Source organism: Taudactylus pleione, unplaced genomic scaffold, assembly GCF_031769625.1.
Source record: "Taudactylus pleione unplaced genomic scaffold, aTauple2 ptg000345l, whole genome shotgun sequence".
NCBI lineage: Eukaryota > Metazoa > Chordata > Amphibia > Anura > Myobatrachidae > Taudactylus > Taudactylus pleione.
The window spans coordinates 2,887,914-3,011,096 of NW_028284746.1; the positions used below are offsets into that span (position 1 = coordinate 2,887,914).

General features: G+C 44.1%; 1 protein-coding gene across 1 annotated transcript; it reads right to left on the reverse strand.

Moving 5' to 3' along the window:
• Window positions 1–28,921: 28,921 nt before the first annotated feature.
• On the reverse strand, window positions 28,922–121,507 carry SHISAL2B (shisa like 2B). Its single transcript, XM_088444035.1, has 3 exons — window positions 121,241–121,507; window positions 77,726–77,883; window positions 28,922–29,090 (listed from the first exon to the last, which is right to left on the reverse strand). Exons 1-3 carry the CDS (start codon window positions 121,432–121,434, stop codon window positions 28,957–28,959), a joined length of 486 nt encoding a protein of 161 aa, XP_088300161.1. The 5' UTR covers window positions 121,435–121,507; the 3' UTR covers window positions 28,922–28,956.
• Between the last annotated feature and the right edge of the window lie 1,676 nt (window positions 121,508–123,183).

A 123,183-nucleotide genomic window follows, 5' to 3' on the forward strand; every position in this document is an offset into this window, starting at 1 on the left:
ATGAGAGTGGAACACGATCTGTTGTTGAATTCCATGGCATATCTGTAATAGGTACAGGGGATGCAGTGCACACGTACCCATGGGACACAGAGGACCCCTTGCTGCACATCCTGCAACCATGAGAGATCCACCAGAGACAGTGTCAGAGCCTGTGTGCACCCCCCCCCTCCCCTCTTCCTCCTTGCCTGGAAGTCCCTTTGCTCTATGTGTGCATGCACTTTGTTCAGCAATAGAATATTTGGGATAAGACAAGGTTAATAAATTTATGGATCCTTCATTGCCCCAAGTAACCCTCAGATACCTGTTGATTGCAATGGCCATTCAATCTTTTAAAATTCCATTAAATCTGTATTCTGTTAATGTCAAACAGCTAGGACATAGCTGAAGCATAGGGGCATTGCAGGCTACACAGGAGTGGTCATGCAGCTGTAAAAGCAGGGCTGAATCCACAACAACCATTATTATGGTGGTAATTCACCTTTGATAAATAAGTTCAACTTTAGTTTAGTCAAACCACACAATAATAACATAGAAAATACACATTTTTAGTGAAATAAGAATGTCAGTGCTCTGTGACAGATTCTTTGTTATTGATTAGTGAAACAAGACAAAAATTTGGGATACATACCTTTAGTCGGGAGACACTATGGCGACAGTGTATATACTGCTTCCAGTTCTTGGCATAGTAGATGACAATTTGATCTAAGAAGTTTTGGACAGAGTAGATTGAAGTATGGTCCCAGTTGTTGGAGTAATGTAGATATTAAAGATGTAGATTTAGTTGTTGTAAAAATTATTGGCTCAGTTGTGGATTTTCTAGGCCCTGCTGTTGATGTTGTTAACTCAGTTAAAATTGTAGATACCACTTTTTATGTTGTCTCAGCTCTTTTTAATCCAGTTTGTTATTTAGATTGAGATGTTGGTGAAGTTATTGGTTCAATCGTTGTTGCAGAAGTACATTAGACACAGTTGTTGATATAGACTGTCATTGTTGCAAATGTACAGTATACACAGTTGTTGATTCAAAAGTGCGTACACACTGGGCGATAAAGTGGACGACTGAACGATAACGATATCGTTATCGTTCAGTCGTCCACTTTATCGTCCATTTTTAACCCCAAAAAGATGAAGAATAACGACGACGCGCGTTCCCGCGGGTCGTCCGTCATTATCGTTCATCGGGCTGACATGCAGGCCAACTAGATGATCTCGTCAGGTTGCTGCATGTCAGGGAATGGGGGAGAGAGCCCGGCGCTGAACGATATCGTTAATGATATCATCATTTTGGCCGCTCGCTACAGCTGTGGGTGGTCACCCACAGCTATGCGAGCAGCCAGGAGGCCGCTCCAAAAAGGAGCAGGGACGGCCCTGATTCAGAGCGTCCGGCTCTGAATCAGGGCCTCAGTCATTGTTGCAGAAGTTATTGTTGATATTATTGGTTCAAATATGGTTGTTTTTTTGGGTTAGTTGTTGCTGCTGTTCACTGTTATGTATTGTAGACCCAGTTGTTGCTGATGTTGTAAATTGAGCTGTAAATACTATGGCTCACCTATTGTTGATTTTGTAAGTTCATTTGTTGATGATGTTGTTGACTCAGGTGTCACAGACATGGTATAGTCATGGTAGAGTCAGATATTGCTAATGTAAATGGGGTTGTTGATATCAACTATGTTGAAGTTGTTGGTTCAGATGTTGAAAATGTCGATTCAGTTGTAGAATTTATTGGTCCAGTTGTGGATTTTCTAGACTCTGCTGTTGATGTTGTTAACTTAGTTATTGATGATGTACTCTAAGCAGTTATTTGTCAGTCATTATTGCTGTTATCAGCTTAGCTATTGATATAGTAGAATCACAGGTTGATGTTTGTTCAGTGGTTGTTGATATTATAGGGTCAAATATTGTTGATAATGTTTATTCAGTAGTTTACTGTTTTGTATATTGTAAATTGTTGGTTGATGTTCACGTTATAAATTGAACTGTTGATGTCAGGCTCACTTTTTGGTGATTTTGTAAGTTCAATTGTTGTGGATTTTCCAATATTTTTGAGTCAGTTTCTGCTGTTGTTGATTCAGACGTTATAGATATTTTAGACTGTTGTTATTGTCATAGGGTCACTTTTTGATATCATAGGGTTCTGTGTCCCATTATAGCATAAACAAGATTATTTAGTGTTAGTGTCTTAGCACGCCCCCTGTCTGGAAATATGAAAATAAACCGTGGTAACCCTACCGCCCGTCCTCTGTAATTTGGTCAAATTAAAATTTTTGTTCTCCCTGGATCTCTTTGTTTTTGTTTTTACAAAGAACCCTGTCCCCAACACTTAAGGTATGTTTATCATATGCATTGATGATTTATTAATACAACTACACTACCGTTCAAAAGTTTGGGGTCACCCAGACAATTTCGTGTTTTACATGAAAACTGACATTTATTTATAAAATGAATTGCAAAATGAATAGAACATATAGTCAAGACATTGGCAAGGTTAGAAATAATGATTTTTATTTGAAATAATAATTTTGTCCTTCAAACTGCTTTTGTCAAAGAATGCTCCTTTGCAGCAATTATAGCATTGTAGACCTTAGGCATTCTAGCTGTTAATTTGTTGAGGTAATCAGAAGAAATTTCACCCCACGCTTCCTGAAGCACCTCCTACAAGTTGGATTGTCTTGATGGGCACTTCTTGAGTACCATACGGTCAAGCTGCTCCCACTGGGGTTGAGATCTGGTGACTGCGCTGGCCACTCCATTACAGACAGAATACCAGCTGCCTGCTTCTTCCCTAAATAGTTCTTGCATAATTTGGGGGTTTGCGTTGGGTCATTGCCCTGTTGGAGGAGAAAATTGGCTCCAATCAAGCGCTGTCCACATGCTATGGTATGGCGTTGCAAAATGGAGTGATAGCCTTCCTTATTCAAAATCCCTTTTACCTTGTACAAATCTCCCACTTTACCAGCACCAAAGCAGCCCCAGACCATCACATTACCTCCACCATGCTTGACAGATGGTGTCAGGCACTCTAAACTCCCTATGGTTGATATGTGCAGTATAACTTACAGACTTAACAACTAAAACGTATCTAAAAATAAACACATGGACAACAGGAGTTGGATTTAAAATTAAAGGTCAAATTTATTTGACATCAGATTATTAATAATTAATTAATTAATAAAATATTGAATTTGGACTATCGAATTAGATAATTAGATGTTGCCCATTGAAATTGATTGTGAGCTTAAAGTTAGTATGGTGGTGGACAACAAAGAACCGACACTCCCACAAAACACATGCAGACCAAACACATCACCGTTGGTGTTCAACTCTCCAGCAAAAAGCACACCCGGACGGGCTGTGTCATTTCCCTGTAGGGACTTCTCTGGCCTATCATTGAACAAGGAGAGTGCACCCATCTAATTTGTATAACTAAAAGTACACTACTGTTCTTTCCGTCACAACACACATAAACACACAACAAAACAGGGAGGGAGTGTGGGATTCCAGAAACAAAGAGGCTGAGTCTTTGAATAACAGACTTAATATGCCAGCAAGGCCAAACCCCCCAAGGAACCCTACAGACTAAGACTAATGATTGACACTAACATCAAAGTTCTTAAATGTATACTGCTACCACAACCATGGGGTTTAAACTGGCTCAGTCAGATTGCACCTGCCTTACGCTGTCCATCTTTTCACTTGTTCTGCGTCTCACAAATGTTCTTCTGTGTTATCCAAACACCTCAAACTTCGATTTGTCTGTCCATAACACTTTTTCCAATCTTCCTCTGTCCAATGTCTGTGTTCTTTTGCCCATATTAATCTTTTCCTTTTATTGGCCAGTCTCAGATATGGTTTTTTTTTGCCACTCTGCCTAGAAGGCCAGCATCCCGGAGTTGCCTCTTCACTGTAGACGTTGACACTGGCATTTTGCAGGTACCATTTAATAAAGCTGCCAGTTGAGGACTTGTGAGGCATCTATTTCTCAAACTAGAGACTGTAATGTACTTGTCTTCTTGCACAGTTGTGCATCGGGGCCTCACACTTTTCTTTCTACTCTGGTTAAAGCCTGTTTGTGCTGTTCTCTGAAGGGAGTAGTAAACACACCGTTGTAGGAAATGTTCAGTTTCTTGGCAATTTCTCACATGGAATAGCCTTAATTTCTAAGAACAATAATAGACTGTCGAGTTTCACATGAAAGTTCTCTTTTTCTGGCCATTTGGAGAGTATAATCGAACCCACAAATGTGATGCTCCAGATACTCAACTAGCACAAAGAAAGGCCAGTTTTATAGCTTCTCTAACGAGCAAACCTATTTTCAATTGTGCTAACATAATTGCACAAGGGTTTTCAAGGGTTTTGTAATCATCGATTAGTCTTCTAACTCGCTTAGCAAACACAATGTACCATTAGAACACTGGAGTGATGGTTGCTGGAAATGGGCTTCTATACACGTACAGTATGTAGCTATTCTTTTAAAAACCAGATGTTTGCAGATAGTATAGTCATTTACCACATTAACAATGTACAGTATAGAGTGTATTTCTGATTAATTTAATGTTATCTTCATTGAAAAACAGTGCTTTTCTTTCAAAAATAATGAAATTTCTAAGTGACCCCAAACTTTTGAATGGTAGTGAATATATTGTATGTTCCATGCATGGATAAATCCTTAGTACAGGTATATGTAAAGAATAAACAGTGAGATGAGGGCAGCCACTGTACCCATAACAAACTACAGTAGGCATGGGGCTATGTGACATGTCTGCATATTCAGAACGAAGAAAAAAAGACAATTCTAATATGAGACATTAAGCATCAGACAACCCAGCAAACCAGTGGCGTAACTAGGGCAGGGTGAGCGGGGTGCGTGCCCTGGGCACCGTTGGACCGGCGGTGCAGGGGGGCGCCGCCGGCCACGGTACCGGCCTGCCCTAGTTAGCCAGTGTAGCGCCGACCATAATGAGTGCGGTCAGCGCTACACATTTACACAGGACTGGCGCTAGGCTTCCAGCGCCGGTCCTGTGCTGCACAGCTGAGCCCGTTCCCTCCCCCTGAGCGCTTGCCCAATAGCGCTAGGAGGCGGGCTTAGGCTGTGCATAACACACGCATCGCCGCCAGCGCTGGCGGCGATGCGTGTGTTAAACAGTAGCCAATGAGAGTCAGATAGACTCTCATTGACTGCTGCAGCACCCACTGCAAGAGCCGGACTTCCGTCCGGCTCCTGCAGTGGGTAATGGGACAGACAAAAAAAATATCTGCACTACTGGGGGCACAACGGGGGAGGGGGTTGGCTACTACTGGGGGGACCTCTACTGGGGGTGGGGGCACAATGGGGGAGAGGTGGCTACTACTGGGGGCACCATTATTGGGAGGACCTCTACTGGGGGGGCTACTACTGGGGTCACTTAATCGGGAGGGGGAAGCTCTGCTGGGGACTACTACTTGGGGGGGGAACTACCACTGGGGGCATTATAAATTGGGCCTACTACAAGAGGCACTGCACTCGGGGGACCACTACTGGGGGCAATAATAGGAAGGGCCACTACAGGGGGCACTGGATAGGGGGGATCACTACTGGGAAAACTGCATGGGGGGGACTACTGCTGGGGGCACTATATAAAGGGCACTGCATGGGGGGGGAGACTACTACTGGGGACACCATATAAAGGGCACTGCATAAGGGGATACCGCTACTGGGGGTACTGAGTAAGGGGAACTAATTGGGGGCTGTATAATGGGGACCACTACTGGGGATACTGTATAAGGGGCACTACTGTGGGCCTGCATAAGAGGGACCACAACTGCATACTGGGGGTACTGTATAAGGGGTACTACTGGGGTTAAGGTGCATATGGATGTTCAGTGTGAAAATAAAGGGGTGTGTCATGTTGACGCCCCATTTTTAAGTGACCACACCCACTTTTTTGACGCGCGTGCCGTAGGCGCGCGCACACATCAGGGGGAGGGCGGCTCCCTTTTCAAATTTGCCCTGGGCTTTGCCCTGGACTGCCAGTGTCCTGTACCATTCCCACAAAACTAGCCGTAATACAAACAAAAAAATACCAGGATCATTATGCATCAAGAATGGGTTGTAACGGTCATGTTATGTGTCTGGGGGTTTCATTTCACTTTAAAGTAGACCTGTCACTGGGTTCAGTGATGATATTTTTTTCACCTCACTACATATACTTATGTAATAAGTCATGAAGTGTCTCAAGAACTCTGGGCCTGATTCAGACCCGCTCGCGAGCGCTATGCGCTCGCAAGCGGGTTGATGGTGGCCCAGTGCGCATGTGCACGACGGAGCCGGCTCCGTCGTGCACATGTGCGAGACCTGGATAGCGACGGGCAAACCGTCGCTCCGGGTCTCGTACCAAAGGGGGCGTGCTGTCGATGTTGAGCGACAGCACGCCCCCTTTGGTGGGCGGTCCGGGGTGTGGCTGCCCAAACAGAGGCGTTCCCATGTGAACGCCTCCGTTTGGGGGCGGCCCCACTGACATCACGAGTGATGTCAGTGGGAGAGATTTCGGCTCTGTGAGAGCCGAAATCTCTGGGGCTTGCGGTCGCGACCATCTTCCTGGCCGCTCGCTATAGCTGTGGGTGGTTGCCCACAGCTATGCCAGCTGCCAGGAGGCCGTTCTAAAAAAAAAAAAAACGCCCCTGATTCAGAGCGAGCGCTCTGTCAGAGCGTCTGGCTCTGAATCAAGGCCATAGACCCCTGTGTCTGTTTGAATCTTTCACCTGATGCCCTGTTACCCATTTACACTTACAGAAGACTCCATTATGAGAATGCATGTCAGTATGAGATCTGTACAACAAGCCGTGCACTCTACAACAGTGAAACACATACTCCTAATGGTCTATAGATCAGCGGTTCTCAGCCATTACCTATCTGGGTACCCCCTGGCAGCCCATTGGCATTATCTGTACCCCCAGCATTTCCAAAACAAAACATTTGTAATGAATATAATTGCTGTTCGATAAAATGTTTACTCTGCTATATATAAAAGCGATAAAATACTGTATTAACAATAATTTAAAAAAAAAAGACCCCTAATAGAATGAAGTGTACATAGATATTTTTCACATATATTTTACAATTTATGAAATGTTTTAAATTGACTAATTATAATAATAGAGCACATCTGCTTTCTGTTCCAGGGATACAGAGATATATTTTCTCATTATGTTATGAGGCTCCTACTGTGCTACATGGGGGCTAGAGACCCCTAGGACACTACTTTCTCTGTGTCTCTAATTATCCCCTGGATGCGCCCCCCCCCCTTATTACCGCTGTAAATTTAAATTGAGGGCAGATTGTACTGTGGATCTGTGCTTGTAGACGGTCCTCCCACCCTTTGTTTGTTTCCTACCCTGTGTTGTGGGAGTAGGGGTTTGGGGGTGGGGTGTAAGCAGCCTGTACACTTGGTTGTAACCATACTTATTAGTTACTCATAGGCTGCATCAGCAACAAATAGGATACAGGGAGGTGGGACTGCGCTCAACCTTATATCTTAGGCTATATTAGTTGCTGCTGAAACGTAGACGGGGTCACTACCAACCTCACTTAAATTATGCACATCCAATAGCCAAGTTAAGTATATGACAAATGTATATTATAGTCAAATCTAAATAATTAAATAATGACACAATGGTAATGATGAATATATGTTTATTAAAATGTACATACTACCTAATACCGGTATGACATACAACAATTAACAATAGACATAGACAAGACTGCGTGTGTAAATAATACTTCCTTTGTACGTGGAAGTCCTAAAAAAATGATACGCTAATTAGCGTTCTACTCACATCAATAGATAAAAGCAATAATTGAAAGCCAATGGGATTTAACCCTGATTGACAGGAAGTGCCATTTGTGAGTGGTGACGGGGAGTGGTCAGGCGAACGAAGGCGTTATAACACCGTTATAGGGGCTTAAATAATTAAGGCAGTTAGGCGGCATACGCAGCCATACCGTTAACTGTACACAGGAAATGGACAGATTCCTGTGGCAGGTCAGGTCAACCACTATTATGCTAATGAGTCCGATGGTTCTTGATGTTACCGATGTTTACGCTATCTTGTGTATTGATCAGGTTGTGAGTAAAGGTAGTGGGCGGCATAGTATGGGGCTGGCATCTGCATCTTGTGCTGCTGTCTCTGTGCGTATGCATTGATTAGCATATTCTCGCAGCAGATGGGTGCGTGCTTCTGCATTCATGCGTTCCTTGATGAATCAGGCCCATAATCATCATACACCTCAGTGACAAGAGTGGATGACTCAGTTCTGCAAAATGTTTTCTTACGGGCTTATCAGAAGTTGAAGTTTGCAACTCCAGGCGGATTGATGACCGATGGTTCACCATCCTCTCTCTAAATACTCGTGTCATCATTCCAACATAGGATATCATTCAGAGTCGCTCGCAAAAAGTGACTGCTCGCTCTGAATGAGGGCGGCCGCTTTTTCTTTTTTTAAGCCGGCCTCCTGGCCGCTTGCTAAGCTGTGGGTAACCACCCACAGCTTTTGTGAGTGACCATCGGGCTTTTGACGAGACCCTTGTGATAGGGTCTTGTCTGCCACAAGCCCCAGTGAGCTTCCAGCTCTAATAGAGCCGGAAGCTCACTACTGACATCACTGGTGATGTCAGTAGGGCCAGCCACAAATGGCAGGCATTCCTTCAGGAACACCTCTGTTTGTCCAGCCACCCCCCCACCCCGCCTACAAAACGGGGCGAGCTGTCGATCAACATCGACAGCCGCCCCGTTTGTAACGAGCCCCGGAGCAAGTGAATTTCTCACTTGTTACAGGGGGCTTGCGCACACCGCGCGTGCGCAATGCACAACCATCGAACCACTTGCGAGCGGGTCTGAATGAGGTCCATAATACAATCTGCACGGGCATGTCAAGATGTACACTATGTGGTCCATTGTGCACAGCAGCTCATCGGATCGCGATCCTTTTGCCACTGTGTAGATGTGAAAAACTTGAACCCACATTCATGGACCTAGATGTGGTGCAATAAATACACCTAAAACACCGTAATCTGCGGCCGGATAGCCAATGGGTCTTTTGTGTTTCAGGTTGCATAGTAGGTCGTAGTAGCAATTGTTGAAGACTGGGGACCTCATTCAGAGCCGGTCGCACAGAGCATGCGGTCGGTCTGAATGAAGGGAGGACGTCTTAAATTTTCAAGACGTCCTCCTTTGCGGTGGTAAGCCTTACGACCGCCTAAGGTGATGGTCGTGATGGTCAAGACCATCGCGACCATCAGGGCTTACGACGAGACCATAGGGTAGGGTCTCCCTTGTCGTAAGCCCCGGAGAGTGATGTCAGTGGGGCCGCCCCAAACGGTAGGCGTTCCCATGGGAACGTCCCCGTTTGGGCTGCCACCCCAATGGCCCGCCTTCCAAACGGGGCGAGCTGTCAATCAACATCGACAGCTCGCCCCCTTTGGATCGAGACCTGCTACGACCGGCGCTGTCAGTCGTAGTGGGTATCACGCATGCGCACGCCGGCGCCGTCGTGCGCATGCTCTGTGGGGGGCCATCGACCCGGTCCGAGCGCATCGGCGCTAACGACCGGGTCTGAATGACCCCCTGGTTCCCCTACGGTACGCCATCATCGGTGGTTTCTTACTGACATTTCTGTCAGTATGATATATACACAGTCAGGTGTATAAATATTGGGACATTGACAGAATTTTCATATTTTGGCCTCTATTCACCACCACAATGGCTTTGAAATGAAACAAACAAGATATGCTTTAACTGCAGACTTTCAGATTTAATTTGAGGGTAATTACATCCAAATCAGGTGAACGGTGTAGGAATTACAACAGTTTCTATATGTGCCTCCCACTTTTTAAGGGGTCAAAAGTAATGGGACTATCATCTCAAAAGCTATTTCATGGCCAGGTGTGGGCTATTCCCTCGTTATTTCATTATTAATTAAGCAGGTAAAAGGTCTGGAGTTGATTCTAGGTGTGACATTTGCTTTTGGAATCAGTTGCTGTCGACTCTCAATATGAGATCCAAAGAGCTGTCACTATCAGTGAAGCAAGCCATCATTAGGCTGAAAAATCAAAACAAACACATCAGAGAGATAGCAAAAACATTAGGTGTGGCCAAATCAACAGTTTGGAACATTCTTAAAAAGAAAGAACGCATCGGAGAGCTCAGCAACACCAAAAGACCCGGAAGACCACAGAAAACAACTGTGGTGGATGACAGAATAATTATTTCCCTGGTGAAGAAAAACCCCTTCACAACAGTTGGCCAAATCAAGAACACTCTCCAGGAGGTAGGTGTATATGTGTCAAAGTCAACAATCAAGAGAAGACTTCACAAGAGTGAATATAGAGGGTTCACCACAAGATGTAAACCATTGGTGAGCCACAAAAACAGGAAGACCAGATTAGAGTTTGCCAAACAACATCTAAAAAAGCCATTACAGTTCTGGAACAACATCGTATGGACAGATGAGACAAAGATCAACTTGTACCAGAGTGATGGGAAGAGAAGAGAATGGAGAAGGAAAGAAACTGCTCATGATCCAAAACATACCATCTCATCAGTGAAGCATGGTGGTGGTAGTGTCATGGCGTGGGCATGTGTGGCTGCCAATGGAACTGGTTCCCTTGTATGTATTGATGATGTGACTGCTGACAAAAGCAGCAGAATGAATTCTGTAGTGTTTCGGGCAATATTATATGCTCCTATTCAGTCAAATGCTTCAGAACTCATTGGACGGCGCTTCACAGTGTAGATGGACAATGACCCAAAGCATACTGCAAAAGCAACCAAAGAGTTTTTTAAGGCTAAAAAGTGGAATGTTATGCAATGGCCAAGTCAATCCCCTGACCTGAATCCGATTGAGCATGCATTTCACTTGATGAAGACAAAAGTGAAGGGAAAATGCCCCAAGAACAAGTAGGAACTGAAGACATTTGCAGTAGAGGCCTGGCAGAGCATCACCAGGGATGAAACCCAGCGTCTGGTGATGTCTATGCGTTCCAGACTTCAGGCTGTAATTGCCTGCAAAGGATTTGCAACAAAGTATTAAAAAGTGAAAGTTAGATTTAGGATTGTTTAGTATGTCCCACTACTTTTGGCCCCTTAAAAAGTGGGAGGCACATATAGAAACCGTTGTAATTCCTACACCGTTCACCTGATTTGGATGTAATTAGCCTCAAATTAAATCTGAAAGTCTGCAGTTAGAGCACATCTTGTTTGTTTCATTTCAAAGCCATTGTGGTGGTGAATAGAGGCCAAAATATGAAAATTCAGTCAATGTCCCCATATTTATGCACCTGACTGTATGTGTGTGTATGTATGTGTGATATATATATATATATATCATTCCTTATAATTTGTGTGATTTTGCATTTTTTTAGATTAAAGGGATGAAGAAAACAAACCATTTTGCTGTGCCCGTTCTGGAGATCCAGTTTCAAAAATTCTGTTCTTGAAGGGAACCCTTTTAGGATCTTTTGCACAGCATTTCATATGTCTGCTTTTGTAGCTTGGTATTAGTGGCACTTAATTAGTTGGTGCCCGTGTCCCTGAGTCTACATTGGCAGTGAGCCTAAATCTGATTGGTATGTCCCTTGTGGCAATGGCTCCAATCAGTCTTTTAGATTGTTGGTTTCTTCATCCATCATTACTGCACAGAGGCCATGATTCAGAGCCGGATGCTCTGAATCAGGGCGTTTTTTTTTTTTTCGTGCGGCCTCCTGGCCGCTTGCATAGCTATAGCGAGCAGCCATGATGATGGTTATGATGTTCAAGACCATCGTGACCATCGGGCTTGCAACGAGACCCTTGTGGTAGGGTCTCGTGACCGCAAGCCCCAGAGAGCTTCTGGCTCTAATATCGAAAAATCGACAGCCGCCCCCTTTTGGTGCGAGACCCGGAGCGACGGAGCGCTCATCGCTGGCCGGGTCTCGCGCATGCGCACATTGGAGCCAGTTCCGGTGTGCGCATGCGCAGTGGCTTAACATCGGCACACTCGCGAGGGCAAAGCGCTTGCGAGCGGGTCTGAATCAGGCCCAGAGTTCTGTAAGTAGTCCGTAGACTCTGGGTGGAACGATTCAGCTCTTCGCAGTCAGTTCTGGTGGGGTCTTTCGGATCAGATAAAGGACATCTTGGTCCAAAATCCCTCTGCAGAAACTCTGGATGACCTGATGAGTTTGACCATCTGCATTGTCCGACTTCTCCCAGAACGCAGATTGGAAAGGAATCTGCCATCACAGGCTCCTCGATCACCTCTTTGGATGCCTTCGGCTGAACAGGAGTAGCCTATGCAATTATAGGCTTTGCGTCTCTCTGCAGAAGAGAAATGGAGGAGACGTGCACTGGGTCTTTGTATGTATTGTGGAGGTAAAGGACATATGGCCCAACTGTGTCCCATCAAATCGGGAAAAGGCAAGGTCTAGGTGGTAGTGGAGAATTGCATCTAGGCCTTGCATCCATCTCTCCAAAATATTCAGTCCTTTTTCCCACAATACTCAAGTCACTATACAGTCAAGTATCTGTTTCTGCCTTCGTTGATAGTGGAACAGTGAATAACTTCATGGACCTGGCATTTTTTTAGTCATTGGGACTTATTCCTTAACCTTTATGCAGTCCAAATACAGTCATTAGTTTGGATGGCAAGAATCTCTCCTCAGTTCCAATTTCCCTCCGGACTCCACCGATACAGTTGACCGTTGGAGCTCTGCATTTGGAAAACTTTAGTTTCTCCTCCTTTGGTGTCCACTTGCTCCAGTTGTACTAGGATTGTTGTGGCTAAAGAAGCATAACCCAGTGATCCAGTGGCAAACTGGGGAAATTCCCGCAATGGGGGTCCTCTTGTCTTGCTCATTGTCTGTCTCGTCCTGTTCGTCTAGCAGCGGCCATTCCATCAGATACTCAGCTTATCCCCGCTCCCTATCGTGACCTGGCAGAAGTGTTTTCTAAGAAGAAGGCCGATGTTCTACCACCTCATCGGTCCTTCGATTGTGCCATCGACCTGCTGCTTGATGCCAGACTTCCCAAAGGCAGGCTATACGCCTCGTCTGTTCCGGAGAGTAAGGCGATGCAGGAGTATATCCAGGTGGCATTAGAAAAAGGGTTAATTTAGCCATCCAAGTCTCCGGTAGGAGTCGTTTTTTTTTTTTTGTTCAGAAAAAAGATGGATCACTCCGACCCTGCATAGATTTTAGAGGACTGAAAAAAATCACAGTCAAGAATGCGTATCCCTTGCCGCTCATCTCAGTCCTATTTGATCAATTACGGGCGGCTTCTATTTTTTAAAAGATTGACTTGCTTGGAGCATACAACCTCATCAGCATCCGGAAAGGAGATGAATAGAAGACAGCGTTTAACACCCACTTGGGGCATTTCGAGTATCTTGTTATGCCATTCGGTCTCTCCAACACCCCAGCCATCTTCCAGGACTTTATTAATGAGGCTTTACGGGATTTCCTGTGGTTGTCTATTTAGATGACATTCTCATCTACTCCAAATCCATGGAACAACATCAACAACACATGAGACTGGTACTGCAGAGACTCCTGGATAATAGATTGTATGCCAAGTTGGAGAAATGTGAATTTGAGGTGGAAAAGGTCTCCTCCTTGGGCTACATTATCTCTTCTCGTGAATTCTCCAGTGAACCTAATAATGTGAAGGCTGTCTTTTATTGGGAACAACCCACATCATTAAAGGCCTTTCAGTTATTCTTAGGATTTTGCGAATTACTATCGCAGGTTTATCAAGTCCTTATCCACAATTGTTTCCCCCATCGTGGTTTTGAATAAGAAGGGGCTGATGTTGGTAATTGGTTCTCTTGAGCCGTTCATGCTTTCAACTCTCTCAAGATAGCTTTTGTGTCTGCTCCTGTCCTCCAACATCCCAATCCAGACCTTCCATTTGTGGTTGAAGTGGACATCCAGTGTTGGGGCCATCCTTTCTCAGAGGGATTTGGAGGATGACAAATTACACCCATGGGCCTTTTTTTCTCGAAAACTTCATCCAGTGGAGAGAAACTATGATGTGGACAACCGAGAGCTTCTGGCCATTAAGTGGGCGTTTGAGGATTGGTGACACTGGTTAGAAGGGGCTAACCATGTTGTCTCAGTTTTGATGGATCATAAAAATTTGGCCTATATGGAGACTGCCAAGAGACTGAATGCTAGGCAAGCACGATGGGCACTGTTCTTTACCCACTATAACTTCATCACCTCTTTTTGGCCTGGGTCCAAGAATGTGAAGGCGGATGCCCTTTCTCGTAGCTTTCCCATTGATCATTGTCCTAGTAATAATAAAAAAAAAACATCATTCCGGCTTCTCGGATTCATTTGGCCTTGACAAGAACCTTGGCGGTCTCTCTTAGGCAGTGCCAATCTGAAGCTCCTACTGAAATGCCGCCAGGATTCGTATTTGTCCCGGAGAGATCTCGTAAGGCAGTTCTGAATGACTTCCACTCGTCTAAGGCTGTTGGTCATCAGGGCATTACTAAGACTCTTGAACTTCTTTCCTGTTCTAACAACACTTATGAATGGTCCAATGGGCGCTGTCCTTATGTTTAAATCCACGGTGTAATATGGAGTCTTCCTCTCAAAAAAGAGAAGAAAAACAAGAACAAAGTCTGTATATTAATCCAATATAATGTGGATGGTGTTGAAATAAACTGGTGATTAACTCACCTACTCTAGGTGAGATGCATTCATCAAAAGGTATCTTTAACTTTTCCTCCTTAGTATAAAAGAAAGGGTGTTGCACACAGATGTCCCCTTTGGGGAAATGAACTCACCTGGGCTCAGGTGTAAGTATTCCTCAAAAGGTATCTTTGTATCCCACAACTGGTCGCCTCAATGGGTTCACCCCCTCCAGGTGTACAGCCAACGATACCATACAGCAACTTCACAGTATTAATTAATAGTTCTCCACCAAAAAGTAGTGTATAATGGAATGCAGGCATCAGTATTCTTGGTTAAAAAATATTTTTACTTCCACCAGACAAAATTTCCATAAAAAACACGAAACATAAAAATAGTCCAATACAAAAAATAGGGTCCTTCCAATAGGTATGGTCACATAAACAACTCTTGTCCCACTCACCCGGAATGAGTGAAACACAAGCAGATCTTCATAATTGAAAAATAATATGGCCATCCAGATGGAGAATCCCTTACCACCAACGCGTTTCAAACCACTTGGGTCCTTCCTCAGGGTGTATAGGAATCATCCATGTGTTGGCTTTTATACCTACCCTAAACATATTCAATCAATATGGGGAGGCGCCTATCAAAATTGGCACACAAACCTGGATATTCCATGTCAATCCTATCCTCATATGACCTTCAGAAAACCTAGAGTAGGTGAGTTAATCACCAGTTTATTTCAACACCATCCACATTATATTGGATTAATATACAGACTTTGTTCTTGTTTTTCTTCTCTCTTTTGAGAGGAAGACTCCATATTACACCTTGGATTTAAACATAAGGACAGCACCCATTGGACCATTCATAAGTGTTGTTTGTATGTATTAAGGGGTAGTGCACCATAGAGTGGACCAGGGCTGCAGTCCAGGAGCGCAGGCTGTTGTGGTAGTATTTCTTTCCTGTTCTGTCTGGTGGCAGTCCATGTCTCGTGATGTTCATGAATTTGTGGCAGCTTGTGATGTCTGTTCCAGAAACAAGACTCTCCGAAATACTCCTTCTGGCCTATTGTGTCCATTACCAACTCCTCTTAAACCATGGACTCATATCACGATGGACTTCGTGGTGGATCTTTCATCATCTTCTCGCTGCTAGGTCTTCTGGACTATTGTAGACCGGTTCACCAAGATGGTACATTATGTTCCCCTCGGCAAATTACCCTCAGCCAAAGAGTTGACAGTACTCTTTGTTCAGCATGTTTTCAGAATTCATGGACTTTCTTCAGACCATGGTACACAATTTGTTGCTCGGTTTTATAGGTGCTTTTGTGCTGATCTCGGCATCAGTGTTAGCCTGTCATCAGGGTATCACCCACAGTCCAATGAGCAGTCAGAGCGGGCCAATCAGTCTCTGGAGCAGTACCTCCATTGCTTCATTTCCAAATGTCAAAACAACTGGGTTCTAATTTTGCCTTTCGCTGAGTTTGCATACAACTCCTGCCATTCTACTTCATCATTATCTCCTTTCTTCTGCAATTTCAGGATTCACCCTAGGAGTAATTCCTTTGAGACTTCCTCTACTACTACTTCGTCTCCTTCATCTGTTTCCATGTTACAGTCAGTCTGAAAGAAGGTACACCAGTCTCTTCTTGAAGCGTCAGGTCGTTCCAAGGTTTGGGCTGACAGACGTCATAGGCCCTGTAGTCTCTAGGTGGGAGACTTGGTTTGGTTCATTAATCTGCTCCAGAGATCACAAAAGTTAGGTCCCAAGTTCAATGGCCCTTTTAGGATTATTTCTTAAGTGAATCCTGTGGCTTTCCGACTAAAGTTACCCCAGACTCTCAGGATCAATAACACCTTCCATTGTTTCCTCTTGAAACCGGTTTTCTCCTCCAGATTTTCTCCTAGGTGTTCAGTCAGGCCTCCACCAGTGCTCTTTCAGGGGTGTCAGGAATTTATCGCGGAGAAGATCTCGGACTCCAGAATTTCTTGAGGATGTCTTCAATCTCTTGTGCACTGGAAAGGGTATAAACTAGAGGAGCACTACTGGATTACTGAAAGGTCTTTGCATGCTCCTACCCTGAAGAGAACATTCTTTGAGAACTTTCCTGACAAACTAGGGTCTAGGGGTTCTTTAATCCCTCGTCAAGGGGGGCTACTGTCACAAGCTGCTGTACTGAGATTGCATGGCGAGGCTTAACTGAAGCTCCTCCTGCCTCCTGTCCATCATTTCGGGATCTTTCTAGGATTGGCTTTGGCATCTATTTCCTCTTGGTGCGTATGCTGCTCTGATGCCGGTGATAAGAGTTTTCATGTTTCCGGTTCTGGCATTGTCTCCTGTTATCCAGTCGAGCTCAAGTTCTCCTGTCTAAGATTATTATACTGCCATTTGTGTCATCCAGACGGCACACTTTCCATTCCCTTTACCAGCCGTTTGTGTCATCTAGGCGGTGCAGACAGCACTCTGTCCCAGAGTGCGCAGTCCTGCATATGCTGCTTGTATCAACCTGTTGGCACAGGCTGCACTTTAGCGTACACTGCTTGTGTCAACCTGGCAGCACAGACTGCACTACAGTGTCCAAGGGTGTGCAGTTTGCGTATGCTGCTTGTGTCAACTTGGTGGCACAGGCCGCACTCTAGCGTATGCTGCTTATGTAGACTCTGTGGCCCAGGCCACAACTCCAGCATCAGCTGCTTGTGCCAACCAGGCAGCACAGGCCGCATCCAGCCAAACTTACCTGCCCTCAAGGCTGCTACACAGCCCAGAAGCTGCAACTCGGCCCCAAGGCTGCATTCAGCCAAGCTTACCAGCCCTCAAGGCTGCTACACAGCCCAGAGGCTGCTTCTCTGCCCAAAGGCTGCTACATGGCCCAAAGGCCACATCTAGCCAAGTTTTCCAGCCCTCAAGGCTGCTACTCATCCCAAAGGCTGCAACACGGCCCAAAGGCCGCATCCAGCCAAGTTTACCAGCCCTTAAGGTTGCTACACAGCCCAAAGGCTGCTTCACAGCTCAAAAGCTGCATCTTGTTCTTTGGCCCATAGGGCACAACTTGTCGAGGATTCCAGCCTTCAAGGCTGTTGCGGGACTCTGTTTGTGAAAACAAGCTTTAACAATACCTCAGACCCTAACACAATATGAAAGGAGATTCATCAGAGAAAATAACTTTACCCCAGTCCTCAGCAGTCCAATCCCTGTACCTTTTGCAGAATATCAGTCTGTCCCTGATGTTTTTCCTGGAGAGAAGTGGCTTCTTTGCTGCCCTTCTTGATACCAGGCCATCCTCCAAAAGTCTTCCTCCTGTGTCATGCCAACAGTAAAGCATCCTGAGACCATTCATGTGTGGGGTTGCTTCTCAGCCAAGGGAGTGGGCTCACTCACAATTTTGCCTAAAAACACAGCCATGAATAAAGAATGGTACCAAAAACATCCTCCAAGAGCAAATTCCCTCAACCATCCAAGAACAGTTTGGTGAAGAACTCCAACATGCCTTTTCCAGCATGATGGAGCACCTTGCCATAAGGCAAAAGTGAGAACTAAGTGGCTCGGGGAACAAAACATAGAAATTTTGGGTCCATGGCAAGGAAACTCCCCAGACTCCCCAATGAGAGATGATCTCTCAGGGGACACGTGACCGGGACGCACACCCGGAAGTATGTACATAAGGTAAGAGCAGAAGCTCTTTGTATTATGTGATGGTTGACAAGCCTCATTACAGGTGAAACACACGTCCAGCGGCACACGAAGACATGCACATGCCGACCACCCTCTCCTTCCTCTGATCTCTACCAAGGGTAACTGTATCACACTGTCAGACCTCCATGTCTGCTTCTATGTTTACCTTATTTAGACAAGCCTCTCTTAGTGACTCCGCACGATGCCACAATCATAAGTGAATTAATCACACACATAGGAGTCAGTACTTTCTGTGTGCGCTCTTTCAAACCTTCTATCATACCCATTTGTGATGCTGCATTATACACATTTAGGTTGGCAGATGGTATTGACATATAGCACATGCACACATAATAACTATTAGCATACCAGACTACCCTATGTGTTGGCACATGAAATACACTAGAGATTACCTATCTAGAGTATGGTACATTACCCTGCAATTTTAGGGATATACTAGGCACAATCAGCCTTTTTTTGAGGCTTATAACATATCTACATGAGCTAAAGCACTAGTATTATTATTTGATGACACTGTGTAGTAACAAATTCTGTAATACTAACAACTCGCTGTATATGTGGCTGGTATAATTTAACAGACAAAATTTTTGGTCTCTGTATCTCTTATTTTTTGAATGTACCCTTACAGAACATACTATTGAGGTGTACATCAACAGCAATAATATATTTTGTTGCATGTGAATGTGGTAACAGCGATACCAGATAGAACGTCATGTATGGTACTATGTATTACCTATGCATATCTCCAATTACAGACTCTCAGTGAAACTAATATGTGTTAATTTTATGAGAATATTATCCATTGGGATAAGCTTAGCTGAGAAGTTAATGTGACATCTTATTTGTGTTAGTATTTTGATATCCCTATGCTTTATTACCTTGTATGCTATGTAGAGGATCTGTTAAGAACCTAACACAAGGGATTTCCCTGTGCATGTGATTTACTTTGGTTCACAAAGGAAATTTATCAGAGAATAACGGTTCCTGTATATTGTTATTCCACTTAAGAATTTTCTCCTTTGCTTATTACATTTCGTGATTTATTAAAACCTCTTTCCCTGCTTGTTGTGATGATTTCAGTACTTGCTGAGTTTCAGCATCTCATACACACTATCAAGTCTATTAACATATTTCAGGGATACATATTTCACTACTACCCTTTGTTTCTTTTTACTTTTTGGAGACATATTTTTAATGGATGAACAATAAAAGTTAGATTTTAATATATTTTTCATTACACATAAGAGTACCCCAGAAAAAGAGCCTTCTTTCTCCTTTTCCTATACATACCTACTATTGGCTCTAGGGAGTACCACCAATCTGAGTGTTGATTTCACCCGGAACTGGGTAATTATATAGTTTACACGTTGGTAATTAATATATGATCGTTAGAGTTATATATTTTTTCAGCGCAGATATACAAAAACCTTGTCTTCTATAAACTGCTTGTAAAAAGGTATCTGCAATATGAGTTCTGCACTGGTTAGCTCTAAGATAAAAACGTCAAACATATCTATTTATATAATACTAGCTGAAGTACCCGGCATTGCCCAGGTTTAAATCTTCAAGTTGTTAAGTTTTATTATGTGATGTTGTGACAGGCTCCCTGGGTCAAAGCTCTGTCCAGCGCACTCCACCGTGAGGTCCGACCGAAAATCCTACCACTCCATTAGGCATCCCAGACCAATTGCCACCCCATTGTGACGTTTTCATCCAAATCCATCCAGTGGAAGGCCCAGAACAGGCTCAAGGGTCAAAGTTCTACCCAGTGTACACCAACGGGAGGTCCGACCGGGACCTCAACCCCCTAATGTTTCTTCTGGGATCCAATGTTACCACTCTGTGAACTTTCCATTCAAATCCATACTGTGGAAGGCTCAGATTAGGCTCCCCGGGTCAAAGTTCTGCTCAGCGACACCAACGGGAGTTCCAACCGGGACTTTAACCACCCTAAAACCAGGCCAAGATCCTATTGGACCACCTCACATTGGTTTCATCTCAATTGGTGCAGGGCTCTCCGAATGCATAACCAGACAAACAAACAGACCAATGAATTTTATATATAAGACTAACTGAAGTACCAGGCGTTGTCGGGGATTAAATCTTCAAGTTATTAAGTTTTATTATGTGATGTTGTGCAAATCCATCCAGTGAAGGCTCAGAACAGGCTCCCTGGGTCAAAGTTCTGCCCAACGTACACCAACGGGAGGTCCGACCAGGACCCTAAACCCCCTAAGACCTGGCCAGGATCTAACTGGACCGCCTCACGTTAATTTCTTCCCAATTGGTGCAGGGGTGTATCTTTAAGTTATTACGTTTTATTATGTGATGCCATCCAAATCCATCCAGTGTAACGCTTAGAACAGGCTACCTGGGGAAAAGTTCTTACGAGGTCTGACCGGGACCCCAACCACTGCATTAGGCATCCCAGACCAATTGCCACCCCTCTGTGAACTTTTCAGCCAAATCCATCCAGTTGAAGGCCCAGAACAGGCTTCTTGGGTCAAAGTTCTGCTCTGAGTCCCTGGGTCAAAGTTCTGCCCAGTGTACACCAACGGGAGGTCCATTCGGTACCTCATCCCCCTAGTATGTCTTCTGGGATCCAATGTTACCACTCTGTGAAGGTTTTGTCCAAATCCATCCAGTGGAAGGCTCAGAACAGGCTCCTCGGGTCAAAGTTCTGCCCAGCGTACACCAACGGGAAGTCCAACCAGGACTCTAGCCCCCCTAAAACCTGGCCAGGATCCAACTGGACCACCTTGCATTGGTTTCATTCTAATGTATAACTGGACAAACAAACAAACAGACCAATGAATTTTGTTGCGTTGTCGCTATGAGGTCTAAGAACTTACTTTTTCAATACTAAATAACTATGTCAGATTTGGCAGCTTTACTTTGAGAGCTGTGGAAGATATTCACCAACAAACAAACAAACAAACAAACTTTTTCTTTTATACAGTGCATCCAGAAAGTATTCACAGCGCTTCACTTTTTCCACATTTTATGTTACAGCCTTATTCCAAAATTGAATAAATTCATTTTTTTCCTCAAAATTCTACACACAATACCCCATAATGACAATGTTTAAAAAGTTTTTTTGAGATTTTTTCAAATTTAATAATAAAAAAAAATGAAGAAATCACATGTACATAAGTATTCACAGCCTTTGCTCAATACTTTGTTGATGCACCTTTGGCAGCAATTACAGCCTCAAGTCTTTTTGAATATGATGCCACTAGCTTGGCACACCTATCTTTGGGCAGTTTCACCCATTTCTCTTTGCAGCACCTCTCAAGCTCCATCAGGTTGGATGGGAAGCGTCGGTGCACAGCCATTTTCAGATCTCTCCATAGATGTTCAATCGGATTCAAGTATGGGCTCTGGCTGGGCCACTCAAGGACATTCACAGAGTTATCCTGAAGCCACTCCTTTGATATCCTGGCTGTGTGCTTAGGGTATTGTCCTGCTGAAAGATGAACCGTCGCCCCAGTCTGTGGTCACGAGCACTCTGGAGCAGGTTTTCATCCACGATGTCTCTGCACATTGCTGCATTCATCTTTCCCTCTATTCTGACTATTCTCCCAGTTCCTGCCCCTGAAAAACATCCCCACAGCATGATGCTGCCACCACCATGCTTCATTGTAGGGATGGTATTGGCCTGTTGATGATCGGTGCCTGGTTTCCTCCAAACATAATGCCAAGCATTGACACCAAAGAGTTCAATCTTTGTCTCATCAGACCAGAGAATTTTGTTTCTCCTGGTCTGAGAGTCCTTCAGGATAATTTTGGCAAACTCCAGGTGGGCTGCCATGTGCTTTTTTACTAAGGAGTGTCTTCCATCTGGCCATACAGGCCTGATTGGTGGATTGCTGCAGAGATGGTTGTCCTTCTGGAAGGTTCTCCTCTCTCCACAGAGGAATGCTGTAGCTCTGACAGAGTAACCATTGGGTTCTTGGTCACCTCCCTGACTAGGGCCCCTCTCCCACGATCGCTCAGTTTAGACGGCCGGCTAACTCTACGAAGAGTCCTGGTGGTTCCGAACTTCTTCCATTTATGGATGATGGAGGCCACTGTGCTCATTGGGACCTTCAAAGAAGCAGATATTTTTCTGTACCCTTCCCCAGATTTGTGCTCGAGACAATCCTGTCTCGGAGGTCTACAGGCAATTCCTTGGACTTCATGCTTGGTTTGTGCTCTGACATGCACTGTCAATTGTGGGACAGGTGTATGTCTTTCAAAATCATGTCCAAACAACTGAATTTACTACAGGTAGACTCCAATTAAGCTGTAGGAACATATCAAGGATGATCAGTGGAAACAGGATGCACCTGAGCTCAATTTTGAGCTTCATGGCAAAGGCTGTAAATACTTATGTACATGTGATTTCTTAGTGTTTTTTATTTTAATTAAATTTGTAAAAATCCCAAAATACTACACATTTTCATTATGGAGTATTGTGTGTAGAATTTTGAGGACAAAAATATATTTATTCCATTTTGGAATAAGGCTGTAACATAACAAAATGTGGAAAAATATGAGATATGGTAAGAACTTACCCTTGTTATCTCTATTTCTACGAAGTCCATAGGGTTCCACAGGGTACCTTGGGGTATAGGTGATGACATCAGGCATCGGGCACCATAGAGTTAAGTTTCAGCCTCCCAGGATGCACTAGGGTCCCCCTCCTATACCCCGCCCCCGAGCCCGAGCCAAGGCATCTCAGTTAGGTACCAAGCCATAGGCCGGAGGAGGAGAAGGAAGAGAGAGAAGAAAGATCTGGACACACACAAGAATCACATTTTCACCAGAGGGAGACGGAAAAACCGGTGACCAGAGCAAAGCTCATCTGCAGCACAGGTGCGACAGGGCGGGAGTCCTGTGGAACCCTATGGACTTCGTAGAAATAGAGATAACAAGGGTAAGTTCTTACCATATCTCATATTTTCTACTTCAGGGTCCATAGGGTCTCCACAGGATTCCTTGGGGATGTCCCAAAGCAGTATCCTTTAAGAGTGGGGACGCTCCTGTGCTGAAAGGAGAATCCGTCGCCCGAAGGAAGCATCCTGAGAGGCGAAGGTGTCAAACCTATAATACCTCACGAAGGTATGGACAGAGGACCATGTAGCAGCCTTGCAGATCTGGACTGCAGAGGCACCACGTCGAGCTACCCACAAAGGACCCACAGATCTAGTGGAATGAGCCTTCACAGAAGGAGGAACCGGCAGGCCTTCATGAAGATAAGCTTCAGAAATAGCCATACGGATCCAGGCTGCCAAAGTTTTTTTTTTTAGCAGGTCAACCCTTTTTACGAAAGCCATAGAGGACAAACAAGACGTCCGACTTCCTAAACAAAGAAGTGCGGTCAACATAAGTCCTTAAGGCCTGCACAACATCCAAAGTGGCCTCATCCACTGAAAGGCCTGGTGAGTTAAAGCCGGAACAACTAATTCCTCGTTAACATGAAACTGGGAAACAACTTTGGGAAGAAATTCAGGATGAGTGCGTAGCACTGCCCTGTTCCCATGAAAAATGAAGAAAGGGGGTCTACAAGAGAGAGCCCCTAAATCAGAAACACGTCTGGCCGAAGCTATGGCCAGAAGGAAAACAGTCTTAGCTGTTAGCCATTTAAGATCCACTGAGCCCAGTGGTTCAAACGGCGGTCCTTGGAGAGCCCTCAGGATCACAGCCAAGTCCCAAGGCGCCACAGGTGGAACAAATGGCGGCTGAATTCGCAGAACACCTTGCATAAAGGTGCGCACATCAGGGATTGTAGCAATCCTACGGTGAAACCAGACAGACAGGGCCGAAACCTGCACCTTCAAAGAAGCAAGGCGAAGCCCATGGTCTAGTCCCGCTTGTAGGAAGGCGAGTAGACGAAACTCCCGCGGTGCATAACCTCTCGGTTGACACCACTGGAAGAACGTATGCCACACGCGATGGTATATTCTCGCGGAAGACGGTTTCCGAGCTCTTAGCATGGTACGCGCTACAGAGCTGGAAAACCACCTGGACCTTAACATGGCTGTCTCAACAGCCATGCTATCAAAGACAGCCGAGACAGGTCCGGGTGAAAACAAGGACCCTGTGACAGAAGGTCCGGTCGGAGCGGTAAGCGTAGAGGACTGTCCATGGACAGACCCTGAAGGTCTGAGAACCAGTGCCGTCTGGGCCATGCGGGAGCTATCAACAGGAGCATCCCTCCTTCCTGTTTGAATTTCTGGATTACACGTGGAAGAAGGGAAACCGGAGGAAAGAGGTAAGCAAACTGGAATGTCCACCGGACGGACAGAGCATCCACCAGAGACGCCTCTTCGTCTCTTGTGCGAGACCCGTAGACCGGCAACTTGTTGTTGTGCCGGGACGCCATGAGGTCGATCTCTGGAAGACCCCACCTGTCCACCAGCAGTTGAAAAACATCCGGGTGCAGGGACCATTCCCCCGGATGAACGTCCTGGCGACTGAGAAAGTCCGCCTCCCAGTTTAGCACTCCCAGGATGAAGACATCTGATATGGCCGGAAGATTGCGCTCCACCCATACCAGGATCCGAGACACCTCCACGAGAGCCGCCCGACTTCGGGTTCCTCCTTGCCAGTTTATGCAGGCCACGGTGGTAGCGTTGTCCGACTGGACCTGCACTGGGCGACCTCGGAGAACCCGATGTGCCTGCTGGAGAGCATTGAAGACCGCTTGGAGTTCCAAGATGTTTCTTGGAAGCTCTGCTTCTGCCGGAGTCCACCTGCCCTGGAACAAGTGTGGATCCGAAACTGCTCCCCAGCCCCGAAGACTGGCGTCCGTTGTCAACAGGACCCAATTCGCCACCCAGAACGGACGACCCTTGTTGAGATGGGTCGTCTGCAACCACCAGGCAAGGGACAGACGAACCTCCGGAGTGAGCACTATCGTCTGGGATTTTAGAGACTGAGGCAGTCCATTCCACTTGGACAGGATCAGGTGCTGCAGAGGTCTGGAGTGAAACTGGGCATATTCCACCATGTCGAATTCCGACACCATGGAGCTCAGTAACCTCATCGCTGAGTGCAGAGACACCAGGCGGCTCTGCAGACAACTGCGCACCCTCGACTGTAAGGCAGAGATCTTTTCCCCCGTCACAAAGATCCTTTGCTGTTCCGAATCCAATAAGGCTCCGAGGTGCAGAATCCGCTGAGACGGGATCAGGGTGGACTTCTGCCAGTTTATCAACCAGCCGTGCCATTGCAGTAGCGCTATGGTCAGGTCCATGTGGCGGAGAAGGAGCTCCGGAGAGCCTGCAACTAAGAGAAGGTCGTCCAAGTACGGCAACATGCGGACTCCCGGAAGCCGCCATGACCGCCATCACCTTGGTGAAAACACGTGGTGCTGTCGCCAGGCCAAAAGGTAATGCCCGGAACTGAAAGTGGTCGCTGCGGATTGCAAACCTGAGGAACTGCTGATGGCGCAAAAGAATAGGGACATGCAGGTAAGCGTCCTGTATGTCCAATGACACCATGTAGTTCCCCGGTTCCAGCGCCAGAATGATGGACCATAGAGTCTCCATCCGAAACTTCGGCACCCGCAAAGATTTGTTGAGAGCTTTGAGGTTGAGAATCGGACGAAACGACCCATTGGGTTTCTGCACCAAAAAGAGATTGGAATAGAAACCCTGGCCCCTCTGGGAGAATGGAACAGGCACTATAACTCCAGCCTGGAGCATAGTGTGCAAAACCTTCCGCAGCTCCGTGGCTTTGTTCCGGTCCGATTGTAGACCCGTGGTGAAGAATCGAGCCGGGGGTCTGTGTCGGAAGGAGAGGGCATACCCGTTTGAGACCACCTCGAGAACCCAAGTGTCTGTCGTGGTGACCGACCAACACCGGGCAAACTGACTTAGGGGCCGGACGTCTGGTACTCCAGGCCTGCTTCCGGGGCTTGGCCGATTTCTTGGGGCCAGCCTGTCGGGGAAAGGACTGTGCCTTAGGCCTGCCCTGGGCCCTATAAGGCCGAAAGGACGGAGTACCTGAACGGGAAGGAACAGCAGCCGACGGGAGACATGGCGATTTAGCTGCCGCCAGCGTGGCTACAATCTTGTCCAGGTCCGGACTGAAGAGAACTTCTCCGTTAAAAGGCAACGCCTCCAAACCCTTTTTGGAATCAGTGTCCGCCTTCCAGGATCGCAACCACAAGGGGCGACGAGCAGCCACAGCTGCCGAAGAAATTAGATACGCCAGGGTACTAATATCCAAGGCCGCTTCGTTAATATAAGTGGCCGAATCCCGGAGATTGCCGATCAACTCCGTCTGCTCAGTCGAACAGTCGGAATCGACAGACGCATCCAACTTATCAGCCCAGCGTTCCATAGCTCTGACAACCCAGCAAATGGCCATAGCTGGCCGCGCTGCCCCCCGCAAGGGAATAGACGGACTTCAGGCAGATCTCCACCTTGCGGTCCGTAGCATCCTTAAGGGAGGACATGGATGGCATGGGTAATGTGGCACTACGGACAAGGCGTGTCACATGAGAATCCACCTGTGGAGGGGATTCCCACTAGGCAAAATAATTGTCCGCAAACGGATATGCCACTGCTAAATGCCTTTGAGGCTGATATTGTTTGCCTGGCTTTTTCCACGCTTCCTCTAGGTGGTCAACTAATTGTCCCGAAAGAGGAAACACTGTGGTATCTCCTTTAACATCCTTGAAAAAGGCGTATTTGGACTTTGATACCGGAGGCTCCTCATCCTCAATAACTAAAGCAGAACGGACTGCACGAATAAGGCCAGGTATATACACCTTAGACTTAGCGTCTGACTCTTTAGGATGGGAAGGTTCCTGGTCAGAAAGATCCAGAATCTCCCCATCGTCGGTCATCCCGTCTTCGTCCTCATAAGGAGCAGACAGAGACGCCACCGGCCGCATCACAGACTCCCCTTGCAACACTTCTGACAACTGCTGTACAGAGCTTGTTAACGAATTAACCCACGCAGGCTCATGAGAGACCTGAGGAGGGGAAACGGGGAGACTGTGGGGTACCATTGGTTGTTTCGGGAACCCCTGCATGGGTGACAGTACCACTGACTGCTGGGACAAATCCATCTGAGTGAAGGCAGGCTGCGGAGCTAACTGGCCCACGAGGGTTGTAAGCGCTTTGGCAAAACAAGCCCAGGGCGGCTCCTGTACCGGAACGCGTCAATGAATAACACCGTCGACATAGTCCCTCCGCACTACCGTCCCCCTCCGCTATAGGTACCTTGTATGTAGTACATAAAAGCTGGAGAGGAAAATCACTTTCAGACATAATCGTAAGTATGTTACCCCTCTCACTGATACTCGTTAGTATAGTGTGAGACCACCCTGCAAGCACCGCACCGCACCGCAAGGGCTTTAGCAGAAAGAACAGGGACAGTTAAATGCTGACAGACAGATAAAATGAAGTACAGGCAGCAGACGCTAGCATAGGTCACATACAATGCAAAGAAATCAATTCCTGCACTATCAGCGCTGATCCTCAACTACGCAGACTCAGAGCCTGGTAGGACACAGCGCTGCATACACAGACCTTAATTCAACGGAGGAGAGGTATGCAGGGGGACCCAGACTGCGATGTCACCGTCCTTCAGCGTCCAACAGCGCTCACCATGCTTCCAGCAAAGATGGCCACCGAGGAGCAGAGAGGAGGCCGACCTGGGGAGGAGCGCTGCCACAGGGCCAGTCGGCGTGTGAAGAGAGGTCTGGAGTGAAACTGGGCATATTCCACCATGTTGAATACCGACACCATGGAGCAGCGGGGGAGGCGCTGACTGTGAGACAGGGATGGCGCGCTCCCCTGGCATGCATTTAACCCCTGGGACACCGCAGCGCTACCGCTCTGCCGCGGTCCTGCTGTCCCAGGGGAGTAGTGGAAGCGCAGGTTAGAACCTGGCTCCACGCTGCAGCCAGTCCCCAGGGAGCCCCCTGCCTGGGGACTCTGGACCATGTATCAGCGGGGACCCACCGCGGGACCCCGCTGCTTACCTTGCTGTCCCCCTTGATTCCGGCCATGGTCCTGAACATCTGGGGTCACCGCTAGCTGTGACCCCAGATGCCTACCAGCATCCCCGGATCAGTACTGGCGTTCTGGTACCGGCGGGGGTGTAGGGAAGACAGCATGGACGTCAGAACTGACTGTCCATGCTGTACTTCCAGATGTGCAGCCACAGCTGCATTGAAGAAACTTCAGGGGCTCTTCATAGCCCCCCTCTAACAGGTGCATCCGACTCCGGCCGGGCACCAAACTAAACTGAGATGCCTTGGCTCGGGGGCGGGGTATAGGAGGCGGACCCTAGTGCATCCTGGGAGGCTGAAACTTAACTCTATGGTGCCCGATGCCTGACGTCATCACCTATACCCCAAGGTATCCTGTGGATACCCTATGGACCCTGAAGTAGAAAAGTGAAGCGCTGTGAATACTTTCCGGATGCACTGTATTTATATGGAATAAAATGAATAATAGCAATATTAATTTTATTTATACAGTGCTTTTTTTCCCAAAAGGACTCAGGCTGATTACTTACAACAAACATTTATTCAATATTTATTTGCACGTAGAGCATATAAAACGAAAAAAAAAAAAACATTTAAAAAAAAGCATGTTTCTTTTCCAGCAGGTTAAAGTTTAGTAACAACTTGTGTAACTTCTGTTAGTTTTTCTTGCACGGTGCCATCCAGTTCGCAGAGTATATCGTTGGTAGAATTCACAGCAGTAGCGCAGTAACCAGATTTTGTCTTTTTCTTCAGCTTACCTGAAAAAAATGAAACCATATTTACATGCAATTGATCAAAACAAAATAAAACAAAATTTTATATATTATTATTTTTTATTTTTTGCAAATGTCATATTAATTGCTCAGCAGAAATGTGGAAAATATTGGTGGGATTGCATCCGTAGCATTTACAGTAATTTTGTTAAGTGACCCATTATTGCTACAATGAAGTTTAGTGGCACTAGTTCCTGGGGAATTAATAAGCTGTAATTTAGGAATATTATTTAGCTCATGAAATGACTACTTCCATTGTGGGTGTGGTCAGAATGTTGACACCAGAATGTTGACAGGTTCTGAATGTCAACAGTCAGAATGTCGACATTGACATTAGGTTGACAAGCAATATGTTGACAGTCACAAATGTTAACATTTAGTATGTCGCCATCAGAATGTTGACATCGTTTTATTGCATATTTTAGCCAAAACCTAACCCTAAAAATATCACAAAAATGTACTGTCGACATGTTAAATTTTGACATTATGAACATGTCGACTATTGTGAATGAGATTTTTATTGTCAACCTTATAGTATGTCCATGTCAACATTCTGACTGGATACCATATGGATTTTCTGTATGTATTAGAGGTCTTAGCAGAACACTGTGAAGAATTGCAGCACAATTCTTCTTTTATTTTTGCAGATATTGGATAATAAATGGAACAACTAAAAGTTGGAAACAACATCATTAACGGTTGAAAAATGGAGAGAAAACTGAAATTCGAGCCGTCAATAAATATCTGCAAATGAAGAAGATGCTACTAAAATTCACACTCCAGCTCAAGGAACACATTCGTGGGAAGACTTTTGCGTCTGATGATGATGTAATGACTGCTGTACAGGACTGGTTTGAGGACCAATCAGAGGACTTTTTCTTGAACGGAATCAAGAGGTTGGAGCATCGATAGGAGACTATGTGGAGAAATAAATGCCATTTGAACTTACATTTCTCTTTTATTCATGGTCAGGACACCGACTTTTGGATCCACCCACACCATATAAGTAGCGGATTCTCTCAGGCCCAACATAATTTTTGTTGTCTGTATTTGGTGACTCTCTCTTGCGGCCCTAAATTGCCACAGAGCACCATTACCCCAACCTCCACCATCTCTTGCGGCTTATATAGAGTTGAACATTCAGCTGTTTGGTTTTTATTTTGAGCGTCAGATTTACATTTTCGGATTGTGCTTGCACACCAATAATGCATATTCTTTACAATATATGGGGGAGATGTATTAAAGCTTGAAGGGAGATATTGGAGAGAGAGAAAGTACCAACCAATCAGTTTCTAACTGTCATTTTACAGGCTGTGTTTGAAAAATTACAGTTAGGAGCTGATTGGTTGACACTTTATCACTCTCCACTTTATCTGTCTCCCAAGCTTTGCTAAATCTCCCTCTATATGCATATTGTTGACTTGCCTCTCCTTATGTCTTTAGAGGGAATGGGTATGTAATGCTGGCTGTCAGGATGCCTCCTGTCAGAATTTCACAATTTATATTTTATATTTACAAATGCCAACAGTTTCTTCTCATTTTTTCATTCTATTTCATATCATTTATAAACTTAATAAATTGTGGAATATAGCTGCTAAGCTTATTTGAGAGAAGAAAATCTAATTCAGCTGTTAATGATCAAATTAATTACAAAGGTGGACTCTCTTGGAGGATAAATACAGCATTTACTATTGCATTGTCAGTCTTGAAAAAGTCTCTGGAATATAGAGACGAAACACGTTGATGTCATTGCCGTTGAGTCCATCCACTGCATTCCATACACCTGTTTCCCTGGAGAGATTCCCGAACCGACCGTGGAAATACAGATAGCATTGGTCTCACAGAGCGCTACCATTTTAGCTCCTGACAGCGGCAAGACACACTCTCTCCTTTACATCTACACGGAGAGAGTGAAACCATCCGTCTGCCGCTAAACTAGCATCTGTGCCGGCGGATGCACTCTCCCACGGGGAGACTTCAAAATATATTAGAACTAAGTCTCAAATCCCAATTGGACTTACAAGAGTTGGTCATTGCGCTGGGACGCCAGCACGGCTCATTGCCATTCCACCTATATACAGGTACAAAAGCAACCTTTTCCAGGTGTCCAGTGTGGATGTCAAAATGCAGTATTTTTAAACAGCATGCACATTTCTTTGTACAAGGACATATCTAGCACAATTTTATTCATATATGATATGACTTGATTGAACTGATCTGTCATATTTCAATGGTTTCACATTTGCTCAATAGAGGACTTATTTTTTACTACATTTTAAATTTTTATTTATTTTTCCTTTACATTTATATTTACATGTCTTTTCATGTTTTATGTACTGTTTGTATTCATTTTTATTATTATCATCCAGAAGTAAAACCTATTTATTTTTACACAGTGTGTGTTCTATTACATGAAAGATCACTCTATTTAGTCAGTTGTGATCGCAGCACAGTGCCTGTGTTGTTTTATATGTATTTATATTGGAGTTCACACCAAACTCCAAGCATCTGCGGCTGATCACAGTTTTTTAAATCAAATTCTTATTAGCACCGGGAGCTAGGTAGTTTTCTACCCTCCTCCTCCAACTAAGTAATGCCACTTATAAGTTATAACACAGTGTGTCACACCGGAATGCCCCTTATAACATTATGCCACACAGCAATGCCCCTTACACATGCCACACAATAATGCCACGTATAACACATCGACTTCACCAACCCTCCTTTCTGCTCCTGTCAGTCTGTCACCTCAGCTCAAGACAGGTTGCACAGTTTTTATGTCCATGTAGAACCAGATTATTGGGAACATAGTTTATAACCTGTAAACTGTGTGTATCAAGTTAGTGCCCCTTATACAGTGCCCCCTGTAGTTGTGCCCTAAAATGCAATGCCCCCTATACTAGTGCCCCTTATGCAATGCCCCCTGTAATAGTGCCCCTTATGCAATGTCCCCTGTAGTAGTGCGTGCCCATTATGCTGGGCCCCCTGTAGTTGTGCCCATTAAAGTAGTGCCCCCTGTAGTTGTGCCCCATATACAGTGCCCCCTATACTAGTGTCCCTTATGCAATGCCCCCTGTATTAGTGCCCCCTGTAGTTGTGCCCATTCTAGTAGTGCCCCCTGTAGTTGTGCCCCTTCAAGTAGTTCCCCCTGTAGTTGTGCCCAGTAGTTGCCCCCTGTAGTTGCACACAGTCATGACGTCACTCCCATAGTGCTCAGCGGGACCCGGAATATGGAGCTCACTCCTGAGATCTGTCCCCGGCGTCCGCACCTCGGCACTATGGGAGTGACATCATGACGTCACTCCCATAGTGCCCTGCAGGACCCGGAAGTCGGAGGGAGCTCCGTCCTCCGGCTGCCGCCGGGGGTTTGAATAGGAGCCGGGCGCCCGGCAAATGGAGGGTGCAGGGGGAGCGACCGCACCACCTGCACCCTCCGTAGTTACGGGAGTTCCGCCACTGAGTGGTGTAACTACTGCCCCCGTCACCCCCAAGCTACCCAGCGCCTCCAAGCCACCGCGGGGGCAGTATATACGCCACTGACCTGCATATCTTTTAACATGTATCAGCCAGTATTAAATATCCTGTGCACCAACTAGAATATCTGAAAAACATGCACTGTTAGAGATGCACTGCTATAGAGCCCAGTATGTACATAAATGCCCAGGGCAGTGCTAGGTTCTTCTGCTGCTCCTCCAGGCTCCCGGACTTGCTCCAATAGTCTGGAATGGTGCCCACATCTAAATTAAAAACATTCAGCTCAGGCAGGATGGCCCTACTGCCGCATCTAATGGCTTACTGTGATCACTGGTCCTGTATATGCTGGAATTATTACACACATTCCACTTTGTATGATGCTTATTAAAGCTGGTTAAGTACTAATTATGCCCTCTTCATTGACAGGTCACCCTCGCTCTAAATTTAAGCATTTGGAAACCCCCCTCTGGAAATCCTGCGTTTGCCACTGAAGAGTCATGCCAGACTACTTGTCAACAACTAGTTAAAGTGGCATATGTGCTATTACTTTTGCAATGAGATGAGAATCCTGAACAGAGGCACTTGCACCCTAAGGGACTGTCTAATTGACCAGATGAGTTTCAAACTGCCCTCAATGGGCAGATAATATCCACTGTATGAAACTGAGACAAAGGCCATGACTTCTTATAGAAAGGAAAACTCAGCGTGAGAATTCATTAGCAGGTCAAGGTCCCTGGTTGGTGCTAGGATCTTTTTTGTGCTAAAGAAGTACTTCTCCCTAGGACTCTTACCGAAGACTGAAATGATTATTGGAGGCTCAATAAAATCATGTTCAATAATTGATAAAACCGCTGCTAACTTTAGTTCACTTTTTTTGAGAGGCTCCTTTAGGCAGCTAATACAGAAGTTTTTATACAGAATTTCTTAAAAAAAATGTTAGTTCTAAAACTGCCTGACAATACTGGAGTCTCTCAAAGACATGTGGGTTCCCCAAGCACAAGAGACTTTTGACACCTTCAAACAAACTTCACCTCAGAACCTTCTTTTCACAGAGGTTCATCTCTACTGACATCATCTATAATGTGGGAAATCAGTAGTTGCTGGCCACCATTATGAACCCTGGATAAAGGCCCCAATTATTTATTTTTATCATGAGTGAGCACAAGAAGCTGCAGTATATTTAAGGGACAAAGAGGTTGAACTCTGGGTTCTATTCCTAACAAGGTTCAATTAATATTCTACTGGCTAGTATACAGCAACATTAATGCCAACAAACTCTCCTGGCAGTTTTATTCCAAATAACCCTTCATGGAGGGCATTAATATTATACCCTTTAAGTTGATTCTGGTAGAGACCATCACTTGGCAGTTGCTGGACAGCATCCAAGTTTAAACTTAAGCGTTCACCAATGAGCTCTAGACACCAGAAGGCAAGAGGTTTATGCCCCCTGAATTCCAAATGCAGAACACAGTGGTTAGCATTACTACCTCACAGCAGTGAGCAGGGGCTGGCTGTAAACTTTAGCCAGGGTGGTGGGGGGGTGGGGGGGATTCAGAGCACTGGCCCATAAGTAATGACCCTTCCTTAAATGGAGACCTCCCACATGCTCCTTATGCGCTATAAGACTCATCCACATTCCCTAATATGCCACCAGAACCCTATGTTAGTACATAAGGTTGTTCATGCTTACAGGAACTTCTCACCGCTATTTTTTTTAACAGCAAAATAAAATATAATATATTACAATACTAAACATACATTTTAACTGGGCTCTTTTCTGTCTTTCCTTGCTTCAGCTCCTGTTTTTCTGTTCCTTCCAGGGTACAGCGGTGGACTTTCCATGGCCCTATCTATTTGAGACTGTCCTATTGACAAAGGCTCCCATCTAGGGTCATAAATTTATGTAAGTCAATCAATATCACTCCTACATATTTGAATAGGGTGTGGATTGAAAGATCTACAGTAAAAAGGTTGACAATGTCTAGATAGACACCAGTCAATAGGTTGACAAGGAAAAAAGGTCGATATGTAAGGAAATTGACAGGTACAAATGGTTGACATGGTAAAAAGGTCGACACAAAAATGGTCAACACGTATTTATTTTTGTCTAACCCTAATCTTCACCCTAACCCTCTCCTTGGTGCCTAACCCTAACCCTCCCACCTGGTGCCTAACCGTAACCGTCGGGGTACGTGCCTGGCCCTAACCCTGCCTCCTGGTGCCTAACCCTAACTCTAAACAAAAAAACATGGGTCGACCATTTTTAGGTCGGACATATTTTGTGCCGACCTTTTGACCCTGTCAACCTTTTGTACATGTTGACCTTTATACAGGGCGACCTTTAGTGTGTCGACCTTTTGTCCATGTTGACCTATTGACTGTCTAATATCTGGTGTCTGTCTCTAGACATTGTCGACCTTTTTACTGTAGATCTATAGACTGGATTCATTTGAATATTACTAAATATTGGAGCCTCCTACTTAGACTGAGGCTCCCATTTATTCTATTTTCACTATTTAATCTGGGGGTGGAGGTGGGGGCACCTGGAAATCTCTGGGGAGATCCTGAATGATACAGACGCTAGCTGCAATGCGCCTGTTCCTGCTAGTACTCAGGCTGTCAGCTGTTTTCAGTGATAATACGGCCACCTATGCCCGGCAGTATCACATACTGTAACTAAATTTGGACCTATAGGGCTTCCATAGCCCTGTTGGACATGAAGTAACAAAAATTATAGTATGATGATGCTGCCACAAATGCTGACAGGTGGATCAGGGCCGCATTAATCACTGAGCTGTTACTGAGGGGGAGGCAGCCCGTGACACTAGGTGATGGTGTGACCCATGGTCCACATACCCTCTGACTCAGCCTGCCCCTGTCAGGAATTCAGTTCCTGACAAAGGCAATATATGTGTGAGTTTTGTATGCTCTCCCAATTTTATCATGGATTTCCTCTGTGTGCTCTAGTTTCTTCCACAATCCAAAAACATACTGGCAGGTCATTTGGCTTCTGACAAAAAAAATGAATGCTAGTGTGTATGAATGTGCATTTGCTCACTACCATCCTCTGCGCTTCAGAGTTATCTCCCGTTTCCCAGTCTGACCATTTGGCTCTTTTCCTAGACCTTGCATTCCCCTCTGTTCACCCTCATCAGCTCAGACAATTTTCTGTTACTCAAAGATGTAGTCCTTCACAAATTTCTCATGCCATCATGGAGTTTTGTGAACATAATGACCCAGAATAGACCACACATTCCATTAATTGAGAAGCCCTTAAGGCTACTCTCCGTGGTCAGTTCCTACAAATCTCTCCTACTCGTAAAAAGGTTCAGTGACAGAAAGTTGCACTTTTAGAATCTTGTATCGCCGACCTCACTACAAAATGTCAGCGTTTTCCCAAAGACAAATACTTTAGCCAACAGCTGTACAGAGGACAACTTACCCAGCTCCTTTCCTCTAAAACTTCTCGCACCCTCAGATGGTTACAACAATGGTTTTATGACTGCGGCGATTAAGCTAACGCCATTCTTGCACGCAAACTTAGAGCTAAGCGCATTAAAACTAGAATTCTCGCTATAAAGGATCCCTCAGGAAAATCACGTTATGACTCTCAGTCAATAGCAAATAGCTTTCGTGACTTTTATTCCTTGCTTTATAACCTTCAAAATCGTGATCTTTTGGCGCACACTCTTTCTGCAGCTAGTCGCAAATACCTTACATCATGTAACCTACAGTGCTTATCGGAATCTCAATTTTTAGCACATTTTTAATGCAGCCAATTGTACCATCACAGCTAATTGCAATAAAAGTAGACCCCCCTCTGCATTACACAGTTCTGTCTGGTATACCATTTAGAATATACCAATAGCTGTTTACATAAACGCCCCCCAAAATTTCCTGAAGTCTGTACCCCCTGAATTTCCTATGATGAGGCTCACACTTGACAATTCATAGCTTTCCATTGAAGGCACCACCAGCCAACATCCTTTCCCTTACTAACACTACCCCCCCTCTCCCTCCCATATCTATCGCATCCTCTATCATATATACATACCTCCCAACATGACCCTCTCCAGGAGGGACACAATGCTCTGGTCCTGGATTTCCCTGGTAATGTATGATTGGTGGTGGTTCCAGGGGCGGGACTGCAGTACAGTCCAAACCTCAAATAGGGGAGTCACACCAACTGCCAGTGATGTTTGGCAGTGTGTGAAATGACAGTTGGTGTGACTCCCCTATTTGAATTTTGAACTGCGCTGCAGCCCCACCTCTTACCAGGGAAGTCCAGGACCAGAGCATTGTGTCCCTCCTAGAGAGCGTCATGTTGGTAGGTATGTATATACTCTAGTATCTTCCATACCTTTGATAAGCGGCACTATTACTCCTATGTAAGTCATTTAAATCAACAATTATATCTATCTGTCTCTGTTGTCTCCAAGGCTATGAGATCATTAATGGATGCCATTTTTCATATTGTTATCTACCTGTCAGTAAAATTATATTGCAAATAAAAAAATAAGGAATGTCCATTTGTTAGTGGATATAGATTGTTAGCTCCCCTGGGACAGGAACTAATGTGAATGGCTGAAATATGCTATGTAAGAGCACCGGAGACTAAGCGTGTGCTACTGTATATAAATAACTCCTAATAAAATAAAAATGCAGGGAGGAAATGAGTCACATATGGTAAGGCACCACAGCATGAAGAAAATGATCCATTTGTTAAATTCTGGTGGCTAATGGAAAATAAGAATGTTACCAAAAATAGAAAGCCCTATCTCTCTTTAGAGTAGCAATTTAATATTGACTCATCTCTATTACTACATTCTAAATATATGTCTCCGGCTTTTTTTGTGTATTTGTTGATCAGTATTCTGGGACATTTATTGTCCTGTGTTCTTAAAATGTTTTTCCCACTCAGTGCATTGTTGTATAATTTCTGTCTGACCAAGTCTTTGTATCTGCATAGGACACAGCCAGCTGCATTACAGAGCCCCGTGATTATTAATTTCCCCTTGTGAAGGCCATTAAAATCTGATTTGTATAGTGTGTTTTTCAGATTTATAAACATGCCACTGATTTAGACAAAGCACTTATCGCTACTGTGTTGGACATGTGCTAATGAATAGGTAAATGTGCCAATTTAAAATTGAAAATGTTTCAGTAGAGAAAACAAAGACATTGAGTAATAATTATTCCAACCACAATGAAGAACAGTATGAGCTGCATTATTTCTATAGCATAATAAAAGCAAAAAAATAAGTGTACAAATTGTGTATTTCTAAACATACAATGCTTAAATCTTATACCAAACCGTGTCTGAAGAACACAATGCACATTTCATATTTAATAATGATGATTTGTAGACAGAAACCCATTACCTCAACCAGACTTAATATGTTCTTGAACGCTAATTAGGATCAGTACAATTGTTTGTTCTACAGGCAACTGGTGACCAATCGATTCGAGTTCATAATGGTTCTTTATTTAAATAAAATCTAAATAAGTCATTTCAATTGGTGTTTTGGATTTTGCATAGGGTTTATTCTTTCTGTTTGTTCAGAAGTGCGACTGTACAAGATATAGAGGAGCTGTTCCAGAGTTGGACACATCCCTTTTCACAGGCGCACATTGCGAGTTTTATCAAACAGAAATAACAAAAGAAGCTTTGCCTCAACTTCTCCAATTGACAAAATGAAGCTTTTAGTATTTCCCCCTTGGAGCTTTTTCTGATACCAAATTTTCATTAGTTCATCTCAGATGGCATATTTATAAAAGGGTAAAAAGTACACAAACATAGCATAGCCTGTTTCAAACACCCTATTGTGCGAGATAACACTGAAAAACCCTCTATTCTAAGAGGCAAAACACGTCAGAGGACCCCCAAATACTAGTACCTAAAAGTGTGTCAAGTGGAATACAATACTAGAGTACTGTTGGATCTATACAGAGGTGATACGGCAAGATATTACCTTTATCCCGCTGGGCTGTCATTTGACTCCGGAGATACACACGCGGTTTTATAAGCTGTCCAGGAACGGGAGACGGAGAGACTGCTGGTGCAGTGTACCCCGGCTAAGGACACCGCTTATTCTATTTCAGATAATACAGATGGACCTGGTGTGATAATTATGCAAGACTTGGGATAAGACTCTCTGCCAGCTTGCTATTCCTGTTACATAGGAACTATGGGCCTGATTCACAGGCGCTTGCTATTTGCGAGCACACGCTCTGAATCAGGGCAGGGAGGATTTTTTTATTTTTTTCCTGTCCGCTCGCAACGCTTTGGTTGCGGGCAGGAGATGATCGCGATTCGCGATTATCACGACCATCGGGCTTGCGAGGAGATCCTGTGGTAGGGTCTCAGGTCTCGCAAGCCCAAGTGGACTTCCTGCTCTAATAGAGCAGGAAGTCCACTACTGACATCACTGGTGATGTCAGTAGGGCCGCCCACAAACGGCAGGCGTTCCTTCAGGAACACCTCTGTTTGGTCAGCCACCCCCCTCCCCGCCTACAAAACGGGGCGAGCTGTCGTTTTTTTGCGAGCCTCGGAGCGAGTGATTTCTCACTCGCTACGTGGTTTGCGCACGCCGTGCGTGTGCACTGGCCCACCATCAACCCGCTTGCGATCGCTATGCGCTCGTGAGCAGGTCTGAATCAGGCCCTATATGTTAAATTTTTTGCATTCCATTCCACATTTTCTGTCCTTCTTACCTCTGGACCAATTCCTATGGACTTAATACCAGTATATTGGAGTAACACCGATTTTTGCTCCAAGAAGGCTTTTACAAAGTATCTATATTAAGTTTTTAGGATTGAGGTATTTATATAACTGCGGTTACTGTAATTTATTTTGTTACTTTTTAAATGTGATATATGGTCAATTTTATGGAATGTGTTTAATATAAAATTATTTTTTGATAACAAGAAGCCCTGACTGTTGTTGTTTTTCTGTCATCTCACGGTCCAGTAGTTTATTTTCAAATTAGCGCAGTCTTATTTGGGTTTTAGAGATAACATTGGAGGAAGTGATGATAAGACCCTTCAAGCCATAACAATCAACTCCACGATTCTCTTAGGAAATCTGCTTACTCCCTTTTCTTTATATTGTGCGTAACAGAAAACAATATTTTTCTCAACCAAAGGCGGTGACGTTTTTCAAACGAGTTTTCCTTATTGGTATATGCAAAGAGAAAATGGTATATACTAGTGCAACACTCTATGTATTGCACATAAATTACACTTAACATGGTACAAAAGCATCAATATAAGTATAAAAACAACAACAAGAACAATTCCCCCTCCTGATGATAGTCATTTATGTGTAATAAATACTTTCATTAGTCAACCAGTGCACTCGTAGAGGTGAATTTACACATTTGTGTGCGTCTCCAGTTGAGGACAGAACTTGGCTTGATCGTTTTGGGCCTAATCCAATTACTTGTGGTTGCGATCAAGTGCAGCTATATGCCGCACTTACAGTACCGCAGGATTTGTGGCTGCGTGCAAAAATCCATGTGAGGAAAGATAGAGCCATAAGGGGAGGCGAGGTTCCGATGCCATTGATGACGTCTACATGCCGATGCAACAGCAACTCGCTCTCCTTGCATGTAGGGTGAGTGCAATTGGATTTGGCCCCTCATGTGAAATGGGAGTATCAGGGCAGGAACTGGGTAGTCAGTGGCAAATGCAGGATTTCGTAACGGGGGTTTCCTTGGCTAGCAAACCAATGAAAAAACATCTAGCCACAAATAAATATATATGTGTGTGTATATATATATATATATATATATATATATATAGATATATATATTGTGACACAGTCGGGATAGGGGTCCCTCTCCTGGTTAGATGGACTCCCTCTTTACACACACAGCAGCTGGAGAAGCAGGACACAATTCTGGGGTTCTCATGCAAGCTGGTCAGAGCCAGTCTTTATTGTACTGGACACATAAATAAAACAAAACACAAACAAAATCCTAGCCCATCTGGGCTCTAACTAGACAGCAGGTTCCCTCACCAACAGAAGACTTAATAAGTTCGCGTCCGCAGTACTTACAGGTGATATCACACAGTGTCTCAGAGCAAACTAGCCTGCAGGCCTGTCTGAGCCACTTTCAGGTGCAAGCCCTAACGAGCTTGCTACCAGACTGAAAAGCCCAACACCTGGAGTGGCCTATGGATGGAGCCCTCCCTCTCCTGACATCCACACCCTCAGGACCCATTCCGGCTTTTCACTAAAGCCGACATTTCTAGTCTCCTGGGGGTTTTAAAACACATAGGAAAGGAATCCGGGACAGACATAGAATTCAAAACTGTTCCAGTGCTTCTATCACAATATATATATATATATATATATATATTATTATTATTATTATCGTTTATTTATATGGCGCCACAAGTGTTCCGCAGCGCCTTACAAGGTACATATCCAAAAAGTGACTTACAGTAAAATACAATACAGTGAAAGACAAGGACATGGATAATATACATTGATACATAGGTGGCCATAACACCCACATAAGCAGCAAAGCATAGGCACCAAGTGTTAGGTGTCCTAGTGGTGAGTAAGAGGTAGATGAACATATAGTAAGGGGAAGCACAAGAGGGTAGAGGGCCCTGCTCGCAAGAGCTTACATTCTCAAGGGGAGGGGCAGACAGATGGGTGTGATACAGATGGGGAAGACAGGGAGGAGGGAGCATGTAGTAGCAAGTTAGGATGAGAGCTGGAAAGCGTTGATAGATAGATATATATATATATATATATATATATATATCTATCGGGTAAATTAAGTATTGAACACATTAACATCTTTCTCAGTAAATATATTTGTAATGGGGCTATTGTAATGAAATTTTCACCAAATGTCAGCAACAACCCATGCAATCCACAAATGCAAAGAAATCAAACCATATATGTCCATAAATTAAGTTATGTGTAACAATGTGAAATGACACAGGGAAATAGTATAGAACACGCTCACTAAAATTTATTTAATACTTCGTACAAAAGCCTTTGTTGGTAATGACAGCTTCAAGAAGCCTCCTGTATGGAGAAACTAGTCGCATGCATTGCTCAGGTGTGAATTTGAAGCATTCTTCCACACAGGTTCCGTGGGCCTCTTCTATGAACTCTGATATTTTTTCTTTCCATAGTGTTCAATTGGATTCAAGTCAGGTGATTGGCTGGGCCATTCTAGCAGCTTTATTTTCTTTCTCTAAAACCAATTGAGAGTCCTTGGCTGTGTGTTTGGGATCATTGTCTTGCAGAAATTCCACCCTCGTTTCATCTTCAGCATCCTGGTAGATGGCTGCAGATATTTATCAAGAATGCCTCGGTACATTTTTCCATTCATCCTTCCTTCAATCAAATGAAGTATGCCAGTACCGTATGCTGAAAAACAGCCCCACACCATGATGTTCCCACCTCCAAACTTCACTGTTGGTATGGTGTTTTTGTGGTGATGTGCAGTGCCATTTGTCCTCCAAACAAGGTGTGTATTATGGCATCCAAAGAGTTCAATTTTGGTCTCATTTGACCAGACTATATTCTCCCAGTATTTCACAGGCTTGTCCAAATGTTGTGCAGCAAACTTTGAACGAGCAACAACATGCATTTTCTTCAGCAATGGAGTCTTGCGTGGTGAGCGTCCATACAGGCCATGGCGGTTGAGTGCATTACTTATTGTTTTCTTTGAAACAATTGTACTTGCTAATTCCAGGTCTTCCTGAAGCTCTCCACAAGTGGTCCTCAGCTCTTGGACAACTCTTCTGGTAATTCTTTTTACAGTGAGCACCTGGTCGTGGCCGGTTTATGGTGAAATTATGTCTTTTCCACTTCCGGATTATGGCCCCAACAGTGCTCACTGGAACATTCAGAAGTTTAGAAATCCTTCTGTAACCAATGTCATCAATATGTTTTGCAACAATAAGGTTACGAAGGTCTTGAGAGAGCTCTTTGCTTTTACCCATCATGATATGTTTCTTGTGTGACACCTTGGTAATGAGACACCTTTTTATAGGCCATCAGTTGGGACTGAACCAGTTTATATTAATTTGCACTGACAAGGGGCAGGATTGCTTTCTAATTACTGATAGATTTCAGCTGGTGTCTTGGCTTTCCATGCCTTTTTGCACCTCTTCATGTGTTCAATACCTCTTCCCTGTGTCATTATTACACATAACTTAATTTACGGAAATCTGTGGTTTGATTTCTTTGCATGTGTGGATTGCATGGGTTGCTGCTGACATTTGGTGAAAATTTCATTACAATAACCCCATTACAAATATATTTACTGAGAAAAATATATATATAAATATACCAAACAGTACAGAAGGCGGCACTCAGAGGCTGAATAAATGGTGAAGAAAAACCCCTAACTGGGGAGTTTTATTAAACAAATGTGTATTGTCCTGAGGAAGGTGATTCGATTCCCGAAACATTGTTTAATAAAACTCCCCAGTTAGGGCTTTTTCGACACCATTTATTCAGCCTCCGAGTGCCGCCTTCTGTATTGGTGGATATTGAGGGTGCTATCCCTCATCTCTGTCACTAAAAAATATGAATGCAGCAGGCAAATAAATACAGCCAGCATAGTTTATTAAAGACCCCCCTCCCTCCAGTAATGCCCCTAATACAGTGCCCCTTGTAGTGGTCCCCCTATGCAGTGCCCCCAGTCGTACCCCTTATACAGTGCCCCAGTAGTACCCCTTATACAGTGCCCCCAGTAGTGCCCTATATATAGTGCCCCTCTATGTAGTGCTCCCAGTAGTGGTCCCCCTATGCAGTGCCCCTTGTACAGTGTCACCAGAAGTGGTTCCACCCCATGCAGTGCTCCCAATAGTACCCCTTATACAGTGCCCCCAGTAGTGGTCCCCCCATGCAGTGCCCCTTATACAGTGCTCCCAGTAGTGGTCCCCCAATGCAGTGCCCCCAGTTGTGCCCCTTATACTTTGGTCCCAGTAGTGGTCCACCCTATGCAGTGCCCCTTACATATATAACACAAGACACACAAGACGCCCTTATACAGTGGCCCCCTCTATGCAGTGCTCCCAGTAGTACCCCTTATACAGTGTCCCTAGTAGTGGTCCCCTTTATGCAGTGCTCCCAGTAGTGGTTCCCCCTATGCAGTGCCCCCAATAGTTCCACTTATACAGTGCCTCCCAGTAGTGGTCCCCCCTATGCAGTGTCCCCAGTAGGGTTCCCCCTATGCAGTGCTCCCAGTAGTGCCCCTTATACAGTGCCCCCAATAGTGGTCCCCCCTATGCAGTGCTCCCAGTAGTTCCCCTTGAACAGTGTCCCCAGTAGTGGTCCCCCCTATGCAGTGCCCCCAGTAGTGGTCCCCCTATGCAGTTCCCCTTATACAGTGCCCCCAGTAGTGGTCCCCCTATGCAGTGCCCCCAGTTGTGCCCCTTATACTTTGGTCCCAGTAGTGGTCCCCCCTATGCAGTGCCCCTTACATATATAACACAAGACACACAAAATATACTTACCTGAATCCCAGCTCCTGTGCCTGCCACTGCCCGCTCCTCTGTCCTCCTGCTCGGCACTATGGGAGAGGCGTCATGATGTCTCTCCCATCACCACATGCGGGATGCAGCAGCCAATGAGAGCCTGTCTGACTCTCATTGGCTGCTAAAACAAACACACCGCCGCCGGGTAGTACGAGTAGTAGTGCACTACCCAGCGCCGGTGGCAGTGACTTCCTGTGTAGTGCAGACCGTAATCACTGCGGTCTGCACTACACTTACTGAAACTGACGGCACAGGGAATAGGCAAACGCAGGGGGGTTTCCGTCTGCCTGGAAACCCCCCTCCCCAGCCCACACCATGACCACAGTAGAAATAGTAATATAATAGAATGTTACTAGTGCTGCATGTTCTCAGTATCACAAATTAAATAATTAGCACCACCTGTGAATCTTTTAACATGTATCAGCCAGTAATAAATAACCTGTGCATCAACTAGAAGATCTGGAAAACATGCACTGTTAGAGATGCACTGCTATAGAGCCCAATATGTACATATATGTCCAGGGCAGTGCTAGGTTTTTGTGCTGCTACTCCAGGCTCCCGGACTTGCTCCAATAGTCTGGAATGGTGCTCACATCTAAAATAAATACATTCAGCTCAGGCATCTAATGGGTTACTGTGATCGCTGGCCCTGTATATGCTGGAATTCTTACACACAATACACTTTGTATGATGCTTATTAAAGCTGGTTAAGTACTAATTCTGCCCTCCTCACTGACAGGCCAAACTCGCTCTAAAATTAAGGATGTGGAAACCCCCCTCTGGAAATCCTGCGTTTGCCACTGCAGGGAGGGGGGAGGGGTGGTTCTGGGTACTCAGACTCCCCCCCTGATTGTGCGTATGGTAGTGACAATGCCAGTGGCAAACGCAGAATTTCTAGAGAGGGCATTCCAAATGCATGATTTTAAAGCAAATGTGGCCAGTCCATGAAGATGGTATAATCAACACTTAACAAGCTATAATATACGTCATACAAAGGTAAGAAATAATTCTGACATATACAGGACCAGCGATCACAGTATGCCATTATATTCAGAACTAGGGCCATACTGTCTGAGCTGAATGTTTTTATTTCAAATGTGGGCTCCATTCCAGATCATTTGAGCAAGTTATGCGCTGCCCTTGACATATATGTACAGATTGGTCTCCTTATATACTGGATAGTGTATAATTATACAGTGTTAATAATTTACCCTATAGATGGTCTATATCAGTGCACCCCTAACAGTGCATGTTTTCCAAATCTCCTAGTTGGTGCACAAGTATATTAATTACTGACATACACATTTTAAAAGATCAATAGGTGGTGCTAATTATTTAATTTGGGAACCTGAGAGGATCTTAAAAACATGCAACTTTATATTATATGCTATTTGTATTGTGGTCATCATGATGTGGGGTAGGGAGAGGGGTTTCTAGGCAACCGGAACCCCCTTGCATTTACCTATGCATGCGACTGTTCTGTCTTGTGGGTGTGTCATTGGAGTGCAGTGGGCGTGTAGCTAGAGTGCCATGCTATTCTGGGTAGTACATATGGAGAAAAGAAGTCTATTTCAGGCGGATCTCTTGCATCTAGCATGGGGCTGGTGCAAGTGTCGATATTAATGATAGCCGTTATGGCTGTAGACGGAGATGCAGTGGGTTAATGGCTTCCCGCTTGAAGCCGCACAGTTCCTCACATTAGCCCTTGAATTAGCATAAGGAAGTAAATCTAGCTTCTGGGGAATCTAACAAACAAAGTCATGTTGTGCGTCTGACTCAGAATCAGCGCCATAGATGGTAAAAGGCATGCTTACAGTCAGGGGTTAGTATGGTAATCGCTAGGAAAGATAAAAGTAAAATAAATCCACTTTTGTATACTTTTCTACAAATTATAATTAGTGCTTTTGTATATTTGAGGTTAGATTGACTCTCTTGTAGAGTAGACTAACAAGTACCTGAATTGTAATAATATAATCGCCCCTGCTTTTTTATAGGGCAGGCAGTTAAGTAGAGATGAGGGTTCAGTGCCCGCCCAAGCTACAAACTCATGAACGGACTATGGGCCTGCTTCAGATGTGGACGCAATGAAGATATATACGCAGATAAGCGATTATCGGCCCACTGCTCATGCTTCTTAGCCACAATGCACATGCGGTCAATATAATTGTGATGAAATGTGACTACGGTTGTAGTGTGGATTTATTCGCGACTGATTGACAAGTGGTCCGTTTTGTGGGGTGTAACAGTGAGTGGTGGCAGAAACGTGGGTGTGTCGTGAACGTTTTCGCTGCGTGTATCTGCTTACAGCTGCGATGCCATCACACTGCACCAGGAAATAAACACTGCTGGTTGTCATTTCTCATTAACCACAAGCTTTGCTACTTTTACCCTCAGCACGTTTCCATATCTGAGGAAACGCGTAATACTTTGAAAAGTGACATTTTTATTGATCTATAAGATGATATCTGCTCTAAATACCCTCCTTTCTGTATAAAACATTTGTTGGAATAGTCTCTCTAACCTTCACTACCGCCTGTATATTGGTCCCTCTATAGAGAGACAGTTACCAAGAATACCGTAACATAACCAGTGATCAACTCTTTGATCTAGTGAACCTGTGCCCCTGAGTTAATATGCCATTGCACAGATAGAAATATAAAGCAAGATGTCTAGCAAAATAAACATGAGTTTTTCTAATGTGTTTAATCACGTTTAATTTTCCTGATCCAAAATGACTATAGAGCAGAGGTTCTCCAACTCGGTCCTCAGGACACCACACAGCTCACGTTTTCCAGGTCACCAAGCAGGAGCAGAGGTGTAATTATTACTCACTGACGCATTTCCCAGGTCATCCAGCAGGAGCACAGATGTAATTATTGCTCACTGACACATTTCCCAGGTCATTTCCCAGGTCATCCAGCAGGAGCACAGATGTATTCGTTACTCACTGACGCATTTTAAAAGATCCACAGGTGGAGTTATTTCACTTGTGATCTGTGAGGAGGTCTGGAAAACATGCACTGTTTGGGGTCCTGAGGACAGAGTTTGAGAACCTGTGCTATAGAGCATGAGATGAACATTTTTCCTAAAAGACGGTCATAGACTTTGGCACAATATTCCCCAGGAGCTCTCCCAGCCTCAAAACAGAAAACATTTTACAAATCCCTTAATGCAGGATTCAGAGCTCTTGGATGATGCCAGTGCCACATGACTGGATTGATTTAATTTAGGCTAAACAGATGGGCATAGCTATAGTGGGTGCAGGGGGTGTTATGGGGCCCAGAGCCTTAGGGGGCCCCAGTCCCAGGTTATGTAGTTCCATACCAATTTCCTGTATTTGCCTGCTAAGGAATTGGTTCCGACCCGTTACCCAGCATGAATTGGGCAACATTTAATTTGCAGTGAGAGGTGAGCATAGTGCATGTGATAATGGTAAGGGAGGACTGTAATGTGGCATAATCTGAAATGGGCACTGTAATGTGGCATAATCTAAACTGTAGGGCAGTGTAATGTGGCATAATCTGACTTGTTCATTGTAATGTGCTATAATATGAAATGAAGGGCACTATAATGTTGTCTAATTTGAACTATAATGTGGCACAACATGAAGTGGAGGCACTATAGTGTGGCATAATATGAACTGGGGCACTGTAATGTGGCATAATATGAAGTGGATGCACTATAGTGTGGCATAAATGTGAACTGGGGGCACTATAATGTTATATAATATGAACTGAGGCACCATAATGTGGACTAATATGAAGTAGATGCACTATAGTGTGGCATAATATGAACAGGGGGCACTAATGTGGCATAATATGAACTGGGGATACTGTATGTCATAATGTGAATTGGGGGTACTGTGTGGCATAATGTGTACTGGCAGTCCTACAATTTTAAATACTGTGAACTAGGGTACTACTATGGTAAAATAACTGGGCATTACTATGGTTCAGAAAATGAACTAGGGAACGATCATGCGGCATAAAATCAACAACTTCTGCATAGAGGTGTCTCTCTAGAAGCATTGGGACAGGGACTCCTTCAAAATGTTGCCATTGGGCCCACAAAGTTCTGGCCACACCCCCGGACTTTGGTTCTTACTACCAGATGCTAGAAGCTTGGAAGGTTCAGTCCAGAGACAGTGGTTTCTCCAGTATGTGTATCTACTTTAGGATACAATATCCCATGTTGCGTGGTAACTCTGAAAGCAAGTGTAGAGTTTCTGGATTGTGTGTCATGCATCGCATTATCTGTAAGTGCTGTAGGTGTAAATGTACTGTGAACAATAAGTTATTGTTAAGATTCAACTTTTATTCATTACAGAAGAAAGATGAATTCCCGACTCTACTACAGAGATGACAATAGGGCTCTGAGAGGCACAATGGAAATCCATATGCTGAGTGAAATATTCAAACCCTGCTTAAGAAGTACAGTACATACATGTTGCATAACAAGAAAACAATATTATGGGGGGGGCATTGCACCTGTACTTACAAATCAAGCTATGCTGTGTCCGCCAGTGCTGAAGCAAAGTGATGAGTTATAATATATTTAAAAGGAACAAGTCAGACATGAGCACAAGATGTTATTATGTGCCTCTGTTATTCCTAAAAAAAAAACTGTTTGGGTATGAATTGCCGGTGCCGCTTGTCAGAGTCCCAAGGCCCATAGGTAAGTATGCTAGCACTAATCCTATCCACTAACCCTCCCTCCCCGATGCCTAAACCTAACCTCCCCGCTAGTGCCTAAGCCTAATCTCCCCCTCCCCGCACTCTAAACCTAATGCTGCCTCCCCGGTGCCAAAACCTAACCTACCCGCTAGTGCCTAAACCTAACCTCCCCCTCCCCGTCCCCTAAACCTAACCCTTCCCTGTACCTAACCCTGCCCCTAGTCCCTAACCCGCACCCTAACCCTCCCCTAATCCCCGATACTTACCTTCGGGGATGCTGGCGGTCAGGATACTGGTGCGGTATCCCGAAGCCGTTGGGATTTCGGTACCGGTATTTAGACCATTGGCGTTCTGCATGCCGTGATGCTGGCTACATCACAAAAAAAAAACGTATCTGGGTGGACTTATTGCTTTTGCAGTTACAGCCCAAGATGGTTTGCATACATCTCTGATGGCAGGTTGACTGCGCATGTGCAGGATCCATACTGCGCATGATCCAATCTGCGCAAAAATCACTGAAATCCGCAAACATCGGCATTGCATTCACCTCTGAATCGGCACCATGTGCCAGCCAGATACCTGTCTTCTCTGCAGTTGACAAGCATGCCCTTGTCTCCCTCATTGTTAAAAAAACCCAAAAAACTCCCTTAATCCTGACACTCTCTCTAACCACTGCCCCATCTATCTCCTTTACCTTCAAACTCCTTCAGCAGATTGTCTACAACTACCTTACTGCCATTTTTTTGTGCCCACTCCTTGCTTGACCCATTTCAGTCTGGCTTTTGTCCACTCTACTAAAGTCAGCAATGACCTCCTTGCTGCCATTTCCAAGGGCCGCTACTCTTTGCTCACCTGGACCTCTCTGCTGCTTGTGACACTGTGGACCACCCTCTCCTCTTGCATCGCTGACTCCCTCAGTCTGTGTGATGCTGCCTCTTCCTGGCTGTCCTCCTATTTCTCTGACTGTTCTTTCTCCATTGTCTCTAATGACTCCACTTTTCCCCTCTTCCTCTTCCAGTAGGTGTCCCCCAAGGACCTCTCTGATTCTCTTTTTTTACATCCACTTTAGATGAGCTCATCAGCTCTTTTGGCCTCCAATATAATCTCTATGCTCATGGCACTTAGGTCCACCTCTCCTTCCCTGAACTTTTTCCCTCTCTCCTTACCCGTATCTCCAACTGTCTCTCTGCTATTTCCTACTGGATGTCCAAGCAGTTTCTTAAACTTTACATGTCTAAGACTGAGCTGATAATTTTCTCACTCTCCCGAATAACCTCACCTCCCACTATTGTAGTTATTCTTGACCCCTCCATCTCCATCAAACCAAACATTTAGTACCTCTCGCAGTCCTGTCGTTTCCATCTCAGAAATTGATTAAATACTTGTTTTCCTGTTCTCCAGGGAGGCTTCATTCCCTGTCCCAAGATGCTCACCGTGATGACTAGCATGTGCAGGGGCCATCTTGTCTGTTCTGTGTAGAGTGACATGGTGGGAGACTGAAGTCTCCTACTTAGCTCATTAGATAAACCTGGTTAACCTGCGTGTAAAGCTTTTCCAGATCCCTGCACCGCTACCTGTTTGCAGCACACACTGACTGGCTGGTGAGCAGTAAAGAAACACCTCTCTGCTCAAGCTCCACTCCATTACCATGTACATGTAACAGTGAGTATGGCTGTTCCTACTATCCTTCAATAAACCAACACCACTGGTTACGTAACTGTGCTATTCATAGTTTAAATCATCTGCTTGTGTGTGCCTACATAACTCTGCAATATCAACACCTGCACACACATATTTTTCCAACAAAGATATCTCTAGGATCAAACCATTTCTCACACTAAAGTCATCAAAGACCCTGAACCACTCACTGGTCATCTCCAGACTGTACTGTAACCTCCTCCTATCTGGCCTCCCTGACTTCCACCTGTCTCCACTCAAATCAGTCCTTAATGCTGCTGCCTGGCTAATCTTCATCACCAAATGTACTACATCTCCTACAGTCCCTAGACTGGCTCTCATCCGGATTCAGAACCCAATTCAAATGTCTCACTCTCACTTACTAAGCCCTCACTCAGTCCTCTTCTATTTACATCTCTTACTTTATATCCCTGCACACTCCCGCCCGCCCACTTTGCTCCACAAATGAATGTCGTCTCTCCTCCCATCTGATTATCACCTCCCACTCCCACCTCCAAGATTTTGCCCATGCTGCTCCCTACCCCTGGAACTCTCTCCCTGTCCTTATAAGGCACTCCACCACTCTATAAAACTTCAAACGGGCTCTCAAGACCCACTTTTTAATTAAAATCTTCTAGCTCTCATCCTAACACACTGCTCCATACTCCTTGCTCACTGTCTCCTCTGTTTCACCCCTGTCTGTCTGCCCTTCCCCTTTAGACTGTAAGCTCTCACAAGCAGGGCTCTCTTCCCTCATGTGCTTTTCCTTTACACATGTTCTGCCATCATCTCCTCCCCACTGCTTGCAAAGGCATCTAGCCCTTGGGTTCTGCCACACTGTGGTTTATTTGAGTATTATAACTGCTGATGCAGCAATATTTATAAACCATGTCCGTGTCCTGCAATGTTCTGTGCTGCAAGTCACTTTTTTCTTGTTTTGTTCAAACTGATTATGTTTATGTACTTTGTAAGGCACTGCGGACCCCTTGTGATGCCATATATATATATAAAGGATAATAATAATTAATGTTGATTTACTCTATGGGTCAGATACAGTGAAAAGCAAAGTCTAGCATTTTACTCTTCTGCGCATATTTCCATATTATTATAAACAAAACATCACTTATATTTGCTCAGACATCTATCATTACTGGTAAAGATACTGTACACAGATCCACCTTAACAATCGTGACAAACAGTTCTTGGCAGATTGCAAGAATATGTCCTTCAGGTGAACAAGGACGAGCTCTTCAAAGAATGAATACCCTGATGTGGACATGTGATCGACAGAGAGTGTCTTCATTAATCAAATGTACTTGATAAATGCTAATTTGAAGCTGACTGGTTGCTATGAGCCCATTCTTCTTGGCAAAATTGCTCAGGTTGGATGGTGATCATTGGTGGACAGCAATATTTTTTTTATGACCCGCTACACAATGCTGATATTACTAGCATTGTTCAGCATGTGACGGGGCCACAATGACACGATTCAACGAGAACCACATCATCAGCTCCCCCGGACCACCCATTTTTATTCTATAAGAAACATAGAAACATAGAATTTGAAGGAAGATAAGAACCACTTTGCCCATTTAGTCTGCCCCATTTAAGTAAGTAGCTGTGGAGGATGGAAGTGTATGGCGGGGGAGGGAAGGGGGGGGGTGCAGGTGGCCTGAAGCAATTTTCGGGAGCCTCCTGGACGTTTTTAAGAGAGTGGGCAGGTATGCTACAAATTATCAATTGCATTGAGATCTGGGCTTTAACTAGACCACTTCACTTGTTGTTAAGCCAGTGTGGCTTTTGCTTTTACTAGATCCAGGGCCGTAACTAGGGTGGTACAACCTGTGCCATGGCACCGCAGGGCAGGGTGCGCTGTTTGGGCCTGTCAATTTTCCTGTTTATTATCATTCTCACTTGTAGCTTCCTCTTCTTTTATCCCCAGCATCTCCTGGCCTCCCCTATCTCTACCCTAGGCCTTCCCCATGAGGCCATGGCCCTTTTTGAGGTGTCTATGTTGGAAGATAAATAATAAATCGATATCTATGAGGGAATCGGTATGTTTGACCGTCAGACTTCTGGGGGGGGTGCCTAACCCTAAGTCCCCCCGGTAGTCCCTAAACCTTACCCCCCCTAAGAGGTCCCGATGCCTGGCGTGGATAATGATAGGTGTCAGGATGCCTATCATCAACGTCTTCATGCTAATACCGTGACAGATTCTGAGTATACTGAGAACCCCATATGCAGCTGTGCTAATCTGTCCTTAGATGAAGTCGCTGACACCGAAACCTGGGTCTGGCTAGCCACCTCCCCCACCCCTGTTACCATCCACGATCACCCATTGAATTCCACAGCTCCTGCATCCAAATTCGTTCTGCGTCTGTGTGCGGTAACCATTGGAACGCATGCGCATCGCAAACATCAGCCAACTGCTTACATAGCGGCATTGCATACAGTTAGCGTGAATCAGGCCCTCAATGTGTTAAAGGTTAATTACAAAAGCTTGATTGTCCTGAGACACCAGGTTTCCTATTCCTTTGGGCCCGATTCAGAGGTGGACACAGAGGTGATGGTGGACACAAGCAGGCGATGCTTTAAGTCTGAGCATGCATTTGAGTCGCACTACGATGGTTACCGCCGGGGGATGCAAAGAAAATTTGGATGCAGAGAGAGGCGTTTTCAGTGGGCATTCCTGGGTGGCTAGCCAGATGCGGGCGTGTCACGGATGTTCGTGGGTGTGTCGCGGTCAGCTACTGTCTTTTTCCACATTGCATTGAATTTGGTGGCCATGTTCAGATGGACATTCTGTGCCTCCATAGGGTTAGTGCAATGTCTGATAGTGTGACCAGTGCCAGATAAAGGTCCACCTGGGCCTGGAGCTGAAATGTACAAAAGGCCTATTGTGTGCCGCTGCAGGGGCGTGTTTCACCAGCGCCATAAGAATGTGAGTAGTGATGTGGAAGGTGTGGTCTGAAGAGGGGAAATATTAATAGTGTAATGTGAGAGTCTATGAACAAAAGAAAAGACCCCTTATTAACGTGACCATAACCTGAAAAAAAATGGCACTTAGTGATGATGTACATATGAAACTTTACTAAAGAGCAAAAGGAGTCACTTAGGGATGTCATGAATGTGAAACCTCTCTATATAAAAAAAAGAGAGACCTTACCTTGTTAATAACTATACTGAGAAGAAATTAGATCTAGACATCATAAAGAGAACTAAAAAATGTTACTAAGGGCTCTATTTACTACAATCCGCATTTTGAATGCGGATTGTAGTGTGATATTACCGAGTGAATTCGCATTGCGAATTCAGGCAATATCACAGGGATTTACTATAATACCCTTGCAGGGACAGAGCTTGCGATAAAGCTCTGTCCCTGCGGATCCCATCCGCACTGTAGTCGCGGTATTTTCGGAAAAAATACCGCGACTAAGAGCACGCGCATGCGCCGACCGACCACCGCTACTACCCCCCCACCGACGCTAAGCCCCGCCCCCCGGCGCTAAGCCCCTCCCCCGCGATCGCGGACCCCCGCGACCCCCCTCCCTTCATTACACTTACCTGCATCCTCCTGGCCTCCGGTGGTCTTCTCCGGGCTTCCCGATCAGGTGATCTCCCATACTGCACTGGGGCCTGATCACCTGATGACCGGGCCCCAGTGCACTGTGGGAGACCAGCTGACCGGAGAGGAGCCATCACCGGAGGCCCGATCACCGGTCCCTGGATTCAGGTAAGTGAAAAAAAATTGTTTAATTTTTTTTTTCTTTTTTTTACAGCAATCAGCTTGCGGTCTATTTAGACCACATAGCTGATTACTGGTACCGGCTCCCGCCTCTGCTCTCCCCGTTAGAGCAGAGTGGGAGCCCGGTAACCGGGGGAGACCCTGGATAACGCCACCTCCAGGTGACGTTATTATCACAGGGCTTCCCCCGGTATTTTTTTACAATTTATTTTTAGTAACTTGCACACAGATCACATTTCCCATTACAATTATGGGAAATGCGATCTGCTTTACTAAAAATAAGTGATACTGGGGGTTGGAGTAGAATTTTACTAATTCTACTCCAATTGCCCTGTAATAAATACAGGTGAAACTAAAATAATGTGAAAAGGGTGTGAAAACACCCTTTTTCACTTTATTTTAGTAAAAATAATGTTAATAAATAGAGCCCTAAGTGCCACAAATAATAAACAAATATAACAATATCTATCTATATATCTATATTCAGGGCCGCATAGGACCCTTTTCTAAGGGGTCTCTTAGTGACGCCTGAGGTCTCCCACTTCCCTGGAGGTCCAGATGGCCAATTATGCAATTTGTGCTGAATCATGTCATCGTGGCCCTATCCCAGCTGCAGAAAGCAGATATCTGCCACATTGTGTAGTAAGGTAGTAAGGGTGGGGCCACAATTATGCTGTCACATATACGTCCCTCTGTGATGATGTATGGGGCAGCACAGCGCTGTCATTGCAACTGTATTAGAGCGAGCGGGGGATGGAGAGGAGCAGGGGCAAGCTGAGGTGACCTGACATATGATAGTTATTTTATATATATATACATATATATATATATATATATATATATATATCATACAAACTCGGCACTCACATGCTTTTCAAACTGCAACTCCTTTAAACATAGGGAATGTTGGTTCCAAAATATTGCAATAATTTGTTAAGCTGACCACCGCTTCACGGTCGTTCCCATCTGGCCAGTCCCTACACTGATTCTCAGATAAATAAACTTGATCTGCCACCTTTGGCTCAAGCTTGCATACATTTTAAACATGAAACTGGGTCCTGCCGTAAAGAGACAGGACCACACCCAGGGCTATCAGTTAATAAGCACCTGGAAAAAGAAAAAAAGTTTGTCTTACATTTGAAAAACAGGGTGCCAGGTGCTTATTAACTGATAGCCCTGGGTGTGGTCCTGTCTCTTTAAGGCAGGACCCAGTTTCATGTTTAAAATGTATGCAGCTTGAGCCAAAGGTGGCAGATCAAGTTTATTTATCTGAGAATCAGTGTAGGGACTGGCCAGATGGGAACGACCGTGAAGCGGTGGTCAGCTTAACAAATTATTGCAATATTTTGGAACCAACATTCCCTATGTTTAAAGGAGTTGCAGTTTGAAAAGCATGTGAGTGCCGAGTTTGTATGATATTTTTTATGTAGATGGTGTGGTCACATGCCAAGGGCACCCCAGATGGTTGAGTGCTGTGGATTAAGCCTGTCGTGTGTGTGTGTGTGTGTGTGTGTGTGTGTATGTATGTATGTATGTATATATATATATATATATAATGACATGTGTACACACACCGATCAGTCATAACATTAAAAACCCCTGATAGGTGAAGTGAATAACCTTAATAACATTTATTATTACATTACAATGGCACCTGTCAAGGGCTCTGATATTTTAGGCAGCAAGTGAACAGTTCTTGAAGTTGATGTTTTGGAGGCAGGAGAAATGGGTGAGCGTAAGGGTCTGAGCACCTTTGACAAGGGCCAAATTGTGATGGCTAGATAATTGGTGCCGGTGGTCGCTGACAAATTAGCTAATTGGATGACAAAACCAATAAAGGTAGAATACACAGTGGCTAATAGGATTGATAAAAAAGCAAATTGGCTTTTATTCAAGTAATTTATTTAAATACAGCTGTATTGTAGCATAAATAGTATACTATATGACTGGGGATGGTAATCAACAATCAGAGTTGACAATAATAGGGTTTGACAGCCCTCATTCAGTTTACTGTATGTCTGAGGGGGTCCTGGCTAGGGTGTAAACCAATGTGTGAATACAATGAACAGGTAACAAAGGGTGGAGGGTGAGGGAAGGTAAGCATACAGGGACAGGTAAGCGTGGGGAAGTAGAAGGGGGAGGGGGATGCAGAGGGAGTAAGGGTGCTGGCAGTAGCGGGAATCTGGGTTTGTTTGATGTTGTGGAGATTAGGGTTTGTGTGGCAGAGTCAGTGAAGCCTGGTTGCTGCGTGTGGGTTGGTGTCTCACTGCAATGCTAGCCAGGGGCTGGCTGGCAACTTTCAGCCTGGGGGACAACACAAGCAAGGTCCCCCCCTCTCACGGCTATAAAAAAACAATCTGTGATGAAAAATGTGCATAATGTGTATGTATATTTATTGTGCAAACCCTCCCCATCTGTATACACTTTATTGAGACCTCCTCCCTATCTATATACCCATTATTGTGGCCCTCTCATCTGTATACTCTTTATTGTGCCCCCCCTTTCCATCTGTATACCCATTATTGTGTATCCCTCCCCTCCTGTTGTTTTGCCTCCCTTCTCACCTATATACCCATTTATGTGCCCTCCTCGCCACCTGTATACCCAATATTGTGCACCCGTCCCCACCTTTATACCCATTGCTGTGCACCCCTCCCCACCTGTGTACCCATTGCTGTGCACTCCCCCCACCTATATACCCATTATTATGCCCCTATCCCCATCTGAGTATTTACTGCTCCCTCCCCTGCAGAAGTTAACTTACCTGATTTCTTCTGGATTTCTCCTTTGTTTCTGTGCTGCAGCTCGGCGGCTCCTCCAGACCACTCTCCCTCCAGCAGCAGCAGTAGTAGTCTCTCTCCAGACAGTGCAGGTTCCCACTGGCCGCTGCTAACATTGCAACATCTTACTTGATGTCCGCAGCATTGCCGGCAGCAGCAAGTGGCGCCGGCGGTGGGAAATGGAGTCCATGCGGGTGCCATCAGGGCAAGCAAGGACAAGTGGCCATCGTGACTCCCACACGGGGCCTTGAGTCCTGGGTGACCACCCTAGGTACATGTCTGGTGGCCGGTAAGCATACAGAGGATGCTCCCCGGCCGCATAGTTTGTTACATCAATAATCAGCGTGGCCGGTCACGCTAATTACTCTTGTAACACAACCAAGCGGCCTCTGCATGTTTCCCGGTCACCAGATGCACATATGGCGGCTGCCAACTGGCGGCCCCACGACACAGAAATCATACCCGCCCAGGGGGCAGATGGCACCCTGGCCCAGCCCACCCCTGGTACTAGCCCCGGTCAGTGCGAGGCGGTACCTTCTACATGTATTTGGAGGATGAAGTCCTCCTCTGTCTGCAGCGCAATCATCCGCCGTTTCCGACCACACACTGGGCAAGCAGATCTTTTGTGCGCAGCATGGGTGATGAGGAAATTAATGCTGCTGCCAAGTTTGGAATGAGTGAAGTGACGTCACACTGCTTGGAGAAGGCGCCGCCGTGCCAGCAATTAACTATGCAGCGCAGGGAGGGCTAGCACTAGTGAAACCTTTCACTGCGCTGTGGTTTGAACCGCGGGTGCCGGGTGGCCGTGGAGGATGGGGAAGAGGGGGCCTTGGTCAGACAGCAGCAGGCAGGCAGTAATAGGAAGACAAAAAACTTCCCGTCTAGCAGCAGATCCTGTGGGCCTATTTTGATGGGAGGGCCTGGAGCTGCAGCTCCACCTGCCCATTGTCAATCCGGCCCTGAGTGTGACCAATGTGTAACCAATGGTATGTCTTTGTACGCACAGTGGCGTATTAGTGCCGCATCCAGTTGGCATCTCTGTATGAATCCCGTCGACTGCAGCATTAGCATAAGACGCTGTTGCGCTGAGGAAAAAGACGCAGTCTTGGCGTCACAAGCGTCCACCTCTGAATCAGGCAGTTAAGTGTCTAGCACAGGCCTGGTCATCCTGTGGCTCTCCAGCTATTCTGAAACTACAAGTCCCAGCATGCTGTACCAGCTGATCGGTGGGAGGGTATGCTGGAGAGCCACAGGTTGGCCAGGCCTGATGTAAACACACAGAGCGATATCCGATGGTTTTGAACGATATTGCCGCTATATTGTTCTGTGTGGGGGCATGATATCGTCCGCTACATACAGTGCCAGATTAAGGTCCAAATGGGCCTGGAGCTGACATTTATTTAGGGCCTTTTGTGTGCTGCTACAGAGGGTGTGACCAGCGCTGTACCTTGTGACTATTGATGTGGGTGCATAACTACTAGTAGTGTGGTTTGCACAGAGGGTGTTGCCTGTGGCGTGTGGTCTGGCTAGCTAAACGGAGGGTACAGCTAGTGCCTACCTTCAACCACTTTCTAGTGGAGCTATATCAAAAATAATGATTTTATTTTTTGTAAAAGTGTGTGACCTGTGGGCTTGATTCAGAGATGGTCACAATGCCGATGTTTTCGCAAATGGCTGATGCATATACATCACACTCCCCATGTGCAGCAATGGGCCTGCGACAGCAGTCGCATTGAGGATTTTTCTGCAAAGTAATTGACAAGCCTAGGTTTTAAACGCAATGTAATATGGAGGTGTGTTACAATAAGCAGCATTTTGTGTAACTTAAATGACTGATTGTGTTATGTATCTTTGGGGGCAATTCAATTCAACGCGAACTGAATAGCACCTGGAGCGAGCACCGGGGGCTATTCAATTCAGTGCACTGTGTGGTCGGAGAATGCCGGTTATCGCGCCTTAACAAGGGTGTTAAAGCGCGTTAACCGGCATTCCCTGACCAAAGTGCCGGGTGCTCGGCTGTTAGCGCCACGCTAAGCTGAAAAACAGCTGCGCGAACGGCACTTTGGTCGGATTTCTCCTCGCATTCCCAGGGGGGTGCAAGAAAAAATCCTTAGCGCGCCCAAACAGCGTATCAACGCATTGAATTGAATCGCCCCCTATGACTGAGTTTATAATGTCTTGTGCATTTTGCTAAAAATTCTACACTGGTATTATAATATTATTGATGCTGTATAAACATTTAAGGCAGACTTTAACTTGAAAAGGAAAAATGTGTTTAGGGGCCTATTCATGATCCTGAACAGACCTGATGCACATGCAGAAACGCTAGTCCCCCTGTTTTCTGTAACAGCCGCCTAGTATTCAGCAAACTTTAGTTTGCTTGTGGGAACCAACAACAACTTAAGATGGTGGCGATTCCTGGAGCCTCGCTCCTTCTGATGGGAATAAGCTCTGAGGTTGCGAAGAGGGATCCAAGCGGATTCCTTCACCACCTCTGCACTGTGAGACCTCAGTTCACACATGTTCAGCCAGCTGGGTCGGCTGGGGTAGTGTAAAGGTGGGTACACACTAGAAGATATGTCGGCCGGATCCCGCAGATCAGGCCGGCCGGGGCCTAAACCTAACCCTCCCCCCTTAGTGCCTAAACCTAAGCCCCCCAGTTGTGCCTAACTCTAACCATCCCCCCTAGGGGTGCCAAACCCTAACCTCCCCCCCCAAAACCTAACCTTGCTAAGCTCCCTAAACCTAATCCTCCCCCTAGTGCCTACACCTAACCCCCCGCAGTGGTGCCTAACCCTAACTATCCCCCCTAAGAGGGCCGAATCCTAACCTCCCCCCAAAACCTAACAAAGTTAAACTCCCTAAACCTAACATTCCCCCCACCTGCAAAGTATATGTATACGAGAAGAACGCAGTCTTTGATGTCACGCTATAGGAATAGGCAGCCCCGTCACAGAGCGCCAGTACGTCATAGCCCTGTGCCCCATGCCACTTCACCAGGTACATAGGGTGCTGCTTGGGGCATCCTAAGGACGCTTCGAACATCAGTACACAGCCCACGGGACTGTGGAAGACATCATGCACCTATCCCAACACAGTGCAGAAGAAGGGAATTAAGGAGTAGGGCACGGGATGCAGCCTCAGGAGAGTATTGCTGGTTCTGCTGCCAGGGCACCTCGCTCTGTGCGACTGCACCGCCCTCCTTATAGCCCTGGAATGGGAGTAGGGACTGCAAAACTGCTGAATGGGGATTTAAGTCTGAGTCTGTGTTTACATACATGAAACAATAATTAATGTCCACTTACTTCTCAAAATCCACCCACTGAAAGAGTTCTTTATGCTTCTGGTTATCCCTTTCTATCTTACTTTCTGCTTCTTCTTCTGGAGAAAACACTCTTCATATAGTTTTTCTATATCTACATTGCCAGGCCGCCTGACGATCAGCACATTCACCCCCCAGGGAGAAGCCCCGACCAATTTATAGTTTCACCCACTACCCACCCTGCCAACGGGAGAAGCCCCGCCCACTCGTGGCCCGTGAAGCCCCGCCCACCCGCAGTGACTAACCAAAGCTCCGACCCTTAGCCACACAAAGCAATGGTACACATTTACAGTTTATTTGCTGTCATGTCATCCTGTGCATGGCACATTCATTGCTGTCTTGTCATGACATAACAGCAAATAAACTGTAAATGTGTACCATTGCTTTGCGTGGCTAGGGGGCGGAGCTTTGGTTAGTCACTGTGCTCCCGTTGGCAGCCGGGTGGGTAGTGGGTGAAACTATAAATTGGTCGGGGCTTCTCCCTGGGGGGTGAATGTGCTGATCGTCAGACAGCCGCTTGTGGTGACAGGACATTTTTTTTTCCTGTCAACACTGCTCTGGCTGCAATGAAGCCTGTGGGCCTATTCTTATGGGAGGCCTGGAGCTGAAGCTCCACCCACCCCATTGTTAATCCGGCCCTGGCTACACACTCCCGTGGGGTCGTCCGTCACTCCTCCAGACCTTTCTGCTTGTTCAATTGATCTGGGGGATCAACAAACGATCCCATGCAATGCTATGCGGGTGGGTGAGGGGGGTGCCGGCATATCGGGCAGTTGGTCACTGGATCGCTCTGTGTGTGGGGACTGTGCGATATGCCGGCCGTCGGATCGGTTGTCGTATCGCAAGGTGCATATTGCACCGTGTATGGGGCCCTTAACAGCTAAGATTCTTTTCAGTCTCTTATAATAAGCTGCTACAGGTTCTCCTTTTGTCTCACTTACAAGGATTTATCTGTAGACCAATTTTGCTAGAAATGTGTAATACGGTTTGTCCTCGTGCTGAGATTTTTGGTAAAAAAGAATATTTTATTGAACTCTTAGTACATTTCTGCTCCTGTCTTCACAAATATACCTTCAGTGCTTCTACAACTATATAACGCCTGTAATTGCCATGAGCACAGCCTATTAAGTGAAAGTCTACTGTCAAAGCACAGTAATCTTTACTCATCAGAGTTACTTAAATCCTTTAATAGCTCATACTTTCCTCACAAATGTCTAGATTACCTCCAAGAAAATCCTTGAAAGGTGCTTTGCAATATTACAATGGAAAATCCATTTAAGGGAAGCCTAAAAGAGGTGCTTAAATAATCAGAAATATAATGAAACCCTCTATACTATAACCAGATAAAACATTCATTGTAAAAAGATAACAAAAATTCCAATTTCGATAAGTAGCATGGAAAACCAAGGGGTATATTTACTAAAGTGAGAGTTTTTAGAAATAGAGATGTTGCCCATAGCAACCAATCAGATTCTACTTAATATTTAAATAGCACCTTCTTGAAGATAATAGCTAGAATCTGATTGGTTGCTATGGGCAACATCTCCACTTCTAAAACTCTCATTTTAGTAAATTTACCCCCTAGAATCTGTTTTTTTCCATTTGTAGAATTTCTTTTTATAACTATTGTCTTTTTGCTTAGTGATATATTGTACAAACATATAACCGCTTGTGTACTAGATAGTGGAACTTTACTGTTACTTGCCTCACTTTGTACTTCTAAAGATGGGTACACACCTGGACGACCAGGTGACCCAGTGACGCAATGTAACGATATATCACATCGCCATACACACTGCACGATCCGCTGTACGATGGTGAGATATATTGTTACATGTATAATATAACTATTATGAATGTCATCTAGTCGCTATAAAAAATAATTGCTTTCCAATCTAATTGTGTGGTTCCAGAGCACAAAAAGTGATTTTATGTAAAAAAAAAAAAAGTAATGCGATAGAAGTTTAACAATTTACAGTAAAAAGCATAAAATATACAATAAGTACAGCCAATAGATATGCAAGCGCACTGAATCCAGCATACAGTCATTCAATCCTGAAGTCTGTGGTCACAAAGATGACTGTAGGCTGGAGCCAGAACCCAGGCATATATACGGTTCAGGTTACATAGATAACAAAGAAGACAAGTTGGCAGGTTTTCATTGGTTCCGGCTTCAAGTCAGTCTGGTATGATACAGGTCATTGGTCAGTTCATAAGATGTCATCAGAGGTATAGGTCAGTTCTCCAACAGTTTCATTGTGTATCTTCCCACTGAAGAACTAGTTCAAAATAGCATTCTAATCAATAACTCCCTATCATCCATAACTTGGGTATGCATGGTGCGATCTCTTTGCCAATAGATACGGATTTCTGCAAATAAATAGGGATATAGTTTGGTACCAAACATGACATGTTCACTGTATCCTGAACCTTAGATCTCTTTTAAATACATCTTACATGGTCATTATTAATAACTATAAATAACTCTGGTTATTAACTATAATGTGTGGGAACCATTTTATAAGTGCGTGTAAGTGGGTGCGTATATGTGTGTGCGTTCGCATGTAATTGTGTTAAAAGCACACCAGCATGCAGTAGTGCACCAGTCACATGCTATTAGACAAGGGCCGATAGTGTCGACAGATAATAATTGTAAATAAATTATGCCATCCAATTATCTGATTTTGACAGTCCACCCTTTGATAGCAAACAAAACACTATCATATTCTGTTCTTATCATATTTAGTTAGACATAATAAATTATTATCTAATGTTATATACAGTATAACACAAATAGGTTATTGAACCGTCAATAATGCTCCTCAGGAAAGGGTAAAACAACCCTAATACAGATCTATAGGGGACCATTGGTAGGATGTGGGAACTCATCTAACCTATAAAGGATGTTTGGGGAATGTGAGACTACATTATCTATGATGTCTGGTGTAACTTTTACTATACATATAATTATGTATGACTAAACCTAATTACATTTTATTATCTGATGGTACTTTCAATTTCAGGATTGTAATGCAGTTCATCATCATATTAACGTATGTGTTATGTATGTTGATCGTACAGGTGGTAAAAGAGAGAAAATTCAGTTTGGAGAGAATCATAACAATGTAATTTTCACAGTTCGAAATAAAAAGTAATGAAAGGGTGGAGAAGTAACGGTCCTCTCCTGCTTCACATATGTAGATGGAAAAAAAACCTTGTTTGTGTGTATGTAAGGATGAAAAAAAAAATATCTTTCCTATGTGAACCAAACCCTTTCCTACATTTTTTTTTAACATTTGGAATCAAAAGCCTATAGTTGTTTCTATGATGTTATCTTCACCAACCTGGGTGAAGGCGTGCTTCTGGAGTGTTGTCATCTTGGACATCTGTTTTGGATGATCTGTATCCCATCCTTCCAATGTGTGTCCCATCCGATCATCTTAGGGTTCGTGTAGTCATCTGCCAGGAATATCGTCTGTCTGCAGCTAGGCCTTATCAGCACCTAAATAAGAAATTGGGAGATATCAGTACTTTTTTAATGTCTCCATCCTCCTACCAAATCTGACGTCTTGTCTTCCATCCGATCTGTCTGTGGTCTTCAGATATCCTGCTGTTGACTTGATTTGCCTATATGGACGATAAACAGATTCTCCATGCGTTAGCGGTCCCTCCCCACCCATTGTGATAATTTAGAATTTTGTGTGCTCCATATTGGAGTTTTCAAAAATCACATATCATTAACATTGATGAGTGCTACAGACTCAACTTTACATCGTTTTCTCCACTAGGTGGCATTCAAGATCCTACAATGCCTTTGTTTTTCTCATTTTTGAAGAAAATCTCCAAAAAAAAAAAATATCCCTAATCTGGGAAATTCTAGATTTCCAACTTTCAAATACCCATATAACACCCCCCCATTTCTCCTGACAATAATCTGTGCATTAATTGTTGAGGAGAATCGGAGAAGTCCTCAGCTCTTTGATCTACTTTGACCTGCTTTCCGATGTTCAGAGAAAATAGGAAGAAATGTTAGTATACATAAGAATTAGTTACATATTGACATGCCTGTATTATCTATTCTAAACATACAAACTGTTAATAGATATACCCAATTAATTTAATAATAACATAAAATCATCCTGTGGAACCTGTTTAAATATAAGACTATTTTAAAACAACCTTAAATGCATTTTTTTTTTCATTGAAAAGCATAGCAATTCCAGGCATTACCACCTCTGCTGGGATATGGATGTGTATTTCCCCTTCTACTCCTCCTCCTCCTAGGACCTGTGAGTGTCCCTACTGGCCACAAGAGGTAAAACATTAAAATTACAACAGGTGTTTTTGAGAGAAAAAGAAACTATCATTCCGCTGAGTTATTGTCACTGCAACAGTTTCAAAACAGTGTGATCATATGCATATTTTTATGATCTATGGCAATCCCCTGTTCTGGTGAATGAAACCTCCACCATATGGTTATCCATAATACCTACATCGCAATTTAACTTGATTTTACAGGGATTTATAAACACAAAAATATCACGTTTGTGCCTATTACTAACAATCACTTGGGATCTCTAAAATCTATTTCTTATGGACTGTTACCACTTACAACGGTTCCGAGGGCATTTTACATATGTAACTTCATGAGATATACACAGTATTTTCAACTATTAATATAGTTCCAAGATCCTACAAAAAAAAAAAAACCTTGTTCACCCATCTTCCAATTCCTATGAATTTGGTCAGGGGTTGCACTACTTACCTATTTCCACTAGGGGATTTTAGAATCCTTTACTCCGATATAGATATTTATTCCATTATACTTTATCTGTAAACACCTGGGATTTTAAAATGAGCAGGATTTTACACCACCTGTCTGTTTTTAACCCATATTATACCATATACAGTCTTAAGAACAATTGCATATACCGTAAACATTGCTATAAGCATAAAGGTTAACCCATTATGTAATCCTAAGGACATCTTATTTACTGCAGTAATGACAAACCTAGATTTCCTTATTCCTGCTTTTCATATGATATCCCTGCTTCTAAGGAATATCTCATGTCCAACGTTCTGAGTATTACGCATATCACATTGTTCTTAATATCTATAATGTAACGTATATCGCTGTCTAAAAATCATATTTCCTGCAGTCATATATACTTACCACATGACCTGTTTACCTAAAGGAAAACAATTATTCAGCCATCATCACCTCTGTGGCATCTTAAATGAAAGGATCCATTTTTACATTTATTACAGACTTCACCAATCTGCGATTCAGTCTTTTTCAACCATTCTGCTTACCAGTATATATAGAATGATTATTACAGCACTTATTGCAAACCTGCCATATGATCCAATTATTCAAACCCTGCTTAGCAATACATCACCTGATTCTAAGCTTCACCCAGGTGTTACCTATATCACTGTTACAGAATTGAATAAATGGGTTAAACGCATACCTCAATTTTCGAGTTCCTTAATCTATTTATGGAAATCCATATCTATCTGAGTTATGACTAGTATATAGGGTCAGACTGAGCCATAGGGTACAGGAAACCTCCGGTGGTCCCCACTGTTCTATTCTGACACTGCTGGTGTATTACTTTTTCTGGTCTGTACTACTACAGACCCCAGTCACTGGGTCGTCATCACTATTCTTTATATGTATAACAACCGAAGCTTCATGTGAGCTAAACATGCCAGCTTTCGCAGGCCTAATATTGCCCTAATATTCCTTGACAAAACACAACAAGTCCCTGATTATCTTAAACAATGTATTATGCATATTACGTAAACCTTCAAATCATACTCCGTTATAATTGCAATATTATATGTGGTTTATATGCAATCTAATACACAGATAATACAGTATAACACACCACATGTTATACCTTACTCAGAATTGAATTTCTTAACTGCTGTATTGCAAGGATTTTTCTGAAGTACATACAAACTACACACAGGAACATTTTACAAACTGCACACAGATGAGTACATACAAACTATACACAGAAAACTTTCATATGCGGCATGTACAAACTCCACACAGAAAACCAAGATCATGTGTATAGCAAATGAACCTCAGTACTCCTGTATTGCAGCCATGTGTGTATTCCGTAATGCTCTATATGACACAGATCCCTGTTTTCCGAGATTGTGTGTAAACCCCCCCTTTTGCTCACATTCAGACATTGAGAACAACAGAAGGTAATAAATGCAAATCATGATTCATATTTGGCTTTGCTGCGAATAATTATGAATTCTCTAGTACTTTAAAACATGCACTGTACATGTGCCAATGTGTAATATGTGACCTTAATGCACAAGTTTCGCTGCAGATATGCTGCAGGGTGAATTAAACAGAATAAAAAGAGTGATATACCATGAATATATGTGTGAAAAGTGTACATGGGTGTGTGTATTAGGGGATATATGATATACTGTATATATCTTTAAGGGAATGTTAATTATTCACCTGCACTTCCGGCCTGACTACTAGTCTAGAGATAAATTGTGGAAAGCAATCTATCAGAGAAAATAATTATTTGTGTATGTATGTGCATGCGTGGGTTGTATGATTTGTGTTGTTTTGAATGGGATGGTGGGGCCTCATGGCAATGCAGCCATGACAGTATAAAGAGATCTATTTTACCAAGTGTGAGTGTGTTTATTTTAATTTTTTTATGTTTATGCAGTGTGTTATTGTAGATATGATATAGGCAGCACAGAAAAGGTTAATACAGGGTACCTTGAATAACCAGGAGCCACAATTACTTCAACAATAGAGCCTGCTGCTCAGTGTGACTTCAGTCCTGTAAAATACTCTTTTTGGAGAGAAAACTTAAATATCTTGTGCAACCATTCAAAAATGAACACAAGCAAGTTTTTGTTACTAGTACTGTGAGAATTCATTGCTGGATTGCCATTCTATTGAGACACCACCTTATAACCAAGTTAACATTCCATCTATGGTAATTTAGAATCCTAATTTTGGTCAATACTTGATCAAAGTGAACCTCTTGTAAACAACAAATTAATCTATTGTCTAACCCTCCAAGTAGACCAAAGAAAAACCTGTTCTTATTAACATATAGTAACTATTCTGACTTGAGCTCCTAATCTCAATATTTACTGTAAACAAAGACACCTGATTTTCCTAAAATGCACAATGACTAAAGTTGCATACACTTAACACATACAGTGCATTCAAAATTGTTTACTCTATCTCTTATCTATAAAGTATTATGTATGTAAAACATCCACTATGGTCAAAATCACCTTTAATCCTAACATTCCAAAATTATGAATAATTACCTAAATATCTAAAATGTTAACAATTGCCCCTTTATGGCTATGATAAATTATTTTGATTGACCACACATTAAACTAACATAATTGTTCTCAATACATTTTGAAATATTTCATCAAACCATTACTTTCTACACTGTCACAATTGGTGTCTGCGAGTTACCTGTCTCAGGTGGTGATCGGGTTTCAACGGAGGCCGGCATGACTGGAACCACAGATGATGTAGATGAATAGCTCTTTTATTTTAAGAAGTGGGTAGCAGTGAGAACTGCCTTTGGTGATGAGTGACTGGAACTGGAAACTTGAGACGTTGGAATGTGACCAGAAGGAGCTTGGAGGGACTGGACTGGGACCAGCAGGTAGGCTGACTGAGCTGGTCGGGTTACTAGTAGATGGGCTTGCAGACGGATGGTAGTGTAGAAGCTACTTGTTGTGGCTTGGGAAGCCGTGGGTAGACGTTGGTAGCTGGGTGGCTATGTGGAGCGGCTGGATAGCCGTGGGTAAACGCTGGTATCTGGGTAGCTACGTGGAGCAGCAGGATAGCCGTGGGTGGACGCTGGTATCTGGGTGGCTACGTGGAGCGGCCGGTTAGCCGTGGGTAGCCGCTGGTAGCTGGGTGGCTACGCGGAGCGGCTGGATAGCCGTGGGTAGACGCTGGTAGCTGGGTAGCTACGTGGAGCGGCTGGATAGCTGTGGGTAGATGCTGGTAGCTGGGTGGCTACGTGGAGCGGCTGGATAGCGTGGGTAGACGCTGGTAGCTGGGTGGCTACGTGGATAGAACTGATGAGCTTGGAACTTGACTCTGGACTGGAATAATGTGACAATGGCTGAAGGGAAATCAGGTAATGCTGAGACGAGGGTTAAACAGGGTGATCCGGAAATGCTGTGACAAGGTTGGAACTCAGGTACAGGCTGGATTGGATAATTGGGAATAACAGGTTTCAGGAAGGAAAGGGGTAGGTTTGGGAATTTTAGGTTCAGGGAGGGAGTAGGTAGGTAAAAGGAGCAGGAGTTGATCCACAGCAGGAAGCAAGGCAGGGTGACACGATGCAGGTTTACAGAGTGCCAGGGACCAACCAGGAGTAGGACTAGCAGCAGAGCACAGGCCAGGTATTGCTGTAACAGGATGACTGGATGCCAGGTATTACTGTAGCAGGTTTTCTGGAAGCACCGGGTCTTGCTGTAGCAGGTTTCAGGGATACACTTGAAATGCAGAAACAGCATGAACCATACACCACGGGAAGATGAGATGTTCAGGCCCAGAATACTATCAGGGGAGGAAACATATACCCTGGGTCTGGCAGCAATTGGTGGATATGGACAGGTGGTCTGGCAGTAGCATTCTGAGTGGTGGAAGGCACAACATGCAGAGGGAGTATTCATCTCTGCAGCTCTGAGAATCAGAACCACACCTGTGACTCCAATCAGGGCTAGCAGTGTTCACAGACAGGAGAGACCAGGTGCAGTAATTACTGTGCCAGGAATGCATAGAGAAGTCAGAGCAGATCCCCCAGGAGAACTACAAACATAGATCCATGGGACAGCTGACAGGGGTAAGTCTCAAGGCAAAAAGGTGACAACTAGACAGGGTCGTGACACTACACTAATCTCACTAACTTCAGCCGCTGCCCCTGCTGGTAGGACCACTCCCTTTCTGGTACTTCTTGCATGTTAATAGCATGGGCAATGGCTGAAATTACAGTGGGTTCATATTCTTCTTCAGAAACATTACCTTTAAAATGCCTTAATACAGGATATGGGGTGGTAGAGGTGCTCATGCGCTCCCTTCTTTTTGCGTGGTAACGCTACCTTCCTGTGTGCGTACGCTAGCTTCCCACATGTTTCCCTCGTGTTGCCACAGTTTTAAACAGTCATTGTACTTAACCCTCTTCTTCAGCGATTTGATTAGACATATGTTATCTCTAACATTACCTAATACCTCTGAATCGAAACTGCCAATCTTGGGAAATGGTCTCATGCATCCTTTGGTCATCTTGACCCATATGTTGCAGTATGCCGTAGCGTACGCACCATACTTTGCATACATTATATACCTTGCCAAACCAGTCGGCCCTTCCTTAAGCAGCACATCGTCGACCACCTCTAGTGTTTGCTTAGCACCCATCTGGAAACGGACTCTTCCAACGCTTCGCAGCACACCACAAACACTAGAGATTTTGACTGTGGATGAATTCACAAGCTGCATCCACTCGCTTCCTCCCGCTGTGCACAACTGACCGCTAATCGGATTGTCAGCGTACGCAACGAGGAGCAGAAATATCGCCTGTGCAATTATTCTGCCTTCCTTTCCCTACTTTGAGTATATTCTAACTGGTAGCATTTAAGCATTCCATTAACACTTAACCTTGCCAGCGATTTCCTCCCACAACTCCCCAAGTCACAATCACTGTTTACGCAACCATGCGGTCCGATCGCATTGCCCAGAGATACTAACTATCAATGAACTTTGTGATTACTACTGGGGGTGCGACAAAAAACAATCCTTCGTTTTTCGTCCCCAGTATACCTGCTGTGTATACTGCCCCAGGAGTCCTACCTGCCTCGTCAGACCCCTAACCAGGGTCCTCTGTATCTTTTCAACAGTATAAAATTTTCCACTTCACAAGCACACGTTCACATTCATATACACCTTTGTTTTCTGCGCAGAAAAATGCTTTCCCAAATGATTGCAATAACTATTCAGAGGCTTTAACAAGTAATCATACTATAAATACAACAAGACTGTCTATCAAAACGATTACTTAAACATGTGGTAACAATACAGGAAACGCGCATATGCAATGCGAAATAAATCACATTAAATCGCAAAATGACAATAAAAGAAACAGATTTTCTCTCTTGTCCCTAGGTTCTAATCAGCGCTCCTTAAATTAAACAAAAACGGATATTCAGTTTCACAGCATAGAGTGAAAACCAGGCTTTGAACACATTGCGTTCTTACCCGTATATGGCGTGCCTTCCACCCTTTGTTGAGGAACCGAAATCCATACGCTTTGTGTAATTCCCGGTAACGTGAGATCAGTTGCGAGCCCCCATCTATTAATGTCGTCTAGTCACTATGAAAAATAATTGCTTTCCAATCTAATCGTGTGGTTCCAAAGCAAATAAGTGATTTTATATAAAAAAAAGTAACACAATAGAAGTTTAACAATTTACAGTAAAAAGCATAAAATATACAATATGTACAGCCGATACATACGCAAGCGCACTGAATCCAGCATACAGTCATTTAGTTCTGAAGTCTGTGGTCACAAAGAAGATGACTGTAGGCTGGAGCCAGAACCCAGGGATATATATACGGTTCAGGTTACATAGATAACAAAGAAGATAAGTTGGCAGGTTTTCATTGGTTCCGGCTTCAAGTCAGTCTGGTACGTTACAGGTCATTGGTCAGTTCATAAGATGTCATCAGACGTATGGGTCAGTTCTCCAACAGTTTCATTGTGTATCTTCCCGCTGAAGAACTAGTTCAAAATAGCATTCTAATCAATAACTCCTTATCATCCATAACTTGGGTATGCACGGTGCGATCTCTTTGCCGGTAGAAACGGATTTCTGCAAACAAATAGGGATTTAGTTTGGTACCAAACATAAAATGTCCACTGTATCCTGTACCTTAGATCTCTTCTAAATACATCTTACATCGTCATTATTAACTATAAATAACTCTGGTTATTAACTATAATGTGTGGGAACCATTTTATAAGTGCGTGTATGTGGGTGCGTATATGTGTTTGCGTTCGCATGTAATTGTGTTAAAAGTGCACCAGCACGCAGTAGCGTGCAAGTCACATGCTATTAGACAAGGGACGATAGTGTCGACAGATATAATTGTAAATAAACAATCCCATCCAATTATCTGACTTTGACACTATATAGCATCGTTCGTGGCATCGTCCCATCCGATGTGCAGCACATGCAATGGGAAGATGCAACCACCCAATGCATTGTGCGATAAATTGTGTGGTTTTTAGGGTACACACTATACAATTGTAATTTCTATCCATCGTGGATGATATATCTTATAGTGTGTACCCAGTTTTAGTTCACTCCTGCACAAACATTGCTACAATGAAGTTAAAATGTAAGATTTTCCCAGATCAAAGCAAATGTCCTTGGCAGGCCAGGATTCACAGTGCACTATATAAAACTTACAAAGAAGGAAAATTATTGAACTGACTGACATAACCGCCTAATCTTTCATGCTCTAGGATCTGCCCAGATGGCTTGTGTTGCATGACAGACCTAGGGATACCAAAGTTCGATTTTGGATTCCGTTTGATTTTCCATTTAATTTTGATTTTTGTTCGATTTTGATATAGGAGATTTACTAAAGCCAAAATTGAATGTCAAATTGAAATGAAAATGAAATTTCACGCAAAATCAAATATAGGCAAAACATCAATGTTTTTCCATACTCGAATATAGGATCCCTTCATTTACTAACATTTTATTTGCAAATCGAATGTAAAACAAACTCAAAATCAAACTCAGTGAGATGCATGCATGCATCTTAGTGTAAAAAGCTTTTTAAGTGTTAATTTAAAAAATAAAATAACGTGGGGTCCCACCCTAAAAACACAACCAGCCACGGCCTTTTCATAGCAAGTCCTGGTTGTGTAAATACAGGGGACAAAAGATGTTGGGGTCCCCTGTATTTAGCTCAACCAGCACTGGGCTCTGAGCCGCTCCTGGTTCTGGAAATGCAGGGGACAAATGCGTAGGATTCCCCTGTAATTTCCATAACCAGCACCTTGCTATTTCTAGCGGGGAGTAATGCCATAGCCAGGGAAACCCTTTCATCGGGTCCCCTGGCCAAAGCATTACCCCTGACCGCTAGTCAGCCCAGGCTGTGGATCCCTGGGGAGTTGGGGATCCCCAATAAAGGGGCCCCCCTCTTCAGGGCACCCCAAGTCTGGGCTGATAGCCCAGGGCTATCTCCAGCATCCCTGAGCGGTGGGTGCCGGGTTGATTGTGTAAAATGTGTATAAAAATAGAAGAGAAAACATTGTCTTTAATAGAACTATAGGTCCCAGCAAGCCTCCCCCGCATTCTGGTACTTGGAGAATCACAAGTACCAGCATGCAGGGCATTAAGGGCCCGCTGGTACCTCTATTTCACCTGTAAAGAAATGTTAAAGACAAGACACACACACCGTGACAGTATAAGTTTATTACACACATACACACTCACACATACCTACAATACCTGGGCCGGTACTTTTCTCCATGTAGACATCCACCGTCTTCTGAAAATAAAAAATGAAAAGTCCAGACCCACAAACTCAGTACTGTCCTCTAAGGACGGTACCTCCTGAATCCGTAACATTTCCTTAGAAGTGCTGGAGCTGAGCATTCATTGGCTAAGAGAGGTGAGCCTCCACCTCTCTCAGCCAATGAACAGCTCCCACCATTGACTTCAATGGTGTGATATTCAAGGTTACTAAAGGTTAGCCTGCGGCTCTCACCATTGAACTCAATGGTGGGAGCTGTTCATTGGCTGAGAGAGGCAGAGGGGTGCCAGGGATAGACAAGGGGAACCGGTGAAAGGGTTTCCCTGGCTGTGGGTTTACTCCCCCGCTAGAAATAGCCAGGTGGTGGTTATGGAAATTACAGGGGAACCTTATGCATTTTTTCCCCTTTATTTCCAGAACCAGAACCGGCTCAGAGCCCAGTGCTGCTTGCGCTAAATACAGAGGACCCCTACGTCTTTTGTCCCCTATATTTAAACAACCAGGACTGGCTATGAAAAGTCATGGGCTGGTAGAGCTTTAAGGGGGGGGGGACCCCGCATAATTTTTTTAAAATTAACACTTAATAAGCTTTTTACACAAAGATACATACATGGATCTCAGTGATGTATGCATGCATCTGTGTCAATTAGACCTGCTCATGCTAAAAATAAATGCATGAAGCAGGTCTATTCTTTTGGGAATTTGAAGTTCGATGTTGAGCAGTATTTGGTATTTGATTTGCACATGAGCATGCAAAATCGAACCTCAAATTCATTCTTAAAATCGTCGAAAATCGAATTCAATTTGAAAATCAAATGCAAAATCGAATATTAGTAAATGAGGGATTTGCTAAGGGATTTTGCAGTTCGATTTCAATTCGATTTCAGTCGATTTTATAGATTCATAAAATTGAATACCAAATCGTACCTTAGTAAATTAACCCCTTGGTTTACCATAATTACTGATATAGCACCATTCTTCCATATAGACTGCTTCACATAAGAGGAGAGATAAAGATTATGCTACCACCCACTCCCAGTGGGTCAAAGGGTTCTATATATATAGGCCCTGACCTGCTCACCACCTTTACTCTCTCAGATTCTAGCTATTATTTTGATATTGCTTCCTAGAAAATGATAGACAGAATCTAATTGGTTATGGACAATTTCACCAGTATTTTTTGTAGAAGCTTTAGTAAATCTACCCCAAGGTCTTAGTTATTATAATGCGTACATGTTGGGCTAAATTTACTAAGTGGCAAGTTTGGTGTCATTTAGAATCCTCCTGAAACCACTGCAGATTGATGGCAGTTTTCATGTGAAATTTATAGCATTTACTAAAAGTTAGTTTTGATGTCTCAACATAATCTGCCATCGACCCCTGTCAGATTACAAATGACAACCTGCTGTGAAAACACTGTGGATTGGAAATGATTCTAATTATATTCATATACTTGTGCTGCTCTATTAGTTATAGAAAGCACCATCCAACTGATATAATAGAAACAGCTACTTTCACTTTGTGGGTTTGGAGGAGAAAGATAAAGTGATTGTTAATTGTGGTGAGGTTTTTATTTTTTTCTTGTTTCTTTTTCTGAATATTGTCTATTTGAGGTGCATCATCCATATAGTCAGGTTTTTTTTATTGTGTTTTTTTTGTGTGAGTGTGATGTGATTGTATGTTTGTATTTTATTGTTTTATATTTTTGTTTGTGTATTTCTGTTAAAGTCCAGTCATGTCTGGTGACATCATAATCCTACATTGCCCAATTGGATGATTGCGAGGATACCGGGTTTATGTGTGAGGTTTTTTCACCTATCGCCCTTTACTGCCTTGCACTGTACCCCGATTCCTTTATGAGTCTCTCAGATCGCACAAGAATGATAGCAAAAGTACATGTTACCTTATTTTACACAACACACATATATAACTATATACAGAATTGCCAGTAGTATTAGCATCACTCTGAGCATCCTACCATGTCCCTAAAACAGTAGCCCTTCAGTATTAGAAATGGGGAACAGCTATATCCCTTTTCGACTAGCTCCAAAAACCCGGGTTTTTGCACGTGAACGCGCAGCAACCCAGTTTATTGTGCTGTGTGAAAGGGCCAGGTTTATATAAGCCTGGTTAAGCGACCCGGCATTTCAACCCTTGTCACGAGAAGGGTTGAACATGCATTCAACCCTGCTCGTGATGCAATGTGAAAGGGTAACCTGGATCGATGCGACCCGGGTCCCTTTTTCTGCATAGGAAGAGCCGGCACTTGGAGATCAGCTCTAAGCGCAGACTCAACACATGACGCCGATGGCACCATAGACCCAGCATTAGTGCCGGGTCGGGCCACCTGTTTGACAGGGGTCACAGCCGAGTCTCACAATCCCGGGTGCGACCCAGCATTCTTGTGGAAAAAAGGCATAACACAGTCAAGCTTACCCGCCTGGGCTGGGTAAAGCTAAACTTGGGGAGGCTGCTGTGCAACTTCACGCTTCTCAAGGAAATGGCTTCTCCACCTGTGACTTGCTGATCCTGGCTGCATAGCCTGAATGTGTCCTCTACTCACAAAGAGCAGGGTGCACTGACCAGTCACCCATCTCCAGCTGGCACACCTGCCTCACGCTGTGTGCTGCCTCAACTGGGCACTCTCCTGATTATCTGTCCCTCCTGCCTTTATAGACCAGAAAGCAGAAACAGGCTGTAAAAAGTGCACAATTTTGGGACGAGCCAAGCTGCAGGATTAGTAATGAGCTATGGGGGGGCATTTGGGTTGTCACAATGGAACCACCAGAACAAATGCAGTTGTCCTCTCTCAAGTACATCATAACAAGACTCCCTTACTCTTCTCTTGTACCTATAAGACTGATAATTATTCGGACACCATTTGTTAACTTACTGGTTGCCACTTGAAATGGAGAAGCTGCATTTTCAAGAGCTCCACCAGTTGTCATTACAAGGATCAGTCAGGGCCAAGCTGCTAAATGGACATTTGGCTATCCACTGTTTCATTGAGTTGGGAGGCTGAGTTACACTGCTGCCCACCATATAGTTTTTCAACGAGATGCCAGGGGAGAACAGGATGAAATAAACAAATAAACCTCTGTCTGTGAGAAAAAAAGGAGACTTGTGGAAGTCAAGGCTCGATTCTGGCAGCTGCTGCTCTTGGTGACCTAACAGACTATGATAACTGGAGAAGCAACAACTGATAACTGGTGAAGCGACAACTTTTTCATTAGCACTGATGCAGAGATAATAATAGATTCCAGAAATAGGGTGGAATATACATCAAAAGAGCAGCTTTCAAGTACTTCCGTTGGGTGGGCTACTGACATTGCAGTCTGAGATGACCTGGTCTCAAGTTACTTCATGAATTTTGGCAGCCTTAACTTGAGTCTTCCAGCTGAGACATCTACCAACACCAGAAGATAAGTGTATGCAAGGCTACAGATCAGTGCTGGCATGTAAAGTTCTCCACCACTGGAACCCAGCCTCACAGGTTTGAGGCATACACACAGTCAACATCTTCCCATTACAGTGCTGGACAGACCCAAGAAAAACAAAAAAGGAACCTCTCTGACTACCAACTTTGCCCTCTTACTTCACCCTGTGATGAGGTTCTCTTCAATACTTCATCACTGATGGTTCTTGCACCAATTATCTCCCATGCTGACCTGCCAGGCTCACCGGGTAAGACGCAAGACTCTGCCTATCCACTCCTACCATATTAACAATGGGCGCCTTCTTCTGTTATCTACACAGTCATCTGCAGTTTACTAAGCAGCATATATCTGGTTTAAGACTATGGACCTCATTCAGAGCCGCTCGCAGAAAGCAAGCGCTCACTCTGAATGAGGGCGGCCACTTTTCTTTTACCACCCACAGCTTTAGCGAGTGACTAGGTGATGGTCAAGACCATCGCGACCATCGGGGCTTGCGACTAGACCCTTGCAGTAGGGTCTCGTCTACCGCAAGCCCCAGGTAGCTTCCTGCTCTAACAGAGCAGGAAGCTCCCTACTGACATCACTGGTGATGTCAGTAGGGCCGCCTACAAATGGCAGGCGTTCCTTCAGGAATGCCTCCGTTTGTCCAGCCACCCCGCCTACAAAACGGGGCGAGCTGTCGATCAAAATCGACAGCCGCCCCTTTTGTAGCGAGCTCTGGAGCGAGTGCATTTGTCAAGCAGGCCCTCACCATCAACCTGATTGCGAGCGCATAGCGCTTGCGAGCCTGTCCGAATGAGGTCCTATCTTTTTACCTATCCTCCTTATACAGGCTGTCCATATGTGGTAGTGCTAGACTCTAACTTTCTGGAGACATGGGGACATTTTTGGGTCACTTATTAATACATTTATCAGTTGTACCATATTATTGAAATGAATCTAACATCCATATATATCCTCCTGGAAATTAATTATTTAATGTGATTATTTTATTATCACCTACCTGTCTTAGAGGGGAAGAGAAGCAGTCTGAGGGGCTATTTACTAAGCTTTCTTAGGAGATAAAGTGAACGTTGATAAGGTACCAGCCAATTAGCGCCTAACTGCCATTTTTCAAACACAGCCTGTGACTTGGCAGTTAGGAGCTGATTGGCTTGTACCTTATAACCGTACACTTTATTTCCTAACAAAGCTTAGCAAATAGACCCCAAAATTATATGGCGTCCTGCTATTTGTGCCCATATAGTTTTTTTTCTCCATATTATCAATATTGCAGCTGATATTGATTTCAATAAGGCTCAACATAAATCCATATTGTTCCATTAATAATTAGATATCACTGACTGAATCAGACATGACATTTGTTCAGTTACATTAAACAGACAACAGTTTTCTATAACATCATACTTTCATTATAAACTTACCTTTATGTGAAGATGAAGATCCAAAATGCTGTAACTTTAACCCAGTTTCTATTCTCTGTGGCTTCGTATATAGAAACAGATAGCACAGTACACACACACTGACAACAAATGCTAATAACACCAAGGCTGCGATCGCAAGTCCAATCAGAGCTCCTATACTGGAAAAGAAGACATAAGAGATTAGATTATTGGTAACAGCAGTGATCTCTATAATATGTGCACTGAGAAACAAAATGATTAGTTAAAGAATACCTGTTGTCTTCACATAGTGAAGGAAGACAGGCAGCCTTCAGGGCAGATTTATTGGTGTGAAGGTTGGTGCAAATAGCACCAGATTCAGCGAGATATAGATTAAAAATGAGAAGTGATATAATGTGATAAGTGTCTGTGAAAATGTCTTTTATATTTCTGCATTAATAAAATAAAAAATAATAATTAAATCCCCGCCGTGTGTCTCAATTTGTCGATCTGTTATATCTATTATTCTGATATGTAATAGAATCGAGCAGTCGTATAATCACAGTATTAGTGGGTAGAGCTCTAAATGAAAAAAAAGGGGGGGGGGACTATAGAAAATGGTAATAAACCTGCAGTATACACATATTGCAAGAGATATATTAACGTATCAGTATGAGAATCTCCTTGAATGAAAGGGGTACACTTCTACGCAATAGTATCGCACATATTGATACTGTTTCCAATATATGGAGGGGTATTCAATATGGGAGCGAAAAGTCCGTGCTGGACTTTTCGCTCCACATCGGAGATTTTCCAGGGATAAAGTATCGGGCGCACTCCCGCTTTATCCCCGTATTCAATATAAGAGCTATGAAAACGGGAACCTGCGAAGTGGGATCTGCGAAAAAATACAAAAATTTGCTGGAATAAATTGTAGGACCCCTCCCTAAAACTGTAAAAACATGGGGGATCACTATGATGCAAATGAAAGTCGGGGATTTAAATAGCGGCTGCAGGTGTTTTTTTCCCGACATTGAAGAAGTGTTGCAGAAGAGCACTTAGGTTATTTTTTTCATTTTTTTAGTGGTCCCATCAAATTTGGGGTACATGAAAATGGGTACTACCGTGTTTCCTCGATAATAAGACACTGTCTTATTTATTTTTTTGGTCAAAAAAACACCATAGGGCTTATTTTCAGGGTAGGGCTTATTTTAATTAACATTGACAGCATCATGCCCTCAGTCCCTCTTTTATCCCCATCATGCCCTCAGTCCTGCTTTTATCCCCATCATGGCCACAGCCCTGCTTTACAATTATTTACTTACCATTATTTTTTTTAAATTTTTTTTGTTAGGGCTTATTTTCGGGGTAGGGCTTATTTTGGACTGTTTTTCAAAAGTAAGGGTAGGGCTTATTTTCGGGGTAGGTCTTATTATCGGGGAAACACGGTAGCATATTTTTAAGTCCCTAAAGTCTGTATTTAAAAATTCTGCAAATATGCACCTGCTGCTATAAATCTATTCTAGAAAACACCTGCCGCATACTTGCAGAATAGCCCTGAACCTATTTCCCTATTTTTAAACACTTTTTTTCCCATTTTTTTTTCACCCCAAATTTAAAATTATTTTTTGGGGGTGTCCCTATTTTTTTAAAACTTTTTTTGACACAGTTATTTTTAAAATGACATTCCCAGGGTTGCAGGCTATTTTTTTAAGCCTGCACCCCTAAACCGCAATTCTGCACTTTTTTTCGCCACCTATTCAGTGGTGAAAAGTTATCCCCGTTTTTTTTCAAAGACTTTTCGAACCTGTGAAAAGTCTTTGAAATTGAATACGGTGTAAAACCAAAACCAACGAAAATGACGTCATCGGTGTGAAATTATCGCAAAAAATGACTTTTCGCTCCGTATTGAATACCCCTGATGGTCTCTTAAATATTTACATTAGTGTAGTTAACCATAACTGGTCCTAAATTCACCCTTTATATGTCACAAATACACCAGGTCTGTTTCATGTTTTATTATTGTATTAGTGATTCATTGAATCCATAAATCACACCAGAAAATATTGATAACCCACCATTAGTTTAATACACCATCAGCTTACCTTATAGTAGTGATAATTCATTGTTGTCGATGGTGCCATTTCTCAACGGGATATCGATCTTATGGTATCTTATCCACAGATTTGTCTAGGGGAACAGTGTTTGACATTTATAGCCCACCGTTAGGTTAGTGCACATGCACCTAATGTTAATAATCACTGGATCTAATAGTGTAGTTCGTCAGTGGGATATCAATTATATGATGTCTTATCCATTGATTTAATGAGGGAGCAATGATGGCTATTATTCCATATATCTACTATTCAGGAATTATTATTTCTCTTCCTCATTCATTTATAATGTGTTGTGGTGGATGAATCATTCACATTTATTATCTATTCAATCTCCTAAACATAAATGCATGAGATAGTTATTTACAGGTGGTTTCGAATGATATAAGGATTCTGTGTTGTAGCTAGTATAGCATTAGCTACATTAGTAGCATAACACGCATACAGGTTGCAACACTGTTGCTATTCAAAGGTTAGTGAGAAAGCTGAGCTCTCTCACACTGCCACATCCTGTCACAATGCAGGTTTATCTGTATAATCATAGTAATATTATTCTATTACATATCAGAATAATAGATATAACAGATCGACAAATTGAGACACACGGCGGGGATTTATTTATTATTTTTGATTTTATTAAAACAAAAATATAAAAAACATTTTCACAGACACATCACATTTTTCACATTACATCACTTCTCATTTTTAATCGATATTTCGCTGAATCTGGTGCTATTTGCACCAACCTTTTTAATGCATACTTAATAAAGATTTATCTTTTTTATGTTAATAAAAAACGTTATGTACACCATATATTAAGATAAATTCTTTCTCTAAATAATGAAACACATATGCAAGTCAAACTACAATCATTAAAAACAAGGGCATCTTATGTAAAACCCTCCTATAGTGCATTATTTTTTATTGAACCTGAGTACAGCGGTAGGAAAAAAAGCTATTTTGTAATTGGCTGGTACGACATAATATCGACCTATAGCATCTTCTTAGCGACAACATATTACTTAAGCATAACTTGGATGTGACCCATCAGTAAGTATTCCATACACCTTCCTTAAAATCCTCTTTTCATAAATCTCCTGAATAGTTGATAATTCTAAACCAATCATAAGGCCCCAGGGCCCTAACCACTCTCTCCAAAGATTTCCACTCGGCTGCTATTCAGTTCCCAAACCATACAACAATGCTGTAAGTCAGCACACTTTCTATAATGTACCCAGAAAAAAAAATACTAAATCATCCCTACACATTCCCGAGGAACGCATTTTCTTTAGAAATTTTAAGGGTTATTGGGCTTCTTTTTACCATCAACTGAGTGTGGACCGACCATGACAAGTCATTCAAAATATTTACTCCTAAAAATGTGAATGTTTCCACAACCTCAACAGCCAGGCCATGCAAAACCACTGGACTGCCTCTTAGATCGGAATCGGTATGTAATCCCGGCTGCCGCATGGCCGGCAGTTCGATTCCCGGCAGCCCGACAGATCAGCAGAGCCCAGCAGCGGAAGCCCGACAGTGCTGGAAATCCTGATCGTCCCTAAGGTAAGTATAAACTAACCTAACCTAACCCCCTAACCCTAACCCTCCTTAGGGGTGCCTAACCCTAACCTCCCCCCCAAGTGCCTTACCCTAATCCCCCCTCTAAATGCCTAACCCTAACCCCCACTTCCCCGCCGCCTAAACCAAAGTCCCCCGGGGGGTGCCTAACCCTATCCTCCCCACGGGGGTGCCTAACCCTAACCCCCCCCAGCCTAACCCTAACCCCCCCCAGCCTAACCCTAACCCTCCCGGGGGGGTGCCTAACCCTAAGTGCCCCCCAGGTGCCCTAAACCTAACCCTCCCCCCCACGTGGCTGTTCGCTCGCGGCGCCTGGCATCCCTTCGATCGGGATGCCGGGCGCCGGTCTCCCGGCGTCAGGTAAATTACAGGCGTCTAGATATAGACGCCGGTCATTTATCCCACGCTGGGATACAGCAGCCGGGAAGCCGGCTGTCGGTATTAAGGCAGCCAGTTTCCCGACTGCATACCCTTAGATCTTCTAAAATCAAGTTTTCGAATCTAGAGACTTCAGCCCTGTATTCACTGTCATTTTCATTCCTGATCCAACCTACTATAGCAGGGGTTTCCAACCACGGTCCTCAAGGCACACTAACAGTCCAGGTTTTAAGGATAGCCATAGTTGAGCACAAGTGACTTAATTAGTACCTTAGGTATTTTGATTTAACCATCTGTGCTTAAGCATGGATATCACTAAAATCAGGACTGTTACTGTGCCTTGAGGACCGAGGTTGGGAATCACTGTACTATAGCAATATCATCTGCAAATTTAAGGATTTCGACTGAATCAGAAACAGAAGCACAGTCGGGAGTGAACTAGGAGCACAAAAGGGGACTTAAGACACATCCCTGTGAGACCCCTGTGAACATCACAAACTCACTTGATTTAGAAATTCCCATCTGACCAGCCTGTTTGTCAGAAAATCTAAAAATCCATTGACAAGTAAAACTGCCAATACCTAAATCTCACAATTTAGTCACTAAGATCGCTGGAATAACATATAGGATTTTTACAAAAGAATCCCTTGGGCAAAATTTACTAAACGGCGGTTTGACGGCAGTTTCTATTCTATTCTAAACCCCGGCAGTTTGGTGGCGGTTTCTATTCTATTCTAAACCCCAGAAGTTTGGTGGCGGTTTCTATTCTATTCTAAACCCCAGAAGTTTGGTGGCGGTTTCTATTCTATTCTAAACCCCGGGAGTTTGGTGGCGGTTTCTATTCTATTCTAAACCCCGGGAGTTTGGTGGCAGTTTTGCAGCGGTTTCTAAATGACAGCCCTGTTCTGTTCTGTTCTAAAATGTGTTTTGATGGCAGTTTTGCAGCGGTTTTGGCCTTAGTAAATCTGCAGAAAGCAAAGCCGCCGCCAAACCACAGTCAAAACACATTTTAGAATAGAATAGAACAGGGCTGTCATTTAGAAACTGCTGCAAAACCGCCACCAAACCCCCGGGGGTTTAGAATAGAATAGAAACCGCAGTCAAACCGCCGCTTAGTAAATTTTAACCCTTGTCTCTAAGTGAGTAAGCACCTGATGTCATAACATAAGGTCAGCGTCTTCTGTATGTCACTAAGCAAGCTAAAACGGATCAAAGCAGACAATAAAGTAGATTTCATATGAACCAGTACCAGTCGCTCAAAGGTTTCCATTATAAGTGACGTCAAAGCTATTGGGCGACAGTCATTTAACTGACAAACTTTATTACTTTTAGAAACATGGATAATTATAATTATTGTTGATTTAAAACATCTTGGAACAATACACTGTTCAAGTGAAAAGTTAAAAATCACAGTTAAAATCCTTGCTACTGTAACTGATCAGAACATTTTGGCCTAGAAGCCATCTAATTTATTATCCTTCGGTTTTGAGGGTAACAACTCATATCCCTGTCGGTGTGCAGTTATGTGTGGTGGCTGTAAATCACATGTGGGTTTAGCCCAAACTGCAGGTGGATTATGGGAACCACCATTATTAATGTAAAAGGTTCCCCCTACCCTTCTAAAATGAGTCATTCAAATAAGCTTCGGTCCAAGGAGGTGATTCAACTTAGGACAGAATTGCAAAGGTGCACACAAGCAGCTCACAATCCCATCATTGCTAATATGCGAATGCTGCTGGAGGTGTATGACACCCCCTGCTGCATTTGCGATCCCAGTACTGCGATCCAAGGTTGCAGGCTGGGATCACCATTGGTCGATGGTCATGATGGTGGACAGTGACGCTGTCAGCTTACTCAGGCAGGCTGGCAAAGCCAGGAAACTGTGTGAGTCAACGCAGTCCCTGGCCTTACCACTCCCAGAAAATGGAGCAGACACACCACCTTTTTGGGAACGCCGGCCGTCCCTGTCCCCACATCACCCCTTAAATGCTTCTGTCTGTCAATCAAGCAGAGGCACAGAAGGATCTGCGTGTGATTATGCAGGACCCATTATGCACACTCGCAGATAATCGGGAATCTGCATTCAGCATTGCACTTGCGTGCATTGTTGAATCAGCCCCAATGGGAACACTGTTATTTATCAAACTATTAACAGGGGCTCTATTATTATTAAGACTATTAAAGGTGCAGTATGATGATACATTATAACTCAGGGCCACTATTATTAAATAAAACAAGTATGTGTTGACCAGGCAGGGACTAACGCAAACACGTGCCCCCCCTTTCGTTTAGGAGATTTTTTATTTTTAACGTTTATTGAAGCTGCATGGCCGCAACCAGGATGAGGCTGCTGACAGCCCACCCCGTGTCGTGCAGATACTAAGATTGATGATCTGCACACGCCCACCAATGCCGTGCAATAAAGCAATAAAGTTTTTTTTTCTTTAAGACATTATGACGTCTCTGGAGACAGAGAAGAGGGGCTGGCTGGGGACAGAGAAGGGGGGCTGACTGGAGAGATAGAAGGGGCTGGCTGGAGAGACAGAAGGGGGCTGGCTGGGGCTAGAGACTGAGGAGGCTGGCTGGGGACACAGAAGGGGGGCTGGCTGGGGAGACAGATGGTGGGCTGGCTGGAACTAGAAATACACTGCGGGGCTGGGGTTGCAGAAATTGTGGGGCCTATTTTGTCAGTCCTGGGCCCCACAATTTCTGATGGCAGCCCACATTTGTTACACTAATAACCAGTGGCAGCTCCAGAGGTGGGGCTGCAGCACGGTCCAAAATTCGAATAGGGGAGCCACACCAACTGATGCCAAACATCACTGGCAGTTGGTGTGGCTCCCCTATTTGAATTTTGGACTGTGCTGCAGCCACATCTCTGGAGCTGCCACTGCTTATAACACAATCGGAGCAGCCGAGCAGCTCCTCCTCCCTTAGCTCCCCTCTTCCTCCTGGTGTTTAGGAGACAGCAGAGCCTACAGCAGTGTCATGTCAGGGCAGGCTGCTGTGGGCACTACTGCAGGGGCGTTAGTTTGAAGGTACGCAGTTTGCTAGTGCTGCCCGTGGGGAGGAATGATGTGAGGTGTGTATTGGAGGAGTACTGTGATGTGGTGAATTTTGAAGAAGGGGTAGAGCTATGTGAGGTGAATATTGAAGGAAGGTTGGGGTTCTATGATGTGGTGAATATTGAAGGAAGTTGGGGGTGCTGTGATGAAGGGGGGTGAGTGCATTGAATTGGGGGCATGCTGTGAGAGGAGGACATTGAAGGGAGAATAAAGGGTGCTGTGCCCAGACCTTCCTACAGTCTCTCTCACCCTGTCACCCACATCTACCCCACAGACACTCACCCTATCACCTACTAAACCTGTCCCTGCACACTCACCCGTCACCTTACAGACCTGTCCTCGCATACTCACCCTGTCATCCACCAGACCGGTCCAGACAGTCATCTGTGAGTGGGCTCGGGCATATTCTTTTTTTTTCTGTGGGGGCTAATGTATGTGTTTTATATCTGTGGGGCCAATTTTTTTTTCCTATGGGGGCAAATGTGTTTTATGTTTTTCCTGTGAGGGTCAAAGTGTTTATTTATTTTTTTCCTGTGGGAGTCAATGAGAGTGTTTTTTAATATTAAAAATAGTGAAAGTATTAAATATGGATATAGTTGGAAGGAGGCATGTTCAAAAATGTCTCACACAGTTGGCTAGTGAGTGGGGAGTGCTATGAAGTGGAAATTGGATGGGCTGAGCAGGTGCTGTGAGGTAGTTGTTAAAGGGGCTGGGGGTTGCTGTGTGGTAGACAGGGGAGGGAGTGCTGTGAGGTGGCAGTGAAGGGGGGAGTGCTGTGTGGTGGACACTGAAAGGGACAGTGAGTGCTGTGATGGAGTCAGTGAGTGCTCTGATACTGACAGAGAGCTTGAGGGGTTCAGTGTGTGCTGCGAGGGGTTCAATGTTATATGGAAGGAACTGGCAGTGAGAGAGAGCTTTAGAGGGGGTAATGAGAGACAGCTATGAAGGGGTCAATCAGGTATATATGCAAGGAGGACTAGATGCGACCAGCTACGAAGGAGGCAATCAGGGAGATATGCAGGGAGGACTAGATGAGACCAGCTATGAAGAGGGCAATCAGGGAGATATGCAGGGAGGACTAGATGCGACCAGCTACAAAGGGGGCAATCAGGGAGATGTGCAGAGAGGACTAGATGCGACCAGCTATGAAGGAGGCAATCAGGGAGATATGCAGGGAGGACTAGATCAGACCAGCTATGAAGGGGGCAATCAGGGAGATATGCAGGGAGGACTAGATGAGACCAGCTATGAAGGGGGCAATCAGGGAGATATGCAGGGAGGACTAGATGAGACCAGCTACAAAGGGGGCAATCAGGGAGATATGCAGGGAGGACTAGATGAGACCAGCTATGAAGGGGGCAATCAGGGAGATATGCAAGGGCAATGAGACAACAATGGAGGAGGCAATCAGAGTTATATGAAGGAAGGGGGCAATGAGATGGCTATGGAGGGGGCAGTAATATAGATATGGGCAGGGAGAGAGATCCATGCATTCTTATGCTTTATGTTGGCTGGCAGTTGCAGATTCAAGATGAGGAATGTTAATTATTTGACACTTTTAAATGCATTTATTTATTCCCTCTTTTCCAGGGTTGGGTATGAGATCCTGGCAGCTGAATAGCCGCCGGATGAAATGCCGACGCCGGAAGCCCAAAACAGCAGAATCCCGATGGGGCAGGTAAGTATGATAACCCTACCCTTCTCCTCCCCTAACCATATGCCTCCCTTAGGGGTGCTTAACCCTAAATCCCCCCGGGGGGGGCCTAAGCCTAACTCTCCCTTCCCGCACCCTAAACCTAACCCTCCCGGGGGCGTGCCTAACCCTAACCCTCTCCTCCCGCGGCTAACTGCTAACCCTTCCTGCTTACCTTCATTCGGGATTCCGTCATCATGCTAAAGATAGGCATTGGTACTTAGGAGCCTATCTTTAGTACTAAGTCGGAATATCGACACCGGGATTCTGTCAGACGGCTTCCTGTGCATCAGGATTCTAACTACATCCCCTTTTCCAGACAGGTCTGAAACTTTCTAAGACTTATACAACTATCAACGAAGCATAGAACACTAGCTGACAGGTAGCATAAATTGTCTTGGCCTTGGTTATTGTATGTACTCCATGCTGCAGCATGATGAAAACGAGGACGTAGCTTATGGGTATGGCATTCCCTGTGAGGCCACGCCTCTTGCTATGAGGCCACACCCACTCTGGTGCATGCAAATACCTCCTGTCCCACACCTTCCCCTATCGTGGTGCTCCCCGTCATTTTGTTCTGGATCTGCCCTTGGTGTTGCTATACACAGAGTACAGTGTGTACTGTATGCATGCACAGGAAATCGCCATTCATCCTGCACATATACAGGTAACAAAGGTTATAAACTTGGCATATTTGATCTTGGCTTCTAATGTTTGTGGAGAGTAAATTAGACTTTGGCTTCTAGGGAATGTGAGGAAGACTCTAATGAAAACACATGCAGCTCTTCCGGCTACCCAGATGGTGCTGTAGCACAATGTACAGGAAGTAAAGGCTTCGGCAATAAGTTACATGGTCACAACACCACAGCCATCTGGTAGTCACTTCCCTCAACACCACCTTGGGCTGAATAACTGACAAGCTCTTTAATTACAGTAAGCTGTGTAGTCATCACCAACATGGAAGGAATTACAGTAGGTCTTCATTATATTCCCCAGCTGTCAACTGTGTGCCCCACCCCATTCCAAGTCCTGGCATCCTAGGCTGCAGCCTACTCTGTCTAATGCAGTGGTTCCCAAACTTTTTTGAATCACGACGCCCTAGTGCATCAGAATTGTTTTCACAGCACCCCTAGGCCAAAAGTTTGTTGTTGAGAAATTCTGAAAAAAATGTAGTGAAGTAGTAAAGTGAAGTAAATTGTGCTCACCTGTCATCCTTAGGCTCAGTTATGTGGTGGGGCACAGGTTTGTGCTTCCGTTTGTCCACATATTTACATTACATGGACCATAAAGAATTTAATTTGGTGCTGGACCACCAACCTGAGGCACCCCTGCAAGTGTCCCCCCGAGGCACCCCAGGGTGCCGCGGTGCACAGTTTGGAAACCCCCTGGTCTAAAGGTTAATCTGGCTCTGGAAAATGTCAGGCACTTGATATTGTCCTGTTTATAATTTAGACCATTAGATAATTTTATTGTATGTTGAAGGGAAACCAAGGGGAGCTGGAACACGTATTAAATACATCAACAACAAACAACTCAACCTTAACTTACCATCACCATTAGCACCACAAAAGTGGAATTCCAGGTCCTCATAATCTACATAGAGAATGACCACATATACACAAAGACCATACAGATGCGTCCACATACATCTAAACCGTGATTTGAGGAGTGATTTACCTCTTCTCAAATCGACTCAAAGCGAATGCAGTGAAAACCGTTTAGTATTATTCGATTTGTTTTGTGATTTGCGAAACAAATTCGTTTTGAGTTGGTTTTGAACAGTGATTTGCTGTTCAATTTGTTCATGTCCAAATCGAACGGCAAATCACCCTTCAAAACGAACTGCAAATCCCTGACACGTTAGAACTGCTTCATGCTTTCACATTCAGCATGAGCAATTCGTTCTCACACAGATACATGCAGACATCAGTGAGATGCCTGCATGTTTCTGCCTTGAAAAAGTGTTTAAAGAGTTAAAATTAAAAAACAAAACAAAACGTGAGGTCACCCCCCAAAACAGAACCAGCCCCGGACTGCTGAAACCCAGGTCTGTTTGACTAAGTACAGGGAAAAAATGACGTAGGGTCTCCCTGTACTCAGTACAACCAGCACTGGGCTATGGGAAGCAGGGCTGGTTCTGGATTTACAGCATACTTGTCAACTCTCTCTCATTGTCAGGGAGACTCCCTGAAATAGTAGCAATCTCCCTGTCTTCCTGAAGAGTCTAGCAATCTCCCTCATTTCATCCTTACCCCCATTATGAAGCTGTTATATTAAAAAACAGAGCTATATACATTCAAATGGGATCATTAGTGTCATTTCCTTGTATTGGTTATTATAAGGCACAATGATCCCTATGAATTTCTGAAAAGTATTAGTGTGTTTTCATCAACAAACAGATCTTACTAAATGCTTTTGGGCTGGTTTACATTTGGATGTAAGTGAGGTTTAGGACACGCCTCTCAGATTTATCAGTACACGCCCACTGCTCATAGGTGCTGCTTTCACAAGCTCCCTGAAATGCTTTTTTAAAAGTAGGCCAATATGATTTACAGGGAAAAATTTGCATAGGGTCTCCCTGTAAATCACAGAATCAGCCCTGGACCCTTTCTAATTGGGGACTGATGCCACAGCCAGGGGAGCCCTATCACCGGGCCCCCCAGCCACAGCATCAGCCCTAACCGCTAGTCAGCCCAGGTCAGGGATCCCTGGGGAGTTGGAGACCCCTTCAAAAAAAGGGGTCTCCCTCTCCAGGGCATCCCTAGCCTAGGCTGATAGCCCGGTGTTATCCCCGCCACCTCAGGGCAGTGAGTGGCGGGTTGATTGTGTGAGTGTTGTGTAAAAATAGAAGTAATAAAACATTGTCTTTCCAGTAGAACTGCAGGTCCCAGCAAGCCTCCCCCTCATGCTGGTACTTGGAGAACCATAAGTACCAGCATGCGTTGCATTAAGGGCCCACTGGGACCTGTAGTTCACCTGTAAAGAAATGTTGAAAGAAACATACAGGCTTGCTGGGACCTGAAGTTCTACTGGAAAGACAATGTTTTATTACTTCTATTTTTACACAACACTCACACAATCAACCCGCCACCCACCGCACATGGATGGCGGGGATAGCCCCGGGCTATCAGCCTAGGCTAGAGGTGCACTGGAGAGGGAGACCCCTTTTTTTTGAAGGGGTCTCCAACTCCCCAGGGATCCCTGGCCTGGGCTGACTAGCGGTCAGTCCCCCGTTAGAAAGGGTCCAGGGCTGGTTCTGTTATTTACAGGGAGACCCTATGCAAATTTTTCCCTGTAAATCCAGAACCAGCCCTGCTTCCCATAGCCCAGTGCTGGTTGTACAGAGTACAGGGAGACCCTACGTCATTTTTCCCTGTACTTAGTCAACCAGACCTGGGTTTCAGCAGTCTAGGGCTGGTTCTGATTTGGGGGGGACCTCACGTCAATTTTTTTCTTCATTTTAACTGTTTAAATACTTTATTCAGTCAGATACATGCAGGCATCTCACTGATGTCTGCATGTATCTGTGTCAATCCGACCTGCTCTTGATCAAATCGAAAGCATGATGCAGGTCTATTATATTGGGGATTTGAAGTTCGATTTAAAGCCCGAGTTTGAGATCGATTTCAAATCGAATGATAGTAAATAAGGGTTTTGTGTGTTGGGCTATATAAAAGTACCAATGTTTTTCCGATGGTCGATTTGTGTCAGATTTGACTCAAAATTTTCGATTTGAAGTCTGATTTTTCATTCGATTTGGCCTTTAGTAAACACCCAAAAGCAAAATCGAATCCAAATCGAATTAAAATCGCACCTCAAATCACTCAAAATGCCAAATTGACCTTTAGTAAATTTACCCCTTGGTCTTTTCGTGTGACTTTTTGATAAGAATAGGATGCACAAGCAGCTTCTGATTATTAAAATGATAAACAGCATGCCTATATTCTGTGTGCGACTGCGGGTGCAACTGCATGCATAATGCTACTGTTGAATTTGTAAATAAACCTTTTAATACATTCCTTCCTATAAACCTCTAAGATTCACCTGCCTAGAACCTCTAAGACAAAACCCTGCCTAAAACCTCTAAACAGAACGCTAATTGCGTACGCAGTTTAACCGCAAATAAAGACAGGAGTGGAATCTGTGTTTCCAACGCACAAGTATTATTCAGGTAAAAGTACAGTCAGTTACACGCAATCTATACATACACAAGTTTCGGCGTAAAAGGAAATAATACAGACCCAAGTACGGTTATACATACGCTGCGCCTCTGGACCCAGAGATAGACTTCTGACTAGATATCCTCAGTTCACCCAAAATTCAGCATGAACTGGCAAACCAGTGTTCGGACACATGTATTTATTCCCCCCCAGATTGAAACAGGACAAAGGGAGAACTTCCTGCTGATCTCATTGGTTCCCAGAGGAGAAGCATATGTAACGACACATTTAACAGGTTGTTTCAAATAGACTTTCCCTGCCTCTAACAGCCGGAGTGTTTCTGGTAATGCCTCCTTTAGCATCCTAACAGTTGAATCTAAAATATACATTTTGGTTGCTTGTAGGTTCTGCGGTCCATAACTCGAGAATGCATAATGCGATCTCCTCACCGATAGCACCGGGAAACTGTGGAAAGAGTATGCATCAGAACAACTCCAAGAATTACATGTTTATCTGCGATTAAATTTTAAACAGAACTTGTCTCACTCAATTATTCAGCTTCGACAGTCCACCCTTTGATAGCAAACAACATGCTATCACAACCTAATTTGAATCTGTTTAGCCATGCATGAGAATATACCGTTCAATGTTATTATGGTATGACACAGTATGGTCATTTGAACCATTCAGATAATGCGTCTCCGGGAGGGACATAAAACTGCCCTTATACGCACACCGCGGATCCTTAAGGGATCATAGGAAAGATGTGGGGATGCACCTATCCTATAAGGAGAGCCTTGGAAGGGGTTGGGACTGCATTACCTAAGATGACTTAAAACAACATAAACGTTATATCCATGCACGACCACTCAAACTCAGGCTACATTGTTATACACTACGTCATAACTCAGGATTGAATTACAGTTCTTCCTTATTATTGTTATTCACATTTTCACAACAATTTACCGTACTGAAATTGGACCGGCACTCCCCTGATTTGGTATAGCACTCCTCCTCCTGACTCCACTCCATCAGCTCCGCCATCAGCTCACATCTCCTTTATCGGTCCCCCATCACAGACACCGAGCATCCCCAAACAGATCATCATGACAAAAAAAATAAAACTCTGGAAAAAAAAAAACTAGGATGACCACAGCAGACCACTCCATTGCTTGAAGCACTGATCTACACATTTCTTTAGCTCAGATATCTCACCGTCACCTTTTTAATCCTTCCGGCACAAGCTCGCAATCGACAGGTCCACGTTATCGGCCTTGTCTCTGCCTTGTATCTCCACCGAATGGTTAACCTCCCTATAGTGAGCAGAATGGACCCACGTATCTTCCCTGGCCACCCTTTGAGGATGCTGTATCGTCAGATACGGACCTTTCCACCAATCAGTCAAACAACCTGAGCTAAAAAAAAATTTGGATCATAACAAATTCTTCCAGATTTGACATCATGACAGTTTGCATTAGACATGTTAGTTAATAACACTTCCAATATCAGTTATTCTCATTCATCTTCGTGAGACCCTGCACAGTAACCTCATTATCATATTTTCACATGAGGCTGCCTGTTTGGACAGTATCTCAAAGGGGGGGCAAATAAAGGAAAAGACAATCTGGGATAATCTCAGTGTTGTTACCCATCATCTTACACATGTTCTTGGAAACGTCACCTATAAAATAAGTCCCCCTATCATTAATAATTCTAGGGATATAGTATCTGCATGCAGGTTCCTGCAATTAAATCTTGATATTAATAGCTACTGCTCTAAATAATGCCTGTGCTGCTGGGTTGGATAGTTTTCCAAGTAGCCGTTTATCCTTAGAACCTTGTGTCCTATGAGTGGGAGATAAAGCACAACAGTTTAATATCATTTAAACATGACCCAAAATACAACAATAAATCATCCACATTTTACATTAGAACAGATCCATTGATAGGTTGAAAAGATTATAAACAGTCATATAAGGCCTGGGAGAAGATACTGGGGTTACCTATGAACTCATGGGAAACTCGTGTTCCTGTGTGGTGTTCTTCGCTTTGCAGTACTTACTTATGTGTCCCACTTGGTGACAGTTAAAACATAATTTTGAACGGGGTGGATGAAAAGATTGTTGTGGGATTTGAGCAAGAGGGAAAGGTGGTGGGTATGGGTAAGGATAGGGAGGGTAAGGATATTGTGGGGGATATGAGTATGCGACCTGTGGTTGTGTATGATATGTGGGGTAAGGATGTGTTTGCTGTGGTGTGGGATTGGTGAGGACGTGTAATTGTTCAGGTGCAGGTGTGTGTGGGTGCAGGTGTGTCGGTTGGCTGTGATGTTAACGTCATTCTCTCCAGAGCTTGTATACTGACAGCCATTAATTTTTCGCTCTGGGTCTCCCTCTTTTTTTGAGATGTTTTTGTCATGTTCTATGGCAGACTCTATGAGGTTATCTATTGTAAGGCCCCGCCAGCCAGGCTGTGAGGTCTGAACCCGAGTCTTTAAATTGTCTTTCAGACCGTCCATGAGTACCGTGACTATCATTCCCCTGTGGTGAGTGCTATCTTTAATATCTTCTATCCCAGTGTACTGGGTGATAGCCTGCTGAGCCCGGTCGCAATATTCTTCTGCAGTTTCACTCTCTTTTTGCTTAATTGTAAAAATTTTGTTCCAGTTAGCTACTACTGGAAAATATACACCCAATTGAGTTACAATGCGGGAAATGTTACCTTGGTTTACTTGGTCTGTTAAGGGAACGTCGCCATCCAATACACAGTCCGTGATAAATTTTGTCACGTCGGTATTGCGTGGTAGACAGGCCCTTAACACCACACGCCAATCTTTATTAGTGGGCTCATGAGAACTACCCAAATATCTCAAAAATCTTTGACATTTGGCTAGTTCCTTTTTGGGATTGGGGAAATCATTTATGATGGAATTTAGTTCTGCTCTTGTCCATGGACAATGCATTACTACTTCCCTAGTGGGCACTACACCGTTTGCATCCGCATTTCCATTCGGAACAGTTATTGTCCGAATAGGATGCAGACTGGCATCGTTGCTACCTCTGACCTGGTTACCTGGCTGGGGGTTTAATCTACTGCTGCTACGTATGGTATTAACAACTTCCTCAATGGGTGCAGAGTGTATTAACACTTCCCTTGCTGTTACCGATGGAGATGGCGGCACACCCGTGATTGTGGTGATGCAGCATCTATCATTTGCACAGCTTGGGAAAGGCAGACACAACAATAGGCTCATCTTCTACATCATAAACATTTTCTTTATGGTTACTTAAGAGGGGGTACAAATTACTTGTTAAATTTTTATTGGTATTTTTGGTAACTGTACTTGCACCTCCATCCACATAAGGTGGGGGAGGTGAGCGTGAACTGCTGGCAATACTCTCCACGACGCTACTTTGCCGCACATGCATGCCAATTTGCGGCTCGCCCGTATTGCATCTCAGCGTTGTGGATCTATTTTCTGGCAATGCGTTCGCAACGCTAGTTTGCGTCGTTTGCACATTTTTAAGCCAAGCATCCCCTTCATGCTGCCATATTTTTAAACATTCAAAATACTTAATCTTTTTCTCTCGGGATCGCACCATACTGATGTGATCCTGGACATTATCTCACACATTTTTATCAAAACTACCAATTCTGGGAAACGGTCTAACACTCTTCCTCGTCATATTAAACCATAAATCACAATACCTTATTGCAGAAGTACCGTACTTAGTATGCATAATACGACGGGCTGATCCAATCGGAGTCTCCATTAGCAGCACATCATTGCCTAACATTTCTACTGTTTGCGTGGCTCCCATTCTGAGACAACTCCTACGCTTTTCAATAAAAATTTAAACTGGTGAAAGACAATCAAGATACTTTCACTTACCTACGGACGAAATTTCTAGATGCGCCCCGCTCACCTACGGATGAAATTTCTAGATGCACCCCGCTCACCTACGGATGAAATTTCTAGATGCGCCCCGCTCACCTATTATCTCTCAGCTCACAATCACACCTGGTGCGGCTCAACTACAATGCTCAAATTTTATTGAACACTGCAGTCACACTGAGAGCCAGTCCCTAACAAAAATAACAAACCATACACCTGCTCTGTGTACTGAACGGTAAGCTGCTTACCGAGCGGCTAGGCTAACCCTTGCACCTAACCCTTAAGGATCATACGATACCCTTAACTGTCCAACACATACTCACTGTTACACACTTTTTCTCTGCGCAGAAAATAAACGTTTAACCCAGATATTGGTACATAGAAAAAAAATGTAAACCTTAATGGCTTTGTTCAAACACGTGGCAGCAGAACCGGAAGTGCGTATACGCTTATTGTGCGACTGGCCGCATACACAATTATGCGACTACCACACAAGCGTATAATGACTTTTTAACTGCGTACGCAAAAATGCATCTCAGCCACATACTCAATACTGCGGCACCCCTCTAAACGTAAGGTTCTATCAACAGAGAAAAAAAAACTTTTTTTTTTTTTCTCTCTTGTCCCTGGATTCTGATCAGCGCTTCCTCTACACAATAACCGGCAGTACGCTCTCAGCAACACTGTGGTAATGAAAGACTAATGGGTCTCTCAAAAGGCGCCTCCACCCTTTTGCTGAGAGAGGACTGACCGGGTGTTATCGTGTATCAGATAGTGTGATAAACCGATGAGCCCCCACTGTTGAATTTGTAAATAAACCTTTTAATACATTCCTTCCTATAAACCTCTAAGATTCACCTGCCTAGAACCTCTAAGACAAAACCCTGCCTAAAACCTCTAAACAGAACGCTAATTGCGTACGCAGTTTAACCGCAAATAAAGACAGGAGTGGAATCTGTGTTTCCAATGCACAAGTATTATTCAGGTAAAAGACAGTCAGTTACATGCAATCTATACATACACAAGTTAGGCGTAAAAGGAAATAATACAGACCCAAGTACGGTTATACATACGCTGCGCCTCTGGACCCTGAGATAGACTTCTGACTAGATATCCTCAGTTCACCCAAAATTCAGCATGAACTGGCAAACCAGTGTTCGGACACATGTATTTATTCCCCCCCAGACTGAAACAGGACAAAGGGAGAACTTCCTGCTGATCTCATTGGTTCCCAGAGGAGAAGCATATGTAATGACACATTTAACAGGTTGTTTCAAATAGACTTTCCCTGCCTCTAACAGCCGGAGTCTTACTGGTAACGCCTCCTTTAGCATCCTAACAGTTGAATCTAAAATATACATTTTGGTTGCTTGTAGGTTCTGCGGTCCATAACTCGAGAATGCATAATGCGATCTCCTCACCGATAGCACCGGGAAACTGTGGAAAGAGTATGCATCAGAACAACTCCAAGAATGACATGTTTATCTTGTATAATTCCTTAGTTAACAAATATCTTTATTTCTTAGCATTTAAACTAACTGAACCTTCTTGAATCATACATTTTGATGCTTATGGAACCTTATGTGCGAATATGTAGTGTGTGGGTATTCGGGGTTTGGTATAAGGATGCTAGTTATTAATGGGTGAGATTTAAGTGCATAATCTCTCATACACGAAGTGAACATCCAGCAGTGTGGATGGCTGAGGGTTGTAGTTCTACATGCCCTCTGTCAGCAGGCCCCCACCTGTTGTGTGTTCAAAGGAAAACAAAACCTCTTTTGTTCTCACAGACTCTTGTGCGAAATGCAAATGTATTATCACCTCAAACTGTGGGATTTGGGGCCATCCTGTCTAGGATTCAGGCAAATCCAATTGTGTAGATATTATATTACAATTGCCACAACTATACTTTATCTGCATCCAGGGATTCCCAATTTGTATGTAAAAATACCCATTGTCTCTTCTTATTTACTTTTACTCAGAAAGCTGGTTTTTCCCGTTGCCCTTGGTAGGTTAACAAAAACATTGCCATCTGTTCTTAGCTCCTGAGTTATAACTTGAATTGATGCTGACCACAAAAATGGTGTCTTGCGATCTCATTTCCAAAATGCAGTCTTGCGGCCATTCGCAAGATGGCGTCGCTGCGATTAAATTTTAAACTGAACCTGTCTCACTCAATTATTCAGCTTCGACACTACATTAGTGTCGCATGCAGATACACCCGCAGTTGCACACAGAATATAGGCATGCCTCATATCATTTTAATCAGCAGAATCTGCTTGTGTGACCTATTCGTATCTCTGTACGAATAAGATGCATTTGAAGGTTAAATTGCACAAAAAGATGCTCAGCGCTACCAGCTGTTTAACATTCAAGGAGTCTAGATATATGAGGACACATCTGTATGTAATCCAGTAGTTGCAACAGCTTCATCCAATCTACATGCAAACACCACAATCCCTTAAAAACATACCAGGTGTCCAAATTAAATGCCTATGGTGAATCTGCCCCAAACTCCAAAGTTTCAATGAACAAGTATCTAACATAAACGTTCATACACAGAGAATATGCAAGTAAAAACGTCATAACAATTACATGAAAGCAATAACATCAGAAAGGAAACGACTATCGTACAACATGAAGGAGTGAACAACTAAAGGGAACAATAATATTTTAATCACACAATACAACAGTCAGTTCAACTGATCCTCAAGAAACACTGGCAAATACTGAAACAAGACAATAACTTAAAAGACAAACCAAAATTAGTATGCAAGAAAGAAAGAACATAAAAAAAAAATATTAACAGCGAGCTGCACCCAGAAAATTCCACAATGAAAAGCACAGGGCTGGAAGATGGTCTACAAAACTATCAGGAAAAAAAGTAATAACAACAATAAGCTAATTCACCTTGACAACCAAAAAATCTAAAACATGTGAAAGAAAAGATGATGTGTGAACTATAAGACACCTATACCTCCTTCAATGCCCATATGGGATTTCAGTACATGCGATGAACAATAAAAAACCTGAGGATGAGAATTGCAGATCACATAAGAAACAGTTTGAACAAAAACTAAAAATACACAACATATCAGAACATTTCAGAAAACATCACAAGCACGATTCAATGTGGCAATCCGTCATAGTCATAATGAAAGTGGTAAAATCCTGGAGAGGGCTACATACATCTCCTGGGTCTCAAGGAACATTAATACACAAACTAGGCACCCTTCCCTCAAATCACTCAATATACAGTAGACTTCTAGTGTACTTGGGGACACCATAACCTATAGCGTGGCGCAGCAGTGGTTCACAATGGAGCCTCACAGTGTTAAACTCATGGGAACTTGTATGAATGTACACAGATACGTGCATACGAACGAGTGTGCGGTAAAACTGTAAATGTAAACAATAACAGGCAATTACAATATGCACATGGAAATGCAAGGCAAACATATACATAACATGGAATATGCAAACAGCATGAAGCTATACAGTAAGCAAAGTATATGCTGCAGTGTGACATAGTACAGCTTACATACATAACTGGCGAAGCAGATCTATGATGGCACAGTTAAAGCTTAGAAACTCACCATTGGATGCTATACCAGGTTGAGCATATGAAGTGATGTCTGTCTAGGACCATGTGTGTGGAGGAAATGGCTGCTTACAGCTCCTTTAGCCCAGAATGCATTGCTAGACTGCTAAGGCATCTTAGGAAGGACAAAATAGATCAGATTTTAGATGCTATTGTCCTGACTACTAGGTGGGGCTGCTATTTTGTGAAGCCTGTGATTAGAGCAGGCAAGCATTTCCTGAGCTTTCTTGAGGAGGCTGATTGCTGTCTCATATGTTGGCATAGATTTTAAACAGTTATCTACATAGAAATCTTTTTCCACAAGTTGTCTAACATCAGAACCATACTCTAGCTCGCCCTCTTGAGCTTAATGTCTGAGTCCATAGATGGCAACTGTTACCAAAGATGTGTACACTCATGCGGTACTCTGCAATATCTTTAGAGGGGTCATTGTCTCTGAACCAAATGAATCTTAGGAAATTCCTGTCACTTTCCCTCACGAGGAAGCAATGAAACATTTGTTGAATGTCAGCTGTGAAGGCAATAGAGTCCTTCCGGAAATGTATGAGTACTCCAAGGAGTTTGTTGTTAAGATCTGGTCCTGTCAGGAGAACATTATTTAAGGAGATGCCTTCGAACTTGGCACTGGAATCAAACACGACTCTGATCTGACCTGGTTTCTTCAGGTGGTATACTCCAAACATTGGTAAGTACCAGCATTCGTCTGTGTCTTTAAGAATGGGCGCTATCTCAGCATGACCGTTCTCAAATATTTTGTCCATGAAAGAGAAGTGATCTTTCATTTCTGGTTTCCTGTGGAAGTTGTGTTTTAGTCAAGAGAAGCGTTTAAGTACTTGTTCTATGTTGTTAGGTAGGCGCCGTCTGTGCGTTTTAAAGGGTACAGGTGCAACCCAACTGTTGGCACCATCTTTGACTAGTCCCTTTTTCATTATTTCCAGGAATAGATTGTCCTCTATGGACATTGCGACTTGGTCATCTGTTTTTTTTCTTTGGAAGACTGTGCACCTCAAATGTTCTTGGTAGCTGTCACAGATGTGGTTGTCACTAGGAGAGTCCATGACAGTGCAGTGTGGTAGATCCTTTATGAGGAAGTGGTTGTGACATGGTTGAAATAGAGAAGGGCGCCCATTTAAAGTACAGGTAAGCATGCTGTTGACAGTAGCTGGTTTATGCACATTTCCCAGACATACTTCTCCTATTATGACCCATCCTAGGTCTAATCTTTGAGCATAAGGAGCATTGTGTTGACCGTTAATCTGACTTCTGGCTTTGTGGACTCGTGAGATATCTCTCCCAATGAGTAGAATTATCTGGGCTAGTGGGTCCAGTTCTGGTATCAGATGTGCTATACGTTTCAAATGTGCACGATGGATAGCTGTGTCTGGTGTAGGGATTTCAGACCTATTATCAGGGATCTCATTGCATTCAATGATAGTGGGTAAGGGAATGCATGTCTTTCCGTCTATGGACTCGACTTGATAGCCAATTGCTCTCCTCCCCATTGTCTCAAAAGTCCTTGCACAAGTCCTTAGGGAGTATGGAGTGCTGGGTCCTTTGATGTTAAAGGTCTCAAAGAAGGTTGATCTGGCTAGAGACTTGTTACTTTGATCATCTAGGATTGCAAAAAGTTTGACAGCTTTCTGTGGTTGGCTGTTGGGGTAGACTCTGACTAAACAGATTTTAGAGCAAAATCTGCCGCTAATAGTCTCTTTGCAGACTTCAGTACATTGTGAAGTTATCTGTAGTGTGACTGCAGTAGTGTTGCTCCACACTGAGCTCCCTGCCATGTTCTTTGTCACCATAATTTTGTTGTAAAGTCAATGGGGAAGGTCCAGGGTGTAGAGCTGTATTGTGTTCTGTGCTGTGACATTGTATGCAGTTAGCACTAACCTTACAATCCTTGGCAAGGTGGGTTGTAGAAGAGCTTGTAGCAGATGCCGTTTTCTCTTAGGAATGCTTTGCAGTTCTCCAGGGACTTTTCTCTGAAGGCTCTGCATTTCAGGAGAGGATGCGGTTTGTTATGCAGAGGACACTGCTTGGCAGGATCTTTATTTCTGGTCTCTTGGCAAGTAGAATGTGTAGACCTGTGGGAAGAATCTGTATAATGCACATTAGTCTTCTGAACTGCGACTGACATTTTGCGGGGGTTAGGTAGAATAGGGGTTGAGCCAGTCAGAGTAAAGGCAAAACTAGGATCATTCCTGGTCTTAGCTTGTTGGTGCACGAAGTCCACAAAAACAGAATGGTGGAAATGGCACGTTGTGCTGCTGCTTATATTTGGAACCATGGATGACCCATTGCTCCTGCTGGTAGCACCTCCCATTGTATATAAAGTTAGGTTGTGCAGTCCAGAAATCTTTCCCATATACTCCATTTAATGTGCTTCATTGCACTTCTGAGGGACATGAGACACCCTCATTCTGGACTGGCACCCTACCTTATTGGTTTAAAAGCATGGAGTATGGTAATGTATATGCACACTGTATTAGGCACAATTCTAGGTAAGTCCTAAAAGTTATATACTGTAGTGCAATTTTGGTTCATTTTTGGGGCGTGGGTCCCCCTGGGTTGCGTTGGCTGATTTGTCTCAGGGCGCTGCATTATAACACATTTTCCATTATAACACATTTTAACCCTTCACTGTGTGTTTTATATATATGTGTTTAACTTTTTTATTTTCATTCTTTATATGCAGCTGCAGCTGCTCCTATCTCTTTACACTGCACTTTTCTTACTATGCTGGTGCCCTGGGGTGGCTTGGCTGGGGCAGTTTTGGGGGGTCCTGCGCTCTGGATTTGAACCCTAGTATGTTAGGGACCTACCCGAAAGAGGTTACCTGGATATGGTGGGTGGGCCCATAACCTTGGCCATGGTTATGCTAAAAACCTCTATTGATTGCAAAATTTTATTGCATTTATATATATATTATTGTTAATAATTTGGAGTTGTGCACCTGGGATTTGTCTGTTTCTGTGCCTGCAATTAGTCTCATCAGATAGCACCTCCCATTGTATATAAAGTCAGGTTGTGCAGTCCAGAAATCTTTCCCATATACTCCATTTAATGTGCTTCATTGCACTTCTGAGGGAAATGAGATGCCCTCATTCTGGACTGGCACCCTACCTTATTGGTTTAAAAGCATGGAGTATGGTAATGTATATGCACACTGTATTAGGCACAATTCTAGGTAAGTCCTAAAAGTTATATACTGTAGTGCAATTTTGGTTCATTTTTGGGGCGTGGGTCCCCCTGGATTGCGTTGGCTGATTTGTCTCAGGGCGCTGCATTATAACACGTTTTCCATTATAACACATTTTAACCATTCACTGTGTGTTTTATATATATGTACTTCACTTTTTTATTTTCATTCTTTATATGCAGCTGCAGCTGCTCCTAACTATCTCTTTACACTGCACTTTTCCTACTATGCTGGTGCCCTGGGGCGGCTTGGCTGAGGCAGTTTTGGGGGGTCCTGCACTCTGGATTTGAACCCTAGTATGTTAGGGACCGACCCGAAAGAGGTTACCTGGATATGGTGGGAGGGCCCATAACCTTGGTCATGATTATGCTAAAAACCTCTATTGATTGCAAAATTTTATTGCATTTATATATATATATATATATATATATTATTATTAATAATTTGGAGTTGTGCACCTGGGAGTTGTCTGTTTCTGTTCCTGCAGATTGTAAGATAGCTTTTGCACTATAGGGTTAACGCCTCTGGCTGTGTCGAGGAAGGCAAGTCCTGGTAAGTCTCCCTCACACTTGGCTACTTGAAGCTCCATTAGTAGGTCACTTAATTCTCTCAGTCTCTCAGCCGTAGTACTCATTTAATCTATCATAGATCATTTTAAGGCCATTCTCAGGGTTGTTAATATTGATCACTCTTAACCTTCTAGCATGTTCAGCGGATTCATTCCCAAGCCATTTATTTAAAAGGTCTATCTCTTTGCTATGTGAAAGGCCTAATCCTCTGATTACATTTTGGAAAGAGGATTGCCAGGCTCTGCAGCTCTCAGGGCGATCATCTTTTAGAGTCCTTTTATGACCAGCTCACGGCGAGCAAGAAACTTGGCAAAGTCTAATGTGTCTTGATTGGCTCTAGGAGATGCTGATTGTGCATTAACATGGTGGGTAAATGGTGCGTGGTTATACCTGTTAGGATTGTATGGTTCCTGTTGGCTTGTATCATACCATTTTTGTGTACAGGTAGTTGTGCCTTTGTTGTAGTTTGCAGATTCAGACACCTGGTGTGGGGGAGAGTTGTCTCTCATGGGTTACCTGTGTATAGAATTCTCTTGTTTGCAAGTTTGCAGTTCACTGTTGACTAGTTGGTGTGCTGCATAGTGTGTTTGGCTTATTTCACTGACGAAGTCTGAATGCATGCTTTGTACTGATTGAGGTTTGCTACCCATTTTGGATGCTTGATTGACATATTCTGATGTGTGTTGCAAATGAATTCTGTGATCCAAGCTCTGCGTCGCGCACATTGATCCTCCTTATATCAGGGAGTTCTACAGACTCTAAGAACTCTGCTTCAGCTATGGCAGCTGCTGCTTCCTTCTCTGCAGTGAGCTTCTCACTAACTGCTTCTAGGCGTTTTTTCTTCATATCTCTTTCTGCTTCCAGACGTGATCTCTCCATATCTCTTTCTGCATCCAGACATGATCTTTCTGCTTCCAGACGTGATCTCTCCATATCTCTTTCTGCATCCAGACATGATCTTTCTGCTTCCAGACGTGATCTCTCTCTCTATTCCTTTCTCTGCTTCTAAAAGTGATTTTTCTATTTTCAATTGCATCTCTTGTTCAGCAAAGTTCGCCTGCACTTTTGCAGCTTCTGCTTTTGCATGTGCAATTATGGCTGCATTGCTGACAGATAAAGATTTGGAGGAACTAGAGACTTGGGACCTTGGCCCTCATTCAGACCCACTCGCAAGCGGGCGCACGTACGTTAGGCGTACGTACAAAAATATTTAAATTCAATGGCTCGCTCGTATTTTCGTTCGCATCTAAAATTCCTCCCAAAACTCTGACGACCCCTCCTCTAACTAACGAGCGTACGAAATAGCGAGCGTACATCCCCGAAATGGCTTGAAAGGAACGCACGCACAAGTATAAACAGGAAGTGGCCTTGTCAGATGTCGATTACCTGCTCCTTTATTCTGCCTACCTCCATCAATCGTATCATGCCAATCAATGTATCAATTAGCTTAATTGTTTGTTTTTTTCAACACAATGCAAGAAACTTTACTCTTGTCCGTGTTTGTGTTTACCCGCAGAATACATACGGATGAAACATTCGCTTTTATTGTTCCAAAAACATGTGAACCACAATTAAACAATTGTACTATTGCTGTGGATCCCCGCATATTTCCCTGGGTTCATTTCTTTATTTAAATTTGCTTACGCATGTCACTGCATCAAGCCTATCATAACTCTCCAGAGATTTCTGGCCCTGTCGAACACATGACTCATACACTAACCAATAAAATTGCTCCTGTTAATTTCCAAAATACATTAGCCAATCAGAAAATTTTTACACTATCAAAAATGATTTTTAAGAAAAACACCATTGCCATCATGAGAGCCTCCGCATTCACCAGGCGCGAGCTGCTGGTGCTTACGGAGGTCATGGATCGCCGGATCACCAGCCAACCTCAACCCATGACCAACCGGCAGAAGCGCTCCGCGTATGCGGAGGCACGGTCCCGCCTGCGGTCCTTCGGCTCACGCCGCAACATCGGGCAGCTGGAGCGCAGGTGGTCCGACCTGCAACGGCGAACGCCCCGCTTGCTGGCATGCTTTCGCATGCAGATCCTGGCAAGTAAGTGTTATGTATTGTGGTTTTAATGTTTGTGTTTGTGGGGCAAACTGCGTGTGCATGTTTTCCTGTCTGTTCTATTTATTATTTGTACTCATATCTGCGTGTGCATGTTTTCCTGTCTGTTCTATTTATTATTTGTACTCATATCTGCGTGTGCATGTTTTCCTGTCTGTTCTATTTATTATTTGTACTCATATCTGCGTGTGCATGTTTCCCCTCTATTTCTGATTTATTCATTCTACTGCTATTTGGCTTATTTGTTGTTTTTTTTTTTTTTTTTAGTTTTGTTGCCCGGATTTGTCCATAAACTAACCGCAATTTCTTTGTCATATTTTAGGGGGACAGCCAAGACTCCGCCATCACCGTCCGTCCAGACGGCGTTCCCGGCCACTATCCCCAACCCCCAGCCAACACTCCACCCCAAATCTTTCCCCTATTCCCCACTCCTCCCCATCCTTCCCAGACCCTCTCCCGGAAATGTCGGGCCTCCTTCCCCTCCGTCCCACTTCCCCCTCTCCTCCACCCACCCCTCTTCCAATTACCCCCTCCCCGGAGTCTCCTCCCCATTCTTTGGGTAATGACGGATCCTCCGAGGAGGATCATGGAGGTATTTCCGGAGCTCCCGTTTTGTCTCCCGGTATGTATTTTTTTTTTTTTTTTTTTAAAGCACAAACTGTTTGTATGTAAGCATGTGTCGTGCCTTTCTTCGTGTTTTTGTGGCTTGACTTTTGGTGATTTTGAAGGTTTGCCTTTACCTCTTCCTGGTGATTTCAACATACACATATCATACCTGTGGAAATTTGTACCTAGGCCTTGTATTTTTGCCAGCCCCCCCCTTTTTTTTTTTTGGTTTGGGTTTAGGAGTGATTTGGTTGTGTTTTTTTTTTTTAATGTGGATTCCCTATTGTTGTATTAACCCACACACTTTTCTCACCCACAGAGGAACAGAGGCGTCGGCAAGAGGTGGCGGATTGTGTGGGGCAGATGCGCCAACATGTCATCGGCATTCTGGTGGCCCTCGACCGGCTGTCTGGCCTCCTTCGGCAGTAGTTTTTTTATTTTTGTTATATTTTCAAAATAAATTTATTAAGACAAATATACGTTGTGGCTCATTTTTAAAAACCAAAACCAAGATAGTTTAGCATGACATAAGTAGACTGTTCCTGCAAGGATTTCCCTTTTTTAAAAGTTAGATTGTGTTTTGTCTTTGTATGTCAAACAGACACAAGAAACACATAACAGTAACAATGTCATTTCCCTTTTTGGGTGTAGTGTCAATTACATATTTCTACATTTTCCAGGTTCCTAGTTGGTGCGCAAGCTGCTTAGGCCAATCTTACAAATCCCAAGGTTGGGCCAGGCTTCCTTTTGGTGTGGATTGGGAAGCTGAAAACATATTTCAGTTTAGCTCAACTGGCGTCAGTACTGGTTTACCCCTTAGTCAAATGTAACTTGTGTTAACCTGGTTACACTTGCTGTTAACGTCCCAAAAAAGGAAGACCATTTCACTCTCCAAACATTTATTCACAACATAACAGAGAAAACAAAGTGGTCACTCCCAAAAAAAGAACACAGTGATAAATTCAAATACAACACATACCAAGAAATAATTAAATAAAAACAAAAAATCAAGAACTGGTTGACGAAGGACCATGCCAACATGATTCCACAAACATGGCGTTGCGATATGGGTTCCAGAATATATGCCCAAAAGGACCAGATCCAGGTTTGGTAAGGGTAGCAGGAAGTAGTGAGCGTTGGAGTGCCAAAGATTATGTGAACAAACAGAAGATGGTGAGAAAAAAAAAAAAAAATTAGATGTTCGCAAACAAACACAAACACATTAGGTATAAACACTGGAGTTTTGTTCAAACTTACCTAAAAAATCTGGCCACCACATCATCGCGTATGGCCCCCCCACATACTGACCTTCGACCAACCTCGGGGGGGCCATCCTCAGGTAAGGCATCCTCTGGCTGCATTGGGACACCACTCCTTATGGCAATGTTGTGAAATATCCCACACAGGACCACAATTTTAGACACCATATCCGGCACATACATGAGCTCGCCACCAGAGCGGTGGAGGCATCTGAATCGGCCTTTTAAAAGGCCGATACAGCGCTCCACCACTTGCCTGGTGGCTGTAAGTGCGGAATTATACGCACTTTGTGGCCCTGGTGTGGGAGCCAAATAAGGAGTGAGCAGCCAGGACATGCAAGGGTATCCACTGTCTCCTGTGAACAAAAATAGACCACATCAGGAACACTGTGTATCAAGCTTAACATTGTTATGTACTAAAGGTCTCCACTTACCCAGAAGCCACGCATCACCAGCTTGTAGGTTGGTTAATTTCTGCCATATCCCTGATTGCCGGATGACGAAGGAGTCATGAGCACTTCCGGGTAATTTAGCATTCAGGGACAGGATCTGGAGGGAGGCATCACATACCACCATTACATTCAGGGAGTGATAGTGTTTACGGTTTCTAAATATTGCCTCCAGCCGTGCTGGAGGCTGAAGTGGTATGTGAGTACCATCCACAACCCCTATGATGTGTGGGAAGCCAGCTATTTGGTAAAAATTGGCCTTGGCCACACTAAGGGCACCCATATCCAAAGGCATTTTAATAAAATGATGGAGGTGCTTGAAAAGTGCCTCCATCACTGCCCTCAGGATCCGGGAAAAGGAGGATTGGGAGATGCCCGCCACTATTCCCACCGTTGTTTGAAACGATCCTGAGGCACAGAAATGTAACACCGCCATAAATTGCGTCAGTGGTGGTATTGCTGTTGGACTGTCAATTTGCCGCTCAAGATCACTTTCTATTAATGAGAGAGTGTCTATGATGATTTTGGGAGGTAGACGGTAGCGTCTTAAAACCTCATCATCGGGCATTCCAAAAAGGGTGACACGTGTTCGAAATATCTGGGGCCTTGCATGCCTACGATGCCTACGCCTGGGACGAGTTTGAGGTTGGTCGTCTTCCGGGAGCAGGGCCAGAACAATTCGCCCCAGATCTACCTGAAATTCAAAGTTTACAATGTAAGGCTTTTGAGCCACCCCAAAAGTAACAAAAAACAACTTAGCTTTCTGATACCATCCATAGCTGCTTACATGCCGGGGTATTGTCATGATACGTATAAACTGTAAAAAAGCCAAAAATGAGACATCAAAAATTTAGAGGGTGAATTTTTGTTTTTCAAATTGTTGCAAGCCAACACATAAAATAGGCGAAACACACATTTGGCCATCGATGAAAACGACATTGCACACCGTACGTCAAATAGGGTTCAAATGGACCCCAAAAATGGAAAAGGGAAAAGCAAAACTGGTTTACATGATGAATAAGCCGCCAAAAATGCGTTAATTAGTTCGCAAATGCAAGTCACTACACCAACAGTCAAAAATGCGTTAATTAGTTCGCAAATGCAAGTCACTACACCAACAGTCAAAAATGCGTTAATTAGTTCGCAAATGCAAGTCACTACACCAACAGTCAAAAATGCGGTAATTAATTCGCAAATGCAAGTCACTACACCAACAGTCAAAAATGCGGTAATTAGTTCGCAAATGCAAGTCACTACACCAACAGTCAAAAATGCGGTAATTAATTCGCAAATGCAAGTCACTACACCAACAGTCAAAAATGCGGTAATTAGTTCGCAAATGCAAGTCACTACACCAACAGTCAAAAATGCGGTAATTAGTTCGCAAATGCAAGAAAAAAAATGGACTTACCCAACTCGAATATATAAGATTTCCAAAAAAAAGGTCTTTGGGTCCGAAAGCCAAAACAAACTAAAAAAGATGAAATTAGTGTTACAAAAAAATAGCTAACCAAAAAACAGAAGTAGACACCAATTGGCCACAAATTAGACTGCACAAAACTTACCAAATCAGGAAAGGATGTGGAAAAAAGCAAAAAAATGCGAACGGAAAACCAAAACAACTGTAGCAAAACCAAACAAAAAACCAACTCTGCCAAATCCTCCAACCGCAAACAACCAAATCCAAACAACTTAACCGCCAACAATCCAACAACCCAACCTCGACTCCACACACACCAAGCCATAAATAGTGTTTATTTTCCCGCACAAATTAAGGATGAATCATAGGGACGCACAATCAATGATGCGGCCGCAAACAAAGGACGCATGTATAAATACGTCACGAAATCACATTGAATTTCTGGTTGATTTCATTCTGGAAGCAGAGACATGGCTTCAGACCAGGGAAACAATGGCCAAAAATCCGGCGGTAAGGCCTTCATGCATTTTGTCTCAATGATTATTTTAAAACAAATATATTGGTCAAGTTGTGAAGTGGCTAAATCTGCATATTTACCCAAATAGGTGAGGAGGATGACATGGAAGAGACTGCTGGCCCCAGTCAACCCGCCAAAGCTGCCAAAAAAAAAAGGCAGCCACATTTCACAAGCAAGGAGATGGAGGTTTTGATCCAGAAGTGCGTTGACATCCTGCCCCAGGCAGCCAGGAATATGAGCCAAAGCCAGAAGTGGAGAATGTGGGAGGAGGTCGCCGTTGCTGTCAATAGGGTGGGTGATTATGTCCGTCTAGCCCGGGATGTCAAACGGCGGTAAGTAAACACTTTCCCATCCTATAAACAAACCCCATTGTAAAAAAAAGGATAATGGGTCCAATTTCATTCCACAGATGGGCAGACTTCAAATATCGTCTCAAGCAAAAACTTGCCGACAGGGCTAGGCATGCAAGGGGGACAGGTGGGGGTCCCACCCCTGTGTCATTGGAGTTGACAGACTTAGAAGAGCTGGCACAGGGGTGTGTGCAGGCTGTGGAGGTGTTTGGCGTGTCCAACATGGATACGGACATGCCAGACTTTGCGGCTCCTCATGTTGGCCAAGGTAAGTCTTGTGATGTCACCAACTCTGAAATGCTATTGTGCCAATATGTAGATTCTAATGTGAGTCTTTTCGCAATTTTCCTAACAGAGACAGAGGCGGATGAGTCTGCTCCAGAGGGGAGCCTTGGCCGCAGAATTTCTGCTGGCTCTGCAGGGGAGGAACCAGTACATCCGGCTGAGGACCCTGCAGAAGCCAGTCCAGGGCGTGCCCCCTCGCAGGCAGTGGGCCTCCTCACAGAACTCAATTTTAAATCGGATTGCCATACGGAGATTCTGCAGAGGATGGACGCCAGTCTGATACGGGTGGCTGAGGCCCTGGAGCAAAATGCTGCGGCCAACGTGACCATTGGTCAGGCCCTGGCGGAAAATACCAGGGCAAACATCCGCATCGCCGATGCCCTGGAGCAGCTCGTTCGCCAGCACATGGTGGAGCCGACCTCCCTTCCTGCCGGAACATCCGGATCCTACACCTCTGGCACAACATCAGCCAATCCTCCAAATGTGCCTAGCCCTGTGCCTAGTCCAGAGGCCACAACATCTGCCTCTGGACAGGCCAGCCCGATGGCATCCCGGACCCGGTCTGGCGCCCACCCTCACCCAGCCAAACGGGCGAGAAAACGGTGACAGCAATGGCGACTTTTCCCACACTCCTTCTGTGCTTGGCTCATATTCCTTTCTGGTCAAAACTTCCCTCTCCTTTCTTGTGAAATGTTTTTAAATTTTGTATTTACGCTTATGTTAGCAGTTATGGTTTTTTTTTTTTTTTTTAACAAATATCTTTGCCACAAAAAAAGGCAACAAAATATTAGGCCAATTTGTTTGTGTTTAAACAATAAATTTCAAACAAAAAACTGAGATTGTATTGTGACATTATTGTACAAATGGGTTACATTTAATCCTGGCCCTAAAGGCAAAAACTGACCCTCTTAAAAAAAAAAAAAGGCCTCTTTAAGGAACGTTTAAAAAATCACATAGCGATGCAAATTCCACAGTAAACCAAAAAAAAGGGGAGCTAATTAAAACATGATGACATTATTGTTACAATAGGCCATAACCAACAAATTGTGGCCAAAATAAAACACCAAAAATGTACGCTAATTGATTGTGTAATCATGACATTAGCAGCTCTGATTTCCACCTGCGTACGCTTTTGTGCTATCCCAATAAACTGCTTTCCAAACACATACCAAGCCGGTTTTCAATCCAACACTAATTACTTTACTGACCAGCCGCGATTAATCGCAGCACCATCGTTGAGTCCCGGGACGGAGGAGAAGGCCATCGCCAATGTGGTCGAGTAATCCTGACCCTAAGCTGTGCGAGCATTTTGAAGGGAAAGCGGATGTTCCAGTGACGTATGAGACGGTCCGAACACATTTGACGTTCGCATCTGCTAATGTATGTACGCCCCAAAAACGCCTCGCCACGCCTGCGTTTTTTCATCTCCACCCCCGTCAACACCCAAAAACGCCCTGTTCTGTCAATCACATTTGACATGTCACTTCCTGTACGCTATTTTAGGAACGAGAGAAAAAAAACTCGCAATCTGCCGTACGCACATGCGCAGTGTAACACCGACGCATGCGCGGTTAGTCAACATCGGAACGCAATGAGCGTACTGTTGTTAACGTGCGGCTCTGAATGAGGGCCCTTGTTTTGTATGAAGATGTCATTTTCTGTGACATAATGATGGAATGGAAATGCTTGACTGTGTAGAGGCTGCTGTATTGCAATGTGCAGGTAACTGAGTTGACACTGTAGCAGGTCTCTGAGTAGTCAGGGTCTTGGGACTGTTGTTAGGCTGTTTGACTGTGCAGGGACTGTTGTCTTGCCATATGCAGGTGGCTGTACTGACAGTGTGAAATTCCTGTGTAGTTAATGGCGGTACTCCTATTGCTGAGCTGCCACGTTTAGACTGTATAGAAACTCTTGTGCTTTCATATGCAGATAGCTCTGGCTGGCAGTATAACAGATCTGTGAGTCAGTATGTGTCCCACTTGCTGACAAAGTTGCTGATGAAGTCAGATATATGCATCACACTCTGACAGCCCAATGTTTTACTGTTCTGCCCCTCACTAAGTGTCTGACAAATTTGAAGCAGATAGCATAACCAATACTCTATCTTATAATAATCCAGTCAGATGTGGTCTGAAGAATGGAATTTATTACTCAATAGAGGAACTTATATGAATGTGAGTGTGCGGTAAAACTGTAAATGTAAACAATAAAAGGCAATTACAATATGCACATGGAAATGCAAGGCAAACATTTACATAACATGGAATATGCAAACAGCATGAAGCTATACAGTAAGGAAAGCATAGGCTGCAGTGTGACATAGTACAGCTAACATACATAACTGACTAAGCAGATCTATGATGGAACAGTTGAAGCTTAGAAACTCACCATTGGATGCTATACCAGGTTGAGCATATGAAGAGATGTCTGTCTAGGACCATGTGTGTGGAGGAAATGGCTGCTTACAGCTCCTTTAGCCCTGAATGCATTGCTAGAATGCTAAGGCATCTTAGGAAGGACAAAATAGATCAGATTTAAGATGCTACTGTCCTGACCACTAGGTGGGGCTGCTAATATGAATTAATGTGACATAAACCCTATGCTGAAGGCATGACATGCATGGTTCAAGTGTGTAGTAACAAATAGCAACTAATCAGCAATACTTAACCAGTTTTATTGCCTTATTTTTATTGCAGTGCAGAACTTTTTCTGAAAAGAATTTTAATAACTGTTTTTATACTTTCCTGTCGTCATTTTGTGAATACATGAACACGTCATTCCGCAAATCAGTGTTTCATAAAAAGCTTGGCGTACCATGTAATTTCCACACCTTTTCCTTGGCAGCTGGAAGATAATACTCGATGTACAGTAATATTCTGCAAAACCATACAAAGCTAATTCTACATAATTTTACCTTGTTACATATTTCCGACACTACAACTGTGATCAGTTCTTTCTTGCTGAGGTGTTAACAATAGTGACATTCAATTAATGCTGTTTTTTTCTTATTGCATAAATGCCCCTTGCCTTCCCACAAATTACATTTCTAGAAAGTAATTTTGTTTTTTTTTAAATGTATTTCCATTTGTTATTCAGAGAATGGAAAGTAGTAACACATACTGTAGTTAGTGCATGATGAAAATGCAGTAGTGAAATAAATTCACCCAAAACTGAATAAGCCATATATGGACTGAGGGGCTCTAAACAGTTCCCGAACACCGGAATCTCGAATGTCCGGACCCCGCAGGTTCCCCGGGGACAAGGGGGTTCAGTTTAGGCACCCTCGGGAGTAGATTACGGTTAGAGTTAGGCACCCCCCTGGAGGGTTAGGTTTAGTCACCACCGGGGGGGTAAGGCACTAGGTGGGGAGGTTAGGGTTAGGAACCAAAGAGGGAGGGTTAGGGGGGGGGAGAGGGGTAGATATAGTAGACTTTTCAGCCGCTGGTATTTCATACCCATTCCCATTGATTTATAGAAATGACAAATTGAGTATAAAGAGTGGCTGAAAAAGCATTGCTGACAATCAGCAAGACATAAAGGTAAGATATAATACAGGTGCATAACCTTCATGAACTGGATTGTGAAAAAAAAACACCCTTGCCCCTTACTGGGCCAGACTGAATGTTTCTAATGGAAATGCGCAGGTCCCCTCTAAAGAACAGAATATCCTGCCTTACAAGGAGATGTGCCTCACATTCCTAAAACTATAACTATTGCTACCAATGTTCAGGTTCAAAAGAAACTGCGCCCAAATGACCTAAAACAACCATCTACCTGAAAGAAAACAAATGATCCAAGAACAAAGACAAAACATCATCACTCAAATAGATGCCATCAATGCCTATACAAAACCCACAGCACAAATGAGTAGATAAAATATAGCAACACCATCAAGATGATCTTCAAACTTAGCCACCAAGGAATTAACCTACTGTATATCCACGGCCAGTTGATGACAACAGGACCATGTGGACACCTCCAAATCAGCCTTGGAACATTGTCAGACCAGACAATGTACACACCCATCCACTGAAGCTGGATCATAATCAGGTCATACTTAATGTAAAGGATGAGGTATATGTCTTGGCATTTGCCAAATTCATTGCTTACTATGTAATGACCACCTACCAGCAAACTATTCCTGAACACCAAACCTATAAATAGGCTTGCATCTCAGTAGAGAGTTGGCTAGATGAGCTGAGCGGGTGATATTCGGCTCAAATAATGAACTACAAACCACACTTCTTCCCAGGCAGCAATTAAAGCTGTAAAAACAAACAACCTAAAGGTTAACAAGGGAATAAAAACCACAAAAATTAGCAAACAAAACACCAACTGAGACACAAAATAAGCAACACAGCAAATACAGGAGAGGTGAGGAGGTACCAACAGCCATTCAGACCCCCTTTAGGAGTACGTTTGGCAAATCCCTTCAAGGCTTCCACCAAAACAATGGCAGGCAAACAAAGTCCTGGGTTACCCCTTTCAGGAAGTGCAAACAATTGAAGGCACTTCAGCAACAGAGCGCACATAGGACTAGTTGGTCAGACAGTTCCAAGTAGAGCCTAGAAAAGAATGCAGTGCCCGTCAATGCTGAGAACATTGCAGCCTTCAACCACCCACTTGAAAAGGAACCCCACATAAAGAATACTAGGCACTGCAGAGAAGACTTACATGCGCAGTCCTGATGGGAAAGGAACAGCTCCCAATCAATTAATGCAAGGTCTATGATGCCAATCCTTCTCTGCTGTCTTGATTATCTGCCATATATATGCTAGCCACTGGAACAAATTCATGATAACTAGCCAATTGCAATAGCACATCAGCAACACCATTTTCCACCCCAGGAACGCAAGGAGTCTGGAATACATTGTTCTACTCCAAGCAGCAGAGAACCAAATGTCAAAATGTCACACAACAGGGCCTGGTGCCCCATTACCGGGTCTGGTGGTATCACCTTACTACCACCTGTACCCCAGCTGTACATCTGTGGCATCCCTAAGACGTGTGGTCACTCATTTGTAAATGTGCAGTTCCTGCTGTTCTGCATCATGGGGGCTGCCATCTTAGACGGTATCATATGATCTGTTCTGACAAACCAGTTTCCAGCAACTCCAGTCACATGATTCATCCAGCCTTTCAGTGCTATAGGAGTCATATTTAAACCAGGAACTGCTGGCAGCACATTACCAGAACAACATCTCTCTCAGGCTCAGTACCCTGGCTCACATTTTAGTACCTGCTACTGTATTGCTTCATAATATTCTGCTCCAGTGCTAATCAGAAAACCTGCTCCAGTATTGATTCACAGCACTCTGCCTCAGTGTGTTACAGCACAACTGCTCCAGTAATTGCTTTTCAACATGTATCTCCTGTATAATCTAGCAAACCTCATCCAGTATTTGCTTCACAGTACTCTGTCCAGTCTGTACCAATTATCTGCTTCAGCCAGTTCATTTACTGCAGCAGTATTGCTTCCCAGCATTCAGGCCTGATACACTCCTGCAGCCTGCTTCCATTATGCAAAAGCGCCCAGTACCAGTATCACAGCCTGCTTCAGTTGTGCTTCCAGCACTTAGTTCCAATGTATTATTGCAGTCTGTTCCAGATATAGGCTATCTTGAATTGATAGTCGGCACCTGGTCTCAGTATATGTTTATGGGCTGAATGATCCTCGAGTCATGCCGCAGTGAGGACCACAGTTCAATTGCTACCACTATCAAAAACTATTTAATCAGGAGCAGGTTGATCAAAGAGGCCATAGTGAGAGGGCAATATGTCACAGTGATGAAATCCTCCTAGAAGGGGTATCACATCACATACAGTACCATAGGGGACAACACATCACAGCGTCTAAAATGTTGCACCGTCTGTAAACTCTTGCACCAGCATGGGGGATAGCAAGTTGCTCCACTTTGAAGAATGGGGTTGAAAACTTCTGTACATGAGTAGCCTTGCTCAAACCACCTGGCCTCACACAAGGGAAGCAGTTGGGAAGCCGATGGACAGAATCCTGACTGCCGGCTTCCCGACAGTCAAATTCTGGCAAGGGTTAAATGACAGGCGTCGAAAGCCCGATGCCTGTCATTTTCCCTACGCTGGGAGCCCGACACCCGGCTTACCGATCGAAGGTAAGCCAGGTGCGGACAACCACGTGGGGGAGAGTTAGGTTTAGGGTTCCTGGGGGGGACTTAGGGTTAGGCCCCCCCCGGGAGTTTAGGTTTAGGCTAGGGGAAGGGAGGGTTAGGCACCCCCGGGGGGAGGTTAGGGTTAGGCACCTCCCCCGGGGACTTAGGCTTAGGTGGCAGGGAAGAGGGGTTAGGTTTAGGCACTTAGAGGGGGGGTTAGGGTTAGGCACTTGGGGGGTGGTTAGGGTTAGGCACCCCTAAGGGAGGGTTAACTTTCGACGATCAGGATTTTCACTGCTGCCGAGATGGCGCTGTCGGGATTTGAACCACCGGCCATGCGGCCGGGGGAAAATCATACTGAATCCCACACAAGTGCTGGGGAGGGGAAGTGCAAGAATGAGCATGGAACAGCAGCACCCTTAATGACAGAGTGGGCCTGATCTGAAAAGGGCCACCATAGCACTGGGATTGGGAAATTACAGGCTCATACAGAGCCCCAGTTTTGACCCTGGTCCCTTGACCCAGCACAAGGGGGAACACGGTGCAATTGTGCAGCAATGGTAACCGAGGGGCAGTAGGCAGGCAGAGGGAGTTGGGTAGAAGGTCTAGCAGGGAGTCTCCCGCAACTTCCGGGAAGGTAGGCAACCCTGCATTACCCCCCATATTTTAGTATTACCTATCATAAACTGTACCTAACCACATCCCTACACTCCATACCCTTACTAACCTGTTGGAGATCTCATCTGCTGAATCTGTTCCTCTCCTGCTGCAGCCACACAGCAATGCCCAGGAACAGGAAGCCACTGCCTGTCAGGCGGGTCCTGCTGAGGCTGCTTCTGTCAGTGAGGAGGCGGTGTCATGCACATGCAGGGATCATGCAGCCTATTGCTGCAGAACATTGACCCAGGGAGAGGAAAACTGTGTGCTGACCCTGCACCCTCCCTGGTCTTCCTCTTGTTCTGCAATTATAGATTCCCCACTGTCACCCCCCCCCCCTCCTCCCATGCTGCACCCCTGAAAGAACAAAACTGAATTAAGCAGGCATATTTAAATTAAATGAGAAAGCAGTTTTTTTTTTTTTTTATATTTGGTGAAATCACCTTTTTTATTTGTAATTACTAAAAATCGCTGCTTAATGGATTTGTTTTTCTTTTGAAAAAGTTTTGGAAAACTGACCTTTGATAGTTACTAAAGAAAGATTCTAAGAAAGTCAATAACTACTGACATGTGTTCTTTAGTTATACCCACAGTAAGCTACGTGTATCTATTTACACGTTAGAAAACAAAAGCTTAGCATCATTCTACGTTGTCTTTTGTTCTGCATCATTGCATACATTTCCAAGTTTTGCATAGAAAATCTGCTGCTTACTATCAGCCTTAGGGCCATATTCAATTAGAGGCGAAAAGTCCGTTATCGGCAATAATTTATCGCCGATGACGTCATTTTCGCCTGTTTCACTTATCCCCATATTCAATTACAAAGACTTTTTTACAGGTGTGAAAATTCTTTGTAAAAAAACAAGATATGTTTTCTCCACTGCAGAAGTGGCGAAAAAAGTGCAGAATTGGGATTTGTGGGTGCAGAATAAAAAAAATAGCCTGCAGCCTTTGGAATGTCCCCTTAATGTAATCTGTGTCAAAATGTTTTTAAAAAATTCCTTAGGACACGCCAAAAAAGTTACTTCAAATTTGGGTGGCGAAAATAAAATGTAGGGGAACAAATTTAAAAACTAGAGGTCCCCATGTATGCGGCAGGTGTTTCCTAGAATACGGGTGAATTTTAAAAAAATCACTTAAGGGACATAAAAATATGCGGGCATATATATGGGCATAGTTATTTTAAAAAAAAAAAGGTAAATGCTATTCTTCGCCACTTCTTCTAAAGCCGAATTTATGCATCTGCTGCGGCTATTTAAAAACCCAAATCACCTTCAGCAGGTCAAATCAGGGGTACCCATAGTGATCCCCCATGTCAGACCATTTTCTAGGGGGTGACAGGCTGATTTCCCCAAAAACTGACAGGACTTTTCGAAACTTACCTTTCCGCCGGGTCCCGTTTTCGCTGGATCCTAATTGAATACGGGGATAAGCCGGCACACACCCCATACTTTTCGCCTCAAATTGAATATGGCCCTTAATTGGATACAAGATAACGTGCAGGTTTTTGCACTTGGTTTCTTGATTGATTGCTATGGGCAACATCTCCACTTCTAAAAACCTGCACTTTAGTAAATATAACCCCTATGCACCTATGTGTATAATGCACATACAGACTCATGGCAAACAGGGCAATCACCAAACTAATGTTCATCAAAAGATTTAGGGCCTGATTCAGACCCGGTCGCAAGCGCTGAGCGCTCACAACCGGGTCGATGGTGGCCCAGAGCGCATGCGCGTGACGGAGCCGGCTCCATCGTGCGCATGCACGAGACCCGGATAGCGACGGGCAATCCGTCGCTCCAGGTCTCGTACCAAAGGGGACGTGCTGTCGATGTTGAGTGACAGCACACCCCCTTTGGTGGGCGGGCCCGGGGGGGTGGCTGCCCAGACGGAGGCGTTCCCATGAGAACGCCTACCGTCTGGGGGCGGCCCCACTGACATCAGAGCTTGCAGAGAGCTTGCAGCCACAAGGGTCTCGTCGCAAGCCCGATGATCGCGGAGGTCTTGACCATCGCGACCATCATCATGGCCGCTTGCTATAGCTGTGGGTGGTCACCCACAGCTATGCGAGCGGCCAGGAGGCCGTTCTAAAAAAAAAAAAAAAAAGACCGGCCCTGATACAGAGCGAGCGCTCTGTCAGAGCGTCTGGCTCTGAATGAGGTCCTTAATCCATCAATGCCATCTCACAAGTGTGCAGAAAGCAGTCGACGTGCCAGTCCTAGTGAGGACCTTAATCATGGCATACAGTAAGTCTGGCATGTGCCCTGTTTCTCCATGTATATATTTTCATACTGGAAATATGGTCCTTTCTCCTTCTGCTTCAGGATGCACCCCTGTCTGCTGTTGGACACATGACTGAGGGCTAGATTCCATTCGTTATTGGATAACACATAAAGAGTTAATAACTATTATCTACAGAATGCAAATTCTGAGCCTGGTCGTAAGAGCATTTAAGCCATGTAAAAATATAATACATGGGTAATTGGTCACACTGCACATGCCCACAACTTGAGTCCGAGCTTTCACTTGAATACATTTTAGACTTACAGTACTTTGCACCTGACAATACCAAACAGGGACCATGGGCTTAATTCATAGATGTACGCAAACCCGATGTCACTGGTCCGTGCATGCAGATCAGTGTCAGCAAGATGAATGACATGCTGCGGGTATTTGGGGGTGGCGACGGGGATCGTTTTGAAATGCAGATTTCCATGCTCCAGCAGAGGAATTACAGCGGCCATTAGGCTTACACAGATGGCCGATGGTGAGCCAATGCCACGTCTTCAGATACAGTATTCGGATCTGCAATGCCAGCAGGAGGCATCTTTTGACTTCAGGCGCCTCCTGCGGCATTACCATATTTTAAGTATACAACTCTGAATCAGGCCCAAAGCATACTTGCCTACCCTCCCGATTTGGCTGGGAGCCTCCTGAAAATCATGTACCGCTCCCAGGCCCCCTGGAAAGGCAGGCAAGCCTCCTGGCAGCTGCCGACCCCTCCTGCTCCCCCCCGTGATTGTATGAGAATCCCCTGCAGCAGGTGACGTGATTCACACCAAATCGCGTCATTTTAGCCCCGCCCCCTGCTCCACAATGCCATAAAGTGCGGTGTTGTGTAGCAGGGGCGTGGCCAAAAATGACGCAATCACATGACTACGCCCCCGCTCCGCTCACAAATGCCGGCTACGCCCCCAATGTTGCCGATCTCTCTGCCCTCTCGGAAGGGGCAGCCAGAATGTTGGCACATACTTGCCGACAATCAGCTCCAGCCTTCTGGGAGGGAGCTGATTGTCGGCTAATAGCAGGGGGCGGGGCTGGCCTAATATACTGTATTATGAAACTTGAAAGCAGGAGGAATTTGTTTATATTCTGATCAAAACATTCATGCTTGCAGCCCAGCGTACAGCAATACATGACACAACATTCTGCTCTCTGCAACCATTAATGTTGACAGTCACATATACCCAAGAAGAAATGCAATCAGTGAGAGCTGGCAAGTACAGTACATTGTGACATTACAGTTTCAAAACATTCCATCATGAAATGCATAATTGAGTTAGTGTAGTAAAACAATATTTCAGAATGCACAGTACAGTAAAATCACTTCATGTAGGCGATATATGAATTATTCCTAGGTTAGATAACTTTTTGCAGGTGTCCTCAAGTTATTACAATTTTTCTAACTCATTAAAGTTGATGGAAAGAAAACATTGATTCCCCAAACTCGGCCTTCAAGGCACCCTGATACACCTTTTACACCAGAGCTAAAACCCGGGTTATTGCAGGGTTAACCTGGGTTGCTGCTAGGTGTAAAAGGGGATAGGGTTGGATTCCCAGGTCGAATGACCCGGCAAGCCAACCCAGGTAACTTGCAGGGTTTTACATGGGATCAACCCGTAAAACCCTGCAGTGTAAACGAGAACCCTGGGTCTTTCGATCTGAGTCTGATTTATAGAATGGGGAATTCCAAATTTCTCTCATATCAAAGCGCTGGGAGAAGTGTCCCAGTGCACCCGTGTATAATCCGGATCGGCGCCGCAGTAGAAAAGGTCTGTCCTGGGTCTGACCCGTTTTGGAATTGTGTCCCAAATCTCAGGTCAGACCTAGGATTTAGGTGTAAAATCAGTATGACATTACAAGATTTAAGCATAGGTGATTAATTGGTACCTAAGGCCAGCTACACACCTGAGCGACTTGTAATTGGACCGATCCATATCCAATTTCACTTGAGATCAGAACATATGATGATGAGCATATACACTGTCCAATATCGCATATGATCTAGCTATATATTATACCGTCAGATCGTATATATGATTTATCGTTTCTACAATACACACTAGAACAACTGTCCATAGGATCCCCTGGAAATTAGAATAAAATTGGAATGACAAATCATCTGGTCGTCCGGTTGGCTGTACACACTGCACGATTGGCACCATATCGCATGTAATATCTTCCGATTGTCCGTGCGGACCCATACCCGATTGTTGGAATCCCGACATCGGCATCCTGGCAGAGGAGGAAATCCCGATCGTCCTAAGGTAAGTATTTCTACCCCCTAACCCTCCCTTAGGGGTGCCTAACCCTAACCTTCCCCCCAGTGCCTAACCCTAATCCCCCTTCTAAGTGCCTAAACCTAACCCCCCTTCCCCGCCGCCTAAACCTAAGTCCCCCGGGGGGTGCCTAACCCTAAGTCCACCCCGGGGGTGCCTAACCCTAAATCTCCCTTCCCGTAGCCTAAATCTAAACTCTGGGTGGGGGGGGTGCCTAACCCTAAGTCCCCCCCGGGAACCCTAAACCTAATCCTCCCCCCCCGCGGCTATCCGCGCTCAGCGCCCCTTTGATCGGGATGCCGGGGGCCGGTCTCCCGGCGTCGGTAAAATGACAGGCTGTCCTTTAGCCCTCGCTGGGATCTGTAACCCGGCTGTCCGGATTAGGTCCGCCGGCTTCCCGACCGCATACCGTCCGTGCAGCATAGGTGACCGGAAGATGTCGCATACGACCAGCGGGAACGCGCAATAGTGCGTACGCACTAGCCGATATACATGATTTGTTGTGAATATACGGCAAATTTTGACGATATTGTCCTGGTTTGTACCCAGCCTTAGTCATTTTGATTCAAGTATCTGTGCTCAATTATTGATATTCTTGAAACCTGGATTGTTAAGGTGCCTTGAGAATGGAGTTTGGGAAACACTGATTTATCCTATATTTAATGCACTTTTCAGGCATTAATTAGCAATTAAGAAAAAAAACATTACTATAAAAAAAGATTTGAACAAAGTCAAACCAAAAGAGGTATCACAATTTTTTTTTTTTAATATCAGTACAAAGTACAGTTAATTATTGACTGTCTTGTCTTTAAACTGCCAGAAAAGTCTCCAATACTGTATCTGTCTTAATAAACTATAGGAAGTACCTTTGTCATTTGTTCCTCTATTGATGAAGTATCAGATTATTTGTGCTTTACAGATGATCTACCTGTCAGTGATTCCAAATAACCAGAGACAAAAAACTTTGAATTATAAATATTAAGGTCATTATCTTACCTAAGAGACAACATGTAATCATGTTTATAGGGAAAATAGTTTCCTGGTTCACTGCAGCAATATTTTAAGTCCACAAATCCGCAGCAGTATATCAAGTCTATAGTGTCTTCTTTCCGCGGACACCCAAAGCCCTCCACAAATGTGTTATTGGAGGTGCTGTAGCTTTCACAAATGTCAGGCAGGTTCCTTGTCATACTGAGAGGACAGATGCTTTCCGTGTGGTCTCCCAGATTTCAGGTGGAGCTGACTGTGCAGGTTCCTGCTACCTTTTCTCCCTCTGAATCCACTGTGCAAGTCTTGCAGTCATTATAGCTTTATATACTTTCAGGACAATATGAGTAATTCTTAAATCAGCTTGTTAGTGCCATCTGCTGTCCATTTTAGCTTCCTGTGCATATTATGGATGGCATAGAGATATCCCAATAATCTTTATTAAACATTTTTTTTGGGACAAGAAATTCTACACTGGGGTGCAAGCAGATTTGTAGAACTTTAGATTTAATCTTTTAACTGACTTTGTAGTTTTATCTTGCAAACTATTGCTGTTCTAACTTGCAAGAGAATGCTAATCCCTTTACAGACACAGGGGTCTAGTTACTAAGCAGTGTTAGGAGACAGAGTGAAAAGTGATAAGTCTGTGATAAGGTGCCAGCCAATCAGCTCCCAACTGTCATTTTTCAAACTCAGCCTGTGAGATGACAGTTGGGAGCTGATTGGCTGGCACCTTATCACAGACTTATCACTTTTCACTCTGTCTAACACTGCTTAGTAACTAGACCCCACAGTGATATATTTAGCAGTCAATACCTTTCACTATATTTATTATTTAGACCCGGGTTGGGTACAGGATCCCAGCGGTCGGGATGCCGGCGCTTAGAATACCAAAGCCTGCAGGTAAGTCCCCTTACCCTAACACTGCCCCTAACCCACCAAACCATCCCCCTCCTGCAGCCTAACCCTAAACCTTTCCCTAACCCTAATACTTACCGTTGCGATGCCGGCAGTGGGCTTTCTGGTGCTGGGATTCCAACTGCTGTTGGGATTCCGGTGCTGGTATTCTGAGCACCAGTATCCCGACGACCGGGATAGTAACTACATCCCCTCATAGGCATATTTATAATGGGTGCAAGGTGTGCCGGGCCCTGCACCGTACACTCTTCCAATGTATACATACCATGCTCAAACAGGCAGGTCCCTCCTCTGCGGCTCCATCTTTCAGTGAAAGCAAACACTCTGGCACTGTGCTAGAGACTTTTCTTTCTTTTGCGCATGCGGAGGAGGAGGGACCCACTTCACTTCCCAGAGCAAGGTAAGATGTGATGATGAGGGGCCCACTCCTTATAGGACAGGGCCCGCTGCATACGGGCCCCCTCGGGAGTAAATACGCCCCTGTCTAGACCCACCATTTCCTGAAAAAGTGAAGTTTACCACCCATGCAGCAGATTGTGCATGACGCTGACGCTGGTACATTTTGCATCATGTGCTCATACAAAAATGAATGCGTTACGCAGAATCATATATATTTTCTAACTTGCACCATTAACTTACAGATCAAGATATGTGGGGCAGTACCGGGGTTATATTAATGTCCGAGGGGGCCCTTTACAGAGCAGCGACACCCCCCCCAGGCCCTGCATCTTAACTTGTGCTGGCAAGAGGATCCCTCCCCCTCCTCCTCCTCTGCGGCAGCATCTGCTCAGTGATATTCAGGTAGGTGTGTCAGGTAGGTGTGGGGGGTGAACCAATCAGCAGACAGTCACAGAGTACCAGAACAAAACATTGCAATCTCACCATCGATGGCAAAACTGTCAAGTATCAGAAACAAAACATTGAAGATTCCAATGTTTCATTATTCAATCCCCATCCCTACTCCTGGCAGCCGGGCCCCTGCATATATATTTCTTTTTACATAATCAGGATATGAGGCCATTGGCTGACGGTCT

Coding starts and splice junctions, on each gene's coding strand:
- SHISAL2B (XM_088444035.1), bottom strand. CDS start 121,434: ATGACAAGGAACCTGCCTGACATTTGTGAAAGCTACAGCACCTCCAAT. Junction 77,884..121,240: donor GATTACATGTTGTCTCTTAG/GTAAGATAATGA, acceptor CTTCTTTTCCAG/TATAGGAGCTCTGATTGGAC. Junction 29,091..77,725: donor ATCTTCATCTTCACATAAAG/GTAAGTTTATAA, acceptor CATTTTTTTCAG/GTAAGCTGAAGAAAAAGACA.